This window comes from Siphateles boraxobius, unplaced genomic scaffold (assembly GCF_051911475.1).
Source record: "Siphateles boraxobius isolate OS27281-9 unplaced genomic scaffold, OSU_SipBor_1 9, whole genome shotgun sequence".
Classification (NCBI taxonomy): Eukaryota; Metazoa; Chordata; class Actinopteri; order Cypriniformes; family Leuciscidae; genus Siphateles; species Siphateles boraxobius.
Genome location: NW_027509219.1, coordinates 10646759 through 10767102, shown reverse-complemented (window position 1 = coordinate 10767102; position 120344 = coordinate 10646759). Strand labels below are relative to the sequence as shown.

The 120344-nt window shown below is 38.9% G+C and overlaps 2 protein-coding genes across 9 annotated transcripts; one reads left to right on the top strand and one right to left on the bottom strand.

Annotated features, from left to right (window-relative positions):
- Nucleotides 1-3955: 3955 nt before the first annotated feature.
- gpkow (G patch domain and KOW motifs) lies at nt 3956-18576 on the bottom strand. The gene is made up of 11 exons (XM_077224356.1): nt 16834-18576; nt 16538-16710; nt 15293-15432; nt 12381-12487; nt 10427-10634; nt 9063-9195; nt 8280-8460; nt 8071-8194; nt 7855-7924; nt 7678-7763; nt 3956-4671 (listed from the first exon to the last, which is right to left on the bottom strand). Exons 1-11 carry the CDS (start codon nt 17013-17015, stop codon nt 4543-4545), a joined length of 1533 nt encoding a protein of 510 aa, XP_077080471.1. The 5' UTR covers nt 17016-18576; the 3' UTR covers nt 3956-4542.
- On the top strand, nt 18067-120127 carry magixb (MAGI family member, X-linked b). Of its 8 annotated transcripts, none has more exons than XM_077224352.1 (18): nt 18067-18349; nt 44785-45074; nt 48950-49066; nt 68520-68639; nt 73382-73555; nt 83932-84115; nt 85034-85104; nt 87214-87279; nt 87550-87717; nt 88801-89335; nt 90477-91017; nt 91109-91172; nt 91764-92144; nt 112403-112603; nt 114422-114489; nt 114600-114746; nt 115617-115755; nt 118578-120127. In XM_077224352.1, the coding sequence occupies exons 2-18, from the start codon at nt 44795-44797 to the stop codon at nt 119639-119641; spliced, it is 4320 nt and encodes a 1439-aa protein (XP_077080467.1). In that variant the 5' UTR covers nt 18067-18349; nt 44785-44794; the 3' UTR covers nt 119642-120127. The 8 variants fall into 8 exon arrangements, with proteins under 8 accessions (XP_077080467.1, XP_077080466.1, XP_077080468.1 ...); XM_077224351.1 differs by having other exon boundaries at nt 114597-114746; XM_077224349.1 differs by lacking the exon at nt 18067-18349 and adding an exon at nt 18746-18894.
- Nucleotides 120128-120344: the final 217 nt, after the last annotated feature.

The window sequence follows — 120344 nt, the reverse complement described above, 5'->3', positions numbered from 1 at the left end:
GTTGAAATGAAAGCGTAATGTCATTTGATGATGCGAAAAAGACAATATCAGAATCAATACCTGTATGTATGACGCAGCAGAAAAGGTCTGGAGCCAGAAGACAGAAAGACCGACAAAAAACGAGTGAAAACATCAGCATACATGAAGAAAAGCTGAAGTAGTGATAACCAAGCTAATGCCACTTTAATATCAAATATACTTATTTTTTTGTGTTCTTTAATCCTGACAAGTCTAACATATGAAATAATTGTGAGTTATTTCATATGTTAGGCTTGTCAGGATTAAATATAGGCTATATTTAAATATATATATATATATATATATATATATATATATATATATATATATATATATATAGCCACAATCCACTTCTTCCTATGCTTCCTGTCTGATGTTTAGGTCACTTTCGAATGCTGGCGGTGCTTTTACTCTAGTGGTAGCATGAGACGGAGTCTACAACCCACACAAGTGGCATAAGTAGAGCAGCTCATCCAGGATGGCACATCAATGCGAGCTATGGCAAGAAGGTTTGCTGTGTCTGTCAGCGTAGTGTCCAGAGCATGGAGACGCTACCAGGAGACGGTCCAGTACATCAGGAGACGTTGAGGAGGCCGTAGGAGAGCAACAACCCAGCAGCAGGACCACCACCTCCGCCTTTGTGAAAGGAGGAGCAGGAGGAGCACTGCCAGAGCCCTGCAAAATGACCTCCAGCAGGCAACAAATGTGCATGTGTCTGCTCAAACGGTCCGAAAAAGACTCCATGAGGGTGGTATGAGGGCCCGACGTCCACAGGTGGGGGTTGTGCTTACAGCCCAACACCGTGCAGGACGTTTGGCATTTGCCAGAGAACACCAAGATTGGCATATCCGCCACTGGCACCCTGTGCTCTTCACAGATGAAAGCAGGTTCACACTGAGCAGTGAGCACATGTCTGGAGACGCCGTGGAGAACGTTCTGCTGACTGCAACATCCTCCAGCATGACCAGTTTGGCGGTGGGTCAGTAATGGTGTGGGGTGGCATTTCTTTGGGGGGGCCGCACAGCCCTCCATGTGCTCGCCAGAGGTAGTCTGACCCTCAGACCCCTTGTGAGACCATATGCTGGTGCGGTTGGCCCTGGGTTCCTCCTAATTCAAGACAATGCTAGACCTCATTTGGCTGGAGTGTGTCAGCAGTTCCTGCAAGAGGAAGGCATTGATGCTATGGACTGGCCCGCCCGTTACCCAGACCTGAATCCAATTGAGCACATCTGGGACATCATGTCTCGCTCCATCCACCAACTCCACGTTGCATCAGACTGTCCAGGAGTTGGCGGATGCTTTAGTCCAGGTCTGGGAGGAGATCCCTCAGGAGACCATCCGCCACCTCATCAGGAGCTAGCCCAGGCGTTGTAGGGAGGTCATACAGGCACGTGGAGGCCACACACACAACTGAGCCTCATTTTGACTTGTTTTAAGGACATTACATCAAAGTTGGATCAGCCTGTAGTGTGGTTTTCCACATTAATTTTGAGTGTGACTCCAAATCCAGACCTCCATGGGTTGATAAATTTGATTTCCATTGATAATTTTTGTGTGATTTTGTTGTCAGCACATTCAACTATGTAACTAAAATTGTTGTAATGATACATCTTCTGATGCTAAGCTAGGGCACATCATCAGTGATGTTCCTGATCTCATTGGGTGTTTCGGGTCTTTCGAAATATCAGACACCCTGCTTCAGGCGACCCAGCTGAGGTTGACCAGGCCTCAGCTTGTGCCCTAGCAGCTTTTAACCACGGATCCGCTCTTTTGATCCAGAGCCACCTCGACGCCTTCTCTGCAGCCTCTGTGGTATTACTGATAGCCCTTCTCCTTCTCTCACCTGTGATGCCGAGTGCAGTGTAGGCCCCGTAGAGAGACTTCGCTGCAAAGCCTCTGCACCCCACCTCCACAGGTAAGCACCTTGCCTTCCAGCCTTGGTTGTGGCAGTCACTGACGAGGCCATCATATTTCTCCTTCTTCCTCTCAAAGGCTTCCTCCATTCGGTCTTCCCATGGCACAGTGAGCTCCAATATCACAAGGTTCTTTGTTGCCTCTGATATCACGACAATGTCAGGTCTCAGGGTGGTCTCGACGACATGCTGGGGGAACTTAAGTTGTTTGCCCAAGTCCACTTTCAGTTGCCAATCCTGTGCCGTGTTCAGAAGCCCTGCTGTTGTCCTGAGAGATTTTCCTGGCATCTCCCCGGCCCTGACAAAGCTGATGGTTTGTTTGCAGGGCTTTGACCTCCGGCAGCTGCTGATAGTAACCTGGATGCTCTCTGCAATTGTTTTGAGCACCTGGTCATGCCGCCAGCGATATCGTCCTTCCCCCAAAGCTCTTGGGCAGCAGCTCATGATGTGCTCAAGGGTTCCCTTTCTCTGGCACAGGGCGCATCCTGGTGTATCGACCAGCCCCCAGGTGTGCAGGTTGGACGGGCTGGGGAGGACGTCATAGACTGCCTGGACCAGGAACTTGATGCGGTGTGGCTCTGCCCGCCAAAGGTCAGTCCTCTTGATCTTCCTCTCCACCGCTTGTTCCCATCTAATCCAGGCACCCTGACGTGCCATTCCCACTGCTTTGCTGGACCTCTCCTCCTCCACCGCTGCCCTCACCTCACTTTGAACTAGCTGCCTCCTCTCCTTCCCCCGAGCTTTGTCGAACCGGGGCCCTTGAAAGGTTCCTAGCCCAGCCCTTCCTCTGGCCACTGGTCCCACTAGGACTCCATGGTGCAGCCGTGACTCTGCTTGGTCTACTGCCGCCTCTGCCCTCCATTTCCTGCCCGTCTTGACCTCTACACCTGCCCCAGAGACTTTGGGGTCCCTAGACTCGCGGAGCTGCAGCACCTCTCTTGCACGCAAGACCTTGAACTCCTCTTCGATGGATTTTAGCGGGAGCTGCAGCTTGCAGGTGTTTCCATAAAGGGCGATACTGCTTAAAAAAGTATTTAATAAGATTATTTCATTCAGATATGTGTTATTTTAGTGTTCCCTTTATTTTTTTGAGCAGTGTATATATAAGAAAGACTAAAAAAGTTTGCACGTGTTTGTTTTGTATCATATTTGGAGCATCAGTTTTGTATGGCCCACGTGGAAACGTGGAGCTCACAGTCAGAAAAAAAATCTATTTTATTCAGAGGCCAATTCTAAGCAGAAATATGCAATTTGGTGCAGATGATGTTATTTATATTGCCAAAGAGTGAGATGCAATTCTGATAGCTTGTAATGTTTATCAGTGAGATTTTCAGAAGAGACTCCTTTCATAAAATGTATATTAATATCAGTTGTCACTCTATAGCCTGGTTTCACAGACGGAGCTTAGTTTAAGCCAGGATTAGGCCTTAGTTCAGTTAGGACATTGAAGTAGCGTTTATAAATGTGCCTTAGAAAAAACATAACTGGTGTGCATCTTGAAACAAAACAATGAAACATATTTAAAGATATATCAGTGCAAGTTACTTTAATTTAAAACGGCCCAAACATGCATTGTAGTCCATGACTAGCTTAAGTCTTGTCTGTGAAACCGGGGTATATTCCCTAATAATGTCTAAGATGATATTTAAATTCAGTTTAGTTGAACTGTATTTAGCTTGTGGAGGCAAATAACGCAATGCAATACAATGACGATTGAAATATTTACAAGTAAACGTTCCTCAAAATCCTGATGTTATTTAATACTTGCATTTTAGATTTTTCCAAAGTTGCAAATTCAGCTTAAAATATGAATTACAATAATCAAGTTATTCTTACATTTACTTTTTAAAAATCTACTCTAAATTAAAAGGCCTTTTAAAAAAAGTATGATTGCGTACAACAGGTTTGTCAGGAAAGTTGATTGTGATGATAATTTAGAGGTCTTAGAAATTCATGTATCTAATATGACGCAGTATGATTTATAGGGTAAAAGATAAATGATGTTATAGATCAATTTAAAAGCATTTTGAAGGAGTTTTAATATTTTATTATAAAAAGATAACATGAGTGAAAATTCTAGGTGGCTTGTGTATAATTTTGTACAAACTGTTAAACTTTTAATAAATTCAGATCTTTACTGGACTAAGAAACCATGCAGAGTTTCAAAAGTGTTTGGATTCTAATGAAATGGCAGTGAGATATTTAAGTACATTGGGCCAAAATGAAATTTCCTTTTCTTTCCAGATCAGCAGCAGACACTCAAACACTGATGCTATGATGGCTGACCTGCGTAAATGTTCATTATCACGATACAGAGAGGAAAATGTCACTTTTTGTCATTGATCTCGCTCACATTTCTAAGCACAACACAAAGTATGCAAAATATTTTTTCATAACAACAGACTCTTACTAACAGGATATTATGCTCCTTTAAGATTGTGTGTCTTGTAATTCAGATGCATTAAAATACAACACAACTAGTAAAATAAATTAAGTCTTGGTTGTATTAAAAATGTAATGTATCTGACACGTTGGTCTCTAGGAATTAAGGGAAGCCAATGAAAACAGGGTTGGGATGATGAAAGGTGTGTTGTATCATCCGATTGGTTTCTCAGTGTTCTGTTCCGCCCACATAATGACAGATGGCGTCATAGTCGAGAGTGAACAGCTGCTCTTCGTAACGGTCCAGCTGAACCATGGCTCGACACTTCTCTCGGTCTCGCTTCAGGATGCGGCCCACCTGCAAGAGAAGGCATTATGATTCTACAGCGGAAATATATGCCTAGAAGTAATTGATAAATTATGAAAGACTTAATGATTATAGGAGTGACAAAGTGTGTGGACCACAGATACATATCAAATAAGGATAATAACTTATGGGCTCTGTTCTAAATTCTTGTGAACTGACTCGTAGTCTACTTAGGCAGCTACTTTCTAAGGCATGTTAGCATGATGCTAAGGAAACACTTTAAAAGTGTTTGTTCCGGTGAGTTCCGGGCTATTTTTCAGCATGATGCTGAGCTTAATTTTTTTTATCTATTGTAATATTTTTTTTTAAATCAGTAATTACTCACCCTCATGTTGTTCCAACCCCTTAAGACCTTATCTGTGGGTCTCTAGTCAGTTAATGTAGTGTGATAGCGTAGATGCTCACTATTGGCCGACGCTGGTCATGTGTGTGATGCGTGTGACGTACAACAGACGCACTACGCTGACTACGTGAACTGACTCGAGGCCCACAGAAGGAGGAAATGAATAGTTGAAATAAAGTCGTTATTTTAGTTTTTTTGCGCACAAAAAGTATTCTCGTCGCTTGATAAACTTAAGATTGAACAACTGTAGTCACTTGGACTATTTTAACGATGTCTTTAATAACTTTTAGGGAGTGATCCAGCTCTCAGATGTAATCAAAAATATCTTAATTCGTGTTCCGAAGATGAACGAAGGTCTTACAGGGTTGGAACAACATGAGGGTGAGTAAATACTGACAGAATTTCATTTTTGGGTGAACTATCCCTTTAAGACTCAACACTCTAAGGACCAAAAAATACAATGGTGCTAGGGCTGTGAAACGATTAATCGCATCCAAAATAAAAGTTTGTGTTACCTGATATATGTGTGTACAATTATTTTGTATATATAAATACACACATGTAAACCTTTAAGAAAAATGTGTTATTTATATATAATATAAAATATATATACAGTATATACATGCAAATATTTCTTAAATATATACATGCATGTGTGTGTATTTATATATATATTTTATATAATTATACACCGTACACACATATATTATGTAAACACAAACTTTTATTTTGGATGTGACTAATCGCGATTAACCGTTTCAAAGCCCTAATGGTACGAACAAATATTTAATTTTAATTAGGTTACTAATTTAAACAAATTTTAGTAGTGAATAAAACTAAAATAAAATCCATCTTGCTGTGCATTCTGGGATTGCCTCATCTGTGATAAGTGCCATGCTGCCTGCATTTGGCTCAAATGAGGTATAAGCAGTGCTATTTTTGCATTATTTATATACTATTATATTATTTATTAATACTTTGAATTAGCTTTTATTTTTATATTTTGTGTGTATTTATTTAGCTTTTTATTTTAGTACTTCAACTTACGTTATTTCAATAACTTGCCAAGGCAACCTTTCTCATTTTTATTTTATTAAGTTTTGCCATTTCATGTAACATTTAAATTTTATTTTAGCTTTACCTCAATTACTCATTCAATACTTTATACTGTATAGTGTAATAGTTTTACTTAACTTAGTGTAAATAGTTTTACTTAACAACACTGGGTATTATCAACATTATTATGTGTGTAACACCTTGATAAAGTTCAGAAGTGTCTGATGCCTACAATGCTGTCTAAGTAGGCAGCCCAGTAGGATTGGGAACAGAGCCACACTGTTCTACACTAGGGATGGTAAGATTCACCGATTCGATTAGCATAAATGCTAACGATGCATCGATTTAGATAAGTGTGCATCGGATACAAGTTGGCATTTGTATCGCGATGCATCGTTTTTAACATATCTGCATTGGTAAAAAACGATTTATTGATATATAATTTTTAGTAGATGCGCTATACTTTTACTATTTAGAAAGTGACCAATATTTGATTATGTAACTGTTAGATTGATTTCTCCTTTCTGAACTGTTGCTCAAGCGCGTTCTCTCAACCCCACTGCTGCTGCTACGTGAATATGACGTTTCACAACACTACGGAGACCGAGACGTGTCCTGAGAGTCGCCTACCTAGAACAGATCAACATGATGGAGCTCCATCTTCCACCAAATAATTATAAATCCAGTGTATGGAAAAACTTTTTTTTAGGAAACTGCAATTTGTAAAATATGTTGCACCGCTATAAAATATACAGGCAGTTACTAATTCAACAACACACTTGAAGCGCCGACACATATTATTGTCCTACTGTTAGTTTCACGGCTTCTATGGTTCTCATTTGTAAATCACTTTGGATAAAAGTGTCTGCTAAATTAATAAATGTAAATGTTTTTCATATATATATATATATATATATATATATATATATATATATATATATATATATATATATATATATATAAAAATTTGTACATTTTATACAGTAATGAAAGACCTGTTTGTGAAAAGTTTTTTATGTAGTTATTATGTTTTATGTTAAAACAGCACCTGCTTTCTGCTCACGGAGTTAGCCTCCCTGCTGAAATCACATTAGCCTGCTGGCAAGTTATGGATTATTTATTCTTTGTTTATCCCTGAGCATTCTTACATTTCTTCACTGTTAAATGTGTGAGCTGTTAAAAGTGTAACTGGAGACAGGACAGGAATAGAATGTCTGTTTTTATTTACTCTTTTGGTTTTGTGAAAACCAAATCTTCTGTTTGTGAAAGAGCCATGTGTTAAAAGTCAGATGGCACTTTAGCTACTTTATGATTTGCTGTATGTCTGAACAAAATAAATAAAAGTTAACTACCTATACCACATTGAATTGCATAGCATCATATTTTTCTCCATTACATTGTATGTATTACATTGAATAGCATTGCGTTGAATCAAATTGAAAACGGATCGCATCGTAATAGTAGTGAATCGTATCGCATCGCATCGGTAGCTGCTTATATGTATCGTATCGTTGACTATACATCGAGATGCGTAACGCATCAGGCTCAGTTATGGAGTTGCACATCCCTATTCTACACAAACAAGTGGATCCATATACCTGTCCTCTGTGTTCTCCCAGAACCACCATGATGTAGTCCGAGTCGTTCTTGGGTACAATGGTCTCCAGCATTTTCTGTCTAATATCTGAAACAGACAAATGAGTAAAACTTAAAACCCGTTATTAGACCAAAGTCTCTGTTAAAATGCCTCTTATAATGGTGAAAGTGTGTCGTACCATCCACCAGCCTGCCGTCCTCTGTACGACACACACAAGTGTGGGGCGTCAGGACATCCTCGATTCTCATCTAAACACACAAAACAAATGGAACAATGTATGAAAACAAGAACACATCCAGTGTGTTTCCCCCCTAAAACACCAGTAGAGACACTTCAATATCTCTCAGACAAAAGTGTACTAACACAAACCAGACTCACAACACTTGTGAAGTACCTTTGAGTTGTAGTATTTGCCTCCTTTGAATGCTTTATCTATGAATCGCACACGGAGGTCCCGTTGGAGCCATGAGGGGGCTGGAGGAGACTGACGCGACTCTTTAGCCGGGGGAGGCTTCTCTCTGGCAGGAACAGGAAGTTCACACACATAAATATAAATTCAATAATATTCATGCAAAACACGGTGTTCTTGAGTGCCTGTCTTACCTGTCTGCACTTGATTCTATGTGTTTCCTTTTCTTCTGATCTTTCTCTCTGTCCTTCTCCCTGTCTCGATCTCGATCCGTCTTTCCCCTCTCATCTTTGCCGTTTAACTTCTGCTCTCGTTCCCTCTGCTGTTCCCGCTCTTTTTCTCTCTCTTTGTCCTTGTGTGCTTTACTAAGACGACCTGGGAGACAGAAAAAAATATTAATTCAGTGTTATTTTGAGGCACTTACAATGGAAGTGAACAATGAAGGTAATGTAAAGCTAATCATTTTATAAAAGCACTTTTTTCTGTAAAACTATTTGAGCCAAAAAGTCAATTTATTGTAAATAAATTTTTATTGATATTTATATTTAGGAGTTTTAGAGATTTAGGGTTTGCAGCATTTTTAATGTTGAGATCATGTTAACATGCATTGTTTATGTCTTGTGGCTATAATTTTGAAACAGTGAGAATTATAATGTTTATGAATTGGCCTCATTCACTTCCATTGTAAGAAATCACTTCCTGCTTGTGAGAATCCCAGACCACACAGCTCCTGATTACAGAAAAATAAAGACTTGTTGATGATGTTTTGGGTTTAAACACTCAAACCCAAACAGCTTGTTTTCCCACAAGCTCAAATTGCACTTTACACAGTCAAGCCAGTTCTTCAGTCTGTATTCTCAACTGTTAAAACTATATGCTAAGTTAAGCACAATTCATCAGAGCACATTCATCCAGAAACCATGTACCCTTGTGGAAGTTAAATGCGTTGTGAATGAATAGAGCAAGAGCAAACTCACTGAGGTCTTTGCTGTATTTGTCGTATTCCTTGCGAGTGACTAGTTTTAAAGAGTGCTGACTGATGGTTACTGTCTTGCCGCCGATGGCAAGTTTGACGACAACTCTGGCGTTATCTGGATCCACTCCCTCGATCTGTCAAAGAAACGGTTTGAGAACAAGAAAAGGGACCGACAGGGAGAAAATCAAGAAGAAATGGCACTCAGACTATAATATTCTAGTTAAAAAATTACATTATTTTTTGCATTTCATATTTATTTATTTTACTCAAGCACATATGTGCGTATTATGTATATATAATTTTGCAAAAAAATATCTGGAAATTATTTCCTAAAAATTGTTTTCATTTACAGGAGATGGAGCTAGATATAAATAGTAGACCTTAGATATAAATAGTAGTATATATAGATGTAAATAGCTATAAACAGGCCCAGATTATGAACACAAGGTCCCCTTAATAGTAACCTATCTTGGTGCCACAACATTTTATTCTACATGAATAATTACCAGGTTTTTTTTAATCATATCTCCAACACACAGAGATAGAATGTATTGTGTATATATATATATATATATATATATATATATATACAAATATTCCAGGCTACAACACATTAAAAGCATTAATACCAGATATGATATCAAAGGAAACAGGTTTCTAGACACAGCATTTGTAATTACCGTTGTGTGCAGTTTCTCTTGACACTTCAGTTTACATGGTCGGATCTATTCAATCTGGTTTCAACTAGGATAGAAATTCCCTGGATATAAAATCTCAGACTTTTCTCAGATCACTAATATTTAAAGTCCCCCTGTAGTCAATAATTTTATTCCTTAAAACAAAATTACATATTTAAGTTTCATATACATATATATAAGTTTTTTCCTTAAAAAAAAAAAAACGTCTTCATGTAACTCCACTACACCCTTGATTTATTTAGTATATGTGGTTCTAAGAATATGCTAATTAGCCCCGCCTCCACTCAGATCCACTCGTTGACATGATTGGTTACAAGGTAGTTTGTGACATCAAACACCAGCAATTTCAAACCGCGTTTTTGAGACTGTCTTTGGTTCACCGCAGTTTTAAGGAGAAAGTACCGAGCAATGGTACTGACTTATGAATTTTCACATGGTTTGTCTTAAAGCATATTAAAATCCCACATAGACATAAACTACATTGAAAACTTGATTTTCACCACAGAGGGACTTTAAAATCTAATATCTTAAAGCATAATATATGCTTTGCTGGCTGACAAAATGCCTTGAAGTGCTCCATCTTATTTAATTCTATCATCTCTTTAGTGTATCAGGGTTCTCCATTACTGTCACAGAAGTGAATATGAATGAAGTAAAGTCCACTCACCTTCCCGTACAGTTCTTTATGTGCTCCTGCTACAACCTGCACAGATCCTCCAGGCCCCAGAACCAGCGCCTCCTCTTCTTTCGCCCTCTCATCACCGGGTTTAGGGGGTCTCTTGGGGACGCCGGGCTCCAGGTCTCTGATGGCTGAGCGATCAGCACCCAAACCAAGTCCTTTAGGCCTCAACTGATGCTCTATAGGCTTCACATCTCTAACAGGTAATACAAGAAAAGAAATAATTAAAAAGGTGCTACTATGACATATTAATAAACCAAAAGCTTACAGAATCTCCATAATTTTCACACGCGCATCCCGCCCTTCATAAAGAGCAGCCTGTGTGTTTCCATGTCCATACAAATGGACAGATGGGCCCGTAAGCACAAAAGATTAAAAAGTCCGCGGCCAGTCTGCGCCAAAGATTCCCTCAGCCGGTCTGAAATAATTCTTCATTGCATATGACATAAAATCATAATCTCGCGTCATTAATGTCTCCAACTGGGACAATAATCCCAACACAAGGAAACATGAGCGGAAAAGACTTGCAGAGAGCCAAACATCACGTGCATTAGAAAGCGCTTATTGCACAAAACAGTGATGAAACTATAAAGATGCTGCCGACGTCAAAGACGAAACATGCTAAGCAGAAAAGCTATTTGAGGCATTTCAAACACATGGTCAATGAGAGATGATTTATAATGCCAGATGTATGGCTGTAGATAATATTTGACCTTTTTAAAGAAATGTCAACTTTTAAAAAACAAATAACCACAAGTGTAGATGAACAGGCCTAAATAAAAATGAATCATTAAAATGAGACCTTGTCACTACAGATCATGAATATATATATGGTGTTATTTCAGTTAGGCTAATAGCTGGTTTGATCTGCATTGAGAGATGATCTTATGGAAAGTGCCCCATGCCAATCTCTAGGTATGGTGAAGGGAATGTGATGATGTGCGGCTTTTTTAATTCCAAAGGCCAAGGGAACTTTATCAGGATGCATAGTATCCTGGATCCATTAAATAACTGGTCTTTAAAAATAAAAATCTGCCTGCCTCTATGGGAAATTAACATAGGGGTGTCCTAGGTTACACAACCTGTATTTTAAGGAAGAACATTTATTTATTTATGATACATTATTTATTCACAAAGAAAATTGGTGTCCTTAAAGTTTGGATTTTTCCTCATTTTTTTAATTAAGGTATTAAGATCAATTTTCAAAAGATGATTTTTTTTATTCCTCTTTAGCATGGGTGTATTCACTTATGCTTAGATAGATAGATAGATAGATAGATAGATAGATAGATAGATAGATAGATAGATAGATAGATAGATAGATAGATAGATAGATAGATAGATAGATAGATAGATAGATAGATAGATAGATAGATAATAATATAGATTTTAATATTGCGATGGCCATTAAGGTAATTGCACTGTACTTTTGAATATAAGCTTCTCAAGAACATCTGGCAAGTTTTTAAATATTAGGAGAAGATGCATCAACATGTTCCTTTTGTCAAAATCCTTTATGACCTTTATAAAAAAAAGGATATTTCATTAGCTTGTACTGGGTTTAACCCTGTGATAAACCTTGGAAGACATTTAACATAGTTAAACCAAACAATTATTATTATTTTTTTTTTTTTTTAAATCTGATATAGGTTTACCAAAAACCTTTCACACCATAAAATAGTCACAGAACGGAAATGGAATATTCTGGCATGGAAATTAATGATTAAATTAAGAGTGTCAAGGGCACTTAAAAAACGGAAAAAAAAAAAAAAACAGATTTTAATTTTTTTTACAATTAACAAAAATGAAAAACAACTTTAAGAGTCAAAGCTGTGGCCTATTTAGTGGCGCTCATGTGGGAGAAACAGGTTCAAGTTTTCTGCTCCCTCCCACTCATTTTAATTTCTTTTATTACAGTTCATTGAAAAAAAGTGGTTCTTACTGTTTAAATGTGCGTCCAATTCCCTCTCCTTGCTTCCAGCCCATTCCCTTCAACATGGCCAACCCATAAGCCTCCACAGGAACAAGTTCATAGTCAGCCTCTGTGGACTGAATCAGAACGAATCAGATCAATATTTAATACACATCTCAAACATCTCCACAGAGAAATCAAGCACAAGCCAACACGTACAGAATTACAAAGCAACCAAAATCACATTCAGACACTAATTAGAAACACACACCTCAACCTACAGAGAAGCTGATAATTAGATGAAATACTACAGCTTCTTTTTTACGCAGTGGAATAAGCAAGCGCTTTGACAGGCAGAGTAGATTTCACTCATAATGACTCTGAGCCGTGTTAAAGCCTAATCAAGCTGTAGCTGGCGCTCTCACAACAATCTACAAGTGATGGACTTGCACCGCAGGAGAAAATGACACTGGAGGTGTGTGTTAGAAAGACAGAGAGAGAGAGGTTTATGCAGAGTAAGCTGTTTGGATGCAGCAGGAGAGTTCTTCATCACTCATTTCATTAAGACACACCCTTATAACACACACACACAATGTAAATGTAACAAGAACTCTCCGTGAGCAATGACCTTGAACTGCCCTGTGCTGACACCACATTTGGCACCATAACTGGACAACAGCTCAAGCAGCGGAACATACACTCATAGAACACTAATCAGCTTTTATAAAATACACTTCATAAATCAACAGCTACAACTGTATGCAGATCTTTATCTGTATACAGAATTGATCACAGCCACACACAGCAACCACAAAGTGGTGCAGTACCAATAATAGCCATTTCTCTTTTAAACAGTTAGCTTGCATGATGGGATTTTTACTGAGGTACACATTTTTAAATTTCGAAACGGTCAGCAAGTAAATGCACTCGCACTGTGGTGTGTTTTGAGCCGAGCTGATACATTTTCTGTGTTTGGTTTAGTGGTTTAAAATGGCAGCTCTTTTCAGTTATTATTTGCTTAATGCATAAACAATATAATTTTATCGAGGAAAAAAATATTGCGATAATTATCGTTTTACCGCCCAGCCCTATTACATATTAAAATATATTACCATATAAAACAGTTATTTTAAATTGTAATATATTTCACATTATTACTGTTTTTACTGTATTTTTATCAAATAAATGCAGCCTTGGTAAACAAAAGAGACTTCTTTCAAATACATTTTTAAAAAATTTCACCCCGGTTTTAAATGGTGTATTGACAAAATATATTAACTTATTCTCTTACGAAACACAGCATTAGTCATTGTTTTAGCAAACTCAGCAGTTTCAGCTCCATTTTGTTTAGCTAGACAAACTGTACCGAAATACAAAAGGAGAAAACCAAATACTACAAACTATTTTGTAAACCATTAAAGCTACAATATGTAATGTTTTTCGTCGCTAGGGGTCGCTAACCTCTTACAATAACAAAGGCGTAGGTTGATGACGCGTAAGTGGAATTAAGGAACTTGTCGTCATGCTGATAGATCTAATAATGTTTATGGATGAGTGAATCTGAATACATTGATGTTTTAAACATGACTGTGGTATGAAGCAGGTCGCGGGAGCTAATGAGAGACAGATATCAGCGCCACACGCGAGTCCCGCGGATATAAAGGAATAAGGACATTTCATTCTACTGAACTACCCGCAAGTGCTGGATTAATACTCACACAGGTCTGTTTATTTGTCGAATGAAACTTGTGAGGTAACCCAGCTCTGTTTAAAGTTAAAAGTTATAATGTTATTCTGTGTTAGTTTGTCTGTATGCGACTAGCAGTAAGCTAGATCAACATTAGAATAACATACTGATCATAACATTTCATCATGTTGAGCTATATAACATTGATTAGTTTTATGTACATTTATTCACCTGGCTAATAAAGTGTCTCAAGTCGAAGTTTGTCACGGAAATAGAGCTCTCTGCATTTTGAAAACACCACGCTGATATTGATCCTCATTTTAGTTCTCCCTTTGTCCCAAAGTCTTCTTGCCATGGTCCATAATGTTTGAACGAAACAACAGCGTGAGCATACTGCTAGATATAACGCAGTTGTCCACGTCTGTCGCCATGGTTACTACTTAAGTCATTGACAGGCGACAAGTGAACATGGACGAGCCATTATTTAAAATAGGTATTTCTCTGAAATTAAAAATAATTGGGAACTTTTGAGATAGCTTTTGTTAGTACACATCTGCAGGAATTATATCACACTGTGCAAGTGATTTTTGGATATCTTATTACAAAAATCGTACATATTGTAGCTTTAACGTAATTAGAATTTCTCAACTGACAGTATTTACAGAATGTTAACTCTGTATGATTGTGACTCCCTAATGTTACATTCATTAGACTTGAGTGCACACTACAGTCTCGTTCTGTGGTATAACTCATTCTGGATCTTTAAGGACAGATTCATCCAGCTTTACAAGATTTTTCCATTTAATTCAATAGCATTGCTATGATGAATTTGACACTAAAATGTATCCTATGTGCAGGATTCTCAGGAGGAGATAAAGTATTTGCAAACGTGTTTAAGTCTTTAATAATTTAAAGGGACAGTTCACCCAAAAATGAACATTCTGTCATCATTTACTCACCCTCAAGTAGTTCTGAACATGCATGACTTACTTTCTTCTGCTGAACACAAAAGAAGATATTTTGAAGAATATGGGTAATCACAACAGTTTATGAACCCAATTGAATTTCCCATATTTCTCAAAATAACTTATTTTTTCTTCAAAAGTTCATTTTTGGGTGAACTATCCTTGTAATCATGTGTAACACACCATTCTGAGAACCAACAGTAAAGGGGCTCAACTTTGGCTAAAACAGCTTAGGTAAAACCATTCCTTCAATCCAGCTTTTTTTATTGTTGTATCCATCAAGGACCTACCGACTCCGGTCTCATATCCACGTTGACTTTGTCACCATCCTCAAAGCCCTCGGGAGCCTGGTTCTGCATGAGAATAGGAATGGCAAGGTTCGGATCCGACTGTGGTCCGTTCTTCCATCTCTCCTGGTGTTTTTGAGACTCTGTATTAGATGACATTCAAACAGAACTACATTAATACATTATTCTTCATTTTAGTAATTGCTTTCTTATAATAATAATAAATAAAAAAACCTGACCAAACCTTTGACTTACAAGCCCACATCTGTAACCATCAAGCCACATTATTGCAATAATAAAGAATGTAGCCAAATTATTTTGGACATATAATTGCACGTTAATTGCAATAAATTAATTGTATTCTATTTTAAATCTATATTAAATGCCATTAGTTGGCAATGGAAAGTTCATAATTACTTCTATTGTCTTTGAAATATAGTTAAAATGTACAGCTAAATGTACTGACAAGCATTTATAGTAAACTAAAATAGGCTATGCTTTAAAGTTTAATGTAATTTCTATTGAAACTCAATTATTGTGCATTTAAACTTATTTGTAATTACACAGTTGGAATTTAGTATGCTACCTTTTAAATGTAATATTAAACACAGTTAAAATTATAATAAAGTACTTTTCATAGTATAATAAAGTCAACACATCAAAATAAGTGTACTGCATTAAAACATGACAAAATATAATGAAAACAATGAATTAAAGGTGCACTAAATGTCTATTTAAGTGTATTGAAGCAGTCATGAAAGCGCGCTCTCTTTCAGTACACTTAAGTGGCATTTTATTTTATTAATATATCTGCAAGTACAGTTTTTTTTTTTTTTTTTTAAGATTTGAGGTATTATAGTATAGACCACATTCAATCCAATTGAGCAAAATTGTTTTTCACAAGGGAAATCCTTAAAATTTATTGCCATACTCTGAAACTGTAGGGTAAATTTGGCATCTCAAACGTAAACAAACTAAACAAAAATTGTGTTTTGAAATCTAGTTAGCGACTTGGACAGCCTTTTAGGGCATCATATGCAACTTTTTGCAGTACATTGTCAACATTTTGTAAACATTAAACTATTAAAATATTCATTTACAAATGTACTGACGTGGTATTCCAGCCTAAATGCCATGAATCATGTAAGTTTGGTAATGTGTGGGTGCCCAAAAACGCTTCCTTAAAGGCATCTCACTAGGTTTGGAAACACGTCCAAAACCAACTGAACGAATAATAGAGCAACACACCTTCGATGAGTTCTTTGACGGCTTGAGACTCCACCGTGTCCTGCTCCTCCCGGGACGGGTCTTTGGTCTTGTCGTCGCTGCTCTTTTCCCCTCGGTCAGCATCCTGTCGGTACCACCGGTTCTTGTGGATCAACGGGATAATAAGCTCCTTCGGTTTATCCACCGGTTTGGTTCTGTACAAGCAACAGACATAAACAAGTTGAAGCACACGAAAATATATAACGTCAAACAATCAACATTATACTGATTTTATTAAAACTATTTGCTAACCTAGCTAACGTTAGCATTCAACTCACCCTTTTAGTTCTTTCCCTTCGACTTCAACTAAAAAATCTCTCTCTTCTGCTTTCCCGGGTTTGGGCCGGCTCAATGTTTTACTAAAACCGAACGATATTGGGGCAGATTTTTTGCCTCCATCATCTTGGCCAATATTAATCTTTGGTGATTGACGCTCCTGGTACCACTCCGGCGACGCCATGTTTGTTGTGTGTTGTAATCGCTGGTAAATGTAGTTTTATTGTGCAAACATCTCTATAACCGGAAAGGTTCAAAAGACTACAATTCCCATAATGCAACACGGTATTAACGACTTTTCTCTTCTTTCTAATGTTTTAAATATTTAGAGAAAATTTTGTTTAACATTGGTAACGCACAAATAACTGTTAGTAATGAATATAGTTCTACCTTTTTTAAACTCACCTTGCAGTGACACCTAATTTAGTGGAAAATGGGGTTAAATTAGCGGTGATGAAAATAAGCATCGTTTAGTACAAATTGTTTAACGTTAATTGTGTTACTAAAATTTTTATTTTTTTGCTCCTAAGTATGGAAATTGTTGTAGTAAAAATTAATACACAGGAGTTATGCAAGCCTAAAAGCACACTAAATGTTAAAATTAATCTAGTTGTTTAGCCTATATTTTGCCCGCAAAGTCTGAGCGTAGGTTTTTAGAATGTTTCATAAAAGTGATTAATCAGTGATTAATAAAAGTGTAAAAAAAATAATTAATTAATTTAAAGTTATGACCCATTCATCTTCGAATCTATCTTGCCAAATCATAGAATATGCCTCGGCTATCCATGACTATTTTTCTTTATTCAGTCAGAGCCCTACTGGAAAAAAAATAATAAAAAAATTCTTAAACCAGCCTATAAGATTGTTTGCTGGTCTTAGCTGGTTTATGTCGGTTTAGCTATAGGACAGTTCCCAAAGTCCATCTGAAACCAGCAAACAGAGCAATCTGACCAATCTCAGAGATCAGCAATTAAACCACCTTGGTTTAGGCTATAAGCTTCTTCTTTCTTTTTTTAGCAGGGAGAGTGTGGTAAAATTTAAATGCCCTTCCACACTTTTCCAACTCACCTATCATCTCAATCCTCACATTTCACCTGTCCGCATTCCCTCCCTTGACCTATCACGCTTTTAACAAAACCTGCAAACTACCTGGTTCGTTTACACAAGGGGCGGATCTTCCCCATATCTTTCCCTCCCCTCAGCGCCTCCAATATCGCTTCTTACTCTTATTACAGTGTTCTTTCCTTATTGCCTGCGCCTGGGAATATCGAAACGTGCACTAGATGCGATCTGGACCGCTGACACGCATCGCTTCCCGCAGCAATGCCTTCACGGACATCCGTGACACTGTCCTCCAGTTCCTAATCGATGCTGTCGCCGTGTTCTGCTTATTGAGCGATGCGAGGAGCCAGACTCAGCATAACCGCTGCATAAGCGCATTTATCCAGAAAGTCATAACAATTACGCGGATTAAAAAACGCCTCGGGACACACGATGAGGAGAAAGATAACTATGAAGGTAAGATTTGGGCTCTGCCATTGATTCTAAGTGGACGTGTTGCTGTGTGAAATATGAAAATCACTCTTGGTGCTGCTAATATCAAAATTCAAAAAAGCTATTCAGTTTGTTTGGGACATATAAGTTGGCCCAAAAGCCACAATCCAATGACAGTGTCTGTTGTATTGGAGTGTCTACAACCAAGTGCAAATGTGCTGTCCGATCCGATGTGCGTTTTTTTTTTTTTTTTTACCCTGTGTTTTTTTTCCTCGCGAATCATCACTGGTCCCGTTCCCAGCTGAACACACACTGTCCACTACGCGTCTGGCGCGCGCGTCTCATCTGCGTGCAGATAGTGTTCTCTGTAGAAAACAGACATTTAGAAGTAGTATAAAGTTACAAATCTCGTAGCATCCTTCCGAATAATTAACATTTAGGATTTTTTTTAGGAATTTGACCGTCGGGGTCAAATCTAGTTTATCAATGTATATAGACGCGTTTAAACGGATGATCTTTGAACGGTTGAATTGTTTGAAGAGAATGTGTGTGTGTCAGCGGCAGTGCAGGTGAGTGTGTTTTCTGCTAAATATCCGTGTTGAAGAAATGTTTGGACTGTAAATGTGGGTGTGGGAGAGACATAGACCGAGAGATCTGTTTGTGGTTGTCAACATTATAGATCTATCTATCTATCTATCTATCTATCTATCTATCTATCTATCTATCTATCTATCTATCTATCTATCTATCTGGCTGTCTATCTATCTATCTATCTATCTATCTGTCTATATATCTGGCTGTCTATCTATCTATCTATCTATCTATCTATCTGGCTGTCTATCTATCTATCTATCTATCTATCTATCTATCTATCTATCTATCTATCTATCTATCCATCTATCTATCTATCTATCTATCTATCTATCTATCTATCTATCTATCTATCTATCTATCTGGCTGTCTATCTATCTATCTATCTGTCTATCTATCTATCTATCTATCTATCTATCTATCTATCTATCTATCTATCTATCTATCTATCTATCTGGCTGTCTATCTATCTATCTATCTATCTATCTATCTATCTATCTATCTGGCTGTCTATCTATCTGTCTATCTTTTTTTCAAATTTCAGGCTGTCAAGTCAATTACGTTTCAACTTGACAAAATGTTCCTGGTTTATTTGTTTTATCTTTAAATAAGTACTTTATGAAGAAGTAGGCTATACAAGTACAAATTTAATTATAAATAGGCCTAAGTGTTGACTTATGATCAGACTTACTGTAATATACAAGTTATATATTTATTTATTTGTAAATAATACAACATATTATAAATAAATTATTATTTATTGTTTCAAATTAATGACAATTTACCATACACATTACTTTAATCATACACATTTAGTTTGATTTAAACTGAAATTGAAATATATAGTAGTTATAGTATGTAATAGTACATGGATCCGATTAATCATAAAAAAAATTATTATATTAAACCATTTATATACTTAAATAATAAATAACTGTTTGTTATATAATTAAATGTTAACATATTGTGTGTATGTATATATATATATATAAAATGCATTTTATTATTTGTAATTTATTTGTTAGTATACTAACTAGAGTATAGTATACTACTAGACCTTCATCTGCACATTAAGATGAAACCATATATGCATATTGTTGCCAGATGGCAGATATTAATTTATTTAGCTTGTTTATTTGTTTATTTTTTCATCATGTCATCACCTCGATGCTTGTCTTTGCATTTCATCAGGTTTGAACAACTCTTGAAAGCATATATGTGTGAACATGTTTATGTAACTTTTAATCAGTATGCGTGTAAGAAACAGGCAGAGAGACGCTGGAGTTCTTGAGGTGTGTGTTTGGGTGTGTCTGTCCTCATCTGGTTCTGAAATAATGAATGTTGTGATCCAGACTTCACAACAGTGCATTGCTGTAGGCTCAGGGAGCAGTCAAGGTTATCCTATACAGTTATGAATCATTCATTAATATGAGAAAGAGACAGGGAGGAAGAGAGAGAAGTCTGAAGAAAGCAACAATTGCAATATTCCCCATCCTGAAACAGTCAGTTCACACTCCAGGCTGTGTGTGTGTGTGTGTGTGTGTGTGTGTGTGTCTGTGTGTGTGTGTGAGAACATATGGTTGTGTGTGTGCTAACTCAAGCCTCCCCCTCATCTTCTCAATTTCAGCTAAATTATCAATCCAACTTCAACCAATTACTTATAATCGTCTTATTGAAGCTGTCTGAATGTTGCTTGGTTTGAGTTCATCTGATAGCTGAGTGTCTGTTAATGAGAAGATTCTGATCCTCTGCGCGGCGGATGTATTGTGTGCGCTTGTTAATTGTGTGATTATATGCACACTCCACACCTTACTTCATGCATATTCAAGGTGATGTGTTGAAGGCGTGGATGAAGGAGAGATATGTGTGTATGCTGCAGTTTACGCTTGCTGTGTAAGATAGTGCTGCAAGACAATTCTGCTTCTTTGACTCACTGTTTGCATTACATGGCCATGACAATCTGCTAATCTGTGTCATCTCATTCAGTCTCAGATGTCTAATGGAATATCAGTCATATTATGAGCAATTTTTAAGGTCGTTCGTAAAGGAATTGATGTCACACTAGAAACTATTAATCCAAAAATGACAATTCTGTCATATTTGGCTTATGTTGTTTGACTTTCTTGTTTTCATGAAACAGAAATGGAGATATTTTCAAAAGTTTTCATGGTGCTCTTTTCCATACAACAAAAGCATGCAGTGACCAGGGCCTAAGTTTGGAATTATGTATTATTATTATTATTAACAAAACTAAATAACATAATTAAAACAGTAAATTAAATTATAGAAAGAACCATTTCAGACACTCATAAATGTATGTCAAGGTCAGTAAAGTCATTTAAAGTATTAAATCATATGAACTTTTTATGACAAGTTTAGTGAAATGTCATGTGGTGCAACACTTGAAAAACTTAATGATATTCATGGTCTTATGCAGTCATGACAATTGTATAAAAAAATACTTTTGCCCTGAGAAATATATTTTAATATTAAAAATATATTTAATTAAAATGTATACAGTTAATATGTGTACATTCACATGTATTCAATGTGTGAGTACAATATGGTAGGCCTTTTACTTTTTACTTGGTTGTTGTTACACCGCATGACAATGTTTATTTTCTTTAAAATGAAAGTTTTCTTGAAAAGTGTACACTTCAAAGCCGATATTAAACCCACGTGAAAACAAACCTTTTTAAGAACATGGTACATGTGTTATTAACTTGAACTGTAAAAGTTTTTTTCATTATCTTTAACATCGCTCTTATTTTTTGACCAAAATGTCATTGGTCCATAATTACCTACATTTCCATTTGTATTCCTCAAAAAATATGGCTTGAAATGACCTGAGGGACTCATTAATATTAGCCCCTTTCACACACACTGTTACGTCTGTTCTGTGTTTGAGTTTAGTTTGTTTAGGTTTTGCCACTATTCATAGTTCATTTTCCTTTGTACTAGATCATCTGTTGCTATGGTTTTTGTTTTGTCCTCATGTGTCTCACCTGTGTCTTGTTAATTATCTCATTTAGTCCTAGTGTTTCTCTCTGTATATATAGCCCTCATTTTCAGTTGTTCTTTGTCAGATATTGTCTCCCAATGTGTGTTGTTCTGTATCCTGTGTTTTTGTTTCGAATCTTCGCATCTTTTTCAGCGTGTCGCGCTCAAGACCATCCCTTCTTTTCTATTCATCAGCGCTGCGGTTCAGCAGTCGGATACTGTAATGTGCGACTCATGTTTATAAGTTCAAAAACACGTGATCATCCCCTTACGCCTGTGACTCAGATGTTAAAAAAAGGTCAAATTGAACAGATAGTGAAACTAAAGCGCTTATCATGCTGGTGAATGAAGACAACGGCACAGCAATTTAAAGATCATTTCCGAAGACAGACATATATAATTGACCAGTATTTTGGTGCTGATGTGTGAATGGTCTCTTACAGTAATGGTAAAAAGCCTCAGTTGCTTGTGTGAACAACAACTCTTTTTTTTTTTTTACCGGTAAAGTCATTCTGGTAATTTTATGGTAATTTACAGGGATTGCTATGTGAAAGAGGATAATTTTTGAACACACTGTCCCTTCAAGCATATAAAGTAATGGCACAAGACTCACAACACCGGTTTCAACTTTAAACATAAAACTTTGTTTGCGTTTTGGTAGTTCATTAACAAAACAATGGCGTTTTGGAGGGCTAAAAAGACCAAACTTTTTAAAGCGGTTTCAAAGAGCAAGTTTTTGGAAAACGATACCGTTATCATCTCCGTGTAAACTACAAAAACTAAACAACTACTGGCCTGGCATACAGAATATAATGTTTGTAGTTGTTTTCTTGGATCCGTGTGAATGGGGATGGTTTTGACATGCATGTACGTGAAAAATGCAAAGGAAAAACTTTTACAGACTAAATACATCGTTGTTGTGTATACGTACCCTAAGGACAAAAAAGTATAGTAGAACTATCACAAAACACCAATCAATGAACCACACGGTTTGAACACTTAAATCTTAACATGGGTCAGTGAAGTGTGGCACAGTTGAGATTGTATCGCTCTTTATCTTCCCACTATTTAACCCGAGAGTCAATACCTGGACCATAGTTCCCCTCGCTTCATTATCCAGGCCAAATGGACCTTGACATGTCTGTTGCTTGGAATAACACAAATATAAATCTGAATGGTGATGGATCGGTCCTCTTATATGGATATTGATAGCCGGTACGGAATAAGCGTGTCGCTGTGAAATTGTTACAAGTAAACTGCACCACAGCCTTGAGCTGTAGGCTGCACTGCTGCAGGGATCAATATCAAGTGAGCAGGAGAAGAACGAGGGATGGAAGACATGGTTGAGGAGGGAGGGGTGAGGGATTGAAGAAAGGATGAGGCGGTGGGAAAGAGGAGAAAAAGGAGAGAGAATGCAGGAGGGAGCGATGGAGGGTCACCTTCAGCGATGGCATCTGATTCAGCACAATCTTTCCCACTCGGGTTACTGCACTGTGACCTAGCCGAGCATGCTGGGACTCTTTCTGTTTCATTGTCTGTCTCTTTTCTATCCCTCTCCTTTGACCTTTCATCTATACAAACTCAATCTTCTCTCATCCTTCCTATTTTTACCCTTCTAGTGCTACTACACGCAACTTTGGTTTTATGATTTGTGATGGTTTAACTTTCTCAAATATCATGTCATTGTCATCATGGAGCTTTAGAGTCTTTTGTCATATCTCGATATACCAAGACATTTTTCGTGTTTGGGTCATTTATCATCTCGCTTATGTTATGTCAACAGCTTTGGTCTTTCTGCTCTATCTTTATAGACAATCACCCCACCTCCGCATGCGTTTTGCACTGTCATACTTTTGTTTTGAGTCTCTACATCATTCAGAGACAATTATGTCTTATCTCTCACTATAATAGACTTTTGATATAGAAAAAATACAATTAAAAGCTTTCAGGCGTGTTGTTTCGCATTGTCACTTTTGATCTATGACTGAATCTCTGAAGTACTTTGCTGCATATTTCCATCCATTTTTTGGGACGAATAATTTTTTGTTAAAAACATTCTCTGTTTTTACACCTAAATACTTTACAGGCTCGAATTTTGACAATATACACCACCATTCAAAAATGTGGGGTCAGTAAGATATGTAAAGTATGTATATGCATAAGATATGTGTATCATTGATTTATACTTTTATATATTTTTATATAGCATGTTAAAATTGTCACTTTTTGAGGGTGAGCAAAAATGCACCGTTTTTGTGTATGTCCCTTTAAATGCAAATGAGCTGCGGAGGGCGGAGCTTCAACAGCTTGTGTCCTTTTACCTCACACAGACATGTACTGAAAATTTCAACAACTTTTAGCCTTTTATGTTCAAACTGGAGTCAGACAAAGATGAATAGACTCAAGAAGAAGTGACAACATGTAGACAACATTTCTGAATGGTTAGTTGATGAATGTAGTTATATCTCCCTTTGCTTTGAACTTTGAGTGTCGTGACTTTGCAGATGTTGTTTATGCTCAAACAGCAACAATACACACTAACTAAAGTTAAAAAAGTGAAATCATTATCAACCACCCCTTTAAGCAAGGATTGAATTGATCAAAAGTGAAAGAAAAGACTTTTATAATGTTACAAAAGATTTCTATTTCAAAGAAAAGCAAAAAGCTTTTGAACTTTCTATTAATCAAAAAATCCTGAAAAATCTATTGTGGTTTCCACAAAATATTGAGCTGTTTTAAAATATTAACCGGTTTCAAAATTGATAATAATAATAAATGTTTATTGAGCAGCAAATCAGCATATACGAATGATTTCTGAAGTGTCATGTGACACTGAAGACTGGAGGAATGATGCTGAAAATTCAGCTTTGTCATTACAGCAATATATATATATATATATATATATATATATATATATATATACATTTAAAAAAAATATATATATTAACATAGAAATCAATTATTTTGAAATTCAATAATATTTCATAATATAATTGTTTTTATCTGTATTTGTGAACAAATAAACTCGATCTCAAATACAAGCTTTTGAATGGTAGTGTACATGATTTTATATACCCTTATTAAATTTATAGCAGTACATTTATTTCCTACCCTGATTGTATTGAGCTTCATGGATATTAAGTCTAACATGGGTGTGTGCGTGTGTGTATCCTTGTGTGTAATGTTTGCTGTGTGTTTTTCAGCCCACTCACATTTAATCTTTTATTTTTAAATCTGTCACGGCTGTCCGTGTGTGTGTCGGCTACACCAGTGGCCCAGATTTGGGCAGGATTGAGCATCACAGAGTTTAATGCACCCCGTGTCTGAGGGTGCGGGAGAGTGATTAGATGCGAGATGTGTTACTATCAGACGTTCTCCAGCGGTCTATAGGCTGTGTGGATGCTCAGGTTCGTTTGGAGGTCGTTTGTAATTTAAGATGCATGTGCTGGCTGGCCTCCAGCAAGTCTCTCAATGGAGGGTGATGTAAGATTAGGGTCAGCGCAGCCAAATACAGGTTAGGACAGTGAAGGGGTGACATAACTGCTCAAATGCAGGTTTTTAAAAAATATTAGACTACGCCAAAGCTTAAATTATTATTCCTAGTAATGCATTAGACTGTTTTGTACGATGTATTTTGATGTGAAGTGAAATTGTTTTAATAAGAGAAAAATTTGAAGCAATCTATTCTGAAATTGAAATACTTTTTGAATGTTACTGTAATCTGATTACAAATAATTTTAACTGTAACTGAATGCATGGTACTCATATTTTGTATCCTGGAGTCCGTGACGGGCATCCTGGAGTCCGTGACGGGAAGGCAGACCGGGTGCAGCTGGACGGACTCCAGGATGGTACAGGCGGCCATGGCGGAGCAGACTGGTCAGGGGGCCATGGTGGAGTAGGAGACCACCCCTCGGACGGCCAGGGCGGAGCAGGGCGGCCAGGGCGGAGCAGGACGTGCCGGCGGCCAGGGCGGAACAGAACGAGCAGGTGGCCGTGCCGGTAAGGACCCTTCGGGTGGCGGTGAAGATTCCTTGGGTGATCGTGGGCCCTTGGGCGCCCACGGCGAGGGTCTACTGCCCCCCCAAAAAAATACCTGGGGTGAGTGACAGCCTCAGGAAAATGTTCTGGGCCGGATGGAACCAGCGGTGAAGGAGTCTCTGGGCTGGCTGGAACCAGCGGTGAAGAAGTGTCTGGGCTGGCTGGAACCAGCGGTGAAGAAGTGTCTGGGCTGGGCGGTGCCAGCGGTGAATAAGTGTCTGGGCTGGACGGCGTTGGCGGCGAGGGCTCTGGGCTGGACGGCGTCTGCGGCGAGGGCTCTGGGCTGGACGGCGGCGAGGGCTCTGGGCTGGACGGCGTCGGCGGCGAGGGCTCGGGGCTGGACGGCGTCGGCGGCGAGGGCTCGGGGCTGGACGGCGGCGAGGGCTCTGGGCTGGACGGCGTCAGCGGGTAGGGCTCTGGGCTGGACGGCGTCGGCGGCGAGGGCTCGGGGCTGGACGGCGTCGGCGGCGAGGGCTCGGGGCTGGACGGCGGCGAGGGCTCGGGGCTGGACGGCGTCGGCGGCGAGGGCTCGGGGCTGGACGGCGGCGAGGGCTCTGGGCTGGACGGCGTCAGCGGGTAGGGCTCTGGGCTGGACGGCGTCGGCGGCGAGGGCTCTGGGCTGGACGGGACCAGCAGCGAGGGATCTGTGCTGCACGAGACCAGCGGCGAGGGATCTGTGCTGGACGGGACCAGCGGTGAAGGCTCTGGGCTGGACGGGACCAGCGGTGAAGGCTCTTCTTCTACCGGACCGACAGTGAAGGGAGAATTGCAGCTGGCCAATACCCACTCCACATAGTCCGCGAAGTTCCCTCGAGGCCCATCTCCGGCAGGCGTGCTTTGGTCTTAGTGTTTAGGCCTGCCCGGAAGAACACACAGAGGCTGGTGTCATCATAATGTACAAATGGTACCAAGTTCAAATACCTCTGTGTGTGGGCCTCGAGGGAGTGATCCTCCTGGGTAAGGAGAAGGATTTGTACTGCTGCAAATTCCCTAATTTCTTCTTTTGGTCAGTCGTTCTGTCATGGGTTGGTTGAGGTGAACACTGAAACAGGATCGTAGTTGCAGCAGTCTTTATTAATAAACTCATAACACGACGAAGAACAGAGAAAACAGGTACAACCGCGCATATAGCGACAACGACCGACAATAAAAAGGAGTGAGAGGGGAACTTAAATACACAGACAATGACAAGGACAACAGGTGACGGTGATGATGATGGTGATGAGGCGCAGGTGCAGGTGATGATGACAGGGGATACGGGGAAGTGTAGTGCAGACACAGACGATGGAGGTGAATGTGACAGTGGTGTGACGTCACTCTTTTTAAAAATATAAATCCAACATATAACAAATAATAATAAATCCAAAAAATAAAAATATACAATCTACTCCACTGTACTGCAAAAAAAAAAAAAAAAGTGCATTCTTTTAACTCAGGCAAGAGGTCAAGCTGTGGCTTATCGATCTTCTAAAGTCAAAAATCAAATATTGATTCATAAAGACAAATATTTTTCATGGACTTTCTATATATAAATGGTGAGTTTTTAGCTGCTGTTGCTTTAAGACTTTTCTCAAAATCTGCATAACATTGTATAAGCTTCACAAAACAATATGTAGCACACAATCTGTTAAGAAAATACTAAAATAGTCCGGGATCTTAAAAATAAACTGCTGCCTCTAAATGCTAAAAGCTGTTAGCTGCTAGCACTAGGAGCAAGAAGTATGTAGCACAAAGTTTGGTGAACTTTACCCACATCTTTTTTCCTTAGTCATATGCCAAATGGTATATCCTAATTTCTCCTATTACTTTAACTTGACATGGCGAGTCATGTTGATGAACACTGAATAGACTTGTGAAGAAGAAATGTGCTTAATTGTATTGAATGTGGACTTGTAGTGTACTTCAAATCTTAAATGTATATTTATAAAAAATGTACTTGCAGATAATTTTAATGAAATAAAAGGCCACTTAAGTGCACTTTAATTACTTACACTTTCATGACACTTTAAAAAGTGCACTTTTAATGTGCACATTTTTAATGTCAGTTTTAATTTAAAGTACATTTTAAATCATCATGTTTTCAATAATCTTTTGTTGTGTTTTAAAATGCACTTATTTTGATGTGTTTAACAACATACTAAAGCATAAGTAAAGTACTTGATTATAATTTTAACTGTACTGTGTTATTTGATTTGGATATTACATTTACAGTTAGTATATTTTAAGACAATAGACGTATGCAATTTCATATAAAGATGTACTTACATCCTACTTATGTGGGTCAAATGAGTACTCTCAAGGTCAGCTAATTCCATTTAATATAAATTTAAACTATAATACATTTTCATGTAATTGTAAATAAAATGCAGTAAAGTGTTTGAAAACATTACATTCAGTTTGCACTTAAGAGTATTCTTTTAAAGTATATTATTTCAGTAATAAGTACTCTTTTTTAAAAGTATGCTATAAAGCACATATCTTTCACAATGTTGATGTATATTTTGACAGTCATCTATTTTCTGATTTTCAAATATATAATTAATGGTGGACCCCTGTTATATAAAATATCAAGAAACCAATAAAAGCATTATTGGACTATTGGTCCCTCAGGATTCTGTGAAAGGAAGTAATTCATTTCATTGTGCAGTCAGAGAGTTCCCATTCTTAACAACACTAATACAGCAAGGATAAAACAAACAAGGTGGAATGACTGAGTAAATTGATCCCTCACACGCTTTGTAAAGGAGAAAACCTGCAAGGTGAAATGCTCAGTATTAATTCAAAGATTTGTTTCCTTTGTCTTTCCGCACTTTTGTCCCCAGCCGGCATAACAATCAGTCCGCACAAACACAGATGCCTATTTCACGCTGAGTGATATTCCTATTAGAGCAAGGTGTTTCTCATATGAATGAGGTGCTTTTCCTGCTTTGACTGGAATAAATGTTCTAGACTGTTGAGCAGATGCTGTCACCTCATGTTTATAAGATCAATCAGATATAACAGGTGCAATATTCACCTTACAGCTCTTGTTTATTTCTTTTAGGATAGCCAGAAAACTTGTTTAACCGGTAACAGTTTAGAATACGGTTCCTTCGTTAATGAATAACTACACAAGAACCAATGAGTAACACAATATTAACAATCTAGTAACTATTATTAACTAACAAGAAACTCTGATTAACGAACTAGTAAGTAATAGCGCACAGATGAAAGTGGTAGTTCACTATTAACTAATCAATAACTACTATTTTTTAATGCTTCCCAGAGAACTACTGAAAAAGTTTATTAACAATCTAGTAACTACTATTAACTAAAAAGAAACTCTGATTAACGAATTAGGAAGTAATAGTGCACATATGAAAGTGGTACTTCAATAACTACTATATTATTTTATGCTTCCCAGAGAACTACTGAAAATTTTCATAATTCATACAAAACTAATCAATAACCAATGCAGGATAACATTAGCACTACATTAACATTTGAACTGCTACCGTAAACGAATACACAAGGTTGTTTAAATTATCAATATGTAAGCTGTTAATAATTGGCCTATGCTGTCTATTTATCAACTGGATAATTTTAAAGAAATGGATTTTTAAATGCAGTTGTCGGGACTCGGGACCTTACTTGTCCTGTGGCCAATTTTCTGGCATTCCTTTGGACTGGCATTGAATCACTAGAGTCACGGTGACGACTGGAACATATTGAGTCATCAGCCATCCAAGTACCATATAGATTGAATTTATTATTTAACTTACCTCACAAAAAAATTTGTTTTTATGTATGTCTCCTAGCATATATATATATATATATATATATGTGTGTGTGTGTGTGTGTGTGTGTGTGTGTGTGTGTGTGTGTGTGTGTGTGTGTGTGTGTGTGTGTGTGTGTGTGTGTGTGTGTGTGTCTTGTGAGTGAGAAGATTCTACACTTCATTGGCTTTTCATTAGTAACTGTAAGAATCATGGGAACAAACTAGTAATGACTCAAGTGTTACTACATAGTTCTATGGGAATTACTAATTATTTGGATCCGTATTCTAAAGTGAAGATCATGGTAACTAACTAGTAATGACTCAAGTGTTACTATACTTCTAAAGAAATTTTCTAAAAGTATACTAAAGTTCACCAAAAATCTCAAACGCTTGAAATTACTTTTGTGTTTGGTTGCACAAATCATGACTAGATCATGTAGTAACACTTGAGTCATTACTAGTTAGTTCCCATGATCTTCACTTTAGAATACGGATCCAAATAATTAGTAATTCCCATAAAAGTATGAAGTACCACTTTCATCTGTGCACTATTACTTCCTAATTCGTTAATCAGAGTTTCTTTTTAGTTAATAGTAGTTACTAGATTGTTAATAAACTTTTTCAGTAGTTCTCTGGGAAGCATTAAAAAAATAGTAGTTATTGATTAGTTAATAGTGAACTACCACTTTCATCTGTGGGCTATTACTTACTAGTTCGTTAATCACAGTTTCTTGTTAGTTAATAATAGTTACTAGATTGTTAATATTGTGTTACTCATTGGTTCTTGTGTAGTTATTCATTAGCGAAGGAACTGTATTCTAAAGTGTTACCGTTTAACCTACTGTGGTTTGTTGCTGTTGCTGGTAGATGTGTTATTCTTAATGATAATATTGTTATGAAAATCTTTTTTTTTGATAAACAACATTTATGTTCTTTATTATTCAATCCTTTAGTAGTTTAATATAATATATCTTTATTCTTTCTCAGTCAGTCACTGTTTTTTTTGCCTCTCACTTTCAAATGTATGTTCGTTGCCCATTTTTTGATTGATTGACTGTGGAATTCAATTAGACATTCTTGTAATTTAGTCATTTTTTTACACTCTTCTCTGTACTTTCATAATTTGGGCACGTCTCTGTTGAGATTGAGACTGCAGTTCGTATGCGCGGGCTCCAAGATTTGCGGAACAACATTGACCCTACAGGATCTTTAACTGAAATGTTTATACCAAAATATATAATCATGATAATACAGGTAGTAAATAGAAGGTCAGAGAAATTACTTAGTTTATCATGAATGACCTTTAAATAAAAAAATAAAAATGTTCAGACAGTGCACATCATTAACTTATTACATGTATGCCTGTTTCCCGTGACCCAGTTTCCCCCAGTTTGTTTAATTAGTCATGTTATTCACCTGTGTACTGTTAATTATCCTATCAAGCTCCTTTGTTTGCTCCATGTTCTCGCCAATGTAATGTTGTGTTCTTTTTGGTATCCTGTATTATCTCCTGAGGTTTGTCATTAAACTCATGACACAAAATCATAATAGTTGTGTAACACTTTACAATAAGGTCTTATTTGTTAACATTAATGTAATAATAACTAACAATGAGCAATATATTTTAGTTAATATTAGTTAACATGAACTAACAATAAAAAACGTCTAAAGCATTTATTAATCGTAGTGTTATTTTCACCATTTTCCAATACATTATAAAATCAAAAGCTGTCCATTAATATTATTTAATAGACCTGAGCTAACGTGAACTAACAATGAACTGTTGTATTTTTATTAGCTATTGTTAACAAAGATGAGTGAATACTGTATGTAACAAATGTATTGTTATTGTTAGTTAAGTATACTGTATAACTAATAAGAAATCAAAACATAACTGTTTTGATTGTAAGGACACAATTGTGACTGTCCATCATGTTTATCAATAATTTCCACTTTTGAATGACTTCAATGAAGTTTCATTGCAGAGATATTTTGATAATTATGTAAAAAGAGCCTACATTTTTCTAATTACATTATCATTAAATGTTATGAATCTTTGCTATTTTATCTCAGTTGTTTTTTCTCTCTGAGCGCCGTCTGTACGGATAAATCCCTTTATTGCCGTAGTCACCTTCTAATTAGTGTCACAAGACTGGAGCCCCTGTTTATCTTCACTGGCCAAAAAAAGTTACTCATATTTATTTTTTATCTCCCTCTGTCCTTTGGGTGTTCATAATGATGAACGTGCTTTGAAATGGCTTGCTGTTTCCATCTAACCAAGACTTAACTTTCTTTCTGCAGTTCTATAGTCACCACACAATCAAAATGGATTTTTTTTAATGGAATATTGCAATATTTACTATAAATGATTTATCCATCATCATTATTTTTTATTCATGTGCGATCGTAATCTTTAATCAAAATAACTTCCCTTCCAACTTGCAGCGACATCTATGGAAAATTGCCATTATCTCGGACTTTTATCTCGGAATTGTGAGATATAAACTCTCAATTGTGAGTTATCAAGTCAAAATTATGAGATATAAACACACAATTGTGAGAAAAAAATACAAAATGTATTATTTTTTTATTCTGCGGTGCAAACAAGCTTCCATAGACTTCTCTTCTCTGATTCTCTGTTTACTAGCGCGAGGGCGGGACAATCTGTTACTCACATGAGATCACAGCAATAGCAAACTACAATTATCGAATCAATGCCAGATGAACAAATTCAAGTCCCACCTACATTTTTTCTTGTCTGAGAATTCGTCTCACTCGTCACAATAATAGGCAATAAAAAAACTATCACAACTCCCGTTTCCTGTTGACTTTGAAAGTTTGATGCTTTCCTATACAGAAAAGTCTGCATTCCGAGAATGCTTTTCTTTGAACACCTACAATATGAAAGTTAAAAACTTACAGAGATAATGAATTCAGCAGTCTCTAAAAAGTCATCGGCCCAGGGTAAGGTCGACTCTGATAATGAATTCATAGATGAACATCCATTGTTCCACATTCTGACCACGAACAGACACACAGCAGCCGACCAGATGACTCTACTAGTTTCATTGGCACACACGATGTATAGCCTATAGCATTAGTTATTCATGTTCTCATGAATGAGATGCCATGGGTGTTCCTGGAGTAAAGATTGATCCAAAAATAGGTCTTATGAGGAAATATAGGATGTATTTTGAGAAAAATAACAATGGCGGTAGATGTGACGGATTGTTTTGCTCCGGCAATATGGAATTTCACTGGTGAGCCATCCTAGCAGAACAGAGGGGTGGATGTGAAAACGGATATGGGGTGGTCAGCTCTTTCTTGACCTTAAGGGTCAGCATTTTCAACACTACATGTAAAATATGCAGCATCTTCATAGAGACACCAGAGTTTCTAGTTCAGACTTGTGCCGGTTGTAATAAAAAAGCTTTTCTAAATCAGAATATCTGCAATATGGAAAATATGGAACAAAGATTAAAACATTATTATGGTTTTGTTTGTAATTATAATATTATGTGACAGAAAATAAATTTGCCAGTATCACTAATGACATATAATCAAAATTAAATGAAGATGAATTTACACATGTATGCATCGAATGTATTTTGTTTCCCTTAGATATAGATCAAAAGGCTCTTTTAATTTGCAGCAATGACAAGGAGTGTTTTCATCTCACACAGTTTCAACCTTTGAATATAGATGCAACTAATGCAGCTGAGCAAGGCTGACAGTCTAGACTCTAGAGCGTGAAGATGTGTAGCTTTATAACCAGAACCAGCACTGTGTGTGTGTGTGTGTGTGTGTGTGTGTGTGTGTGTGTGTGTGTGTGTGTGTGTGTGTGTGTGTGTGTGTGTGTGTGTGTGTGTGTGTGTGTGTGTGTGTGTGTCTGACAGCATGAGCTGTCTCAAAGCAACCAGACTTGACAGTTTGTGTAACACAAGGACACCTCTAGACATTTGAGTTTGTAACTAGGGATATATTTGCTTGATCTTGCAACAAGTAAATGGACAGCATTGGGCCATTATCTATCTATCTATCTATCTATCTATCTATCTATTTATCTATCTATCTATCTATCTATCTATCTATCTATCTATCTATCTATCTATCTATCTATCTATCTATCTATCTATCTTCTAATCTGTAGTTCTATCTATCTGTAGTTCTATCTATCTATCTATCTATCTATCTATCTATCTATCTATCTATCTATCTATCTATCTTCTCTGTCCGTCTGTCTGTCTGTAGTTCTATCTATCTATCTATCTATCTATCTATCTATCTATCTATCTATCTATCTATCTATCTATCTATCTATCTATCTATCTATCTATCTATCTATCTATCTATCTTCTCTGTCCGTCTGTCTGTCTGTAGTTCTATCTATCTATCTTTCTATCTATCTATCTATCCATCCATCCATCCATCCATCCATCCATCCATCCATCCATCCATCCATCCATCCATCCATCCATCCATCCATCCATCCATCCATCTATCTATCTATCTATCTATCTATCTATCTATCTATCTATCTTCTCCGTCTGTCTGTCTGTAGTTCTATCTATCTATCTATCTATCTATCTATCTATCTATCTATCTATCTATCTATCTATCTATCTATCTATCTGTCTATCTGTCTGTCTGTCTGTCTGTCTATGTATCTGTCTATCATCATGGTTTATTTTAAGCTTAGGCTGTCAAGTCAACACCTTGTCAAATGTTCCTTTAATTATAAATGAAATTAAATAATATTATATTATATCTTTTATAATATATATGTTTATTTTTTACCTATTATAAATTGGAGCTACATGCATCCCTGTTTCATGTGCAAAAACCGTGTGCAGAGTTACTGTCCCAACAGAAGGTCACACAGCTGGACAGAAAAAGAACCGAGAAGGGGAAATACAGCATGTGTGCATCTGTATACACGCATGACATTCAAACATATACGCCTTTCAGCTCACGTAACAAATCACTCAACTCTACCTATAGACCTTAGATGCTATATTTAATCCTACATCCATTTCTACACATGAAATGAGGTTATAAGTGACTGATGCACTGTTCTTTCAATATATTGTACTGTCTTAATTTCAGTTTTCACTTCTAATTCTTACAACACGTTCCCTAAAGTGATTTACTCACTGTAAGGGAATGTATTTTTGTGTACAGAGAAACTTGCCGTTATCCCGCCCCTCTATCCATGGACACCTGAGCTCTCCTGCTCCAAGGTCATATCCATGACTCCTCTTCCTGTGCCAATGGCTGCCTGCGTGGAGCCTGGCTCAGTTTATCTCTGTCTCCGTAGCTGTTAAAGAAAAGACTCCTCCTATCAGCTGTTGGATCTTCAGGGGGTGGGGCTGGATAAATGACCGATCGGCCGATTGCTCAACTGGAAACAATTAGTCATATCTCCTCAGATGCTTCTCGTGCTGTTTAATTAGCCTCATTAAGCCTGGTGGGCAGGACAGCCTGAGGGGACGTGCGGACGCCACAACCGTGGTGACTATTGTGCCACAGTCTGTTTGAGTGCTCCTCCATCTGACCCCTGGTTAGGATTGTATCGATCACCAATTAGGGTATATTGATCTTTCTCAAACCCCCCAGTGGTAATAACATAACAGAGACAATTAAGTGGAAAGTGTAAGATGGCGCTGGAAGCTAACTCATGTGCTGCCTTGCTATAAATCATGTTTTATGGTTGCAGAAACAGTGCGAAGATGCTCACAGTGTGCTTTTTTTTTAGGGTTTTATGCATTTTATATTCTAAAATCTAAATAATCTTAGACCCTGTGGGAAAAACAACTATTTTCAGTCGTAACAACACTGTTTTAGTGGTGGTTGAGAACGGGAGACCAGCTAAACCAGTTGAACACCAGCAAGGCCAGGCTGTGAGTTTAAACCAGCTAACAGTTTAAACCAACTTAAATCATAATAAACAAGCAAACTAGCCTAGAGTGGTTTAAAGTTTGTTTGTTTTTACCAGGGGTAAAAAAAGGATAAAATACTGCAGTCATTGTTACTACTTTAATATCATAAGATTTGTATGTTTTGAAGAAAATGCAAGTGATGTTGGCCCATCTAAAACATGTGATGCTATAGTATATTTGGTTGCTAGGTTGTTTTGTGTGGTTGCTAGGGTGTTGTTAAGTGGTTGCTATAGTGTTTTGGGTTGTTTGGTAAATGGTTGCTTATTTGCTAGGTGGTTGCTAGGATCTTCTGGGTGGTGACTAGATGGTTGTCTGTTTTCTCTGCATTTCCGGGTGGTTTCTGAATTGTTACCTGTAAAACTGCCTCCTAATAGTCGTCTTAACATTAGTTGACGAGAAGACAAGAAAAAAAAAACTCTACAGGAAGTGGCAAAGTCACACAGTCCGTGACTGACATATTTAAGTAAATAAAGTAATTTAAACATTGATTAGTCAACTAATGGCCTAAATGATCAACTATTAGTTGACTAGAAAATGTTTTTGTTCGGTGACAGCCCTAGTTACTTGGTTGCTACAGTGTTGTTAGGGTGTTTTAAGGGGTGGTGATGGCGCAGTGGATAAGACACATGCCTTTGGTGTGAGAGACCCGGGTTCGAATCCACTGTGAGACACCAATCAGTGTCCCTGAGCAAGACACTTAACCCCTAGTTGCTCCAGAGGCGTGCGACCTCTGACATATCTAGCTATTGTAAGTCGCTTTGGATAAAAGCGTCAGCTAAATGTAAATGATTAAATTATTGATTATAAGGGGTTGTTAGATGGTCACTTGGTTTCTAGGACATTTCTGTGTGCCTAATTAGTTGCTACGGTGTAGCTAGGTGATTGCAAGTGTGGTCTGTGTGGGTATTTGGTTGCTAAAGCATTTCCAGGTGGTTGCTATGGTCTTCTGGATGGTAACTAGATGGTTGCTATTTTGCTGGTTGGTTTATTGATGGTTACTTGGTTGCTAAAGCATTGCTAGGTGGTTACTAGGGTGTTATGGGTGGTTGCTAGATGGTTGCTGTCCCGGACATTTTAGGGTGTTGCTAGGTGATTCTGAAAGTATTAGAAATGGTTAATAACAATTTATTTAACAGTTTAATCATCTGCCAAGTGAAAATCACATGTATTATAAAAGTAATAGCACACCTCAAAAAGCCTTATTACCTGAAATATTATTCATGTTCATAGCACCAACGGTACAGCACAGATGTGTAATACTAAAACAAATTTAGGGGAGCTATAATGTACAACTATCTCCAAAAAATCTTTAGAAGCTCTAATTTCATGATGAAATTGGTGGAGTAGCAACTTTAATAGCTTTGGAATTTTGGCAAAAATTATGGTTTTCATTTCAAATATTTGTAAGGCAGTAGTCTTGCTCTTTTTTCCCACACTAACGCTTAATCTGCTTTATCTCTTTTGGCTGTCACAAACATATTTTCCCCCATCTTATCTAATCCTTATCCCCTCTTGTCTACCTCTATCTCCTGCTCTATCTGGCATCAGTCCTCTAACTACCCTACCTCTGTGTTTTCCTCCGTGACCCGACTCCTTGCCCTCCTCTCACGTTCATTCCTTCATTCTGTCAGGCCCTCATGCTCCCTCGCCTTCTGTCCTGTCTTGATCTCCCTCTCTGATTATCTCTCTCTTTCCCCTATCTGTTTCTCACCGGACATCTACACATCTCTGCCGCTTTAAAGTCGCTTCAGAGTAAGAGATTGGATGGGGCCGGCGAGGGAATGACAGCGCTGCTCCAATACTGTCATGTCTCAAGGCGCTCTCGCACAGACTGCACCTGCCCCTCGCGCGAGCCTGGCCAACTGTCACTTACTGGGGCATCTCTGCATGTTAAAGCTCTGAGATTTAAAAGTCCTAGTCTCTTTAAATTATGGTCTGTCTGTCACCTTTACATCAGAGGATCTGTCCATTCTAAATTTACTAAAGAAAGCTGAAACTCTTTTGAATTTGATCAATGCTGCCAAGTAAGAATTGAGTGAAAAATATTGTTTTTGTTCGTTTATTAATTATCATAATTTGTTTTTAGAAAACATTTGAAGTTTATATGTTTTTGGAGCTATAATTATCAAAAAATTATTAAATTAATCTATTGAACTTTTATTTTTAGATAATATTTTTTTTTATTTCATACTGCATATACTGTGCTTCAAAGAATACCGTGGTATTACCATACTACATTAAGCTAATTTAAGTTCCCTTACGAAGGGAACTCAACGATGCGTCCATCGACGCCATGGGAACGCCCCCAGCGTGACTGCGTCTGAAGCATCAATAGGCTTGTTCGACTTGAACCGGCGCTGCGCAGACCGATCGGTTGATGACATCAAAGTACCGCGAGAGCGATTCAAAAGCATAAGGAGCCGTCTGCTCTCTAATCGCTCTCGCGGTACTTTGATGTCATCAACCGATCGGTCTGCGCAGCGCCGGTTCAAGTCGAACAAGCCTTATGTCAACTAGTCCAATGGAAAGAATGAGCGTCACGGGCGGGTGACGTCATGACCAGGATATGATAAAAGCACATCCGGTGCAAACCGGCATTAGCTTCTGTTGCCTCAGCAAGCGATCTGTGTCAAACTGTCTGTTATATTTACTGTTGTCTGTCTGATATATATATATTTATGGAAACTAAACAATTGCACAACTCTGTGTTCTCCCTGCTCGCGCTATTTAACGAGTAGGGACACACACGAGCTTTGTGTGATGTGTTTGGGAGTAGAGCATGCGGTATCAGCCTCCGAGGGGGCTGATTGCCAACATTGTGAGAAGCTTTCGCTTCGCATGCTCCGCTCCCGCCTGTCACTTTTCGAGGAAAGTGGCCGGGCTCGCAATTCTCAGGGTGACAGGTCCCGCGTCTGCCGAGGCAGCGCGGAGAATGCATTCCTGTGGATCGCGAATAGGATCTCTTTACGGGGTTGGAGACGGGTCCGCGGATCTTATCTCCTCCCTTTCCACGAGGGATCCAGTGCTCTCTCGCCGGTCTCGGAAGCCCGCGCTGCGGTCTCTTCCGCCCGGGGAGAGAGAGAAATCAATGCTTCAGTGCTCTACCTCCGAGGAGGTAGATGTGCTGGGCATTGAAAGTGACACAATCATGGGGGAAGTGAATTTGCCATCTCTTTCCCCAGCGTATGAGAAATATATATAGCCTATATATATATATATATGATAGTTTATATATTATATATAAAATAAAGTGAATATATATAAAAAATATATATAAAAAATATTAAGCTGGTGGAAGTGTTTACTAAGGCTGTAGATAAATTAAATATTTATGGCCAGCAGAAATAAGGGGGCACTCGTCCTAAAAATAAAATAAATTAAACGAGTTTCCTTCCCTCTATTTTTCCACCTCCATCACGGGGCCTTCCATTTTTCCCGATCTGCACAGCGAGCTGTCTAGATCATGGAAAAAGCCTTTCTCCTCTTGTCTTTTAGCCCCCACATTCATGTATATTCAGATATTTGGGGGTTAAGAGGGTATGGCTATACCCCGGGTAGAACAGACGCTTGCGAGCTATCTGTCTCCCGGTTCAGTATCGTACCTGAAGGCGTCGGCTTCTCTCACTAAACCATTAAAGAAAACTATTTTTTAATCTAGTGGGAAAAGCATATATGGCAGTGGGTCTAGCATGGGCCTGCTTGCACACCATAGCAGTGCTACAAGCATATCAGGCTGACCTGCTGCGGTATTTGGACAGAAGTGAGGGAGTTTGGCCCGATGGGGTTTGAGAACTCCGTCGGGCCACAGATTTATCTCTCAGGGATGGCAGCCCTTGTGGTCACTGAGAGACACCTCTGGCTCAATTTGATGGGAATCATAGAGAAAGATACAAGATAATCTCTCCCTCGCTATGTCCAACCCCCTGGGGCTGCTGGGCGTGAGCAGCTCCAGCCGTCTAGTTTCTCATACACAACACAGCAGCCAAAGCCTTCAAAGCAGAAGCCGGATCCGAGGACCGTTCTTCACGCTGAGAAGGCTGCGGCTCAAAAGAAAAAAAAGGTCCTGATGTTCACGCATCAGGCCTGTGAGGACAGCCCCGACCGAAGTGGAGCGGTGTACACCTCATTTTACGGTGCCCGTTCCATTTCGGGGTCCTCACGAGACCCTTCTGCCAACCCTGCCACCCTCGGTGCTTCAGGACGCAGCGGTCTCCAGCGAGTCGCTGATGCTATGCTGCGGCACAGCATCGGTTTCGCGCCCTCTGAGGGGGGCCTTAGAGCGGCCAGTTCAGGTAGTTCCTGCCATTATGTTTCAGGCTCCGGAATTGGCTGTCTCGATAACACCAGAGACCAGCCTCGAGAGGCTGGTTCCCTTAGTAAATTTTCTGGCAGCGTGGAAGCTTCTGCCGAATATTTCTCATTGGGTCCTGCAGATTGTAGAGAAAGGATACAGAATCCAGTTTGGTTCTCGTCCTCCTCGTTACAACGGGGTGCTGCCCACAGTGGTGCATCCCGAGCAGGCTCTGGTAATGGAGCAAGAGGTAAAGGCCCTGTTAGCAAAGGAAGCTATAGAGCAGGTGTACTCACCCGACATTGCGTCGGGTCTTTACAGTCGTTATCTCATTGTTCCAAAAAAGGATGGAGAGCTGCGTCACATACTAGATCTTCGTCTGTTGGAGTGTTTGGTGCTGGAACTCAATTCCAAAATGCTGACACTCAAACAGATCGTGACTCAAATCAGATCCGAGGACTGGTTTTTCACGATAGATCTAAAAGACGCATACTTCCATATCTCCATCCTCCCTCAGCACAGGAGGTTCCTGAGGTTTTCTTTGGGGCAAAGAACACCAGTATCAGGCACTTCCTTTCGGTCTAGCTCTATCACCCCGCACATTCACGAAGCGTGTAGACGCAGCTCTGGCCCCGCCAGGCTGCAGTGTATATGCATTCTGAATTGCATAGATGACTGGCTGATTCTAGCGGAATCAGAACAGTTAGCGGTTCGGCACCGAGGTGTCGTTCTCGCTCCTATGCAGATGTTGGGGTTGAGGCTCAATGCCAAGAAGAGTGTGCTTTCTCCAGTACAGAGAACCACTTTCCTTGGTGTGGTATGGGATTCAGTGACGATGCGGGCCACTCTGTCGCCTGTTCGTGTAGCTGCTATCCTAACAGCCACAAAAGAGCTGAGGCTAGGCCAGTCACGCACTGTAAAACAGTTAGAGAGACTGTTGGGTCTTGTGACAGCAGCGTCCAACGGGATAACTTTTGGCCTGCTGTACATGAGACCTTTACAGTGGTGGCTCAGGACCAGAGGGTTCTCCCCGAGGGGAAACCCACTTCGTATGATCAAGATCACGCGGCGGTGTCTCCGCACCTTGGTTATATGGAGGAAACACTGGTTCTTAACCCAGGGTCCGGTGTTGGGAGCTCTTTGCCATCGAGTTGTGATCTCGACAGATGCTTCCCTCACCGGCTGGGGAGCGGTATTGGAAGGCCGCTCAGCTCAGGGCTTGTGGAGGAGTCATCATCTCTCTTGGCACATGAATTGCCTAGAGATGATGGTCGTCTTCAATGCGTTGAGACATCTCCTCCCAGACCTGAGGGGCCATCATGTGTTGTTCTGGAACAGTGACTGTTAGGCCTCAGGGCAGCAGCGTCCAATGTGATACCCTTTGACCTGCTGTACGTGAGACCTTTACAGAGGTGGCTCAGGACCAGAGGGTTCTCCCTGAGGGGAAACCCACTCCTTACGATCAAGATCACGCGGCAGTATCCCCGCGCCTTGGTTATATGGAGGAAACTCTGGTTCTTGACCCACAGACAACACGTTGGTGGCCTCTTATTTTGGTCCCTCAAGAAATTACGCTGTCTGAGGGCAGTGTATATTCCAGGGGGGGCCAGAATATTGGAGCAGACACCCTGTCGAGGCAGGGGCTGAGGCCAGGGGACTCCACCCCGAGGCGGTGGAGCAAATATGGGAGTTTTACGGCCAGGCAGAAGTGGATTTGTTCTCGTCTCAGCATACGACGCACTGTCCACTCTGGTTATCCCTCACTCAACCAGTCCCCTCGGGGCTGGATGCTATGGTGCAGACGTGGCCGAGGCTACGTCTGTACGCATTTCCCTCCGTTGCTCTGCTCCCAGGAGTTCTGGAGTGAATCCGCCAGGATGGAATAAGCCTATTTAGTAGCACCAGCCTGGCCGAGCTGAATTTGGTTTGCGGACCTAATTTTTCTCCTCGACGGACCTCCCTTGGAGGTCCTGATCAGGAGAGACCTTCTGTCTCAGGCAGGGGATGCAATATTGCACCCCCGGCAGGGGATTTGGGAACTGTGGGTTTGGCCTCTGAGGGGGCCCAACTCATAGAGAGTGGTCTCTCAACCGAGGTTGTTTAGACCATTCTAAGCTCCAGAGCTCCCGCTACGAGGAAACTATATTCACTATTTCGAGAGTTTTTCACTTCTTGGTGTTACCAGCGTCAGTGGGATCCGGTTAACTGTTCAGTAAACACAGTATTCGAGTTTCTGCAAGAACGCTTTGTATCAGGTCTATGTCCTTCCACGCTTAAGGTATAATATGTGTGGCGGCCATTGCGGCTTTCCACGCCCTGGTGGGTAGTACATTTTTGGGTCGAGACCCCCTGATCACTCGTTTCCTTCGTGGCACTTTGAGGCTGAGGCATGCAACTTGCACTAAGGTGCTGGCTTGGGACCTTGCAATAGTTCTAGAAGGCCTATCTGGGGCTCCCTTCGAGCCCTTAGATTTGGTCTCAGAGAAGTTCCTTTCTTTTAAGACTATTTTCTGCTAGCTATTTCGTCCCTATAAGAGTCAGACCTTCAGGCCCTTTCGGTCCCCACCTGCCTTGAGTGCACCGGGATGGCCAAGGCAATCTTACCCGAAACATGGATATGTTCCAAAGGTGCCTACCATTATTCCGAGGCCTATTGTGCTGCAGGTTTCTGTCCTCCCCCATTTTTCGGACCAGGAAAAGCTGAACCTCTTGTGCCAGTGCGAGCACTGGACACTTATGTTCATCGGACTTCTCTGTCGAGAAAATCCAACCTATTGAGCATATAGATAGTCGAGACTATTCTTCTTGCTTGTGAGTCTTCTGGCCAACCATTTGGTGGTCAGGGCTCATTCCACTAGGAGTATGGCTTCTAAGCGTATTATCTGGAGTTCTCTCCAAGACGTTTGTGATGCGGCGGGCTGGTCCTCACCGCTCACATTCATGAGGTTTTACAGCTTGGACCTGGATGCTGCCCCAGGTTCTCAGGTGCTTAGTGCTTAGTTACAACAGACTGACACTCAGGTACTTGGAATTCTGGCGCTTTGGGTATTCTCGTTCCCATGGCGTCGATGGACGCATCGTTGAGTTCCCTTCGTAAGGGAACGTCTCAGGTTACTATTGTAACCATAGTTCCCTGAGAACAGGGAACGAGACGATGCGTCACCCTGCCATACTTCCTGCATCCCTGTGATCGGCTTGCTTCGGCAATTTTCGAAGCTAATGCCGGTTTGCACCGGATGTGCTTTTATCATATCCTGGTCATGACGTCACCCGCCCGTGACGCTCATTCTTTCCATTGGACTAGTTGACATAGATGCTTCAGACGCAGTCACGCTGGGGGCGTTCCCATGGCGTCGATGGACGCATCGTCTCGTTCCCTGTTCTCAGGGAACTATGGTTACAATAGTAACCTGAGACGTTTTCATTTGGCAAGTAGTAATGTAATTGAGCAATGTTTAATTAAAATATGGTTTTATAAATGGTACATTGACATGAAAAGTCTACATGAAGAATAGACACAGTTGTATCTTTATATGTAATACAGCAGTAAATCATCATTTCAGTAAGCTTTGTTTACGTTATGCAATATCAATTTTGTATATGCAGCCTAATATTCCAGAGCAAAGGCCCCAGTTGGACAGTTATAGAGGATTTTGTTGAAAAACAAAAACACTAGAGTGGCCCAAAATAGTATTTGGTCACTTAAGCCACACTTAAAATGTATTCATTTTATTGCATTAGATAATACAAAATCAAATCAAGTGGCGTCTGCAAACAAATGCTGCTAGAGATTTTCTTAGAAATAACGTAACTTTTCTGAGACATTTTTGCAATGACTTTTAGTCAACTAGTGTCAAGGTAATTTTTTTTGTAAATGTGTGAAGTCAGTCCTTTTCAAGTTCACACAGGTGACGTTTTACTATGTAGATGTTTCAAATCCACTGTTTAAAAAAAATGTTGGTCTTAAAGAGGCCATATTATGCCCCTTTACAAAGCTTTGATTTCGTTTTTTGGGGTCTACTAGAATAGGTTTTCATGCTTGATTGTTCAAAAACATTATTTTGCACATTATTTTATATTGTAGCAGCACCTCTCTTCCCATAAAGCTTAATATATCTTCTTTAAATTTATATTTATGTTTATTCATTTAGCAAATGCTTTTATCTAATGGGACTTAAATAATTTAATGGGAACATAAGCTGAAAACTTAAAATAACAAGCAATTTATACATTTTTATCATATAATTCTCATATAATGTAGGCCTATTAAAATGTCATCAGTTTTAAAGAAAATATCTCTGGTTTTCAATGTGCTTGTACTATCTTTCTTTCAAATGTATCACTTGCTTTGATTCTTTGTCTAATACAATGATATTAATACATTTTAAGCCTGCCTTTAGTGCTGAAATATGTTTTGGGGGCACTGTAGGTGTTTTGTTGAGGTGTTGCTTCAAATAGCATGTTTGCCTTGAAGAGCTCCTCCACCTGTTTTGGTGAAGGGGGTTTGTGTATGTTCATTGTGCCTCCCATTGATTTGTCTGGAGGCTCCTTACAGAACACATAGAAATGAGGGCATACTCCTTGTTGTTTAGGGCACATGTTGACCTCCTGCCCTCCCTGATCTGGCTGCTCCATCTTAGCCCTAGATTTAAAGAAATAGTTCATGCAAAAATGAATTTTCTGTGATTATGTAGTCTTTTGAAAACCTTACATCCATGGATATTTACAACATGTCCAAACACTGAATGTTTAGCATTAGATTTTCTATGTTTATTCCCTACTGACATGAATTTAATCTCTGTCTATATCCTCTCTCTCTCTTTCTCTTTTTCTCTGTCAGTTCGTTGGCCATGTCTAAGGTTGCAGGAAAGAAGCTGCACTGGCGCTCCAAAGTGCAGGAGACTTTCATACCGCTGGTTGGCGGCTCTGGAGAGTTGGGAATTGCCATCGGAGGCGGGGCCGATTATGGAGAGTTCCCATTCGTCACGGCTGCACCAGGGGGAGGGATCACAGTTGGCGATATCATCATAGAAATCGGGGGAACTCCTGTTTTGGGCCTGACTTTAGGAGATGTGCGTGGGCTCCTAAACTCCTGCCCCCATCCGATCCGCATCAAATCAGTGTCTCCAGGTAATGTTAGAACTTTGCATTCTCACATAACTGGTTTGAACATGGCTTTTTGGTCTCTAAATGTTTTTTTTTTCTCCAATAGGGTTTCTTATCATTGTTAATGCAAGCATCACTACTGCTACAGCTCACACTTTGGGTTATTGACACTTACAACCTCTCAGAACAACATAGCAATACCCTAGCAACCACTTAGTACACCTTAGCAACTGCATAGCAACACCCTGGCAACCACCCAGAACACCCTAATAGTTTGTATTTTTCTCCCCGCAGTCTCTCATTTACAAATGCACTACCATTCAACTGAACGAATAATTTTATTCTCCAAGGACACATTAAATTGATCCAAAGTGACAATCCAAAGATGTTTATAATGTTACAAAACATTTCTATTTAAAATAAAGTGCTGTTGTTTTGAACTTTAATAAACAAAAATATTAAAAAGCGCAGCTGTTTTCAACATTAATAATAATTCAACACAGTAATACAAATGTTTCTTGTGAAGCTAATCAGCATATAGAGAGCCGAAGTCCCTCTCCTTCCAGTGGACCACCATGGGACTTTATTTCAGAAGAATATTGTATGGTAGTCAATGGCAAGAGACAACAAATATTTGAATCTTGTTTGAATTGTGCCCTGAATTGCACATAATGATGTTTGTCAATTTAAAAGATACATTTTAAAGTCAAGAAAGTCGCAGTTTGATGTAAAACTGTTGAGGTATAAGACTGTGAAAATACGTAATTACAAAGACTACAAACCCAAAAGGCGCGCATGTGACGTCATACCTTTTCTCTCAATAAATGAAACTAACTTTACTGAAGCTAACGTCTGTCATTGTTTCTATAGTCTAACTTTATAATCGTAACGTTACGCTGTCATGCCTGTGTGTTTTGTACCAGACTGCCACACATACGAGCTTAGTTCATTGATGTAGATGTAGTTCATGGAGCGATTTTCACATAAAACTAAATGTTACTCTTCTGTTTTATGACAAACTGACTTTTTTGACTTTCATAATTATCATTTAAATTGACAAACATCATATGTGTAATTCAGGGCACAGTTCAGACGGAAAAAAAGATAAGTTGTCTCTCGCCATTGACTACCATACATATTTTTTTCCGAAATAAGGTCCCATGAGCCGGAAGCAGAGGAGGGACTTAAGCTCTCTATTTGAATGATTTCTGAAGGATCATGTGACACTGAAGACTGGAGTAATGATGCTGAAAATTCAGATTTGCCATCACAGGAATAAATTAAATTTTTATAATATAAAAAAACAAACAATTGTAATTGTACTTTTACTTTATTTTGACAGTTATTTTAGTATAATTTATATACTATTAGAATATTTATGAATACTTTGAATTAACTTTTATTTTTATATTTTCAGTTTTCAGTTTAATTTTAGTTTAAGATTTAGTAATCCTATGTGCTTTTGTCATTTTTATTATTTGTTTTTAAATAAAGCTTTAATATTTATTTCAGTTTTAACTTTAGATATTTTAGTACTGTTTTAATTCAGCTTTATTTCAGTTAACAGAAATTCAACAGCATATGAGATTACTTTCAAAAACATTAAAAAATCTTACTGATATAAGTTATAAACAATATTGTAAATTGATCTATTTCAAGGAAAATGTATGAGTATTCATGAAGTTTTGAGCATCAACTATTCTTAATGTCACAAAATCATGACATACTCCGACAGTGAAAAAAAATGGTTTTCTGAGGCAGAGCAAAATCCATCTTTGTCAACTCTTTATATAGAGTTTGTTCCCTAGTTGCAGGATGGTGGTATTTATGCCACATGGGCCGTATGTCACCCTTAGGGGGCGCTGAAATTTATCTCGCAATGTCATGGCATGGGTGATTTTTTTTTTTTTTTTCAAACTATATGTCACACCATGACTTCCTCCATCCTCTATTAGTTGATCAAACCGAGTCTGCTGCCCTAACCCCCCCCCCCCCCCCTTCTGCTGTTCTCACACCTCTAACACCTCCAACTACCAACTACAGCGTATTCAATTGACCTTTGTCAGTAAGGTTATAATTCACTGTTGCATGTTGCATTAGCTGATGAGAATATCTCATAGTCCTAGAAATGCAGAATTATGCGTCCTGTTCTGTTATTAATATCGTCTTCTGATCTGCCTGTGTATCCTATATAAATACAGTAGCCACAGAGAAGAGGAGCTTTGTGCTAATTCTGGCACTTCTATTTAAAAAAAAAAGATCAATATATCCCTGCTGAAATACATCCAAGTCTTTATAAAAGCAGCTCTGTCTTCCAAACAGTGGAATTGATCATGGTGAACTCCTTAGGACTCTTTTTTTTTCATTTAGACTTGTTTCATTTCCATTTTTTTATGTTGATGTTGCACTTTTGCAATTTAATGAATTTCTACAGGATGATCAATTATACTAAATTTTATGCCACCATGATGTGTGTTGTGTTCTGGTTGGTTGCCAGATCATTGCTATATGGACGCTGAGGTGTTCTCAGTGGTGTTTAATGCTTTGCTATGTGGTTACTAGGACGTTCAGGATAGTTACCATATTGATTGCTATGCTTTTTCTGAGGTGTTCTGATTGGTCTTTCTGTTTAGTGTTGCTGTGTAGTTGCTGGCTATCCTGGAATGGTACTGGGATGTTCTGGAAAGTAGTCAAATCATTGTTATGTGGTCACTGATTGCAGTTTAGAGCGTTGCTATGTGCTTGCTTGGGCGTTGCTAGGTGGTTAATATGGTACTCTGGGTGGTTGCTCTGTGGTTGTTTACTGGCCAGTCAAAAGAGCTCCCTCCTTTAATGTAAATCCATGGGATTTATTCTCTTGTTCTTAACACTCAGAAAAGTAACGAGTCACATGATTTGTGGCATCTTTCATGTTCTTAGCATAAACAATGTGGCACATGCTGAAGTTTAATACTTTTTGCAGATCCCTAACTCTTACTAATGCAATCAACACTGATCTGGGCTGCGTTTCCTAAAAGCATCGTGAGCGAAGTTGATCGTAGAGAAAGTTGGTGGCAATGGTCTTCGCGATGCTTTTGGGAAACGCAGCCCTGGCTGAATTAGATAAATAAAGTTCAGGGAGAACAGCCGACCAGCATTAGTGTCCTTCCAGAATGTCATAGCGGTCATTTCATACAGTATACGCTGCGTGTGTGTGCGCTCATGTGGTTGCAGGGCTTATGTTCCTTTATGAGAACTGTGGGCTGTGTTTTATTACTAGGAGAGGTTGGGTGGGGGTGGGTCTGTCATTTTGATGGGTTCTAGAGGCACTCTGTTCATCTATAACAGCCAAGTGGCCTGTCATCAGAGACCATAAACCACAGCAGATGAAATAAAGAGATCAGCCATGTTGAGTGGAGCATTGGGCAACCGTGCCAAGACTGCGTGTGTGACATTTTTCACTTTAATCCAAGGCTGTGTGTGTGTTTGTGGGAGAACGTCTCTGTACGGCACACACTTTTCATTATAACCCGAATGTGTTTCTACATAGCGTGATACACCATTATACTGACCATAAAAATGTGTATTCATTGTACTCTTCAGTAGCATTTGCTTCCAGTTCTGGCCGAACGGTAGAACAACCCTGGCTTCATTTGATTGATTAGAAACACCTCTAATATCTAAAGGTTAATCAATACTGCCTCCAGGGAATAGGCAGAATGTATCTGTGTGTGTTTATTTTCGCAAGCTCTTCAGTTTTTTTGAATTGCAGATTTTGAGGTGGGTAAGCACATTGCCTCGTTTGTAAATGTTAATTTATGGGATATTCTTACTGTGTGTTAAAAGAATGACAATGTCTCTGTTTGTTTGTTTGCTTGTCCGTCTTTCCCTTTCTAATTCCTCATCTGTCCTGCTTTTAGGCTCAACTCTATGCAAGGATCTAAGGTTATACCTGAGCAAATGTTTCACGCCGGGTTCCATGGACAGTCAACTCCAGCAGGTGATCCGAGAAAACCTCTACTTGAGAGCCGTGCCCTGTGAGTACCCCAAAAAAGATTGTTCAGAAGTTACTCTTTTAGAGATTAAAATACCTATATTCCATCTAACAGGGAACGTTCAAGGGAAAAAAAACAAATGTTTTTCCAGAAACATAGACTGTTCGTTCAAAGTTATCTGGTCTTTAATGATGTTCTCAAAATGTTAGTACAAAACATTATCTTTACATAATTCATGGAACATTTTCTTTTTGTTGGATGTTCGTCTATGTTTTTAACGCTCAGAAATAACATTTTCATTACTTAATAATAATGTTAGACAACTGTTTTAGAACATGTTTTGTTAGCTAGGATGGAGGAGGATTTATTTCTGTCTATATCCAATTGTCACTAGTGCCACAAACAGAATAAAAAGTTGCTGATTTCCAGACAGGTTTCCCAAACACCCCCCCACTTCTGTCATTGGTCAGACAAACAAATAGCTCCACCCCTAACTCACATTATTGGTTGAGCTGTTGCCAAATCTAAGTGCTCAAACAAACAGAGAAATGTTTTGATAGTGCCTATAGGTTTCCACTTCTCAGCCTTTTCTTTTAAAGGGTTAGTTCACCCAAAAATGAAAATTAAGTCATTAATTACTCACCCCCATGCTGTACCAACCCCGTAAGACCTTCGTTCATCTTCGGAACACAAATGAAGATATTTTTGATTAAATCTGAGAGGTGGATCACTGCTACATAGGCTGCCAGAGGGAATGAAACTTGACGGCCCAGAAAGTCATTAAAGAACATGTTTAAATATTCCATGTGCCTACAGTGGCTCAACTATAAGTTTATCAAGCGACGAGAATACTTTTTTTCCGAAAAAACCCCCCATAAATAACGACTTTATTCGACTATTCCTTTTCTTCCTTGTGGGTCTGAGACGAGAGTTCAAGAGATTTCCACGACGCATGCGCGAGAACTGAGAAGAGGACGTTCTTCTTCTAATACTTCTTGTTCAGTTCTCGCGCATGCGTCGTGGAAATCTCTTGAACTCTCGTCTCAGGCCTATGTAGCAGTGATCCACCTCTCAGATTTAATCAAAAATATCTTAATTTGTGTTCCGAAGATGAACAAAGGTCTTACGGGGTTGGTACAGCATGGGGGTGAGTAATTAATAGGGATGGGAATCGAAAACCGGTTCCACTCGAGAACCGGTTCTAAATTTTACGATCCATCGATATTGTATGCCCTCGACGTTAACGAGTCCTCTTATCGATGCTCCTGCTCTGAGTCAGCCATAGTATGTACAGACCGTGAACTCACAACTGTCCCTTTTGTCCTTTATCAAGCACCATAGCACCGCGTCCAAAGATAATCTTTGTCCTGCAAAGTCTTATTTGATCAGTGAGTAAAATTGTCTCTCTCTGGTAATGTAGATGAACCGCTGCGCTTGGGACAGGGCGCATGTTAAACTGATCGAGCAGAGAGAGAGAGAGAGAGAGAGAGCCCCGGTCGCGCGCACGCACTCTCTCTCTTCGGAGCAAGGCGAAAGTAGGCTTCACCGTCTCAAAACTAAGCGCTGTCTTCCTCTCTCCCTCGCACATATTAATCAAAATAAACGACACGATGGTAAGGTAGGGAGACTAAAGTTTTATGTGGAGCATTCGGAGATTTGTTTTTCCTGAATTGCCGCTGGGTGTGAATTGTGCTAAAATACGTTGCCTTATCTTCTCTGAAAAGTCTTCCGCACATTCAGCTGACATAATCACACTTCAAATAAACGAAAAAAACGATCCAGTGATGAAATGTTTTCTGTGATGACACACATCTTGTGGGATGTCCCAACTGGCGGGATAATCACACAACGCGCACACGTCCGATAATGACACGTCCAATTCGCGAACTAATGACTCATTTGAACCGATTCGTTTTAATGAATGGTTAAAACAACTGATCTTTCCAACACTGAACTCACGGGACGTTTAATCGGTGTATAACTAATCGGTAACACTTTACAATAAGGTTCCATTTATTACAGAAATTACATAAAAAGTACAGTTTGCTTAGTCAAGTGTAAGCATTAAAACGACTTGTTTTCCCCCCCGAAAAAGACTACTTTTTCCCACACAGTGCTATCAGGAATCGATAAGAGAATCGTTAAAGAATCGGATCGATAAGCAGAATCGTTAGTGGCATTGATATTGATAAAATCTTATCAATTCCCATCCCTAATAATGACTTAATTTTCATTTTTGGGTGAACTAACCCTTTAAAAGCCCTTAGGACAAATAAAATTAGAAACAAATGATACATTATTATTATTATATCACTATTTAGAAACTATTTATACACAGTAGAATATACGATAAAATTCATGTGGATAGCCTAACTCAAATCATTTTGTTTTAGAAGGATTGAGGGATTTTAGAAGGATTTGAAGATTTGTTTGAGTGCATATTGAAATCTTTTTGTTTTATTTCTAATCTTTTTTTTATTTTGTGTACATTTTATGATCTCTTTTTCCATCTTCTCCATTTCATTTCATTGCTCTCAGAGATTTTATGTGCAATTTTTCATGGTTAAACACACATGCACATACGTTTAAACAACTTAATAAACTACTAGAAAATGAGCTTGTTGTTTCATGCAACAGCACTTAACATCTTGCACGCAGGCTGATCGAGCTCAAGGTACTGCAGTTTTTCTGATGAAGTGTTAATTGGCGTGTGATCCATTTAATAGTAAGCAGGTGTTGACAGCTCCAACAGGTTTCACTGCGACAAGAAAGGAAGGATGCGAGAGAATGAAAAGAGACAGAGAAGGGGGAAGGTTAAAGATGGTTATAAAAGCAATAGTTGTAGCAAAAATGAATTTTCCATCATTATTTACATGACATCCTCATGTCATTCCAAACCCAACATGCCGTTATTTTTCTTGCGGAATGCCAAAGAGTGTTTAAAGAATGTTATACCGTTTTTATACTTTATATAATCCTTTACTATGGGCAGTGATGTTTGAGAATAAAAGTGAGGCATATCTCCATGCTCTGTGAGAGAGAACTGTTGAATATGGCCACATAACATTTCCATGCTTTTCACTTCACTTTTCACGCTGTTTTCTATCAGTCGTCACTCTTTCACACCCTCTTTTCCGCTCAACTCCCTGTTGCTTTCATTTTTCTGTGCCCTTTATCCTGAGCTTTAAAAGCCTAATTATATTTTGAGTCATTTCTTTCCCATTTCAATCTTTGTGCAGTGATAAGACATAGATTTGGATTAACCTCTATCAAATTCATAAGCTTTTGTTAAGTAGATGAAGTTCTGCTGGTTTTTACGGTGGAATTATTACCAGAGACGGTACAAGGATGGGGAGATAGACCACTTGTAGAAAATATGAACTAACTGATTTCACAAGATATTATGAGATGGCGATTTCGCATGGATTTGTATAGCATGAATCATAGGAAAATGTACGATTTTTAGAAAAAAAAGCATGGAGGTCCACCCCTAACCATAAAGCCAACAGTCACTCAGCTATATGCAGATTGTATGGAAACATATCATATGAATTAGCCGCTAATTTGGAAAACGCTAAATAGTTACGAATTGCCATGAGATTTTGTTCTTGTGAAATCATAGGTATAAGTCCCACCTTTGAGTTAAAAGAGCCTATCCCCTTTTGATTGAGTTTGTTTTTTCTATAATGCACTACTAGATAACCCTAAAAAAACTAGATAACCCTAAAGATTTATAGTGTTATTTGAGCTAAAAAAGCTATTTTTTTATTAGCCTGGCTAACGTCAGACCCAGTCTCATTGAGACGTGGGTCTGGGAACCACATGTTCTTTTCTCGTATTTGAGACGTGGTTTACGAATGCCCAGAGCCGTTTATTGGGTGCTACGAATGTCTATCAAATGCGCTTGTATGTAGCTCATAGCCAATCGTTTCAATTACACCAGATGATGTATGTAGAGTGACAGAAATTAGACGAGGAAGAAGTGGATGGGTCAGAGATGTATGTGTACACGATGGCGTTCAGCAACTATTGCCGTTTGTGCTGCATCGAAAGGTAACTTCGCATCTGCTGCCAATGTTGGATCCATAGGTATAAACAAACTGCTTCGGTGTGTCGCATAGACGTCGTCATCGTCTTGCTGCTCCCTCCCCGTTCTGTGATTGGTCCCCTCGTTGAGGCGAAAATCTGGTCCATGGAATCCAGACTGCCTAGCAGCGTGAATAAAATTGTGTTGCACGCAAGGCAGCATGGGGAAACCCAGGCTAATTTTTTATATCAATCTTGTCAAATTGTATTGCTGATTTGAAATATGTTTTTGAAACAGAATTTTGATAAACAGTTTCAGAGAGTTTAGCCTTTCCTCACTCAATTTGATTGGAGCTGCCTGTACTCTCAGATATTAATATGTAGGTACTAATATTTACCTTTAAGGTACTACTATGCATTTTTAATGCTAAAAGGTACAGAGGTGTAAATTTTTTACAACTTTGAGTGTGTGGTGTTACCAATATGACCGCCCACAGAGTGAACTGGCTTGCCTCAAAGGGACTTCGTTTAGATTGTAAAACATTTGTGGCTACTTTGGTAACTTCTTGATGATGCTTGCTTTCTGTTTGCTCTTTCATTGTTCGAAAAGTTTTCAGTCAGTTCTCGTTGTTCGGACACGATGCTGCAAAGTCTGTCTCTGCACATGTGTTTGAGCGTGTGTGGGAGTGTGTTTGAAACGTAGCGTAGACTTGAGTGGGGTAATCTCTGATTTATAGTGATTTATAGTGAAGTAGGTCATGCCGAGCTTGACGCTCGTCGTGTGCCATTCTGCTTGCTGACACACACACACACACACACACACACACACACACACACACACACACACACACACACACACACACACACACACACACACACACACACACACACACACACACACACACACACACACACACACACACACACACAAAAACAATAACTGCAGGGATGCCTTTGAGGTTGTCTTTGGCTCTTCCAAAACACACATAAGCTTCATTTGGGATACAGCAATACACTTTAAGATTCACACTTTCTGCTCTCACATGGACACCCTCAAACATTAATTATTCAAATACTTACACAGGACAGTGAACACACAAAACACATTGTTCTTGTTAGTTTTTCCTCTTTATCTCAGTCTGCTGAATGAGGAAGCCCCTAAAGCGAGGTACTTTCAATTCCCAATGATGTCCTCATCTTAACTTTCTACACTTAGTCCTGGAGAGAACAAGAAGTTTGTACAAACAGAGATGTTTACAGATGTTTTAGCTGCTTAAGTGTGATAATCTTAGCCATTTTGCAGTTTCATTTTCAGTCATCTATTGTGTTTTAACTTGTAGACAACACTCTATGGATACGTTCACAATGTCAGTCCAGTTTTGACTGGAATCTTTTTAGATTTTTTTTAATGTTCATACTAAATATTATCAGATTCCACTAAGATATGCACAAAAATCTGATTTAGACTGACATTCTGAACAAGGCTTCAGTTAAAATCATGCAATATTTGGTCAAAATGATCATTGGAGAAGTTACATTCAGCCCTCTTTGATTATATATTCAAGATACTGTATCTGATTATCACAATAAGACTGATTTCACAGCCTAATTTTCCAGAGAGACAGATTGCATTTTAAAAAGCTGATTCTATTATGATATGAACAGAGTTTAAATTATGAATAATCATCACAAGGCAGTCAAAGCTTTAAAGGACGTCTGCAGTTATCAAAGTCCCTTAATTAAGTCAGTCAACTCGACGGACATCTTACTAACACTCCCTGGTAGCTTTTTTTTATTTTATTTCTCATTTTTCCTATTTATTTTTCTCTGTTTTCTCATTCTTATACTGCCTAAAGTGTTACTGAAATCGATGGTGCATCATACAATTACTAAAGCATGTATGAAAAGCTATATTCACAACATGCCCAAACCAATGATTTGCTTTGTAATCACCAGTGTTGGATAACATTACTTTTAAAAGTAATGTTTTATATTATTGTGTTACTCCTAAAAAACATTTATTATTATTTTACATCATTGCTTAAATGCAAAGTAACACATAACATTACTATCATTTTAAAGTGCCACATTTTTTATTATCAGCTTCTTTATCATTATCAGCATTATCATCATCAGACTGAGACTCTCATTGAAAAACGCACTCACACCATAGACAGGGTTTAGATTAAGCCAGGATTAGGCTTTAATTCAACTAGGACATTTAAGTAGCTTTTTTTAAATGTACCTTAGAAAATAAAAACATTACCGGTGTGCATCTTGAGACAAAACAATGGCACTGACATATTTTGTGTATTTAAGTTGCTTTCAGTTAAAACAGCTCAAACATGCATTCCCAGTCTGGGACTAGATTTAAGCCTTGTCTGTGAAACTGTGGACTAGATTTTTCCATCAGTATAAGTCAAGTAAACTGTAATTTTACCCTAACCCTAAGTATATTTCTGAGAAGTACATAAAAAGTAGACTGAAAGTATACTTTCTCTTTTTTTTTAGTTCAAATGAAAAATACTATCAGCACACTTGAATAAACGTCTTTTTTGTAGGGGTAGTGTTGCAAAAATAACTCACAGCCATCTTAATGTAACATAACCCATTCAATAATACAGATTTAACTCGCAAAAACAGCCTACAAATGACCAAATAAAGACTATTTTCACTTCAGTGCAAAATACAGGTCATTTGATTATAAACTTTAATTCACTGATATAGTGAATATTGTGGTATAATGACAATAATATAGGTGTACTGTTAGTAATAATAGCAGAGCTATTGTTATGCAGTTCTGCCAGGTGTAGTATACATTTATAAGCACATTTTTTTATTTTGTCAGCAGTATCTTTTCATATCACATCTTTTCACTCTCTTGCTTGATACAGTTTTGGCTTTTATATGTTTCTTGTACTCTGAGACCAGCTCTTTAAGCTCTACTGATCTCAAATGTGCCTTTTAGACACAAGAGCCAAATGCTTTCTTATTATACCTGCTATTTAGCAGAATGTCCAAGCTGCTCTTTTCCATACAATAAAAGTGAATGATGGTTGTCCCTTGTCCAAAACCATTCCCTTTCATTTTATGGAAAAATGCTTCTTCACTTAAGAAACAAAGTCATGCAGGTTTGGAACGTCATTTGAGCAAGTATACTATAACAGATTTTTTTCTTCTTCACACAATGTAGAATAGCTGTGCAAATCACTCTGCCTGACCCTGAAGGGGCTTTAGTTTGGCTAAGTAGAGTAGACAGTAAGGCCTACCGAGGCCTCCGGCTGGGAGCTCTAGTTTCATGTGACAGAGATGGAAAAAAGCAGAGTAAACAGTCTGGATGCCTCCAGCTTGGTAGTCATACTTTACCTGTCCAATATATACAGCAGTAATGTTGACAGTAATTGGGGCGACATGAATTCGTAAACCATCACGCCTTGTAAATAACCAGAGTCAAAGCCTGACCTTGAATCTGCTGATGAAAATTAAAAAATGTGAAATCTTTATGTTGGTTTTTTCTAGGTAAAATATGTTGATATGGTGAGCATATTTGGTTTATGTAATCTTTTAGCCACTGAATTTTGGCAAAGAGAAAGCGAGTCAACATAATTCAAAGGCAAAATAATGCATGTATTCTTTACAGAGAAGGCAATCCAAGAATAATATCCAAGATTATAAAGGCGGTGTCTATTTACACTAAGTGCAAATTGCCAACCAAAGGCTATTTTCGCTAACTCTGTCCACCATTGCTTGGATAATTTACCCTTGGTACAAACAGCATATCATTTCTATTTACACTTTCTAGTTACACTTTGAATATCATCTGTCACTATTTGCACTTAGTGTAAATATGATGCTATTTGTATCTGTTTACACACATGCACATGGTATCCACCACTATTCACGCTCATGGTAAATAACATAGTTTCTTTAAATAGCCACTGCCTAAATATTATTCATTCAGGTGCAAAATGTATTTAAAAATATTTTCATCTAATTTAATATGTAGTTTCCCAATATTTGTTTGTGATGTAATTTTATGTTTAAATCTTACCCCTCCAGCGTTTTAAAAAAAACATTGCCAGCCATATTTATGGCCGCCAGAATATATTGTATGAATATCTGAACATGCAATTTATCAAAAGAAAGAACAGACCCTCTGCTTTTAAGCAAGCTTCATGCATTCTTTTTTCTATCAACACTTGAATGTGGGTAAGTTTCATAAAAAGCTTTTTGAGCAAAAAGCTGAGAAAATCAGGTTTTTGTCAAAGACTACATCCAGATCAGATTCAGAACGAGGATCAAAACAGATATGCAATAGATTGAGGCCATCAACACCCCTAATGCATGCACAGTCCTATAGCTCGTCCTGGGTCGACATTGCATTCAGTAACATTAGGCAGTTTTTATGCTGTTTAATGTTTATGATCGTGTTATTTTTTCATATGCATATGATTACATATGAGATTGCTCGTTTTTGTATCTTCTTCGCATGTGTTTTGATCAGGAGATTAATCAGTACTCTTTCAGAAGATATGTAATAGCGCCCCCTACCAGTCACCTAACAGTGAAAACACGGAAAGCCGGAAAATTCCGTCAATGGCGGGGAAGCGTTTTCTCACAAACGACGAAAATTACCGTCAATGGCGGGGAAGAGTTAATAGAATCACACTTAGCAACCTATTAACTTAGCAACATGCTATTATCAAAAATCTGTTGTGATGCTGAGAGTTACACCTATGTAGAGATAGGTTCTAAATTTGTCACTTTTTAGGTTCTATTTTCACATGATGTTGCCTGAAGGTGCGTTCACAACTTTGAAATTTCTGCAAAATTTCACTCAAAAGGTCAATTTTTAAGTGTAGCAATGTATGAAGAAACTTTCAAACCAGGCAGCACTCTCTTTTGGTTAGTGCAACAAATTCGTAGGACCAACTTGAACCCGATAATAAATCTGTGCGTGGAAATATTTTGCCCTCTTGAGCAGTGTTGGAGAAAGTTACTTTTAAAAGTAACGTGTTACAACATTGCGTTTCTCCCTAACAAATTAACTAATTGCATTACAGACTGAAGGAAATGCAAATTCAGGCTTGTACAGTAAAGACGCAGCTCAAAGAAACCTTTCAGCTGTGCTGCCATTCTGGATTGAAGAAGAATAGGATGCAGGAGAAAAAAGTTCAACACTCCTACTGCGCACTTAAAAAAAAAGAAACATAACGTCTCGGTTACGTATGTAACCCTAGTTCCCTGATAGGGAACGAGACGCTGCGTCAAACGCTGTGGGAACGCCCCTGCGTTGTGCGTCATAAAGCACGTATGGAATCAGCCCAATGGAGAGATGGAACGTCGTAGGCGGGTGACGTCATCGACCAGGAAACTATAAAGCACCCCATAAACACAAGCGCAACAGCTTCTGATAGGCCTGAAGGAAGCGCTAGCGGGAATGCCGGGAGTATGGTGGAATGACGCAGCGTCTCGTTCCCTATCAGGGAACTAGGGTTACATACGTAACTGAGACGTTCCCTTTCAAGGGAACTCGAGCTGCGTCAAACGCTGTGGGAACGCTAATACCCACGTCGCCATAGGACCAAGTGACCGCCATGTGAGAACTAGCGCACAGAGGACGAGAGCACCTGTGCCCCAGGGGTAGAACTTAAGTCTAGGTCGCAGAACTTAATGAAAGTATGCGGTGAAGACCATCCAGCCGCATCACAAACGTCACTGAGGGAAACTCCTGACAGTAAGGCTTTAGAAGCCGCCATACTCCTGGTAGAGTGGGCTCGTACAGCCAAAGGTGAAGGCTGACCAGCCGACTCATAGGCAAGTGAGATAGCTTCGACCACCCACTTGCTCATTCTCTGTTTAGACGTGGGACACCCCTTCTTGGGTGGCCCAAAGCACACAAATAGTTGTTCTGACTTCCTCCACAGGGCAGTTCTGTGGACATAGGCGTCTAACGCCCTAACAGGGCAGAGTAAATTAAGTTTCTCCTGGTCAGACGACAGAAATGGAGGAGGATAAAAGGCCTGCAGAACTGTAGGTCTAACAACATTAGTAGGGACCTTGGGAACGTAACCTGGCCTAGGATGCAGAAAAGCCTTAACCATGCCAGGCGAAAATTCCAGGCACGAGGGTCAAACCGACAGAGCCTGCAAATCTCCGATTCTCTTTAGTGAGGAGATAGCAAGAAGAAAGATAGTCTTAAACGTGAGAAACTTCTCAGGAACTTCTTCGATAGGTTCAAGAGGAGCTAGGGAAAGACCTTCTAATACGATGGCCAGGTCCCAGCCCGGCACCCTCGTACGAACTGCTGGCCTCAGCCTCAGTGTACCACGAAGGAAACGAGTTATAAGCGGGTGTCTCCCAAGAGAAACTCCACTGAAAGGGACGTGGTAAGCAGCCAGTGCCGCCACATACACCTTTAGTGTGGAGGGGGATAGCCCTGTGGAGAAGCGCTCCTGCAGGAATTCCAGCACTGCACCCACTGGGCAGTTAACTGGGTCCTGCAGGTGCTCTCCACACCAAGAAGTGAAGAGTTTCCACTTCAAGGCATAAAGCTTCCTCGTGGATGGAGCTCTGGAGTGAAGAATGGTCTCAACAACCTCGGTTGAGAGACCAGAGTTCATGAGCTGGGCTCCCTCAGAGGCCAAGCACACAATACTGGGCGGGGGTAAAATATCATGCTGCCCGCCTGAGAGAGTAGATCCCTCCTGACCGGGAGCTCCAAGGGAGAGCCGTCCAGGAGAGAAATCAGGTCCGCAAACCATACTCGGGCCGGCCAGAACGGGGCTACTAATAGTAGGCTGACCCCGTCCCGGCGAACCCTCTCCAGAACTCCAGGTAGCATAGCAATCGGGGGAAAGGCGAACAGACGTGACCTCGGCCACGGCTGCACCATAGCGTCCAACCCCAGAGGGGCTGGATGGCTGATGGAAAACCACAGATGACAGTCTCTAAAACTGTTTTACAGTAAGTAGCTGGCCTAGCTTTACTTGTTTCACAGCTGAGAGAATCGAAACGATGCGGGTCGGAGCGAGTCGCGCCTGCATCGAAACCGAAACCCAAACGACACCCAGAAAAGTGGTCTTCTGAGGAGATAATACACTTTTCTTTGCGTTCAGCCTCAACCCCAACTTCCTGATATGAACGAGAACGACATCTCAATGTCGAACCGGCATCTGCTCTGTCTGAGCTAAAATCAACCAATCGTTGATGTAATTGAGGACACGAACACCCTGAAGCCTCAGGGGCACTAGTGCTGCGTAAATGCATTTCGTGAAAGTGCGGGGAGATAAAGCTAGGCAAAACGGAAGAACCCTGTGCTGGAACACCTCGCCCCCGAAGGCGAATCTCAGGAACTTCCTGTGTTGTGGAAGGATGGAAATGTGGAAGTACGCATCCCTTAGATCTATCGTGACAGACCAGTCCTCGGATCTGATTTGTGACACGATCTGTTTGATAGAGAGCATCTTGAATTTTGGCTTCCCTACCGAGCGATTCAATAGGCGCAGGTCTAAAATTGGACACAACCCCCCATCCTATTTTGGAACGATGAAATATCGGCTGTAATAGCCTGACTCCACACTGGGTGGAGGAACCCGTTCTATAGCCTCCTTTTGAAGGAGTGCTTTCACCTCTTGTTCCATAACCAGAGCCTGCTCGGGGCCCACCACTGTAGGCAGAACCCCTCTGAATCTTGGTGGACGACACCTGAATTGGATAGCATAATCCCTTTCTATTGTCTGCAGGACCCAATGAGATATTTTTGGAAGGCTTTTCCACTCTGCCAGAAATTCTACTAAGGGTACCAGTCTCTCGAGACTGGCCTCTGGTGTAACTTGAGCAGCAAACGCAGCGCCCTGTAACGGCTCACCGGCAGGGAACAACTGGTCTATCCGCTCTGAAACCCTCCTCAGAGGGAGCGAGCGTCCCTCGGTAAATCGCTCGCTGGGACCGTCTGTGCCCCGGCATGAAGGCGGGGTTGGCAGAACGGGCCCCTGAGGGCACCGAGGAAGAATGGGCACCGTAGAAAGAGGTGAACACCTTTCCGCCTCGGTGGGGACCACCCTCAGTGTCCTGCGCGCCGTGGCGCCAGGACTTCTTCTTAGCCGAAGCCTTCTTAGCTAATATAACTGTCCTCAGATCAGTTCTATTACTGGGAGATTTCGGCTGAGAGTTCCGCGGCTGAGTCCACTGTCCAGCAGGGGGAGCACGAGAAGCGACACTCTGCTTCAGCGCCCTATATGATGAGCTCATATCCCGCTCAGCAGCCCCAGGGACATGAATTTTTAAAGGGAGAAATTTCTTAAAAGCTGTTGTTTGCTTTTCCTTCTCCTGGAATTTATCGATGACAGAATTTACAGCATCGCCAAATAAACCCAGGGGGGAGAGAGGAGTGTCTAAAAGGAAAGCTTTTTCTTTTTCTTTTATATTTGTCTGATTTAACCACAGATGTCTTTCTGCGGCCACCAGAGCTGCCATAGATCGACCCACTAGCTTGGCCGACTCTCTGGTTGCGCGCATGGATAAATCAGCAGCTTGACGCAGTTCGCGAACCACGTCAGCACTGACCTCCTCACTCTCACTCACGTCCCTCAGCAGGTCAGCCTGGTATGCCTGCATAATAGACATAGTATGCAGACATGACGCAGCCTGACCCGCCGCCGAATACGCTTTACCCACAAAAACCGAAATATTTCTAAGAGGCTTGGTGGGTAATGCCGGTGCCTTAACAGATGACGCAGCCTCGAGGGAGAGAAAACTCGCAAGCGTCTCTTCCACGCGAGGCATAGCCGAATAACCATATGATTTTGCCCCCACAATATTAGAATATGTTGAAGTCTGGGGACTAAACACCCTATATGACACCGTTTTTTTCCACGATTTCGACACCTCAGTGTGGAGATCGGGAAAAAACGGCAAGCACCGGCGTGGAGGTTGCACTCGTGACGGCAAAAATCTCTCATCTAATTTTGATTTAGAAACAGACTCCTGTCTAGTCACTGGCCATACAATGCTGAGTTTTTCTACAGCTCTTGTTAATACCTCCACTAGCTCATCACTTTCGGGAGTGTAAGGTGGCGAATCCTCCACATCTCCCTCATTTATAACTGGTGCCTCAGCCCGAGCGGAAGAAACCGCAACGCGTGCTTCCGAACACGGGACTGAGGCACTGGATCTCACAGGTGAAGGGAGAGATAAGGCAGAGCCCGTCTCTAACCCCGCTGAGAGATCCATCTGCGATCCCCACGATACGCGTCGTCGCTCTGCCTCGGCAAGAGCGGGACCCGAACCGCGGGGAGCGCGCACTGAACCGTTCTCCTCGAAGAGCGCCCGGCGGGAGCGGAGCGTCCTTAATGGCAGACGCTCGCAACGCTCACAATCAGCTCCCGCGAGAGCTGACTGGGCATGCTGCACTCCCAAACAAACAACACAAAGAACGTGTGTATCCCCACTCGTAAAATAACGCGAGCAGGGAGGGAAACAGTTCCTAAACTGCTGTTCGTTCGCCATATCTCTCTTAATATATATATATATATATATATATATATAAATTGTTTGTGTGGTGCAGAGTATGTAAAGACAGACAATATTCACACAGGGACAGATTCACATATAGCGCGACTGAAGGCACAAAAAGCTGTTGCGCTTGTGTTTATGGGCTGCTTTATAGTTTCCTGGTCGATGACGTCACCCGCCTATGACGTTCCATCTCTCCATTGGGCTGATTCCATACGTGCTTCATGACGCACAACGCAGGGGCGTTCCCACAGCGTTTGACGCAGCTCGAGTTCCCTTGAAAGGGAAATGTGCTTTATCAAAAGTCATTTTTGCTTAGTAGTATGGTTTAATTGGATCATCAAAGGTCAGCACTACAGAAATTGGTTCATTGGTGTGATTTGTGTTATTTAACATTTAATTATTGCATGTTTGTTTTATATTCTGAGTTTGCATTTCACTCTCTTTATTCATTTTGAAGAATACGGAATCTGTTTTTGTGCAAGGGAGATGAGTTAACGCATGCTCAGATTTAGTCTAGAACCACAATAAATATCATGGTAATAACCAACCATCATGCTTATTAGTATCATGTTTACACAGCGTCCACAACATCTCTGCACTTACTCCGGATTTCTCTCAACATATGGGGACTGGAGAGCTGTCAGTGTCAGTCATGGTAAAACAATGTAACTTGCGTTACTTTTTTGAAAAACTAACTCAGATATTTTGTTGCTAACTCAGATATTTTGTTGTTAATTTAAAAGTAATGCGTTACTTTACTAGTTACTTGAAAAAGTAATCTGATTACATAACTCGTGTTACTTGTAATGCATTACCCCTAACACTGCACATGATAAATTCCTGATTGCATGGATTCCTATTGAAATGATTGGATTTTACCTGTGAAAATGTGCTGAACAGTAAACGTTCCTTTATAAGTCTGTAGACAACAAAGCAGCTCTCTAACTCAAATGACTGTATTAGAGAGTTTATGATTGTATCAGACCATTCTTACATAATGTCTGTCTCATATAGCTGTAGGCAGGAGGAGGACAGTGTGCAGAGAATTGCAATAATACATTCAATATACAGTCTACATAGTGGAATACTTAAATCCCCAGCAAATATTTTAGTTTTAAACTTATATTTCATTTTGAATTTAATTCACTTTAAGATTGTATTTTCTGACTTGATTGGATTGTTTAATACTGTTTATCCCATCATGCCTCATTTCAAGTTTATAAAGAGGTCAACAATATGCATACAAGCAAGATTTAATATAATTTTTTAGCATAATAAACTCATTCTCACCATACTGTATGTCCATTATTTAATCCACCACAGACTACATTGTTTTTTAAAAGTATGTTCAGCTATTTAAAGTGATTTTGTATCGATTTCAAATGAGGGGACATTAGAATAAAGCAAATATAGCTGCTGTTCATTTAAACCAAAGCCATTGAACAATAGAGATCGACTGGGGCTGAGAGAGAGTTCACATGGTCCACTGCTAAAGAGGAGCGCAGGACATAAAGGATTAAACCGCTTAAAGGAATTAAGAAACGGTCGGCCGTTTATCAATTATTCATGCAATAGAATCAAATTAAATGGCTTTTATAATGGGTAAGTAAAGAGGGGGTCTCTTTAGAGAATAGATTGTACACTGCACATTCTCTGCTTTTGTATGACGTGCAATGAACTTTCAAAATCAACTGGTTTGATTGTGTTTTACAAAGTAAAAATGACATTTTAAACTCTTTTATATATCAGTGCTGCTAAACCGAATCACAAAAGATTTATTCAAGTTATATAATTTTCCCTTTGGCATAATGTGTTTGTCGTTCATTTGCTTTGTGAGTGCCTTGAGCATAATTTGTGGTCCTTCACCAAAGTGGAAATAAGATGTATCAGTACGCCCTGCTGAATCCCCCTGTACTCGAGTTGAAGGAAGACTTCTGCTGAGTGTGTGTTTGTTTGAGTGAGTGTGAACTGAAGTGTCACTCTTGCTGTAGGTCTCAATCTGTCATAAGAAGGACCTTGAGTTTGCTGAGGTCAGCGTAAGTTATTTATAGAAGGTCACCGTTATGACACACAGGGTCAGGAACACCTGGCAATCAATTAATGAGCTCATCATTAATTCACGGAGAGTGAGAGTCCTAATGTGTTCTCGATGTCTCTGATGTGTGCTTCAATCACTTAGCTGGAGCTCCGAGAGAATTATTCACATTGAGCTTGTCTATAGTGCCAACCCTGTGAGCCTCTGGGAATTGTTGCTGATATTTGTAGACTAACAGAGGGTTTGTAGAAGAGTATTTTAGGTTTGCAATTTTAGCATATTTGTAATAGTAGCAAGCTGTTGTTTACCTCCCAAGTCTATTTCGGTGATGAGAAACATTTTATTTTCTCTTGTGTGCCACTGAATATATTTGTAACTCCACAGTGTCATCCCATTACTACTGTATATTTATATTCAGATATACAAAACTGCAGCTATATTAAGTAAAAACACAGTAATTGTAAGCTACATGCTAACTACAAGGAGATTGTTGGATAAGTGTTTATATAGCAAACAGGATTAACTGTATTTTCACCAGAAGCCTTCTGCTTTTTTTTCATATAAATTTACAATCCTTTGTAAATATTTGGAGCAAGCTTTTCCCTTCTGTGTTCTCATTACTATTTCTTCCTCTAAGTAAAATATAATAATAGTTGTGAGTGTCAGGGTGGTTTAGTTTCGGTGTATTTTATGCTGCCTTCACATGCTATAAGCAATGTACAACCACCCACTTCTGTAGTTGTGATTATGAGCTTGTTGCATTCAAGTACTTTGTTGACGGAGAGAACAAGAATCATGGAAAACATCAGGTTTATTTTTGCCTATATTGGGAAAATCTTATTAAAGCCAAAACGATATAGACAACCATATAAACATTCACTGCACTAGATTCTGGAATTTTGGTCAAATACAGGCTATTATCGCTGTATATAAAACATGTAATACGCTTCAAATTATTAAATATGCACTACTTAACAACAGAAGAAACCAAACTAAGGAAGAATTAGTTTGGTTTTCCCTTGTTTCATTAATTACTATCCTTTGTGTATTTAAACCCTTAGTTTGCATCAGTTCTTTGTCTTGTAATAACGTTTAGTTGGAAGTGTAGTGTGCTCTTGCCTTTTCTGTTTAATAAAGATATTGTTTGTCACTCTGCTTCACGCATCGTTCCTGTGGATTCACTACACGTACCCGCAACAGCGGGAACATTTAAAATAAATGTTATCTTTTCTTGTGAGCTGCAATTATGAGAAATAATTAAGATGCAAATTATGAGATGTAAAGTTGCAGTTAATAGAAACAAAGTCACAGTTGTGACATGAAGTTTTGTGAGATGTAAATGCACAACTGTGAACATATATACAATTTTGAGGTATAAAGATACATTTGTAAGATATAAGTCCCAATTGGTAAAAATAGTTGCAAATGTGAGAAATAAAGGCGCAGTTTTGAGATATAAAGGCACAATTGTGAAAAACTGTGACAACTTTGAGATATAAAAATGCAGTTGTGAAATATAAAGGTGCACTTGTAAAAAAAACCACAATTCTAAGATGTAAAATGCAATGGTTATCCACAGTATTCCTGCGCCCCATGACGCTTTGCGCGAATTATGGGTGTAACTTCCGTTAAACTGTAAACAATCAGTGAAAGACTAGCTCTGGACGCAATAATATATTTTTAAACCGTGTACGATGACATTACATTATTCTACTTACCCTTCAACCATTGAACATTAAAAGGACATTTTCAAAGTGTAAAAGCGTAAACAAGGTACTTTCAACAGACCATGAATAATCTATGAAAAAGTATCTTTCCACAGCAAAATCGGCGTTAATCTGTATTATGTAACATACGTTGCCTTAATAATAAAAAAAATGTTTTACTTCAGCATTGCGTGATACTATTTTAAAGTGATTTCAGTCATTTTGACAGATAATAAATTGTAAATTTACCTGTGAAACCAAACCTGGAAAGAGACGTGCAGGATTTGGGGAGTATTCCAGTGAATTGGTATAGGCTGCATCGTAAATTAAATCGGGAGAACAGACCACAAATGTGCAGTATATGTTGACCTTTATCATACTATTACAGCGAAATTCAAAAGTAAAAAAGAAAATAATCATGAGGAAAAGAATGCAGAGCTCTTACTATAGATATTCTTGTTATAACATGTCATGTTAAAATACCAAGTGTTACGTTATTCTGATGTTATTCTTAGATAAAACATGAAAGAAAACTGATAGCTCATTAAGTCAAACTGACGGATCAGCTTTATTTGTAGGGCAACCTTATGATTTGAAATGATTCGTTTCAGTCTTTTTGAATGGGAGTTCCCCAAACCGGAAGTGCCACCCATAATTCAAAACGCAGTAGGCTCGTCAGGAATAAGGTGGATATATAAAGGTCCAATTGTGAAAAATAGTTGCAATTGTGAGATATAGAGATGCAGTTTTGAGAGTGCAAAATCCACAATTTTGAGTTATAAAGGTACAATTGTGAAATATAAATATTATATCAATCAATTATAAATTAGAAGAAATAAAGATAATTGTGATTGTAAAATTGTACATTTTTAAAATAGAAAAAAACTTTTATGAGATATACGTAGTCACATTTATTGGAAAATATGATTGAAATTGTGTGATCTGACAACACAATCAGGATAAATAAGTTCACATCATATTATTTTAATTAATTTTTAAGAAACCAGCTTCCATAAAGAACAAATCTATTGCCTGTTTATTATCAAATGTCCAGATAAAAAAACTATAAGACAGAAAAAACAGAAGAAAGAAGTTTTTGATTGTCCCTATTTAGCTTATTGTCCTTATAATATTTGCATATTGAATTGTGTTTGTCTTCTTTTCTAGCATGTATTTGTATACATCACAATGTTTGATCTTTCATTTCTCACATCTATTAACCATCTATCCATCTCGTTACATATCCACTGGCACGGAAGAAACCCACTCGATACCGTCCATGCCACTTTGATTTTTACATCTGTTAAACACGGAGCAGTGTGCTTATCTTCACAATGATTTATGCTAACGTCAATAAACTCATTGTGTATATTACAGATTATTAAATGAACACGCAGTTGCGCAAACATAACAACATGCAGTTTGCAAATGCATAACACAATATATGTTCAGACCTTTCCTATTATACAGCATTCACAGCAGTGTTCTGGCCCGGAATCCACTCATTTCACGTGCATTAGGCATTGCTTAATTTTGTACACACATATGCTCCCACACACACCCTTGAGGCCAGCCTTAAATTAGACAGACGCTGCATTTCCATGTCCTCGCTCCGAGTGTCCTCTTGTCTATCTGAGATTGACGTGTGGTGGGTGTGGCGGTTAGTAACTCGGTCTAATCATTCCAGTACGCCTCTGGCTGTGTGAGCTGCGGGTGAAAATATCAATATGCACACAAACACACACACACTTGCTGAGTACAGGACCTCAAGAGTGAAGTGCTGGGACTAATGCTCATGTTGTGATGTACTGGGGGATTTCGCTTATCAGACTCTTAATTAGAGATATTGAAGCGGAAGGGAGGTGGGATCTGTGCGTGCGTGTGTGTGGTAGGAGAGTGATAAAGAATGGTGATTGATGTTGAGTCAGTGTGGAGCCGTTTCAAAGCCTGCGGAGAGAGGGAGGGCCGTGTCAGATTTTCGAGGCTGGATCGCTGTAATTGGTCTGGGCTGTTCATAGCTCTGTTAACTTGTCAGTCAAGGCTGGATGGAGAAGGGATAAGATGCCGTCTTAATCTGGCAGCACACACACACACACACACACACACACACATTGAGCCGAAGTGCGGGTCAGCGATCCGTCAATAATTCTGTAACTTATTTGGACTTGCTGTGTTTAACGTGTCCCTTTCTGTACGATGTCACCCGCAGGTACGACTAGACAGCCACGAGACGGCGAGATCTCGGGAGTCGACTATAACTTTGTGTCCGTTGAGGAGTTCTTCTCGTTGGAGGAGTCGGGGGCGCTGTTGGAAAGCGGAAAGTTCAAAGGTCAGCACATATTCATTACACCAGACCTGAATCATTTATGGAGAAAATGAAGTGTTACAGTGCAAATTCATTATTTCAATTGTTCTCTGGACTCTTTTTAAGGTCACACATTATATTTATGGGGCTTTCTATCCAGTGTTATTGATTCACAGTTGGAGCTCCATTTACACACATCAAAATGCATCAACACAACTGTTGTGTTGGCAATACTCATCTATCCAACAGCAACAAGTTTAAAGCGATAGTTCTCCCAAAAATCGTCTTTCATCTTGTTTCTTATACAAAGTTATAATGGCTTTTGAAAATAGCACCAAAGTTGTATAGCTCCCTTTTATTATATATATATATATATATATATATATATATATATATATATATATACAGGTCCTTCTCAAAAAAATAGCATATTGTGATAAAGTTCATTATTTTCCATAATGTAATGATAAAAATTAAACTTTCATATATTTTAGATTCATTGCACACCAACTGAAATATTTCAGGTATTTTATTGTTTTAATACTGATGATTTTGGGATACAGCTCATGAAAACCCAAAATTCCTATCTCAAAAAATTAGCATATCATGATCATGAAGTGTCTCTAAACGAGCTATTAACCTAATCATCTGAATCAACTAATTAACTCTAAACACCTGGAAAAGATTCCTGAGGCTTTTAAAAACTCCCAGTCTGTTTCATTACTCAAAACCGCAATCATGGGTAAGACTGACGACCTGACTGCTGTCAAGCTGCAAGCAAGAGGGTAAGACACAGAAAGAAATTTCTGAACAAATAGGCTGTTCCCAGAGTGCTGTATCAAGGCACCTCAGTGGGAAGTCTGTGGGAAGGAAAAAGTGTGGCAAAAAACGCTTCGAGAAGAGGTGACCGGACCCTGAGGAAGATTGTGGAGAAGGACCGATTCCAGACCTTGGGGACCTGCGGAAGCAGTGGACTGAGTCTGGAGTAGAAACATCCAGAGCCACCGTGCACAGGCGTGTGCAGGAAATGGGCTACAGGTGCCGCATTCCCCAGGTCAAGCCACTTTTGAACCAGAAACAGCGGCAGAAGCGCCTGACCTGGGCTACAGAGAAGCAGCACTGGACTGTTGCTAAGTGGTCCAAAGTACTTTTTTCGGATGAAAGCAAATTTTGCATGTCATTCGGAAATCAAGGTGCCAGAGTCTGGAGGAAGACTGGGGAGAAGGAAATGCCTAAATGCCTGGGCCCGTATTCCTAAAGAATCTAAGAATCCTTTTAGAAAACTCTTAATTTAGCTTAAAAACTTTTACTTAGGAATCTTAGCTTAAGAGTGATTCGGGACCGATCTGAGAGCAACTCTGAGTAAGGAAAAGACAAAAACTTTTATCTTAGTGAGGAGGCGGGGTTGACCCCGTTGCTATGTATGACACAATCTTTTGAAGACTGTGATTGGTTGGTTGTCCAAGAAGGGAAAAAAGAGTGATTTTAAGTATAGCGTCTATTCTAAGCCTTCACTTTGAAATTACATGCGTAATTTTTCCTATTTGACCATTCTCATACACACACACACACACACACACACACACACACACACACACACACACACACACACACACACACACACACACACACACACACACACACACACACACACACACACACACACACACACACATTATATATGTGTATATAAATCCTTTTTTTTATTTACCATGCTGTTAATTTCCTATAAGGTATTTGATTGGCTTAGAATGATAAAAATTGTTCCACTCTTTCCAATTACACTGATTGCTGGCATATCTATTTAAGTGGTGGTTTGAATGTTGGTTTTAATGTAACAAACATGGAATCAAAACCAAGAAGGATGAGAAAGCCCAACTGGACAGAGGAACAGTGTTTACTGTGAGCCCATTTAGTGGATGAACACAAGGCCATCCTTAAAGGAAAATTCGGGCCAGGTTTCAATCTATAGCGTCTTATTAACTCACTGTCATCCATTGTCTGCAAATAATTTGTTCTCCCTATTCGTCTTTCTGGCATTTTCTCCTCTGCTAAAGAAACTCTTAAGCCTCTTAAAAGTCCTCATCCGTACTCCTAACAATTTTGACCTTAAGACCTCTTTTAAGGGTTAAGATGCTTTCTGAATTACTTTTTTCTTTACTAGGATTTTTGCTTTAATTTTAAGAGTAAACGCCCACATTTCTAAGAATTTTCTTAGAATTTTGTCACTAGGAGCTACTCTTTGCATTAAGATTCTTTAGGAATACGGGCCCTGAAGTCCAGTGTCAAGTACCCACAGTCAGTGATGGTCTGGGGTGCCATGTCAGTTGCTCGTGTTGGTCCACTGTGTTTTATCAAGGGCAGGGTCAATGCAGCTAGCTATCAGGAGATTTTGGAGCACTTCATGCTTCCATCTGATTTCATTTTTCAGCACGACCTGGCACCTGCTCACAGTGCCAAAACCACTGGTAAATGGTTTACTGACCATGGTATTACTGTGCTCAATTGGCCTGCCAACTCTCCTGACCTGAACCCCATAGAGAATCTGTGGGATATTGTGTAGAGAAAGTTGAAACGCCAGACCCAACACTCTGGATGAGCTTAAGGCCGCTATCGAAGCATCCTGGGCCTCCATAACACCTCAGCAGTGCCACAGGCTGATTACCTCCATGCCACGCCGCATTGAAGCAGTCATTTCTGCAAAAGGATTCCCGACCAAGTATTGAGTGCATAACTGAACATAATTATTTGAAGGTTGACTTTTTTGTATTAAAAACACTTATTTTATTGGTTGGATGAAATATGCTAATTTTTTGAGATAGGAATTTTGGGTTTTCATGAGCTGTATGCCAAAATCATCAATATTAAAACAATAAAACATCCGGAAATATTTCAGTTGGTGTGCAATGAATCTAAAATATATGAAAGTTTAATTTTTATCATTACATTATGGAAAATAATGAACTTTATCACAATATGCACATTTTTTGAGAAGGACCTGTATATATTAATACTTTTGGGATTTTGTTGTTAATGGAAAATTGTTGTTCAGGAATTTCTGATAAATAATGTCTTTTGTGTTCTATGCAAAAAATAAATTATGCCGATATCAAGATTATATGTCTTCATATATTCATGATATCAGCATGATTTTTTTTTATATTATATTATATATTTTTTTATTTAATATTTTTTATATTATATTAATTATATTAGGTATATTATATTATATTCAGCATAACAAAATAAGTGAAACCTTTAATTACATTTTACATTAATTTCAGAATTTTCTAAATTCCAATATTAAATTGGTTAATGTCCTATTTTGAGTTATATCCTTATTTTAATGGTATTAAAATAAGGAAAATAATATATATTATTAAAATATTAAAATATTTTAAATTAAAATATTTTAATTGATTTAAATATATTAAATAAATTAAAATATTTAATACCTTATTTTAATGGTATTAAAATAAGTTATATTTTCTAACATGTTTGGAGAAGCATAACTTGTTTGAGGTCTTATAAAATGGCACTCATATCTAAAATAGAGTGATATTTCACATGAGGAAGTAAAGCTGATAATAAGAGCAAGATTAATTTACCTTGTTTATCTCAGTCTGTCTCATGTCTATATATTTGAACGTAGTATTATAATTTTTATAGTAAATTGCAGAAATGCTTACACTACTTTGATCCACATAATGTCAGTTTATACTATAGATAAAAACTCATTGTCCATTACACAGATATACCCTCCAAAATAGGCATTGCATGGCAAATGTATCGCAATTTAGTGTTCAGTGTGTAATTCCAAGTTCATTCCTCTTTCAGCATCATTACTGTGGGCTCTGAGACACATGTGCCTTTAGCATGTAAGTTATGGCTCTCAGGGGCAGGATCGCCTACCCTGCCTGATTAAACGAATAAAATGAATTAGCATAAAAAATGCAGGCGCATTTACAAAATGCCGTAAACGCCGGCAAGGTATAATTTACTTACCACTGCAAAGGCAAGTTACTCAATCAATACCAGATGGAGATCAGGACGAGTTCAAAATCTGTTGTACCATCTGAAGATATAAGGTCACCCCTGTTGTAGAGTATTCCATCCTTGATGTGGTTTTTATGTTTTTAGATAATATACTATGACAATATAATGGATTATCATGTGTTTTAAAGGTGACCTTGATTGCAAGATTTTTTTGCTCCTGTTAACTATTTGCATTAAAATAAAGCTATTGATTCACTCTGCAAGAAATAATACAAAATATCCATAGCTTTAACCACTATCCATAAATCCCTAGTATGTAAATCCTTTAATTTCATGAGTTACGTGGTTCATGAGTTCACACTCACAAATATTCAGATAGAGTATGCGTATTTGGCGAGGGGAGAGCTTCGAGGTCGGAATTTGGCCCAAACCCAGAGTACTCCCCCCATATCTCTGGGTGGGATAGGAACCAGCCAATAGTGAGGAGTCGGGGTGGCGGAGGGATGCGAAAAACAGTTGAGGAACATAGGTGTGTAGGCCCTGTATAAATATAGGAGAGATAGAGAGAGAGAGAGAAAATTTAACATGTTTCCTGTACCATGAGGTTAGGCTGGTTCAGTGTTTTGCAGAGGATATCACTACCTACCAACACTAATAGACCTTAAAATAAGAAACTAAATCAACACTTCATGAACAAAAGAACTTCCAAGCAGTATAATAACTGTCCATGGAAGGCCTGAGTGAGAAGCTTCTTATATTTCCTGGATTAGGGAACTACTACGGAACCCCTCGTCCTGTTCACATCGGTCCAGAAAGCCCTCCCATCACCTACCAGGAGCACCGCAACCTGCTGAGAAACTTCCGTACTCGTAGCAAGTCCCTCAGCAACCTGGAGAAGGCAGGCGAGGAGGGTGACAACAGTGAGGAGGACTCAGGTCTATCAGGTAGGAAGAATACCTACACATTTATAGATATGTATACGTAGATGCCTCATTCGACCACTTAAGACAAGTCGACACGTCCGCCATCTTGGAACGGTTAATATGATGCTGTTTATCACTCACACTAACAAATCAATGAATATGCCTCGAAAATGTCAGAGCATTGTACAGTCTATGGCTGTGAAAACCACTGAGTTATAAATAACCTTTCAGAGATGACAATGCGCTGGTTTGTGTTTCTGTGTATAACACAATGTGTAATATCCATATGCAGAATTATCACATTAATGATAAACTAAATGCTGTAAAAATCATGTTATTTACCCAATTTTTTTTATTGTGTCATCATTTACTCACCTTGAAGTTTTTCCAAACCTCCTATGACATCCATAGTATGGAATAAAATGGAAGTTATGAGGCACATCTACGGTTTAGTTCCCCATATTCTTCAAAATATCTTCTTTTGTGTTCAGCAGAAGAAATAAATTCATACAGGTTTGGAACAACTTGAGGGTGAGTAAATGATGACAGAATGTAAATTTTTGGGTGAACTATCACTTTAATGTCTATTGCAGATACATATTCATATATGTGAAGAACTAGGTTGCAGATGCACAGTCAATATAAACACATCCGTATATACACATCCACTGCCCCTTGTGTGTTTGTTCATTAAGTATATTGGCAAATTTGATTTTGAGAGTACAATATTCCCTTTCAATTTATTTGTTTTACTATATTTAAATCCTCTACATTTTCTCTCAAAATCAGAGTGGACAATACAAAAAATGTGTGCAGATTGATTTCTGGTCAGAGAAGCACTGTAATAGTAACCGTGGTAGGCCAACAGATTTGACAATTGTCTGTCTTTTAAATGTCATATGAATGAGTCATTGAAGCAAAACTTGCTGAATTTTTAAGGATTACTTATAGTAACGTTAACTTGCAGTTCAGTTTGTGAGTTCATTGAGGAAGTGAAGGATTCATCATGCTGATTCAGCTCTGGTAATTTGTAAACCGACTTGATTTGAACCATTTTGAACTATTCAAAAAGCAACAATAGAGTCATGAAATTGGACTACACCTGTCACAGTTATCGGGACTTATTCATCTTTAGTTTCACTTTCATGGACTTTCAGTTTGTTTTCAATCATCGCATGTGTTTTTTTTTCCCACCACTCATCAGTTGTCATGTGCACTCATCAGATCATCACACCTGTTCCTCATCTCCTCATTATCACTGTGTATTTAAGATCCTTACCTTCACTCTGTGTTTGTAGGTTGTTGTTTGTGTTACACACGCACGCACGCACGCACGCACGCACGCACGCAAGCACGCACGCACGCATGCACGCGCGCACGCGCGCAGTTACTTTTTTTACTTGCATTTTGTTTATAGAAACCTTTTTTAATTCACCTTCATCTTCATCCTTGTGACAGCACCTGATTGCGTGTTATGTTGTTGTTTTTTGTGAAGCCTGGGAGGACAACTGCACTGCAAACACAAAAGGTGCATTTTTCTGTACAAACATGTCATCTAATTAAATTCAGACTGCAAGATTACAACTTGTGTGACAATATAACAAAATAATTTATGATTTTTTTTTTTTATTAAATTTAAAGGGTAAATAAACCCCTGGTCAGAGCCTGACTCCACCCACTAGCAATATTTGAAAAATGCTGGAAAAGTGGGCAGAGCTCAGCGGAGGGGGGGGAGTGCACCTGAGATGCATCTCTCTGTAGGCAAGGACGTGGTAAGCTGGTACCCTCTGACATCAGAGGGTACCACAACTTCTAATAGGAAGATTCAACTGCAGTAGCCACCGTTCAACCTGAAGAGGGCAGCACTCTGACGTTTTTACACCATATATTCTAGAATTAAAACACTTTAAACCCAAATGTCAAAAAATGTACTCGAATCAATGAACAGCATTTATGAAGCTCCATTCTTACAGATCATTAACTAAAAAAAGTTGTTTATTGTTTAGTTACCCTTTAAAGGACAACGTTTATTTTTTAAAGGATTCAAACCACATCGTCTCCCTGTTTTTCCATTGTATTCTGGTGATCCTGAATTGAGTTATGAAATGCTGTCATTTGTGGTCTGAATTACAAAGTACTATTACTATACCTCAGAATGGACACAAATCCTCTAACCTATGATAATATGGGCTATAAACACAAAATAGCCAATTTCTTTGTCATTTAGCTTTTGAAAATTTTCACAATTTTGATAAGTGATGCCATTCTTAAAAATGAACCAGATCAAGTTAAAACGTGTGTGTGACATGGCGATGGTAGACCACGCTCCGACAGCCCCAACATGGAGTCCTTCCATCCATTTCGGTCAGAGGCTGCAAGTCTGCAGGCCTCGACGATGTTCAGACTCATTTTGGCCAGATCCTCTTCCAAGTTGTTGAACCATCTTTTCTTTGGTCGCCCTCTCCTCCTTGTCCCGTAGACGTGGCCGAATAGAGTGACATTTGAAACTCATTCTGTTTTCATTCGGACCATGTGTCCAAAGTATCCAAGCCTCTTTTTCTGAATTCGCTGCACCACATCAATTTCCATCAACTCTCTACTTATGTCAACGTTTCTTATTCGGTCTCTTCTTGTCACCCCTTGGATTTTCCAATTCCAATTCCACAGTCCAATTCTTCTTCTGTGGTCCTGTTCTGTAGAGGCGTCCTCACTCTCCTCCCAAATACATAAATTCTTCTACCTGCTTAAGTTCCTGGTTCTCTATTTGGATGAATACTTTGGTCTTTTCCCATCCAATATGTTGTACTTGTGTCTTTCCTGTGTTGACTTTCATGCCCATCCTTGTACTCTCCTCTATGATTCTGTTGATCATTACTTGTAAGTCATCCTGGTTTTCTGCCAAAGCTGCAATGTCGTCCGCGAATCTGAGGTTGTTGATGATTCATCCATTCATGACTGCTCCTTCCTTCGCCTCTTCCAGCGCACTAGCCATGAACACCTCTAAAAAGATGTAAAAAAGAAGTGGAGACACCATGCAGCCCTGTAGTACTCCTACTATTGTTTCGAACCATTCAGTCACATCAGCACCTTTTCTTACAGCACTGAATATACCTTTATATAGACTCTCTAATATTCTGACAACTTTTTCCTGGGTATCCTAATCTCCTCGTCACATTCCACAATCCAGCTCTCCACACGCTATCAAATCCTTTTTAAAGTCTACATAGCATACAAATAAGTCCTTGCTGAAGTCAGTAGACTTCTCAGCTAATTGTCGGTGTCACAGTGTCTGGTTTGTGTTCCCCGGGTGTCCACTAGAGGTCTCTTCCCCATACTGTCACCATTCACTCTGGAACTGCATACCCCACAATCCTTGTCTGTACCAATCACTGTTCATTGCACTCAGCTGTTCCCCGTCATCATTGTACCCAGCTGTTACCTGTTATTCATTGTTAGTTCTTTGTTTTATACCCTGTCTGTGTCAGTGTTTGTCATGGAGTCCTTGTTTGATGTCCGTGCACTTCCATGTTTCCATGCCTGTACTGTTTCGTGTTTTCTGGACTGCCTTTGTTGGATTTTGACCTTTTGCCTGATTTGGATTATGATTACCCCAATGAATTGCTATTGGATCTTACATTTCCTGTGTGTGTGTTCGTGACAGTCGGAGCGTGAATATTTGGTCCATGTGCTCCGTGATGTTCTGAAGCCCGGCCTGTTCTTCGGAAAGGAATTCTTTTCTTCTTTATTCTTTCCATAATTATTTTTGTGATGATCTTGCAACTGTGGCATAACAGGCGTATGCCTCTGTAGTTATTGCAATCCAGTTTATCTTTCTTTTTGTATACGGGAACAACCGTGTTTTAAAGCTAAAACATACAAGTCCAAAAGTGTGGCGGTAATTTTTGTGACATAAAAATAGCCAGTTTTTCTCTTGTCTTTCATGCTCAAAGTGACAGCAGAGTAGTTACCAGGCAAACAATAGAATATAGCCAGCTTTTTCAGTCTCTTTTATCCCTCTCTATTGTCAGCCCTAACATATTCTCTTTCTTCTTGAGAAGCCTACAAACCTGCATGCCTTTTGTTGTATTTCAGGTTTTCTTGTCATTTATTATTATTCCACCTTTCTCTGACATTTGGATCTGAGGGGACTGTGTGGTCACAAAACACAATATATCACAGAGGCTTGTCACGTCATTACACAGGATTATCCTGTTATTAAACCCACGGATTTGATCATTTGAATGTCTATTTTTTTCTGGTTCAAATGCATGATTGAAGTACACATGACTTGTATACATGTTGGGTTTTGAAGATAGACAAAGTGCAAAAAATGTTGCTTTTAGAGCAAACAAAAGGTCAATATGGGATCAATCTAAGCCTGTTTCCCCCTGAAATCCATAAAAAAATAGCTTTGCCACTGTTTCTTTTGCAACAAAATGAGAGCACCAACTTTCCCAAGACTGCTAACTAGTTGTGAAGACCTTTGAGAGACTTGAATAGCTCAGATCCTAGTCATATGTGCCATATGTCAACCATATGTGCTTACTGCAATCTGCCCACCAGCCACACATTTGTGAGGATACTATTCTGACCTACATACTTCACAGGGCATGGATGCTCTCACCTTGAAAAAGATGGCACCACTGCCTGGATTATGTTTGTCTGGGTATGTTTTATTTTATGACTTTTCCAGTATCCTAAAGGTCGTCACGTATACTGGCTTGACTTGTTAATCCAGATTCAAGAGGCTTGAAGCAGATGAACGATAAAATCACATTTAAAACCCAAGGAACAATAACGAGAAATACCAGCTCAAAATGTTAACACAAGACAATGAAAAGAGGAGTTAAATACAGATGACAACAAGGGACTAATGATAGACAGGTGCAGGTGATTAGTTGACATGGTTATAAACAAGGTTAACTATAGAAACTAACAGCAATGGAAACACAGGAAACTGGAAATGAACATAGGCACAAGAAGACAAAAGATTATCAAAATAAGAGTCCATGAAAACAGAGACAAGGCAATCGTGACAAAGGTACACTAGGTAACTTTTTATTTGTTAAAAATTAACGAAATTTAAATGAGTCCTTTCATAATCAATCCATCTTCCAAAACGGTGTTTTTGTCTTACCCTGATTCACTATGACAAGCCTATTATAAGTGTTTATTTAGACATGACTGTATGGTTTTCACTGGAAATTGTGTACACACGTGACTCGCCTGTGCGTGTCTCGTCATATCCGTAAATAGAGAAAGGGTTCTCTGACTACTTTGACGTGTGTATGGCTTGGGAGTGGCAGAAGGTAGAAGGTCGACATGGAGAAGCTAAATCTCCAACCTCAGTGGAATCACCCATTTAAAAAAAAAAAACACTGAAGAGAGGAGAGTTTACTAAATAAAACAAAACTGTATATAGCTTGTAATAAAACGAGAATCAACATTAGCATTGCTTTTCGGAGATGGTGAGAACTGATGGATTTGACATTTTGTAAAAGTGATGTAAAGATGGCTAAACTTCAGCTAATCAGCTTGAGATCCTTTCATCTAAATTGGTTATATCTCTTAAGCCTAGTAGTGAATGTTTTATGAGCAGTAAAGGATAACATTATTCATCCGCACGCAGTCACAGAGCCAAAGCACAACCAACGTTTATCAACAAAATGCATGCAGTTTTGTTTTTTAAGTACTAAAAGATACATAGTGTACCTTAAAACAGATTTAACAATTTGATTTACACTTAACATTAAGAGGTAAATTGAAATTTCAAATGCAAACTTCATGGGTTCAATTCTCAGGGAATGTACTGTATTGTACTGATAAATGTAAGTCACTTTGGTTAAAATCATCTTCCAAATGCATAAATGTCAATTTACTCTAACACTTACTTTTTTTTTCTCCTGTACATAAACTATATTGAATATACTGTAATATATGGTATAAATATGAAATAATTTATGGCCATATCCATCATGATGACTAAAATAGCATCTGTATGTCAGAGTTCATGGTATAATCCCCCTCCTGCTGAACGTCAGTGCTGTTAAAGCAGATAGAGTGTGTTTGTATGACACCACAGCCAAGGGTGTATATGTTTGTTTGCAGCAGGGCTTATGATTCTAGTGGGGATATGCTAATTACCTCAATACAGAGTGCAGGTTGCAGATGTTCATGTCCCAGCTGGGGATCCTTCATTTGTATACTAGCAATATGGTATTTCAGGTGATATAAGAGGATGTCTTTATATTAATGAATAGTTGTTGAATGAGAGACCGGTTCAGTTTAATGGCCAAACAGCTTTTTCTGTGGATGATTGTGAAGCCGGTTCTATACGGGCAATGGCTTTTAAGTTGGTGTGGGTTACACATTATAAATGTACAAAAAAATGTTTAAAGTTAGCTTACCATTTAGCTCACTTTTAAAAAGAGCAGTTGTTATGGAAATGATATACTTAAAAAGAATATACTTAAGTGTGAACTAAATGTAATGTTTTGGACACTTAATTGCATGTTGTTTAAATTTAAATATTTAAAATACATGAAATTTAATTTCATGATTACTTCTATTGTCTTTGAAATATGGTTAAAGTGTGCTGACATTTATATACATTAATATACTTTAATATAAGTAAAATATACTGTAATGGAATTTCTATTTAAAACTTGTGTCATGTATTCAAATATATTTGTAATGATGCATTTTTAATGATGTTTTTTTTAAACTATATTGACTTTAAAGGGGTCATGAATAAAAAATGAATATTTTTTTTTTAAATTGGCAAAACTGTTAAGCAATCATAGCAGTGGACGTTTACTTCCAAGCCTTGAATGCGACACGTCCATCAAAACGGAGTGTTTGAAAGAGAGTCAAAAACAGGATAGAAAATAGCTTATTTCGTCTAAATTAGGATTTTTTTAAATGTAAATATCTTGATAACATTATAAGTGGACCTCAGAAAACATTATAAAAAAAATATATAAAACAAATGCAGTTCATGAATGTAATATTAATTCTCTGAACACAGTTAAATTCAAGCACTTTACATGCGCTTTAGTATGCTAGTAAACACATAATTCTTTAAGGCACAACAAAAGATTATTAAACCGTAATGATTTAAAATGTACTTTAAAGAAAAAACTTTCAATGTGACATTATTACAAAGTGCACTTTTGTACTAAACACTGACATGAAAGTGTGCTCTCTTTAAGTACACTTGATATTATATATCTGCAAGTACAGAAAACCCAATTGGAGGACTGAAACCATTGTCCAAAACAATGACATTTAATATGCGCTTCAGCGATGATGTCCATCTTTGACTGTGTCAGTGTCTATTTGGTGCTCACAACATGGATAAAATAAACATGTCAGCAGTGACAACGTTTTTCACTGTCCCCAAAAAGGATCCTGAAGTAGCACTATGTAAAATTTGTAAAACAGAGATGTTGCAGGTTCCCGAAGAACTTTACTACGACTAGTTTAATTAATCACCAGACAACACAACACCCTGACTAGCATACAATTATCCAATTACCTGAAAGTTATTACCCAAAATGTATGTTTGTTTTTCAGTTAAATTTGTAATTTCAGTTTTGGTGTTTCAGTGAAAAATTTATTTCAGTGCATCACTACTTACTTATGCTATGAAGCAACAATAAATGTCAGAAGACAAGACATTTCAGAGTTCAGACTACAAGCCGACAAAACTGTCCAGTCAACTCTTTCATAAGTTCACTTGGGTTTTGTTTGTCTGTGCACTTTTGTCAAGCCCTGGTGTCTTCACCCCATGGGTAGTGGCATAGATGACAGAGGCATCGATAAAAGCATGACATTGAAGCCAATCAACATACCGATCTGCCTCTATGGATTCAATGCAGTCTCTGTCTCTTAGATGCTGAACCCTGCGCACAGTACATTACACAATTGACACTGAAGCGATTTCCTTTAGAATGAATGAGGAAAACTTGGTATTGCTTTTTAGTTACAAAGTTTTGTTTTGGGAATGACAAACATTTAATCACCATAGTGAACCTGCTATTTTATATGTATGGAATACACTTGATTACTGATATAGTGATAAACACTGTTTTCCTTACCTTAATCATTATTTTTTTAAACATGTTTTTGTAATATGTTTTTCAGTGTAAAAAGTTTACAGCTTTACAGTGATAACAGGAAAATTAAACAATGATGCAAACAGTTTATTTCGGCTGTACAGCAGCTCTAAAAGAAAATAATGTCATAGTTCAGCTGATGTCAGTTCAGTGTTGATTCAGTTCCGTTGTGAAGATCATCAATTATTAAATTAGTTCATTTCATCTATAAAGCAGTTCTGCAGAATGGTGTCATCGTCTAGCTCAGTTCCGTTGTCATCCCATAGTGTCAGTGCAAATGAACGAACACAGTGTCATTATGATTCAGGCCGCATAAGTCATAATTATATTGTGGATCGGTAGCATTCAAATATTTCATCAAGTTCCTTTGGTTGAAGATAGGATTCATCACGCCAGTATGGACACCGAGCTAGTCATAGGTTCAGAGGACTTGTCTGGTTCTCGTGGTCTTTGCTGAGGATCTGTGCCGATGGCTGTCATGTAAAATTACAGCTACAGGGACTTCAATGACATTGCATTCTTAGAATTGCAGCTATAACAGCTTCCACTCTTCTGGGAAGGCTTTCCACAAGATTTTTGAGTGTTTCTGTGGGATTTTTTTGCCCTTTGATCCAGTAGAGCATATGTGAGGTCAGGCACTGAAGTTGGACGAAAAGGCCTGGTTTGCAATCTCTGTCCTGGTTCATCCCATGGGTTGTTCGATGGGGTCGAGGTCAGGGCTCTCTGTGGGCCATTCAAGTTCTTCAACACCAAACTCATCCAACCATGTATTTATGGAGCTTCCTTTGTGCTCTGGGGCACGGTCATGCTGGAATAGAAAAGGGCCTTCCCTAAACTGTGCCCACAAAGTTGGAAGCATTGCATTGTCCAAAATATCGAGGTATGTTGAACCATTAAGAGTTTCCTTCACCAGAAGTAAGGGCCCTATAGCTAACATCTGAAAAACAGCCCCAAATCTTTATCCCTCCTCCACCAAACTTACTTACCATTTGGCACAATGCAGTCAAGATACTGTAGGTAGTGTTTTCCTGGCATCTGCCAAACCCAGACTCTCTCATCAGACTGCCAAACAGAGAAGCGTGATTCATCACTCCACAGAACACATTTCCACAGCTCCATAGTCCAGTGGTGCCGTGCTTTACACCACTTCATCTGATGCTTGGCATTGTACTTGTGATGTGAGGCTTGCATGCTGCTGCTCGGCCATGGAAACCCATTCCATGAAGCTCCCGCCGCACAGTTTTTGTGCTGGTATTAATGCCAGTGGAAGTTTGGAACACTTCAGCTATGGAATCAGCAGAGTGTTGATGAAGTTTACGCCACTCTGTGACTTTACGTGGTCTTCTGCTTCATGGCTGAGTGGCTGCTGTTCCTAAATGCTTCCACTTTCAAATAATACCACTTACAGTTGACCATGGAATATCTAGCAGGGATGAAATTTCATGAACGGACTTATCGCAAAGGTGCGATAGGTATCAGCCTATTACAGTACCACACTTGAATTCACTGAGCTCTTGAGAACGACCCTTTTTTCCACAAATATTTGTAAAAGCAGACTGTCTGGATGGGTGCTTAATTTTATACACTTGTGGCAATGGGTCAGATTGAAAATGATGTGCTCTGTCTAATTACTGAGTTAATTTCTAATTGCTGAATTAAACACTATTTGATCAGTTCAGCAGTTATAGTATTGTAAACGTATTTAGCTGACACGTACGTTGAGTTTTAATGCTTTATGGGGGCATTCCATAGACATAATGATTTTTATACTGTACAAACTGTTTATCCTATCCCCTAACCCTACCCCTAAACCTACACCTTTTTAAATTTTCAGAAAACAACACTTAGTATGATTTATAAGCTGTTTTCCGAAAACACATAAGCTGTTTGTGACCAAAAAAAGAAAAGGATTTTGGAAATTGCCATCTTTGTAGGGACATTTTGTCCCCATACCGTAGAGTGTACCTGAACTACACACACACACACACACACACACACACACACACACGCAAACTCAGGTGACATAATGAAAATGTAAATAGCAAACTATAAATAGAAACCTAAATAATGGTAATGCACAATAATAGTTTATTTTTGCTGTTCTTGCTTTCATGTGTCCAATAGGAGAAATAAACCCATTTAGTACTAAATAGAAAAGAGAATGACTATGAATAATAATTCAATGAATGTTCAAATGGAAGCTCTCAGACAGAATAGTCTTTGTGTTTCAGTAAGCCGTGTTATTTCTGAAGTCTTTTTTTCTCTTCATTGGTGTTTTAGGTGGTTCGCTTGGGGCGAGCAGTGCCCCCGTCCCCACATCATCCCCCAGCCAATCACGAAACTCAAGTGGAGGAGACGGCAGTGCCTTGGAGAATGGGCTCGGACCTCGTAGAGGAGCACGGGTGACAGGGTCGGAAAACTGGGAGTTGATGTACAGCGACTCAGGGAATGCCTATTACAAAGAGTAAGAAGATAAATGATCACTATGAATGATTTATACTGTGTTAATCCCTAGGCTATAGACCACAAGATTAAGAACACTAAAAACACAGCTGGCTTTACTTCAGGACCCTATTGAATCTCTTGATTCTATTGATTTTACAATAGAATCAAGGGATAGTTCATCCAAAAATGCAAAGCATAAATGGGGTCCAAAACTGTTTTTTGCTAACAAGTGGCCCCAAAATTGGATTCTTCTTCATATTACACTAGTGAGCCTTCCCTTACCTCTCAAACCACCTTTAAACCTAACCATACCACAAAACATGTCCCGAGCTTTACTTGTACCCCAGCTCAAAAGCAGAAAAAGTGTTTTGCAATACAACATGAACACACTCAGTACATTGTAACTATAGTAGTATGTATACGGTAGTTAAAGACTAATATAAAGTGTGACCCAAATATGTTTGTTGAATTACTAAAAGTCTCTTAAATGCAAATCTGTTTGTTTTAATGCAGTTTGAGTCATATTATATTGACCTTGCGTATCTTTGATCTTGGTTTTGATGATGAGGGAATGTCACACAACCTTTGCTGATTGACATCTATATAATTTGGCTTCAATTAAGACACCGATGAATTTGCAGTACAGTATGGTAGAGTCTGATTGGATTTTGACATCAAGAGATATGGAAATATTTTGTCCTCCCATTTAAAAATGTAAGACTTTTTTGCTATCTTAACTATGCACAAGTACATGATTAGCTGCTTTTTTATTACGCAGTCGATAAAACAAGGTCATAACTAAAAACCTGCCATACATGTATTAGCAACACAATTATTTTAAGTGTGATATTTTAATTGAGTAGAACTGCTTACAGTCATGCACAGTGGTGTTTTAAATGACAACACTGACATCTTGTGTTATGTGTTTGTCCTGCAGCCATCATCTAAAGCCATCCTCTTGGCTTAATCGCCCAACTCACAGCAGAGAGAATGTCTGTATGTCAGAATGTAAGATTCTATTCTATTCTATTCTATTCTATTCTATTCTAATTCTAATTCTATTTATATTTCTATTCTGTTTCTATTAGGGTTTAAGTCTTACAGTTTTAGATGTAAATAACAATTAATATTTAGTATATGCACTGTATAAAAGTTCTAGTCCACACTTTTTTTTATGTAGAGTTTTTATTATCTTGTAAATGCACTACTTCCTGTGGTGCGGAGAGGGGCGACTGACCGATATACCTGATTGAAAGACAGATGTTCATGCAGCTATTAGGATATTTGCTTGATAAAAAATAAGTGAGGTGTCTTTTGGATGGGTATATAATAAATAAATAAATAAATATATATATATATATATATATATATATATAGGGCTGTCACAGTGTGATTTTTATGCCAAATGGTTAAAAACAAAAATTGCACTTTTAATCATCATTGAAGCTTACCATACATGAAATATCACCCATGAGCAAAACATATTTCCGTTTTAAAAAAGCTATTCAAAAATGTTTGTAAGGTAGGCCCATTCTGGTTATTTCTACAGTTGATCATTTCAGGTAGTGAAATTTGTGTATATTTTAAAACTACCCATGTATGTAAGATTTAACATGTTCTTAACCCAAGTATAAGCCTACTGTATCATTTGTGATACACAATTTTTCTAAGTCATCAAGATTTTGCTGAAATCTGATTGATAGTTATTTGCAAGATATGATACTTTTTAGCAAGTAAAATGCCTTTTAGTATATTTCTAAAAATGCCCTTCTTTAGGCTGTAGTACTCGTCTCTCTGCTGTAAAATCTATACTGATTTTATAAAATAAATGTAAAAATAACATAACTATATTGTTAGTAGTATCTCAAGATGATAATTTACTAGCTGAAGCAACTTAGGTTTACTTGATTATTCGTACAATTTTTTTTTAAATCATATAAAAATGTGAGTATCAAATATGATGCATCAGGCTTTTGAGGTATGTTAATTTGTTCATCCCTCAATCATCATTGTATTGCTCCCCCCCCCCCCCCCCCCACACACACACAATAAAAAACTGCAGAGCTTTGATCGTAAAACTGAGCATTTAAAAATAATCTTACTAAAACATATTATCAGGAGTTATAGAATGATGTAAGTAATGTAAATAATCTGCTATACTGTTATACAGAACATCTTATTACAAGCTATCAGAATTTCATCATACTTTTTTCCCATATAAATATCAACAAATGCACCAAATTGCATATTTTTGCTCAGTTTGGGTCACTGAATAAGATTGATGTGTTTTTTCTTCTCAAGTATAAGATCCAAATTCTCCTATATCATACAATATGAATCATAAAGGTCTGATGTATCAAATATGATACTTAACAAAAAAACGCACATGCAAACTTTTTAAAATATCTTTTTCTAAGTATTTAAGGTTAAGTATCTGTTTATCTATGCTTGTATAACATGATGTGTAAATACAAATGAGGTTTTGAAGAATGTACTGGTCATTATTTCCATGAAATTACAAAGAACTGAAGACACAAACCCTTTTTAGATTGGATTAGAAATAACATTGGAAATAAGTAACATTGTTTACTTTTTATGTTATTTTTTCTTTAATTGAATTCTTATGTCATGACAAGCCTGCTGTCCAGATAAATAATTTTAGACATTTATTTTATAAACTGTACATTTAATTATATCATATATATATATAAACTTAAAAAAGATTATAAAAAATCTAATAAACTTAAAATAATAATAAATAAAATAAAATGCCTATAAATCATCTGAAATACCAGTATTATACTCTTCAGTGCTTTTGTATTCTTTAATAAGAAAAGAATACTAAAATTGTACAAAGTTATTGCTTTGAAGTCTGTTTGTAAGATGCAGTACATTGTTGCTAACTGTAGAGGGTGGTATAAATGTAAATACTTTAGGTTATAAGAACAAGTCATTACAGCTTCAAAATACCATGCCTGCTTTAGGTGGTTATGTTTTTACATTTTGTGCTGTAAAGTGCTGCATGTGAATCTGCTGTTTAACATACGCTTGAACAGTATGTGCTCAAACATGCAAATGCTTACCTCTGTCTGTACTTCTACCTCTCTTTTCCTTCAGACATTTCAAATTCATGCATTTGGCAGACACTTTCAGACTTACAAAGCTACTTACAGTGCATTCAAGGTATACATTTTTGTCAGTTTGTGTGTTCCCTTGGATTTGATTCCATGATCTTAGCAGTGCTAGCATCATGTTGAGCTAGCGGGACAGTATTTAGATTCACTTGTCCCTGGAAAAATGTCCTATTTGTCTTTACCTTTCACCATCCATCTTTTGTAAGGTTAATCATTGCTTCTTTTCTTCACTCTTAATGGGTTAAATTTTCTAAATAATCTGTCTGTCATCGTATTTAAACCTCTCACCATCTTCTTTCTCTGGGTTTGTGCTTTGTAGTGGCAGAGTTTACAGACCAGCCAGGTGAATTGAGAGGCTTCTCGGTTCACACTCGTTTGGTGAAGGGTCCACGGGGCTTCGGCTTCAACATAGTGGGAGGCAGCAGGCGGAGGGAGTTCCTGCAGATTTACAGCATCACCCCCGGAGGACCTTCAACACTTAACACAGGTAACACCTCATCTCTCTTCAGCCGCCCACTGCGGTAGAGGGCTATGTTTTATATATAGGTTGCTACTATCTTTCTCTCTTCTTCTATATTACACTTTCCGTCCCACTGTGGATTAGTGTTGTGATTGTGTGATCCTGTAGAACGAGAGTCTCGATCTCCCTCTAATCCTAATGGCCTGCATGGAGTAATCCAGCTATCACTCACTGCCAACACACACATTTATAATAAAATGTGAAATTACGAACACGCTCTCTCTTACTTCGCTATTACACACAGACATAGAAATATATGCATGTTCAATCTTAAATTGGTCCTGCACATCCCACAGATGCTCAATTGGATTGAGATCTGGGGAATTTGGTGGCCAGAACAACACCTTAAACTCTCGATTATGTTCCTCAAGCCATTCCTAACAATGTGTGCAGTGTGGCAGGGTGCATTATCCTGCTGAAAGAGGCCAATTCCACCAGGGAACACCATTGTCATGAAGGGGTGTACCTGGTCTACGCCAATGTTTAGGTAGGTGGCACATGTCAAATTTACGTCCACGGGAATGGCCGGACCCGGGGTTTCCCATCAAAACATTGCCCAGAGCATCCCACTCCCTCCTATGGCTTGCCGCCATACCACAGTTCATCCTGGCGCCATTACTTCCCCAAGTAAATGGCACATACGTACACGACCGTCCACCTGATATAAAAGAAAACAGGACTTATCGGACTAGGAGACCTTCTTCCACTGCTCCAAGGTCCAGTTACGAGGCTCGTGTGCCCATTGTAGATACTTTTGTTGGTGTAAAGGAGTCATCATAGGCGCTCTGATTGGTCTTCGGCTACACAGCCCCATATGCAGCAGAGTGTGTTGTGACACATTCCTTCCATAACCATCATGAAAATTTCAGCCATAGTAGACCTTCTCTTTGCTCGGACCAGACGGGATAGCCTTCGTTGCCCTTTTGCATCGATGAGCCTTGGGCTCCAAACTCTCTGTCTTATTTAGTTAAATAGTTTTGAACTTAGGTTAACTTTCATATTATGAATTGCATGCAATTTAACACGTTCCATCTCTTGCCTTTTTTCCAGCGGACATTCTGGTGTACATCAATGATACCTGTGTGCTCGGCTTCTTTCACAAAGAGGTAGTGGAAATGTTGAAAGCCATACCGGTGGGTCATACTGTGGATGTTGTAGTCCGAAGGGGCTACCCTATGCTCTATAACTCTGACGGCTGCCCGAAGATGCCCAATTCTAGGCTAATCGCTTCCCAAGACCAGTCACTACATCTACCTCCACCAACCACCACCCAACCCCAGGCCCAGGCCCCTCTCCCATACGCACAGCTACACCTCAACCACAATGGTCCCATGTGGTCTGAATTTGAGAGGGGGTCCTCAAGGAATCTCAGAGTACGGGCATCAAGGTTCAGTCTGGATGCTAATGGTAATTCACCTCCGATTGCTTCACCTAAAAGACCTCCATCATCATGCCAGTACTCTAACGGGTATGGGAGTGGATTCCTGAGACCGCCACACACTGCAAGAAGCATAAGGAGGTTACAGAGTGCAGAACTAGCCAGCCAGAGTGACAGTGAGGTGGTGTCCGCGATTGGATCACATAGGTGAAAGGATTTGATATGTTATATTGTCACTGCTATGATCAGGGTTAGATTATAGAATGCATGCTGTAAAATGTAATCTGTAACATTTTGTTAGATTGCTTATTTGACTCGTTTTAAGTATAAACAAATGAAAAAAATCTGCCACTGTTTCTTAACTGTACATTTATTTTCTTTTAAGGGTTTTTACTGATCAAGAATTTTTGGAATATTACCCATGTATCAAATCATCATATATTACTGTTCAAAAGGTTGGGGTGGGGAAGATTTTTAAAGATGTTTTTGAAGTCTTTTATGCTCACCAAAGCTGCACGTATTAGATCAAAAATACATTAAAACAGTAATATTGTGAAATCATTTTAGAATTTAAAATGACTTTTTAAGTTGTTTTGTTTTGTTTTAAGGTATTTTAAAATGTAATGTAATACTGTGTTTGAAACCTGAATTTTCAGCATCATTTGTATTCAGCGTCACAGGATCCTTCAGAAAACTTTCTAATATGCTGATTTGGGTCTCAAGAAACTTTTTTTTACTATTATCAATCTATCTATGATCTGAAATGGATTTTTTCTTGACAGACTTTATCATGTAATAGCAGCTGATATCAGGTACATGCAAGGACTAGAAATAGCACTTTAGCTTAGCATGAAGCTAAACTTATTTCTGCTTCTCAAAATTTACTCAAAACCCCAATGAGTATATAAATCAACTTTTTTTTACTGATCATAGGTGGATTCTTTTCATGGAATGAGGTAGAAAATAAATTATTTGTAGCTGTCTTTGCTAAAGCATTGTAATAATGCATAAAAACACAGACAAACCAAATATTGCTTTAATCTTGTTTGATCTGTCAAAGCCTTTTTGTTATGAGCAGAATGATACTATAATTACCAAAATTGAGGTTCCTTAATGATTTCAGTTGTTGTTCTTGACAACACCCTCTGTCTACTAGGAGGAATGTAACACACATCATAAGAGTGTTTCAATGCTGTTAAATCGAAATACTGTTTGAATCTAACTGATTACCAGCATTTAAGTTGTTACTGACATGTATTCTGTTCTTACCAACCCTGATTATGATACATTATGTCTACAGTGATTTGCTTTGCCTGACCACATGGTCTTTCTCTTCTTATCTTCACAGGGCCTCGTTTATCCGTAACCACAACAACAACTCTCTCTCCTTCAAATCTTCTGAGAGTGACCTTTCCTCAAGTACTCCACCGCCCATATCTCGATTGCCCCTACCCCACACAGAACTAAGTCCGGATCCCGTCCCTTACTCTCCTGGAGGAGGAAGGCGCTACTCCCATCTCCGTAAACCACAAAATACACTGCTAACCCCACCTAGCAGCACCCATTCAGACGGGCCTTACTTCACCTTCAACGGGACAGCCAGTGCCAGCAGCGGCAGCCCGAACAGCATTCCTTCACCTGGAGCCATGAGCGCTGTGATCGGAAGTGGAGTTGGAGGAATGGTGGGAAGTGGGGAATTAGTCCCTGTTGCCTTGGCTAAATGCGAGAGAGGCAGCAATATGGGGTTTAGTGTGACGGCAGGAGGTCATGGAGGCAGACAGACCCTTGTGAAGAAAGTCTGGGACCACAGACAGTGTAATGGGCTGCAGTCTGGAGATGCCATTGTGAAGATCAATGGAGCAGATGTACAAAGTCTCAGCTTTGCACAGGTAGAAAAAGAGCTGATGATATTCAACTTTTTTTTGTTATGGTGTACAATTATTATTAATATACATATATTCTTTTTGTTTATTATTCAAGGTCCAAAGGATTTTGCAAGAACACACTAAAAAAGGGGAGGTTATTCTGCTGGTTTACAGAGGGGGTAAGTTATATGTTAATTTATACTTTCAAATAAACACAGCTTTGGGATTTAGAATGATGTAAATTGCCTAAGAAATATTTTATATTCTGCACTATTTATAGGTCACTAATTATGTGATAAATTTGGAATATTTTCAAATAATTCTCCATAAAATTATACTCAGTAGGTGTGATATAGAAATTGTTGCCACTACAATAGTTATTTATATTTTGAATATATATTGGCTGAATAAAAACCTTAAAGGCTCTGTTAATTTATTTTATTTTGTAATGAAGAAATAAAAAGTTTGTCTGAAATAGATAAAATACCTTTACCTTTATTTTATTTTAGAGATCATCAGGTTTTGCTTAAACTTTTGGATTTCATGCATCTTTCATTTCATGAGTCTTGCTGTCAGGATGCAAACCAAATAAATAGACATTCAGATATTTATGTTAATTTTTCAATTCAACGTTCACACTTTAAACCCTACTGTATGTACTAATTTTTTTTAAATAAAGTTTAAATAAATCATTTTTTGATTGGCGAAAATCCATAACAATTGTGTAGTCTTCATCCCTGTTCATCAATAATTCTGTCCTTTCATTGTAGGCACCTCACATTTCTCCAATTCCCCTAATTCTGTGCGGCGACTAACTCCTCCCCCTCCTCGGTCCGCCTCTGACTCGGAAGTCCCTCTGTCTATCGACTCTATGCCATTATCACGCAACTCTCTCACTCCGCCCTCTCCAGCGCTGGTGCGCTCCTCATTGGTCCAGAGCACCAGCTTCCTGGATTCTGTACCTGTCACTCTCACGCTTGAGCCACGTGATTGGATGAGTTTGGAAGAAGGAGGGACGGTGCTCAGTCCCAGATTAAGAACAGAGCAGAAAGAGCAGCCTGTGCTACGGGGTTATGAGGTGGAGCTAAAGAGGAAGCCAGGTGAAGGCTTTGGATTTGTTATCGCCTCTCAGGATGTGGAAAATGTCAAAGGTGAGTATGTGTAATGCACCAACACCATGCAATATCCTGCAAGTGCACCAAGATCACCATTTAATGCAAGATATATATATATGATGCAAGTTTTATATCGAACAACTAAGTTAGGATTAACTTAGTTTAAAAGAGTGTTGTGCTCATACAGGTGATGCAGGTTTGAGTCCAGACTGATCATTTTGTCCTTCTGAGTAACTGTCCTCTCTAATCAAGTCAAGTGAGATATAAGGGCCTATCATACACCCGGCGCAATGCTGTGCCAGGCTCGACTCAAGTGTTTTTTTTTTTTTTGCTAGTTTCAGCCCGATGCAGTTATCATTTTCACGTCCTGCGCCACATTGTTTAGATAGCAAATGCATTTGTACCCATTTGTGTGCCCAAGGGCGTGCTGGTCTGAAAACGAGGTGTGTTCAGGCTCATTGTTGGTGCGATGCTATTTTGAGGCAACTGAAATAAACTGCGCCATTGACCAACTGAAACCTGGACTAAAGTCAAAAGTGCAATGTTTTTTTTTTGTTATTTAAAGAGCGTGTTAGTAATGTGCGACTATAGGCGGGTCCACAACGTGCGTACACTTTGTCCCATAGATGGTCTGCTCGCACGCTTTAACCTTGCGCACAAGCAAATGTTTCCTAGCTAGAGAAGCGTTCAGTTTTCCCACTTGCAAATTCTGCTATGTAAATAGCGAATCCACCATGGTGCGAGCGCAATTGATTTTAAAGGGAATGAGAGATAAGACTCTGATTGGTTTATTTCACATTACGCCCAAAGCACACCCATTACTCATTAAGAGAATAAGGACAACCCCTTTAGATCATGCGCCAGGCGCACCGTCCATTTTTCCCGCCGTTAAACTAGCAAAAGTGGATTCGTACACTACAGTAGTCCACTGTAGCGGTGCTACATATTTAAACATTAATATAAACATAAAGAGTTGAAGTATAAACAAATAAACAAGTATAAACCTACACATAGATAATCTATTGAAAAACGTAATTTTACTATATATAATCTAACTATACACAAATACTAACTACACATATACTTAATCTAACTATACATATACATAATCAAAATCAATTTGATTGTAACAACACGTAGTGCAGTAGTGCAAAAAAAGACATTCAGGACAAACAGCGCAACTTGGAGACAGTGCAAGGTGAGTCCGCAGTGTATGTACACATGTATTATCCTGGTGAGTCTGGGTAGCAGTGAGGATGTTAAAGTGTCCAGGGCACATAGAGAGACGAGAGAGTTTTAACACAGGTGGATGGTTTGTAACGCCTGTGTGTAGCCTACTCGTTCACTCAATTACTTTATTCGCATCAGCACCATCTTAGATTTTTAACGGGAATGAAAGCGATGCTTTGAGTTATAGAAATTCTTCTCTTCAGTGGGTTGTACTGTTATTTAATGTGTTTTTTGGATTGTTCTGTTGACGAAACACTCCACAAGCAACAGAAAACATCTCCATACTGAGTAACTCATACAAAGAAAATGAACAACAGCTGACAAGTTCCACTCAAGATGTCATACTGATTGGTTAAAAGGTTAATGATCTGAATGAAATAATCACCCAATCAGAAACATCCTCATCAAATTGCCATTATCATTGGCATGTTTTATCCATTTCTACATCATAAAGAAGACAGTGATGCAGCTGGTCAGCAAACTCTGAATGGTGGCACTGTAGAATGTGGTGAGGATAGGTGGGGGAGACTTGCTCTTTTCAGCCAGCGCAGGAAGTGATGCGGTGTTGGGGGTCCAGGTGAGATGCTGTGATGTGTCACCCCCAAAGTGTTAACATGTTCAATAATAATTAACAAAGACTTTAAAGCTAGAGTGTGCAACTTCATAGAAGCTAGCAATAGCAAGGAAGCTAGCTTTGAAGATCTCACCCTAATATTTCTATTTCCAATATAATTCAAAAATATTAAGCAGCACAACTTTTTCACCATAATAATTAGAAATATTTCTTGATCACCAAATCAGCAAATTTGAATGATTCTGAAGGATCCTGTGATGCTGAAGACTGGAGTAATGATGCTGAAAATTCAGCTTTGCCATCACAGGCATAATTTAAATTTTAAAATATAAACAGAAAAAAAGCTATTTTCAAATTGTAAGAATATGTTCAAAATATATATTGAACAGTATTTGTAATTGGAAATTCACAAACGTTCTATATTAATGAAGTTTCTACTACATGGAGTTTCATGCTATTTAATGTTTTTGGTTAAAAGTACTTTACAGTATGCATGTTATTCATTTAATGCAGCCACAAACTGTGTTATATGCCTAATTGGGCTTATTTAGTGGCAGCTGTATTAAGCTGACTGACTGACAGTGAGACAGAGGCCTGCCAACAGTCAGGCCCAGATACACACACCCCTCCTTCACCCTCCCACTCTCCCCTACCTAAGCCCACAATGACCTCATTTTGCTCAGTGTTCCTTTGGTTTTTATTGAGGCCATGGCATCACTAAAGCATGAGCATCTAAAAAAGTGCCTGTCCCCATGTCACAGCTGTTTCCATGTATATCAATATCTTAGACGCTTCTCTTTTGTATGACTTGATTTCATAATCTTCGAAAAAAGTGCTGTCTTGGTGTTTTACCCAACCTCAGAGTCTAAATTAGTGTCAAAGTTAGTATTTGAGATTATGACAGTATTATGAATGAGATTATATATGATACTATATATGACAATTTGTTACATTTTTTAATTCTATAGATTGATTGTAGTTATGGGTTATGTTAAGCTATTGTTCTCAAATTGGCAAAGCTAGATCCTGTTCTTTCTCCCAGGCATTTGGAAAATACCCTAAAATAAAAAATAAAAAAAGTTGCTTATTTGTGTTCCTACACACGTACCGTACATTAATGGCTGGCAATTAAAGGCTCAGTATGGAGATAAAACAGTTCGCCTTGAGACTGTGATGCCTGATGAAACACTGGTGTGTGTGTTTGTGTGTACAGCTGATGACTGTAGAGCTATATAAAATTCATGGATGGTGTCGATACAAGAAATGTCAGGGAAGACACTACGAATTATAAAGAGAGAAAGAATGATGTCAGCAAGCAAACCATGGGAGTTAAAGATCAATGAATCAATAGAGTGGTTATCCTAGTTTTGCCACTGCCAGTGGATCTCTTAAAGGGACAGTTCACCCAAAAACTGTTATTCACTTTTATGATTTTTCCAAACCCAAATGACTTGTTACTTAGGGGAAACACAAAAAGTTCAAGAGTTGTGGCCATACAAAAACTCTGAGGGATGGATAGATTTTACAGTTTAGTTATTAATGTGTTTCACTTAGCTGAATCTCTGTTTTTGAGTGAACAACGAAATACAAATTTGTTGAATTTGTCACAAATTATAATATGGCTTCGGAAGATTTGAATATGGAGTACACTGTAAATATCGTGTTTACACTAAAAAACGGCACCTGTGGTTGCCAGAAACTCCACGTAAAAAAACTACAGTGACAGTGTTTCAGGTATATGGGATGTATTGGTACCCGTATATATTCTACAATTTGTAACAGTATATTTCATTAAATGATATGACAATTGAATCTACTGCATCAAATGTTCTGATAACCACCACAATAATACAGGTGCACAGGGTCATACACACAAAGGTACAACAACACCATCAGGGTAACACACAATAATATAATAATGCCATAAACATACACTAAAATTTGAAGAAACAAAATTATTTCTAAAATATAATTATATAATTTCACGCTGAGAATGTCCTTTTCCTGTTTACCGTAAATTGTCAGCCAAACTCCTTAGTTCCTTAGTGATAAAATATTTACTTGAAGTACTTTTTTTGATAAAAAAGTAACTGTAGTCTGATTACGAGATTTAAAAAAAACCTAATATAATCTAATTAGAAGTAGGCTACTTAATTTTTTTACATGTAACCAGTTACAACCCAGCGCTGCAGACTATAGTATTATTTCATTAAATGTCATCTTTTCATTTGATAATCGCACTGTATCTGCTGTATCACGATTATCATGCAATTTTACATTTGGGATAATTAATTATTAGCTTTCCAGCAATTCATGAACCTCCTGTAGTTCCATATAAATATTTTTTTCCCCCCGCAGAAATTCACCTTTTGTGTTCCACATAAGAAGAAAGTTATGCAGGTTTGAAATTCGGATGGAAATTTTTTGGCCGAATTTCCCTATAATTACATGAAATATTTTCTATTTAATGATGCACCACTGTTGTCATATGCTCATTGCACTGATACAGCATTAATTTAAATCCCTCAAATGCTTTTTATTGGCTTGACCAGCATGCATCAGCAATCCCAAAGTCAGATTACACACATATACTGTATGTGCATGTAGGTCTCTCTCTCTCTCTCTCTCTCTCTCTCTCTCTCTCTCTCTCTCTCTCTCTCTCTCTCTCTCTCTCTCTCTCTCTCTCTCTCTCTCTGTCTCTCCCTCCCTTCCCCTGATCGGCACCCCCGCTCTGCAGTGGTCCAAGGATTAAATCGTTCGCTCTCTTATCGCCCCTCCTCTTATCTCCATCTCTCTGTCTTTATTCCCTCCTTTTCTCTGCCTGTCCGCCTCCCTCCCGCTCTTCTCATTCACCGACTCCAGATGCCAAAGGAAAATGAACCCGCTACAGTAAAGCAGTTCGCTCGCACAGCGATACAGAGGCTCGTTCTGTTCTGTTTTGTTCTCTTCAGTGGTCTGTTTATGCCCTCCATTAGTTTTCTCATTATGACCCTTCCGCGTGATCGCTCTCACATGTGTGGGGATTTAAACGGAGTGTGATCCGGGATCGGGACCCTGCCTCCTCATACACACACTAACACACACACACACACACACACACACACAAACCAAGCCATGCTGGAGAGACTGCAGTCTGCCTTGAAAAGTGTGAAGGACTCCAAACGTAAATATTTGTTTTTTCTATTACTTGATTTCATCCCTTATTTCTTAAAAAGACAAGCTGTCATATTACTGTCGGGAGAATGTCAGTGCTGATGCAGAGTGTTTTAAATGGGAGAGATATGTAGTGCTTTACTATTATGTGGTTTAATAGGCTCTATGGCCTGCTCATTTGAATTATGACAGGAGATATCTGCAGTGCGTTTATATATGTTTTGGTATAGATATGCGGATATATGATGAGGAATAATTTATACAGTTTGTTACTGTATACAAATCTCTTTCGCTCAGTAAACACAATTAAAATCATTGGAAACCATCATAAAATAAAAACAAAGTTGTGTGTGTATTTTGTGTATGTAAAAATCAAATCTTTATTATATATCTTTATAGAAAGTAATTACACAAAATATTTTATTGTTGTTTTGTAACGTGTGTTTTTGACCTCTCAAAATTAGTTTGGGGAGCTTTTGCTGTCAAAAAACTGTTCTTATGGCACAAAGTCTGAGTGAAACATTCCCCTAGACCACAAAACACACAGACACACACACACACACTCACACACACACACACACACGCACATTGGGGTTTTATGTTTTATGTTGTCATTTCAGAGACATAATAATTTTTATACAGTACAAACTGTTCTACCCCCTAAGCCTACCAATCACAGAAAATGTTTTGCTTTTTTTGGGTATTTTCAAAAAAAACATCACAACACAAACACAAACACACACACACACACACACACACACACACACACACACACACACACACACACACACACACACACACACACACACACACACACACACACACACACACACACACACACACACAACCAAAACACACATGGTGGTTTTATGGGGACATTCCATAGACATCATGATTTTTATTCTGCACACACTGATTATTCTACCCCCTAAACCTAAAACTTTCTGCTTTTTTCAAAACATCACTTAGTATGCTTTATAGGCTGTTTTCCTCCTGGGGACTGAAAATGTCCACAAGTACAATGATTTTGGATTTTGCCATCCTTGTGGGGACATTTTGTCCTCATAACGTAGGGTTTACCTGGACCACACACACACCTATTATTGTGACAGTGCAAAAGCCCACTGCGTTCTCTGCTCTTGGCTTCAGATACAGCAGTACTGCATTGTACCTAAATCAATTGCACATCTGCAGAACATCCTCTATTCATTAACTAGCAAGATAAGCGAGATATTATCATCATCTCATTCTTACCGGTTCGTGTTCATACATCTGCTTCAGTTGTGATATATTTTAGACAATCATTGCAGTAACTGAATGCTGAGGCTTTTCATCTTTAATTACGTTTTGTAATTATTGGCTCATTCCTCATATGAATTTGATGAGTTATGTATTTTCTTGACAGACTTTTTTCCAATCAGTTAAAGCTGCTGTTTGCTAACTCTGTCAGAAGTGCTTGTGTGTTTCTTACAAGTTGTGCACATATTCTATTAGATTTTTTGTGCTTAATTCGTTCTTAAATGTGTTGTTAAATTATTGTTGCTCTGAAATGGAAGTAAAATGAATTAGTAAAATAGCGTTTTATGCCATCGAAAACACCCATAGCTATTTACAGCATTGTAAGTTATTTTTATTAACAGTTGTCACTGTTTATAGTCATAACTAGTACATTTTGATACTGTACTAGGAAAAGCTTCTGCTGCAGTGCAACACAGGTTCATAATGAGCATCACACACTCTTGCTGTGTCTTTCTCTCGTCCCGCTCAATCTCTCTCTTGTATTTTAGTATGCAGCGCTGGTCTTCTGAAGTGAATGGTGTTACAGTGCCAGCCAGTGCATTTCAGCAGCTGTGGAGCACTTTTATTTTTGAGATGAAGACTGTACAAAGACTGCTATTATATTACAAACTTTCATCATCACGTTACTTAAAAGACGAACTGTTTGTATAACTGTGCTCATCTGTTTGTTCTAGACAGACTGTCAGTCTGTGGATTTTACAGAAACTCTTTCTGCAGGTTACATCATTATGCCAGTAGGTGGCAACAAGTGACTGTCTTTATGAGTAAGTGAGTCACTGATTCATTCAAAACACTGGTTCATTCAGGAACTAAATAATGAACTGTATTATGAGTGAATCAATAGCCCCTTTCACACAGTAATCCCAGTAAATTACCGTAACATTACCGGTATTCAGGCTTTTTACCGTTAAGAGACCATTCACACATCAGCACCAAAATATCGGTAACTAAATTCAGTGATGTCAGACATCGGAAATAATCTTAAACGTTGCGCTGTTGTCTTCATCTGCCCGCATGTGGAGAACCCCTTTAGTTTCACTATGTTCAATTTGACAACATTTTTTGACTTCTGAGTGACATGCGTAAGGGGATGATCACACAGAACGTGTTTTTTGCTCTTAAAAACACGAGAGACGAGAAATGCATAATAGTGTTCAACTACAGAGCCGCAGCGCTGATGAATGGAAAATAAGGCTTTGTCTTGAGCGTGACACACTAAAAAAGCTGCAAAACATGGCACAATGGTCATTTACATAGAAAAACAATTAAAAAGAAGCGGAGCTTCCTGTGAACAGCGCAGAGTAATTGTGTTATTTCAATAAGAACTTTATGATTTGCTCAAAGCAGACTCTTTACGTCAGTGCATTCTGATTTTGTACATGCTCATACCGGTAATCTTCATTCTTTGTTCACACACCGCATCATACCGGTAATTACTGGTAATTTTACAACTTCTCATGCTATAAAATGTCCGAACCGGTATTTTTGGTAAATGGCGTTCACACATGATCTCTTAACAGTAATTTACCACCGTTAATTTTACCAGTAAAGACTGTATGTGTGAAAGGGGCTATTGAATTATTCACTCTGTCGATTTGTTCAAAAACACAAATTCACTCAGGAATGAAACTCTTTAACTATTTAATTGCACGGACAAAGTAACTACCCTAGTGAAAAATAAATATACTAAAATGTTTTCAAAATACATTTATTTTATGCTAAGTATACTACAAATACATTTAGATACTCACGTACTTCATATAAATACCCTGCAATTGTACTTTTAATATATTAAATTGATGTACTTAAACTATGTTTTGTACTCAGTCCACTTTAGTTATCCGGAAATAGTACTGAGGTCCAACTAAAGATATATTTAAGTATATTTGACTGTGCTAAAGTGGAACTATTGCAAGTATACTTTAGGTACATTTTAAATATATTTAATTTAAAAACTGATATTATACAGAAATAATACTATCCGAGCTAATAGTGATATTAAACACGCTTTAGGCTAAATATTAAGAAATGTGCATTGTGCAATAAAAAGGTACTCCAAATAGAGTATCGCTTAGTATGAAATAAATGTATTTTAAATGCATTTTGTTATAGGTTTTTTTTCACTAGGGTAGCAATATTTAAATTGTGTCTACAGTTGCTTAAATATTGTGTCTACAATTGCTCAATATTAACTTTTGTTGTTTTACTGTGTGTAAAAGTACATTCACAATCATGCTGCTGGTCTGGATTTCAGCCTACGGCCTCATGTCTATAGCCAAATCAAACATCTGATTTGACAGAAATCTGTGTAGTGCAGTAAGACTCATCAATATTTTTGCTCCATTTTCCTGGAACATTGATTTCACATATGTATATATGCTAAAAAGGGAATATGATCTGTTTTGGAGTACATTAGCATATATGCAGATGGCTTCAAACCTTACAGTCAGATCTGTTTAAAAAATGTAAAAAAAGAAGTGTTCACATGGTTCAGCTTAACTCCATAACTCACTGGCGGTTTGAAGGTGGTCCGGTGTTTTGCAGGATATCAAGACTAAGTGCACGTGTCTTTGTGTCTTACATTGTGGCCCATTTGTCTGCATTAGTGTGGGAAAGCATATGACTTGAACAATACTTCAAGCCCAATATTGTTACACAGTTTTCAGCTATCAAAGCAGATCTTGACAGAGCATCATTCTTATTTCACCCAAAATAAAACTGTCACTATTTACTTACCCTCATACCTGTCATTTCAAACCTGTATGGCTTTCTTTCTTCTGTGGAACATAAAATAATATATTTTGAAGAATGTTGGTGATCAGACAGTTTTGGTAACTATTGACTCCCATTGTGTGGACAAAAAAAGAGATACAATTTTTTAAATATATTTATGTTCCACAGAACATAAGAAAAACAAAGAGAAAGTAAGTCATCTAAATAATTTTTCACTTGTTTAAGAATTTTCATTTTTCGGTGAACTATCTCTTTAAGCTGAACTGTAATGTCTTCAGTGATAAAATACTTTCTCCTATCCAAGTTTAATGCGCTAAGAGATGTATGAGTGAGCAGTTTGTAGGATGATTTCATTTTGGTTTGGGACAGGACAGTCTGTTTGAAAGCAGTTATGTTTGCAATTCAGAAATTACACACTTCACCTTCAGTCAAGAAGTCTCATCATAACAAATACACCCTTCACCTTTAAAATGCTAAAAAAAACGAATAATTACCTGATGCATGACTTATTTATTATTCATAAATGTAACATAATACATGATTTAAATTAAAATTAGAAAATTACTGTATATGAATGACAGTTTGACCCTCACAGATGCAAACGATGTGCACAATTTAAATCTACTTAAGAAAACATCTGGTGCAATTTGAGCATCGTCTGATGATTTTACCATCTGCAGGTAATCCTGAATAACTATTATCTAATTTTTTTTATTTTTTATTTTTATAACTGTTCCCGATCTCCATGTGGTGAGCCAAATTACCAAATATGGGTAACAATGAATCACAATGTCTTGATGTTTTTGTGGCTATGTCATTTTGCTGAGAGACGACGACTTGCGCTATTTATCATAACATATTTACTGGAAAACAGCTAAATAAACCGATTGTCATGGTGACACAAAATGCAGCCTATTTGTTATTTAAGATACTTAAAAACACAGTTTAATGGCTGGTAAGAAACATTTATAGTTGTTAAATTTGACAAATTCACTCGCTTTTTGCATTGACATCAAAAAGTAAATGTTTGAACCCTGACTACAGCTGAATGAGTTTGTGCTCTACATGCAGGCTGTGTTTTCTGGGTCTGATGTACTATATAATGATTCTGACTCAACAAAACAGCTGCTTCGACTGAAAGAGTAGCAAAGGATGGGGGATTGGGTGTTTTGAATGGAGAGGTAATGTAAAGAAACGAGAGGAAAAGGAATTGACAGCTGATATGAGAATGAAGAAGATGAAGGGCAAGAAATAAAGACGCAGGAGAGGTCGAACAGATGAAAGATGAAAAAGTTTTAAGGCGTTCAAGGTGGCTTATGTTTCACGAACGTTGCCTTGGCAACAATGATTCCGAACAAATGTAAATGCGGTCTGCTCTTTATACACACTCACACACACGCACGTCAGTCGTCGGCACTCTCATTCAGCGCTCAAGTGTTTCCGGAGGCTGAATCTGTATGACTCACACTGGATGCTGCATTGTGTGAAAACTAATGATTTTCAGTGACAGCCGTGATTACGACTCTCCTCCTCATAACTCTACTTGTCTGTTTTTCGCAGCTTTACACTTTCTCGTATTGAAAGGACTTTATTCATTGTTATTTATTAATTTAGGGATTTTGTCATAACAGATGTTTTAATAACAGTTGAATCCTGTCTAGTGGAGAACACAACAACTGAACTCTGCTGGCTGCTTTTTACTTTCTCTGCGACAAAAATGCATACGTTTTATGGTAGAAACATATTTTTTTGTCATCAAAATAGATTTACAAGGCAGTTTACAACTTAAGTCTTATTAATATCACATTAGGAAATAACAGTCATTTATTTATGAATTTCTTGTCATTCTACGGTAACTGAATCTTTGAAGACTGACAAATCTTTTGACCAAAACATAATTCTTGATTTAATTCACGAGTTGAAAGAGCGATTGTCTGAATCTCACTAATCAAAAGTCACTTAAGTCAATTCCATATTTACAATGACAGGATGCTTTTTTTCCTCTTGAATACATTTGTGGAATATTCCTAGCATTATGCCCAAAAAATGAAAATATGAGATACAAAATTACAATGGGCAATATTTTTATTACAGTAGGAAATATTTAAAAGTTTGTTTTTGAAAATAATACTTTCATACTTGCCAAGGCTGCATTTATTTGATCAAAAATAAAGTAAAAACAGTAATATTGTGAAATAGTATTACTATTTATAAGACGACTTGATTTGATTTGATAACTGTTTTCTATTTAATTTAATTTAATTTAAGTTAATTTATTCATGTGATGGTAAATCTAAATTTCCAGCATCATTACTCCAGTCTTCAGTCTCACATGATTCAACAATCATTCAAATATGCTGATTTGATTCTCAAGAAACATTTCTTACAATCAATTATAAAAAAAACAGTTGTGCTTGCTTAATATTTTTTAACTGTTATAAATGTTCTTCTGGATTCTATAATGATTAGAAAGTTTAAAACAACAGCATTTATTTGAAATATAAATCTTTTGAAACGTTATAAATGTCTTTACTGTCACTTTTTTCAACTTAACGTACCCTTACTGAATAAAAGTATTAATTAAGTACGAATCTTTCCCGAAAAATCATACTGACGCCAAACTTTTGGACGGTACTGTACATATATTTGATAAGTATTATAATTTATTTTATAATATCTGTGGTTATTATGCAAACATCTGATTGTAAGCTGTATTGTAAGGCATTATGAATGCATTACATATAGGCTCTCTACGTACAGTAACATACTGCCATATTATCCAGAGTGAGTTATTTTTATTACAGGAACAGTCCCTCCAGAGGAATCAGGAGTAAGTGCTTTACTCACAAGCAGATTAGTGATGGGAACTCCGAGCACTTTCCTCTTCTTAAATTTCCCATTATGGGATTTTGGCCTTTGGGTTTACCAGCCCAGACATTTAACCACTAAAAAGCCTGCCAACCCTCAAAAAGCAAGATCAAAATTATTAATTATTGAACTTGAGCAACCATAATCACATAAACATAATTTAGCAAACACATTTATCCACAATTAATCCACATATGTCCGCCCGTACCATTAACGTACAAATCTTATATGTACAGTGCATAAAGAGGGTGTAAAAAGGTCACATAAGATTCAATTACAACCGCTTTTGTTTCATGAAATCTTGAGTAACTTTATAATGTAATAATCATAGACACTTAACATGAAATCCAGACTGCCAATCAGGCAACATTAAAGGTCAAGTGATACTTGGATTGTCATTAACATTACGGTTTGAGTCAATTAATGTTTTGAGTAAAAGCAGAGTCTGTAATGCATAACACCTCCTAGGCAGATCTTACACTGGCATCGGCCCAGAAACGTAATAGAAAGTCACGTTAATCCAAGACGCTAATGCTAGTTCTAACAAATATCCCCTCAGGCTGGGGAGAATGGAGGGAAAATCAAAAGGCTTAGCATGAATTTTCCCCCTTGAGCTAAAGCAAGTCAGCATTAAACATCAATGAAGATTTCTGTTTCTCAGCACTCTGCTTACAGAGGTTCATCCCCAAGAAAATAGAAGCAGGACAGAAGGAAAGATATGTGTGTGGGCATGTGAATATTTGTGTCTCTGACTGTGTGTGAGTGTGTGTTTCTAAGTAGGTCGGCACAGGACAAGTTTCTGTTCTCGGTAATGGCGTACGCTAATGGAGACGGGCAGATTGACTTTAGGGACAAAGATGTGGACTTACAAGGTCATTTCCCTTTAGTGTCTGCATGTGACTTGGATTAGTATTGCTCTGTGTACACAGACATTATCTTTACTTATTGATTCAAGAAACTTCCAGTTTAGACTCAACAGCTGGTACGGTTTTAATAGAGAACATATTTAGCAAATTAAAAACTGTAATACATGTAGGTGCATGTGTTCAGATCCACAGTGTTAGTCATGAATATTTATGTATTGGATGAGATGGACCAGATGGTTGAGGAAAAGCACTAAAATACTGTTTAAAAGTATCCCATGATGCACCTCATGAAGAGCTCGAATTATTTGTTGCCACGACTTACTAATACGCTAGCATGTTTTACTAATTTGTTCCCTCGTTTTAATTATTTGTTCCCTTGTTTTACTAAAGCATGGCCACGTTGTAATAATTAATTCCCTTGTTTTAGTTAAATCAAAATGAGGGAACAAATTAATAAGTCGGAACGAATTCTTAATTTGTGGTCATGATTTAACTAAAACGAGTAAACAGATTAGTAAATCGTGGCCACGAATTATATATTTTTGTTTGCATGTCATGTGCATATATTACACATTATTATTACACACACCTCTCTGTATATTACACATTAAAACAAATATTTTTTCGATGTTGCAAATAAAACAAAGATTATTGGAGAATGTTTTAAAAGAAAATACACAAATTTTTCTGAATTTTTAAATCTACATTGATAATCTGACTGCGAGCTGCGTCAGGTTTCTGTAGCTGACATTCAGTGTGATTTTCTGAGAGGATCCGCAGCAGCAACAGAATCAGACTTATATTAATGATGGATGCCTTTAAAACCCAGCCTGGAAAGAGTTTGACATTGAGTGAGAGAGAGAAACTTTTTTTCCTGCCATACTGATGAATAATTTCCCTCTATCTTTCTCTCGCAATCTTTCTCTCTGTCCCATTTGAATCCCTGCCACTTTACTCTTTCCACCCTCCATCCATCATCTCTGCTATCTCTATCCAGAGAGAGAAATCTCCACATCTGCTTTATCTGCTTCCCCCTAGATAATCCATCTTTATTCTTGTCTGTGTGTTTTTCTGCAAGTCTTTGCTAACTATCATTGTACTCATAGGGGATGATTAGTTAAATAATGCAATATGATTTTAGTTCTGTTCAATTTTTAACATATTTGATAACGGCAAAACTGATAAAAGAGCTGGACAGGCAAGAAATTTACACAGCAATACAACAGGTATTACACAAAACAAGACAGTAACAAAATTACAGACAAATTTAATTAAAGATAATAATAAATTATACAAACAATCCCTACACTATCAACAGTGCCAGAACTGGTAACCCTAACTCATAAGCCATTGTACAGAGATACGCCTTGATAAAATATTTAAAAAACCACTCAGAAGAGGAAGATTTTAGGTACATCCTAAATCCAGGTAAATCCATGATCCCCCTTAACTTTTAAGCACATCTGTCCAGACAGCAACAGAGTATTAGATGATCTTAAGTACCTATTGGTCTGAAAGTAAAAGAGATAAGTAATGTGGTGCCAAACCATTCAAGGACTTTGGAGCTAAAAACAGGTGTAATACTTTCCCTCTTTCTAGTGCCAATTAAATGTCTGGCTGTTGCATTTTGGACCAACTGGAGATGGGATAGACAAGATTGAGAGACCCCTAAATACAGTGTTTGGCATGGTAATGGTTTTGAATGGATTTAAAATGTCGATATATTTGGTCTTAATGGAATAAATCTGCTACGCTGCTGCTGTTGTAGTACAGGACCTGTTACTGCCAATACATACACGACATACTGCTGTGAGCAAATAAGACTTACTGCTGCTGAACAATATAGCGTACATGAACAACCCTTGTCTATACAGGTGGAGCTGGGGAAGGTGGAGGGTGTCTGAAAGCATGCTGCACTGCTAAGGCTAATGCTAACCAAGTATTTGATGTTTGAGCACGCAAGCTCATTGGCTAGTGATATAGCAGGAACCAATCAGCTGTTCCCTAATGATGTGATTAGAATCAGGTTGAGTTGAGTACCTATTTGCCTGCGTCATCTAGAGTTTCATGACGGACTTTGTATTGAGTTGCAATAGTCCAATCTCAATTAAATAAATGCTTGAATAATAGTTTTTAAGTAATTGAATTGGAGGAAAGGTTGGCAATCATCCTAGGCTGAGAAAAATGCTGATTTGAGAGCTGAATTGATCTGTTATCAAATTTGAGTGTGGGGTCAAAAATTACCCGATAAAAATTAAGGATTTTGGAGTCGTTCAGTTGATGAAAATTTTCCACCATCCAGCTTTTAACATCACAACATACTTTTTTTCCCCTGAATATCTTCAGTTTCTGCTTGTTCATTTCTCTTTCTTCTGTCTGTCTCATTCATACACTGCTTTGGCCAACTAAATTACAGCCTATCAGATGGATAATTGAAGACTTCAGATGCAAAAACCTCTAAGTCCATCCGACATTTATCTTTTAAATTAGCATTTTTATGTTTTTAATTTAACTCTTATCAGTGGCATTTTAGAAAAATAAGACATTTCAATAACTGACAAATAACCTTTTCATTGCCATGAAAGTGAAATGACTGAACCTAAACATAGGACCCTTAAACAAATGCTTATTTAAAAGAAAAATGTCAGACAGACTTCAATTATTGATTCTCTCTGATAAGTGCCAGTAAGAAACGTCCCGGGTTACGTATGTAACCCTAGTTCCCCGAAGGGACGGACGCTGCGTGAAATCGCAGTGGGAACGCCCTCAGCGTGACGCGTCTGAAGCATGAATGAAATCAGTCAATGGAGAGAATGAGCGTACGGCGAGTGACGTCATCGACCAGGAAGCTATAAATATCCCCTGAGTACACAACACGCCAGCTTAAAAGTTACTGAAGCAGCGACCCAAGGGGATGCCGAGAGTATGGCAGGACACGCAGCGTCCGTCCCTTCGGGGAACTACGGTTACATACGTAACCCGGGACGTTCCCCTTCAGGGACTACCGCTGCGTGAAATCGCAGTGGGAACGCAATACCCACATCCCCATACGACCAAATCCCCGTCGTGTGTCATTAGGAGACACAAACCGACGAGAGAACCTGAGCCCCGGATTGGAGCTAAGATCGAGGGAATAAAATCTAACGAAAGTGTGCGGTGAGGACCAGCCTGCCGCATCACAAACGTCCTGAAGAGAAGCTCCTGAAAGAAGAGCTGTAGAAGCAGCCATACTCCGGGTGGAATGAGCCCTTACAGCCAAAGTGAAGGCTGATGGGCCGAACCATAAGCAAGTGGGATGGCCTCGACCACCCACTTGCTCATCCTTTTTCTAGATGCAGGACACCCTTTCTTAGGTGACCCAAACAGACGAACATTTGTTCCGATCTCCTCCACAGGGCAGCTCTGTGGACGTAAGCATCAAAACCCAAACTGGGCACAGCAAATTAATTTTCTCCTGGTCTGACGTCAGAAAAGGCGGAGGACAGAAAACCTGCAGAACTATAGGTCTAACTGAAACAGTTGGAACCTTAGGAACATAACCTGGTCTCGGAAAGAGAAAGGCCTTAACCAACCAGGAGCAAATTCCAGGCACGAGGGAGCCACCGAAAGTGCTTGAATATCTCCAATTCTTTTTAGAGATGAGAAAGCGAGAAGAAGGATAGTCTTTAGAGTAAGAAACTTTTCCGAAACTTCCTCGATGGGCTCGAAAGGAGCAAGGGAGAGACCTTCTAAGATGACGGCCAGATCCCAAGCTGGTACCCTTGTGCGAACTGCAGGCCTCAGCCTCAAGGTGACACGAAGGAAGCGAGACATAAGCGGGTGTTTCCCGAGGGAACCTCCACTTGAAGGGTTGTGGTAAGCAGCTAAGGCCGCCACATACACCTACAGTGTGGAGTGGGATAACCCTGTGGAGAGACGGTCCTGCAGGAAATCCAGGACTGTACCAACCGGGCAGTTAACTGGGTCCTGCTGGCGCTCTCCACACCAAGAGGTGAAAAGTTTCCACCTCGCGGCATATAACTTCCTCGTGGAGGGAGCTCTGGATCGGAGGATGGTCTCAACGACCTCAGCCGAGAGACCAGAATCTATGAGCTGGGCCCCCTCAGAGGCCAAGCCCACAGCCTCCATAGCTCTAGACGGGGGTGAAAGATCGACCCACTCGCCTGAGAGAGCAGATCTCTCCTGGTCGGTATCTCTAGGGGAGAGCCGTTGAGGAGAGACACTAGGTCCGCAAACCATACCCGGGCCGACCAGAACGGGGCTATTAGCAGGAGACTGAGCCCGTCCCGGCGAACCCTCTCCAGAACTCCTGGGAGCAGAGCGATCGGGGGAAAAGCGTACAAGCGTGACCTCGGCCACGGATGTACCATCGCATCCAACCCCAGCGGGGCTGGATGGCTGAGAGAGAACCACAGCGGGCAGTGTGATGTTTCTCGAGAAGCAAATAGGTCTACCTCGGCAAGACCGAAATGTTTCCATAGGAGTTCCACCACCTCGGGGTGAAGACTCCATTCCCCGGGCCTCGGCCCCTGTCTTAACAGGATGTCTGCCCCCTGATTTAAATACCCCGGGAGATAAAAGCTCTCAGAGAAAGAATTTTCCCCTGGGCCCATAGAAGGATCTGACGTGCCAGTTTGTAAAGCGGGCGAGAACGCAAACCCCCCTGATGGTTGATATAAGAAACCACCGATGTGTTGTCTGTCTGGACAAGAACATGGTGGCCCCTTAGGTCTGGGAGGAAGTGTTTCAGAGCCTGAAACACCGCCAACATCTCTAGGCAGTTTAAGTGCCACAGACGATGATGGTCCTCCCACAGACCCTGAGCCCACCCGTGAGAGAGGCATCTGTCATTAGCATAACGCGACGACAAGGAGCTCCTAACACAGGGCCTTGGGACAGAAACCGAGGATCTTTCCACATGATCAGGGCGTGATGACACCGTCGCAAACTCACGATCATGCGAAGCGGATTTCCCCTCGGGGAGAATCCCTTGGTCCTGAGCCACCACTGTAACAGTCTCATGTGCAAGAGGCCAAGAGGTATCACGTTGGACGCAGCTGCCATGAGACCTAGCAGTCTCTGGAACTGTTTTACAGTGGATGACTGGCCTAGCTTGACCTGATCTACTGCAGCGAGAATCAAAGCAATACGAGCAGGTGACAATCGTGCCTGCATCGTCGTTGAATCCCACACTACACCTAGAAAAGTGGTTCTCTGTAATGGAGAAAGAACACTCTTTTTGGCGTTGAGCCTCAGCCCCAGTCACTTGATATGAGCAAGAACGACATCTCGGTGCCGAACCGCCTGTTGTTCCGATTGAGCTAGAATCAAGCAATCGTCTATATAGTACAGAAAGCGGATGCCCTGTAACCTCAGCGGGGCTATAGCAGCATCCGTACACTTCGTGAATGTTCGGGGTGACAGTGCTAGGCCGAACGGAAGAACCCGATATTGGTACGCTTCGCCCCCGAAAGCGAACCTCAGGAACTTCCTGTGTTGAGGGAGGATAGATACATGGAAGTAAACGTCCTTTAGATCTATCATGACAAACCAGTCCTCGGATCTGATTTGAACATCCCCAGTGACAGACACAGCGCCCTGTAACGTACTGGCAGGGAACAGCTGGTCTGGGCACTCCACAACCCTCCTCGGAGGGGGCGAGCGTCCCTCGGGAAATCGCTCGCCGAGTCTCTCTACGCCCTGTGAAGGCAGGGTTAGTAGAGCAGACCACTGAGGGCATCGGAAAAGACAGGGCACCGTGTTCTTGTGCAGTGAACTCAGGTCTTTCACGATAGGGACCACCCTCAGAACCCTGAAGTTCAGCACGTCAGGATTTTTTTTTTTTTTCCGATGAAGTAGTATCCTAACTCCCTGCTGGGTGGGGGACCCATTCCGCCAGGAACTCTACTAAGGGAACCAGCCTCTCGAGGCTGGCCTCCGGATGAACATCCCGAGTGACCCTCCTTAGAGGCGGCGAGCGTCCCTCGGGAAAGCACTCGCCAGACCCTTCTACGCCCTGTTTCGGCAGGGTTAGTAGGACGGGCCCCTGAGGGCGCCAGGAGAGACAGGGCACCCTTAAGGGAGGTGAACGCAAGTCTCTCTCGGCGGGGACCCCCCTCAGATTTCCTTTGAGCAGGTCGGCCTGAAAAGCCTGCATAAAATTCATCGTATGCAAACATGCAGCCGCCTGCCGAGCCACCGAGTAAGCCTTCCCCACCAGCACAAAGGTATATATATTTATTTATTTATTTATTTATTTATTTTTTGGTGGAAGAGCCGGTGCTTTAAGTGAAGACGATGAAGCAGGAGAGAGATAGCTCGCAAGCGTCTCCTCCGCCTACAGTATCGTCACATAACCAGCAGATTTAGCACCAACAATGTTACCATAAGCATTGGACTGATTTGTGTAAATTCTGCTTGAAACCGGTCTAACCCAGGTCTTTGAAAACTCAGCATGAAGATCTGGGAAGAACGGTAAGCACCGGCTAGAAGGTTGAGGTCGTGCAGACAGAAATCTATCATCTAGATTGCTTTTAATTCTAGAAACCTGTCTATCAGCTGGCCACTCGATACTGTTATTTTATTATTATTTTTATTTTTTTTAGCTTTTCAACAGCCCGAGATAATACATCCATCAAACCTTCTTCATTTGCAGTATAATGTGATAAACTAGTTTTCTCTGATAATAAACTTTCGACATCCAGCTCCTCAGAACTGGAAAATCTCAATTCAACATCATCATGTGCCTCCACCCGGGCAGAAGTAACCGCCGCAGCGCGTGCTTCCAGAGCCGGGTGAGAGGCACTAGATCTCGTCGGAGATAGCTGAGATAGGGCGGAGCCCGTCTCAACGTCGCCAGCGAGATCCATCTGCGAGCCCCAAGACAAGCGCCGCCGCTCTGCCTCAACAGAAGCGGGACCCGAGCCTCGGGGAGCTCGCAGCAAATCACTCTCCTCGAAGAGCGATCGCCGCGAGCGCAGAGTTCTCAAGGGAAAACGCTCGCAATGCTGACAATCGACTCCCTCGAGAGCCGACTGGGCATTGCTGCACTCCCAAACAAGCCACACTTAGCTCGTGTGAATCCCCACCCGTGATGTGCCGAGTACAGGGGGGAACACACTTCTTATACTGCTCGCTCATATTGGTTTTTTTATATAAAATATATATAGTGAAAACTCCTGACAAAACAGACAAACACAATCGACAGATTCAGACACACACAGAGCTGCTGAAGTAACTAAAAGCTGGCGTGTTGTGTACTCAGGGGATATTTATAGCTTCCTGGTCGATGACGTCACTCGCCGTACGCTCATTCTCTCCATTGACTGATTTCATTCATGCTTCAGACGCGTCACGCTGAGGGCGTTCCCACTGCGATTTCACGCAGCGGTAGTCTCTGAAGGGGAACTACTAAGCAGTGCCATAGCAACCATATAGAACTCCTGCTTAAAACACAATAGCAACAAATAACAATGCTCTACACCTAAACACCCTGATATTGTGCTGTCAGGTTTTGCAGAGGCAAGCATTACTCTTAATGTTAAATGAACATTTCTCTCTTTCCTCTGCAGCAGCGTCTCTGCTGCCTCACAGGTTTGTGACGGTCCGCAGAGGCAGCCCGGCGGCTCGCAGTGGTCAGATCAGGCCCGGGGATCGTCTGGAAGCTGTGGATGGGAGATCTGTGGTGAATTTACCTCACAGAGAGCTGGCTCAGATCCTGAGGAGAGCTGGAAACACACTCCGCTTGACCATCGTACCCCGCGCCAGCGCTCGTAAGTTGATCACTTCATACACTTGGGCTTATCATTTTTATTTTATTAAATAGTGTCATTTATTTATTTATTTTTATCAGCCATAGATCATATTATAACAAAAACTTATCAATGGAGGACAAATAGGCAACAAGTATAATATATAAGTAGCATAAATGCCATATCATCTTCAATACTGTTTAAATGTATCCCAGGATGTATTGAGAAAGCTCAAATACGAGACAAATAAATATTTATTAATTGTTTGTTTGTTTGTTAATTTATTGTTTTTTACTTTTACTTTTTATTTTTCACACACACACACACACACACACACACACACACACACACACACACACACACACACACACACACACACACACACACACACACACACACACACACACACACACACACACACCTAATGGATTATAAGGAACACCATACTAATACTGTGTTTGATCCCCTTTCGCCTTCAGAATTGCCTTAATTCTAAGTGGCATTGATTCAACAAGGTGCTGAAAGCATTCTTTAGAAATGTTGACCCATATTGATAGGATAGCATCTTGCAGTTGATGGAGATTTGTGGGATGCACATCCAGGGCACGAAGCTCCCGTTCCACCACATCCCAAAGATGCTCTATTGGGTTGAGATCTGGTGACTGTGGGGGCCATTTTAGTACAGTGAACTCATTGTCATGTTCAAGAAACCAATCTGAAATGATTCGAGCTTTGTGACATGGTGCATTATCCTGCTGGAAGTAGCCATCAGAGGATGGGTACATGGTGGCCATAAAGGGATGGACTTGGTCAGAAACAATGCTCAGGTAGGCCGTGGCATTTAAACGATGCCCAATTGGCACTAAGGGTCAATAAAGTGTGCCAAGTAAACATCCCCCACACCATTACACCACCACCACCAGTCTGCACAGTGGTAAGAAGGCATGATGGATCCATGTTCTCATTCTGTTTACGCCAAATTCTGACTCTACCATCTGAATGTCTCAACAGAAATCGAGACTCATCAGACCTGGCAACATTTTTCCAGTCTTCAACTGTCCAATTTTAGTGAGCTCTTGCAAATTGTAGCCTCTTTTTCCTATTTGTAGTGGAGATGAGTGGTACCCGGTGGGGTCTTCTGCTGTTGTAGCCCATCCGCCTCAAGGTTGTGTGTGTTGTGGCTTCAAAAATGCTTTGCTGCATAACCTCAGTTGTAACCAGTGGTTATTTCAGTCAAAGTTGCTCTTCTATCAGCTTGCATCAGTCGGCCCATTCTCCTCTGACCTCTAGCATCAACAAGGCATTTTCGCCCACTTGACTGCCGCATACTGGATGTTTTTCCCTTTTCACACCATTCTTTGTAAACCCTAGAAATGGTTGTGCGTGAAAATCCCAGTAACTGAGCAGATTGTGAAATACTCAGACCGGCCCGTCTGGCACCAACAACCATGCCACGCTCAAAATTCGCTTAAATCACCTTTCTTTCCCATTCTGACATTCAGTTTGGAGTTCAGGAGATTGTCTTGACCAGGACCACACCCCTAAATGCATTGAAGCAACTGCCATGTGATTGGTTAATTAGATAATTGCATTAATGAGAAATTGAAAAGGTGTTCCTAATAATCCTTTAGGTGAGTATATATATATATATATATATATATATATATATAGAGAGAGAGAGAGAGATTGAGAGAGAGAGAGAGAGAGAGATTAGATAGATAGATAGATAGATAGATAGATAGATAGATAGATAGATAGATAGATAGATAGATAGATAGATAGATATTATTTAAATAAACATTGTAACATAATTGTATCCTAATACCTTTCTCCTGTCAGATGCCTCAGAGCGAGCAGATAATGACTCTGATTATAAGAACAGGAAATCTCACAAGTCAAAACCAAAGGTGAGCAAAACCTTTACCTTACAATGCATTTACATAAGCTTTGTGGCAAAAATGTACAAATAATAACTCCCTCTTTTTCATTTTTTTCCTGTAATTAAAACACAAAGCAGGACGCCACACGGTACTACAGTGTGGAACTGGAGAGGGGGTCCACTGGATTCGGCTTTAGTCTGAGAGGAGGAAGTGAATATAACATGGGCCTCTATGTGCTGGGACTGATGGAGGGAGGACCGGCCTCACGCAGCCACAAAATACAGGTGCAGATGTGTAGCTTTGATCTAAATAATTACTTTTGGGGATAACATTATGCAAAAATGCCTGAAAAAGTGTAAAGAGACTAAATAATGATAAAGGTTTCATTCTAAGTTTTATTTTGAGGTTAGGGTCTGTAGTAATTATAGTTTCCTTAAGAACAATGGAAGTCAAGAGGAAATCCTTATTTAGATGTATGTGAGCAGGTGTTTGTGTGTGTGTGTGTGTGTGTGTGTGTGTGTGTGTGTGTGTGTGTGTGTGTGTGTGTGTGTGTGTGTGTGTGTGTGTGTGTGTGTGTGTGATACAATATAAATTTTTAGCCATTTTGTAAAACACTACTATTTTATAATACTATTTTATAATTTAAATGGTAGGGCCATTTAAAAGATTGGGGTCGGTAAGATGTTTTAATAGTTTTTTTTTTTTTAAGAAGTCTCTTATATATTGTATTGTGAGTTATTATTACAATTTAAAATAACTGTTTGTTTTTTGGTTGAAATATATTTTAAAATCTAATTTATTCCTGTGACGACAAAGCTCAAATTTCAGCATCATTACTCCAGTCTTCAGTGTCACATGATTCTTCAGAAATGATATTAAAATTTTGATTTGATGCTCAAGAAACATTTCTTATTATTGTCAATGTTGAAAAAAGTTTACTGTCAGTCTGATCGCTTTGAAAAGCGCCTTAGCAAACACCACAAATTAGAAAATATTGTCATAATAATTTCCTAATTGTATTTAATTGCACTTATGTTGGTCCAAAAATAAATGCTCTTACTTTTATAAATGTTGATGTTTATTCACTGTAAAAATAATAATAATGTCTAAAACACAATTGTGGCTCATTTCTGTTGTAATTGTGTTTGCTGTAGGTGAGCGATCAGCTGGTGGAGATCAATGGAGACAGTACAACAGGAATGACTCACGGTCAGGCTGTGGAGCAGATCAGGACCGGAGGAACCAGGATACACCTCGTGTTCAAAAGAGGAAATGGATACGTCCCTGACTACGGTAAGACATCATGTCAGAAGTCAGCTGAACATCACCCGAATGTTATCATACATCATCTAAAACATGATGGTCATTGCTATTAGGATCATGTTGTCACCAGATAACAAATAATAACATAACATGATTATGTACAAATCAACAAGCCATGAGAGGCTGCATGTAACAGTGGTTTAACTGTGGTAAAGGGCCGTTGCTAGCGTAAAATCCCCTTAACCATGGTAAAATCACTACTTCAAAGACTTCTGTGGCTTCTTTGTTGCTTTTTCAAACAGCTAAAGCTAAATTATAAAATATACCAATGTTCAATAAATTATTTTGTGGATGTAGACTTGCATATAGAATGTGTAGAATTCAATAGGGCTTTTCACACTGTGCTTAACCCTGGGGTATCGTTGTTTTAAATCCTGCTTTTAAACCCGGGTAAAGGAATATTTCACACTTGTAATTTAGAAGCAGGGTTAGCACCGCTTTTTTTTCTCTGCATTGCGGTGCCAAACTTGTACAGTGTGAAACAATGTGGTGTTAGAATTGTACAGCCGATTGTAGGGCTCATATTCACACGCTTTGGACAGTCATTGAATCACCACATGTTGGATATAAACAGGGTATCAAGATAACCCAGGATTACATTTACCCGGAGTTTAGAATGACCCAGGGTTAACTGTTTCAAAAGTTAAAAGCTCATCAGTCAATAGTCTTTATACAACAGTCTTTGTTTTCTTATGAAAACCCCTGTATCTATTAGCTTACTAACAGCTGTTCTCTGATTTTTCCCCTTTTCTATTCTCCTTGGTTTCATTTTTTTTAAATAATTCATTCTATCCCCTTTCATTATTTGTGTCTTTTTAACAAATTATTTACACTCGCTTCTACTAATTTGCTTTTAATTTTGGGTCATCTCGTCTGATTTGCCCTTCATCGTTATTTTTATCTCATTGCTTTCTTTATATTTATTGCCTTTATTTCCTATCAACCATTTTTTTAATTTCACTCTCCTCCTCCCTTAACTCCTTGTTTTCATTCTTTCGGCTTTCCCTCTTTCTTTTCCTCCTCCTTTAGTGGAGCTCTCCAGTCTCTCTCTCTGTATGACCAACTCCAAGCTGGGCGAACCGTGTTTCTATGTGATTGGAAGGACAGAAAATACGCGGTTGGTAGCTGTTCCTGTTAGTCCTCCATTTTACTGTTTCTCTACATCTGTCTCATATTTCTCTGTTGTCTAAACGTCTTTGATCGTGTTTTCCGGTCTCCCTGTCATATGTTAATAATTAATACACCAAGAGTCACTGTGATGTCAACCTGTTTGTGATTCAGTTTGACAGAAGATGTAATGATTTAAAAACAGCTGTACTGTTTGTTTGTAATTCCAGATGAAGCTTATTAACCTGCAGTTTATTTATCTATATTATTTTAAGGTTGTAAGTAGATTTTTAAAAAATTGCAATTGATTGCATGATTTTTTTTAGTATCATATAGCTGTCAATCATTTTAAAATTCAATAATCAAATTAATTATATGCTTATAAACTAACCAAATGAACATAATTAAGATACATGGCATTATTCTGACAGCCAATTAAAGCATGCAAAACATGCATAGCATTTAGAGGGTTCTTCAAGCTTTACTTGCCTCAATGGGAGGAAAATTCCTCATTACAGAATTTATGGGTCAGGGAGCATGATTAAAATGTTGTTTTTTTCATTCCCAGTGCATTCAGCTCCTTGTTTAATGAGAGAAAACAAAATATGTTACAAAGATGTCTTTTGACTCTGCAGAAGCCCTTCATTGGTTCTCTCATTACCATTTCAACCATCAATGGTGTGTTGTGCTTTATACTTTTTTTTTTTTAATGATAATTCAGTTCTGCCACACAAAGACTGCAAATGGCTTCACTATTGTTAAATCATCTAATTTGGAACAGTCATTAAAATTTATTTAGCTCTTATATATTCTATTAGCCAGTTATATTAGACATTTTGGTTATGAAATTGTCCTGCTAAAATTCGGACTATTCCAAGTGTTGAGAAAGTGAAGGGTTATAAAAACATTGTTTTTTCTTTATTTTATTCTTTATTGTTCTTAAAATGTTTTTATTGTTCTTATTGTTATACATATAAAAAAATTCTTTATTTGCATTGGTAATTCCGTCAACCTTCAACATCCATGGAATCTGTCCATTGCGGAAAAGTTTATTTTTCTTTCTTTTTTTAAGTTGTTCTTCACACTAAAGGTGTGGTAAAAGGTTGAAAGCTTCCTTGTGTCCTTTGGAATCTGTATTTTTTAAGAATGATGTTAACTTTGGCAATTATTTTATTTGATTTTATTGTAATTATAAACATGATTTAGGTTTTGTTGTATTATTTAATAGTAAAGTTATGTCATGGAATAATAGAGTTATTGCATATAATTAAGTGGATCGTTATTAGCATATCAAACAGACTCTTTTGCATATCAAAAGCTTCTTAGCTTTTAGTTTTAATGAGTCGGCCGCAGCTTAAAAGTGAAGCACACGGCACATTCAGAATGACCTCAAGGTCCTCCCTGAAGAGGGTGACAAAAGACCCGAGTGAAACACGTGAAGTGCTCTGGAACATTCATTGTGATTGGTTTTCATAACTGTCTAAACCGTAATTCACTTTCCATTTTACTTGAACAAGAGTTACTGAAATATTTCCCCACACAAATATCTTGCCTGCAACAGAAGCACTGAACTCTTTTCAACAGTGTTTGTTGCATTCATGTAATAATGTTACATAATCAGCTGAGTAAATCCTCACAATGTTAATTTTTCCTCTTTTCCCTCCACCATTACGTCTCACTCTCAGACCCTGATGACGTCACAGCCGTCTCCTCCTCACCCCAGGCCCTGCAGTCGGGTTTGGCTTCAGTGACCCGTCGCCGTGCTCAACGGGATGCCAAATCCAGCGTTCAAAAAGCAGGGAAGACCAACCGAGGGCGGAGAGTACAAAGGGAAGGTGACGGAGGAGACCGCGGAAGCCCTGACAGTCTCGAGGGCGGGGGGCGAAGGTCGAGAGACAAAAGGTCACAGAGCTTGCCTAGAAACACACATAGAGGGCATAGTGAAGAACACTTGGAGGGAAGTTTTGAAAGAAATGGGAGAAAGAAGGAAAAGGGTAACGAGAGAAGGGAGGACAGGTCAGGACGGAGCAAGAGCGAAGAGAGGGTGAGACGGGTGGAGAGAACGAGGGAAGGAGACGAGAGCAAGAACAAACAAACCATCAATAACCAGAGACTTCCTGAGCCCAAACTGCAGTGGGAGGAAGATGAGGAGGACGACGAGTGGGAGAGAGAGAGAGAACGGAAGGGGAAGAGAGAGAGAGAAAGGGTGAAAGACAAAGAATGGGAGGAGGAGGAGGAGAGGAAATCCGAGAGCAACAGGGAATGGGAAAGAGAAAAGGAGAGAATGGTGGATAAGGAAGCGCTTGAGTGGGAGCTGAACAAAAAAACTGAACTAGAGATTCCAGGCGAATTGAACGGAGAGCGAAAAATTAGTTTTCATAAGCGCCTGCGTTATTTGGGCGTCCGTGTGCTACCTTCAGACATTCAGGCCCGCACACCTCGACCCTTACCTGGCGTCTCATCAGAAGGGCCAGCAGGTGATGCTGATTTCAATCGAACCCCGTTCTCTTTCCTCACGTCTGCGCCGTCCGACTACGCAGAGTCAGAGTCAGGAGCCAGTGTGTCTGAGTGTAGCGTGTCTGCGGCCAGTATCTCTGGTCTCTCTGTGTATCTGAATAACTCAAAAACCGCACAAAGGGCCCCGGGCCCCCCACTTCCAGGCCCCTGGCTAAAACCCAACTCAAAGAGAATCATTAGAGACGCTGAGAGGATACGAATGGTAGGGAAAGGTAGAGGAACTGAAACATGATTTATGATCTCTTTTACTGTTGCTCATTCTTATGTTTAAAGTCGCAATGAAACGGAAGTGATTTTTTTTACTTCTGTTTTGTGACGTACATCTGAGTGAAAAAAAACAAAATCAAATGAAGGGCGGAGACTTGGTTCTCCAATTTTTGGAGGCAGATCTGAATGCAAGCTTGCAGTCGATTATAAGAGGTTTAAGTAAACTAAATGATTGAGGAAATCCATACGTTACATGAGAGAAGTCTATCGTTTCACCAAAAGAGCTTTTTAATTAAAATAATTAATTAAGACATTTTAATAAAAATAAAAAAACGAGGTGTAAAAATTTTAAAACAATAAACATGCATGGATGAATGGTTCGCAATGAAATTTAGTAGAGCTGTTCTGTTCCTTTTCAAAGTAATAGAAAATCTCTTTCGATCTGGCCATTAAGCAGTTTACATATATTTAAATGTATTCATTTAGCAGGTGCTTTTATCCAAGGTAATTTGTGCCATGCAGCAATATTCGTCGTACACAAAAGCATGTTGCCAAATTTAAAAGATAAGGACGTTTTTGAGCATCTTAGTAACCACCTAGCAACCGTCTACTACAACCTAGCATCATGGTGACGAGTTTTGCCCAGGCAAATACCACTTACAGGAAATTATCAATTGAATTTTTTTTTTTCTCTGCTCGTTTAAGCAATTTTTGAACACTCCCACTCC

What these genes read in the sequence shown, in the direction of transcription:
- gpkow (XM_077224356.1), bottom strand. Translation starts at nt 17,015, where the DNA reads ATGGCGTCGCCGGAGTGGTACCAGGAGCGTCAATCACCAAAGATTAAT. An exon ending in CAAATACAGCAAAGACCTCA is followed by an intron (nt 8,461 to 9,062) that starts GTGAGTTTGCTC and finishes TCTGTCTCCCAG; the next exon opens with GTCGTCTTAGTAAAGCACAC. An exon ending in GGACGGCAGGCTGGTGGATG is followed by an intron (nt 7,764 to 7,854) that starts GTACGACACACT and finishes TGTCTGTTTCAG; the next exon opens with ATATTAGACAGAAAATGCTG.
- magixb (XM_077224348.1), top strand. Translation starts at nt 18,812, where the DNA reads ATGTATATAGACGCGTTTAAACGGATGATCTTTGAACGGTTGAATTGT. An exon ending in TCTGCTGGTTTACAGAGGGG is followed by an intron (nt 91,173 to 91,763) that starts GTAAGTTATATG and finishes CTTTCATTGTAG; the next exon opens with GCACCTCACATTTCTCCAAT. An exon ending in TGGATACGTCCCTGACTACG is followed by an intron (nt 115,756 to 118,577) that starts GTAAGACATCAT and finishes TCTCACTCTCAG; the next exon opens with ACCCTGATGACGTCACAGCC.